Source organism: Pelobates fuscus, chromosome 9, assembly GCF_036172605.1.
Source record: "Pelobates fuscus isolate aPelFus1 chromosome 9, aPelFus1.pri, whole genome shotgun sequence".
Classification (NCBI taxonomy): Eukaryota; Metazoa; Chordata; class Amphibia; order Anura; family Pelobatidae; genus Pelobates; species Pelobates fuscus.
This window is the reverse complement of record NC_086325.1, coordinates 148,516,034-148,660,212: the sequence shown is the minus strand read 5'-3', so window position 1 is coordinate 148,660,212 and position 144,179 is coordinate 148,516,034. Positions and strand designations below refer to the sequence as shown.

Here is a 144,179-nt window from a genome sequence, read left to right as displayed (position 1 = left end):
AAAGTTTACTCAAAGATGACGAATGGGGGCGTATCGAACTGCGCATGTGTTCGCCCGCCGTGGCGAACCCGAACACGCTATGTTCGCCAGGAACCATTCGCCAGCGAACAGTTCGGTACATCACTATTTACCACATTTCATATGCCATGTACTCATGTTTCTCCCCTACCATGGAAGAGTCATAAGCAGGGCTTGATTAACAGTCCATTAGACTGTCATACTGTCATTAGACAGTCATACTTCCCAATTGTCTTGTATCTGAAAAAGGGTGTAAAGAGATCTATTGAGAAAGATACTCTGCTGCTGCACAGTAGGGAGAACACCTTGACATGAAGCATCCAGTCATTTGAGTCTCTCCAATCTCAGGGGAACCAATCTGCTGTACCTGCTGATAGATATTTCACCTGGAGAGAGATATTGTTGGATAGACAAAAATTGTATATTTCCCTGGCAGCACTATGGACACCTATTGCGGCCATGTGACTGTTCTTTCCGAGCGATCACATGGCCCCTGGGGGTCCTCGGAGGGGGAATGTCTGGGCTGTCAGACAGTCCCCCCATAGAAGAAGAACACCGATCGCTGGCGGGGGAACGCCGTCAATCAGGTAAGTACATATGGAGGGAGAGGGAGGGAAAGGGTTAATTTTAAAAAAAAATTTTTTTATTTATTTTACATTTATTTTATTTTCACTGTGTGCTTTGACCCATCGAGGCAATCAGCACAGGCACAGGCAAAGCGTCGGAAGCCTGCCTGATGGCTTCCAATGCTCTACCTCACTGCCGGGCGCCACGTATGGCAACCCAGAAGTGATTGCTCCAGGGGAGCAATCACCCGGCGGCCCAGCAGTGAGGTGGGGTATTGCAGGATGCCTCAACATCGAGGCATCGCTGCAATACCATCAGAGCGGCTGAAAACAATCATGATCGTTTCCTGCGCTCTAATTCACCGCAAACGGATCAGGTACGTCTGCGGTCCTTAAGGACCGGTTTTTGTCAGACGTACCTGATACGTCCAAGGGGTTAATCTGATGTGCCTTGGAACTGGTTCTCTCTGTAATGGCACAAGTGAGCAAAAACATTTTGAGACCTGAGCAGGGATTTACCGAACGCCAAGCTATTGAGTTTTTCTAAGCGGTTGCCCGTTCAGAGTTCTCGCATTCTCTGTTGTTGCTCTATAATGTTTCCAGTACATATATTTTCTCCTAAGATCCTTTGAAGTTTAGCAGAGAGAAGAAGGGAGATTTGCTGAGCCCCATGCTATGAAGGGGATCATTTCATTTATTGTTGTAAAAGAAAAAATATACATCCCGTATAAACAATTCTTATTGCATAACTGTAAAGATATACAGTGTAGAAGCAACTAAATAGTCCAACACGCAGGAAACTATTTTAATTAAAAGCAGTGATCAGGAACAGAAGAGCGAAAGTGCAGCTGCACTAAAAGGGTTAAATTGAACAAACAGTGCAAGAGAGAAGTCATATCAAGGTTACCATGGCAACATGACCATCTCAAACATGGGAGGTTATCCCTATGGAAATGGCCCAGTCTAATCACACTGTGGAGTAAAATGACAGAAGGCTTGGCAAGGAGCTTGAAAAGTTCTTGGGATCAGGAGAATGCGTGGAGCATCCTCTGTTATATCCCCCATACCCTGTCCCTGGTCCCTCAAAAAAAATCACAAAACAATATGAAGAATAAAGTTCTTATTTGCCATTAAATGTTTTCTTTAGTACAGTGGTGTCATTATTACGATGACTCCAGGCCTCCCAATCATCCTGAATTTGGCAGGACAGTCCCAATATTCAGGTCCTGTCCCAATGTCCATACTCTGTGTCCTGGTGTCCCACTTTTCGGGGATACCACGGAATTTTCTCCAACATGCATAGCACATGTGCATCATTAGATGCATTCGCACAATGCTCAGGGAATTAGGACCCTGCGGAGAGCAGTGAAACAGTGCTCCCTGCATGGTTTGCTCTTCATGGGCCGGCCTACTTGATTGGCAGGCAATCTGTCGTGAATTTACGCCAGGCTGACCTGTCATTCCTACAGTCGGACCCGCAACCTTTCCAGACGGCAAGAGGGTAGCCTATTTTGGTATGACAAATGCAATTTTGTTTTTATATATATATATACAGTGGTGTATCCTGGTTTTGTGCTGCCCTACACACTCACTAACAGACATACACACACTCACTAACAGACATACACAAACTAACAGAAACACTCACACTCACTGACATACACACACTCACACACTAACAGACACACTCACTAACAGACATACACACACACACTAACAGACTGACACACACACTCACACTAACAGACACACTCACTAACAGACAGACATACACATACTCACACACTAACAGACACACTCACACTCACTAACAGACATACACAGGGCCGGCCTTAGGGGTGTGCGAGCTGTGCGGCCGCACAGGGCGCCATGGTGCAGGGGGCGCCCTGCGGCCGCATAGCTCACACGGCATGTCTGTTAGCCGCAATGCTAACAAGACATTTGCCTTGGGCGGCATTTTCCAGGGGGCGGCAAAAAAAGCCGCCCCCAAATGCCCAAGGCAAATGTCTTGTTAGCCTTGCGGCTAACAGACATGCCTGGCTGCTGGGCGGTCGGGCGGCGCTGGCGGGCGGCTGGCGAGGGAGCACTTCCTCTGAGCTGTAGGCTCAGCTCCCTCGCGCGCCGCAGAGTGAGGCTGGGAGCCGGAATATGACGTCATATTCCGGCTCCCAGCCTCACTCTGCAGCGCGCGAGGGAGCTGAGCATACAGCTCAGAGGAAGTGCTCCCTCGCCAGCGCCGCCCGCCCAGCCCAGCAGCCACTGGACCACCAGGGAGGAAGAGACCCCCCCCCAGCATTCCCAAAGGTAAGGAGGCTGGGGGGGTCTAAATAAATGTTAAAAAATGTGTTAATGTGGGTGTGTGTGTGTGTGTATGTTAGTGTGTGTGTATGTTAGTGTGTCTGTAAGTGTGTTAGTGTGTGTGTGTGTATGTTAGTGTGTGTGTATGTTAGTGTGTGTGTATGTTAGTGTGTGTCTGTGTCTGTTAGTGTGTATGTTAGTGTGTCTGTGTCTGTTAGTGTGTGTCTGTTAGTGTGTGTATGCTAGTGTGTGTATGTTAGTGTGTGTATGTTAGTGTGTGTCTGTGTCTGTTAGTGTGTGTCTGTGTGTGTTAGTGTGTGTCTGTGTATGTTAGTGTGTGTCTGTGTATGTTAGTGTGTCTGTGTCTGTTAGTGTGTGTCTGTGTCTGTGAGTGTGTGTCTGTGTGTGTGTTTGTCTGTTAGTGAGTGTGTGTGTCTGACTGTGTGTGTGTGTGGCTGTCTGCCTGTGTGTGTGTGTGTGTGTGTGTGTGACAGGGTGTGTGGGAAGGGGTAAGGAGTGGGGGAGGGGGGACGGGAAGGGGGGGCGCTGTGAAGATTTTTTGCACAGGGCGCCCAAATGCCTAAGGCCGGCCCTGGACATACACACACTAACAAACACACTCACACACTAACAGACTGACACACACTAACAGACACCCTCACACTCACTAACAGACAGACATATACACACTCACTCACCAACAGACACACACACTCACACACTAACAGACACACTCACTAACAGACACACTCACACTCACTAACAGACAGACATATACACACACACACTAACAGACTGACACACACACACACACTCACTCACTTTAACACATTTTTATTTTATTTTTAATTTACCCCCACCCCCCCCCAGCCTCCTTATCTTTGGGAATGCTGGGGGGGGGTTCTCTTTCTCCCTGGGGTCTAGTGGGGCTGCTGGGCGGGCGGCGCTGGTGGGCAGGTGGCTGGCAAGAGAGAGCTTCCTCTGAGCTGTCTGCTCAGCTCCCTCGCGCGCCGCAGAGTGAGGCTGGGAGCCGGAATATGACATCATATTCGGGCTCCCAGCCTCACTCTGAGGCACGCGAGGGAGCTGAGCAGACAGCTCAGGGGTAAAGATGTCCCGAACAGTTCGCCGGGTTGTTCGCGGTCGCCGCGGTGGGCGAACATATGCGATGTTCGGTCCGCCCCCTATTCGTCATGGAGGTGGGAGGGCCTGGGAGGGAGGGTCTGCTGCTGATAGGCTGGAATGTATCTGCTGACTGTGAGGTACAGGGTCAAAGTTTACTCAATGATGACGAATAGGGGGCGGACTGAACATGGCATATGTTCGTCCGCCGCGGCGACCGCGAACAAGCTATGTTCGCCGGCGAACAGTTCCCGGCGAACTGTTCGGGACATCTCTACTCAGGGGAAGTGCTCCCTCGCCAGCCGCCCACCCGACCGGCATGTCAGTTAGCCGTGAGGCTAACAAGGCATTTGCCCTGGGCATTTGGGGGCGGCTTTTTTTGCCACCCCCTGGAAAATGCCGCCCAAGGCAAATGCCTTGTTTGCCTCGCGGCTAATACGTCCCTGTATATATATATATATATATCTTTAATATGGATGCATATTCTTTACCCAGAACAAATAGTGAGATGGGTACAAAAAAAGGAGCTTGCACAGTCTCTACTGGGTGGAACGTTTGGGAACATTTGGCAAGCCTTGGTGGTTTCTGTTTCACAGATGGTGCACTGATGTTAGCCTGGGGGCTATGTGGATGTCACATCAGAGGGTCTGCATGACCACTGTTGTATTGCGTTGCTCTTATTTATTTCTAATAAAATTATATTTACATATTGATAAAAAATAGACATATAACATGCATGAAATCCCAAACAAAAATACATGCATTCACAGACAAATCATTAAATTGTTATACATACACCGAGAATATACACAAACATTTGCACAAAATGAAATGCACATCCATTTCTGTTCGTACAGAAACAATATACAGTACAATATATATACAAAAATATATGTATATAAACTACACATGAAAACCAGGAACACACATGCATGCATGCATTAAGAAATAAATTTACACAAGAATATACAATGAATTAGAAATACATCATAAAATAAAAATGCTTCCACAAGGAATTATATACATGCATTCACAAACACATCGCACATACATTTGCATTCACACACTACACATAAAATACACCCACGCATTCACACCATAATACGGAGATACATGTGGGCATGCACATGTTCATGCACACACTGTTGTATTATTTATTTTTTTCATTGGAAGAATATTTGACTTTTTGCGTTTTGTGGCGTTTAAGCCACTCAACAAACAGAGCTCAAGTTAAACAATACAAAATTAGAGAAGGATAAAAAAAAAAAAATCAACCCCCTTTTCTTGTGATCACATCTCTATAACTCTCCTGACTGTAAAATATATTGCAGACACGATATTATTAAAGGATCATTGCAGCAGGCATTAATTATAGGTAGAGTTTAAGTACACTAGCTTACTCTGCTTTAATTTGTTGCATGACTGAATTGCATCTGGAGAACCTCAAAACGACATGATGTATTTAAGAAACATATCTGCGGTATAAAGATAGCCTCTAATTCCTATATATGACCATGGTATTTATTATTGATGGAGATGGGAGAAGTGATAGGATGCAGGGGACATTCTCGAGAACTAGAAGGCTTTGTTTAATCTATAATTTCACTCTTTAAGGGTTGTTTGCTTAAGTAGGAATTGCACAGAATTCAAAGTGATTTTCATATTTAAGGCCATAGCTATAGCCCAAACTGAAACCAAAATTGACTTGCGGGGTTTTTTTTTTTTCTTATTTGTCTATTTTGGCTAACATTTTTAAATTCATTTAGAATTCTCAGCAATTCTGACTTTAATGAATACCTCTGTTTAAGTGAAAGAAAAATGAGCCACAAGGTACATCTAGGAAAATAACTGTCAAAATGCGCCCCATTGATGTTTATAGACTACACCCTGTTCCAAATTATTATGGAAATTATATTTTTCTCATTTACCTAAATAATTGATGGAAATAACAGTCAGCATAATTCTCATATTATCAACTATTAAGAGTACAATTAAAAAATTGTGTATTCTTTATTTTTTATATGCAGGTAGGTACAATAGTGCCTGTATTGCCACATCACACGGCATCAGCAGGCTCGATTTGCATGGTCATAACAAAACAGCATTGTGACATGTTGGGTTTGCATATATTTTTTAAATTAAAAAAAAAGGTAACGATGCAAGAAATAAGCGTTTGAGTATTAGTTATCATGCTTAGTTAGTACATTGCTAAACAAGGCTTAACTGTTGAACTTGGAATACGCTGGAACATTAGGTGTCCCTGCATGTTAGGCAGCTGTCAGGAACAGTGACAACAGGAACGATGGGGTAGCAGATCAGAGGTAATTTCTATCAACCGTGGCTTGCTCTTCATCTGATACCAGAGATTTCCCTATGTATGTGATGAGTCCCGCAGCCTCTAAGTGGTATTAACTCATGCTGGCAACAGTGGCGGATCCAGAACCAAATCTCAGGAGGGGCACTGGTGGTGGGCTAGAGCGGGGTAAAAAGGGCTGCAGCGGAGGAATAGGGGACTCTTGTTTAGGGGATAGGAGGCTGTACACATATGCGGCCACACACAGTGATATGAAAACACAATAACACACTGGCACATACACACAGAGAAAAACATATACCTTCACACACATACACTGGCACACCCACAGATACAAACCTATACCTACACATTCACACACAGATACCTACATATACAGATACACATACCTACACATATACACACACTGGCAAACAAATACACACACACATACTTGCATATACATACACTGGCACATAGATACACACATACCTACACATGCACACACACACATCCCTAAATATACACAAAATGACACACATACCTTCACATACACACACACAGATACAAGGCAATAGAATATTGTCAGGGTACCTGAAGTCTCTACCTCGGAGGAGGTTAGACTTCCCGACGTCCGTTCTCTCAGCGGGGCTGATTCTTCCGATCCTCACAGCTCTCATAGTCATTCCCACGCCGGCCGCGAGAACCCCACTTCCTTTTATGACACGACGCTCAGGAGCCGACGTCATGACGGCAATCACATCCCGACCTGTCAATCTGGTTCGGAACAACGAATCAGGGCTCGGCAAGGGCAGAGTCATGATTTAGAGAACCAGGGTATAAAAGAGGGAAGTGTGTAATGGCTCATTGCCCTGTCGTGGTTCTAGCTTGTCTGGTTCCTCAGTGCTCTTATGTTTATCGTCCTATTTGGTTTTGACTCGGCTTGTACTATCGTTCCTGTTTACCTCTCGTATCCTTTGACCTCGGCTTGTCTCTCGCTTACCTGTCCTCTCGTTCCCTCGACCCGGCTTGTCTCTGACTATTCTCTGCTTTCTCCGTACGTTAGTCCGGCCATTCTAAGGTCCGGTATACGTACATCTCTCCTGTTCGTACTCTGCGTGTTGGATCCCTGTCCCGATCCTGACATTACGACAGGGCCATGGATCCTGCAGGTACAAACGCTCAGCTTGGTTCACCTGACTCAAGGTTTCAAGCCATGGACCATAGAATGGACCAAATGGCTCTAGCGCTGCAAGCATTACTATCCCATCCGAGTAATCAAGCAGAGGAGATGCGTACTCCATCTATCTCTCTTGCTAACACAGGTCTAGAGGTAGCCACAGGGGGAATTTCTTCCCGTGTTACTTCCCCTTTACGGTATGGTGGTGCTCCAGATACTTGTCGTGGTTTCCTAAACCAGATAGGAATTCATTTTGAATTACAACCCCGCGCCTATCCTACAGACAGGGCGAAGGTTGGATTCATAATATCGCTACTCATTGACAAAGCTCTTAAATGGGCTAACCCTCTGTGGGAAAATGATAATCCAGTAGTCTATAACTATAATGCGTTCATTACTACGTTTAGGAGGACTTTTGATCCTCCAGGGAGAAAGGCCAGTGCTGCTAGATTACTATTACGTCTTAGACAGCATAGTCTAACCTTTGTGGATTATGCGCTAGAGTTCAGATCCTTGGCGGCAGAGGTCAAGTGGAATGAACAAGCCTATATGGACGTATTTCTGAACGGATCGTCAGATGCGATCCTAGACGAGGTTGCCACAAGGGATCTTCCTGAAAATTTAGAAGAATTAATTTCATTTATTTCTCGTATAGATGAACGCATGAGACAGAGGCAGAACACTCGTGATTATGGCTATAGATCTTCCTTAAGACTAACTCCCGCATTTCAGAATTCTGAATCTACTATTCTAGCTCTCCCAGAACCTTTGCAGATTGGTAACACTCACCTTTCAGAGAATGAAAGACAAAATAGGAAAAGGGAGGGTCGGTGTATGTATTGTGGAGTAGGAGGTCCCGTACGCCTTAATTGCCCTAACCGTCCGGGAAACGCTCGCACCTAAGTTTCTCCAGAGGACAGGCCTTGGGTGTTTCTATTTTGTCCTCTACATATGATTACAGGGATCATAGGCTACTAGTACAGGTTTCTTTAACTTGGGAAAAGGGAGTACTTAAAGCTATGGCATTAATAGATTCCGGAGCAGCTGAAAGTTTTATTGATCAAACTTTTGTCAAGAAACATGTTATCCCATCTCAGTTAAAGGAGACTCCCCTGGCCGTTGAGGCCATAGATGGTAGACCGTTATTAGATCCAGTTATTTCTCGTGAAACTTTACCAGTTAAACTAACCATTGGTATTTTACACGAGGAGGAGATTTCTTTCATGCTTATCTCATCCCCTTCAGTTCCTATAGTTTTGGGGTATCCCTGGCTTAAAAAGCATAACCCTACTATTGATTGGGAACAAGGTGAAATAGTCTCTTGGGGTCAGGGTTGTCAGAAAGGTTGTGTACAGAAAGTCTCACCGTTGTGCCTAGTGGACACACCTAGCAACTCTAACAAGCCCACAGATCTACAAATACCTTCCCAGTATCAGGATTTAAAGGCAGTCTTTGATAAGAGGAAGGCTGATACTTTACCTCCACACAGGTCCTTTGATTGTAAGATTAATGTCCTACCTGGTACTATGCCCCCGAGGGGTAATGTATATCCTCTATCCGCTAAGGAGAATTTAGTCTTAGAGGAGTACATTCAGGAGAATCTAGACAAAGGCTTTATTAGGAGGTCCTCTTCTCCAGCCGGAGCCGGTTTCTTTTTCGTAGATAAAAAAGACGGCACACTACGGCCTTGCATTGATTATCGGGGCTTGAACAAGATAACAATCAGAAATGCTTATCCTATTCCCCTGATTACTGAGCTATTTGATCGCCTGAAAGGTTCTAAGATTTTTACCAAGTTAGACCTGAGGGGAGCTTATAACTTGGTGAGAATTCAGCAGGGTGATGAATGGAAAACGGCTTTCAATACCCGGTATGGCCACTATGAGTACACGGTAATGCCCTTCGGGCTTTGCAATGCTCCTGCTGTATTCCAGGACTTGATTAATGAGGTTCTTAGGGAATTTCAACAGGAATGTGTTATAGTTTATTTGAATGATATACTAATACATTCTAAAGAGCCTGAAATTCATCACAAACAAGTCAGAAGGGTATTGCATAAACTTCTACAGCATGGGTTGTACTGCAAATTGGAGAAGTGTAGCTTTGACCAATCTCAGGTAAATTTTCTTGGTTACGTTATTTCTGGAGAGGGGTTTAAGATGGACCCTATTAAGCTCCAATCTATCTTGCATTGGCCATTGCCCAAGGGACTCAAGGCCATTCAGAGATTCATCGGTTTCTCGAATTACTATAGGCGCTTCATTAAGGGATACTCGTCGATTATCTCCCCTATTACTAACATGACTAAACAGGGTGCTGATACTAAGACTTGGTCTCCAGAAGCGCTTGTTGCTTTCAGTACTCTCAAGGAACAGTTTGCCTCAGCACCGATATTAGTCCATCCAGACACATCTTTGCCTTTCTTACTCGAGGTAGACGCCTCAGAGACAGGTGTAGGCGCTATTCTGTCCCAAAGGTTAAGTTTGAATAAACCACTGCATCCATGTGTTTTTTTTTCTAGGAAATTGTCTGGGCCTGAGAGCAGGTATGATATTGGTGACAGGGAACTGTTAGCGGTAATCTTGGCTTTAAAGGAGTGGAGACACTTGTTGGAAGGGACTTTACACCCGTTTACTATTTTGACGGATCACAAGAATTTGTCATATATAGGGGAAGCCAAGCGATTATCTGCCAGGCAGGCTCGTTGGTCTTTGTTCCTTACTCATTTCAACTATGTTCTCACTTATAGACCTGGTTCTAAGAATTCTAAGGCCGATGCATTGTCCCGCCAACATGAACCTTCTACTATGCCTGAGATGTTTTTTTCTTCTATAGTTCCCAAGCGTAATATTATTGCCAGCACTAGCATTAAGATTCACTCTCCGTTGCTGGATGAGATCAAGAAGTTACAACATCTGGCACCCGGACCTATTCCGGGGGACCGTTACTTCGTTCCTCCTAAACTCCAACTGGAACTTATGCAGTGTTTTCATAACAGTAAATTTGCCGGACATCCTGGCATACGCAAGTCATGTTCTCTGATTTCTAAAGATTTCTGGTGGCCTTCATTACGTAAGGATCTTAAGGAATTCGTCGGGGCTTGTGAGGTCTGTATGAGGACTAAACAACCTCATACACTTCCATGTGGGCTTTTGCAACCCCTAGAAATTCCTGTGAAACCATGGTCCTGTCTGGCTATGGACTTCATCGTTGATTTACCGGTTTCTAAAAGACATACGGTTATACTCACTGTAATTGACAGGTTTACCAAAATGGCTCATTTTGTACCTCTGCTCAAATTGCCCTCTTCTCCCGAATTGGCTGAAATTTTCGCGAGGGAGATTTTTCGTTTACATGGGATTCCTTCTGAAATCGTTTCTGATAGAGGTTCTCAATTTGTTTCCCGGTTTTGGAGATCCTTCTGTTCCCAGCTTGGTATCAAATTAAATTTTTCCTCTGCCTATCATCCCCAGTCCAATGGGGCTGCCGAGCGCACCAACCAAAAGGTTGAACAGTTCTTGCGTTGTTTTGTTTCTGAACACCAGGACGATTGGGTCGGTCTGATTCCTTGGGCGGAGTTTGCGCACAACAACAGTGTTTGCGATTCTACTCGTTCTAGCCCCTTTTTCATGAATTATGGCTTCCATCCCTCCGTTCTTCCGTCGGTCTCCCCCTCCCAGGGGATACCGTCGGTTGATATTCATGTTGCCAATCTGAGAAAGTTGTGGGATCAGACTCGACAAATCCTTGTTCATAATTCCATGTTGTCCAAACGACACGCTGACAAACGCAGAAGGGTGGCTCCTGTATTCTCTCCGGGCGATAGGGTATGGTTGAGTACCAGAAACATCCGCTTGAAAGTTCCTTCCATGAAATTTGCTCCTCGTTTCATAGGCCCTTACAGGGTTCTGTCTCGGATAAATCCTGTTGCATATCGTCTGGCTCTTCCGCCTGCTTTACGCATCCCGAACTCCTTTCATGTTTCTTTATTGAAGCCTTTGGTATGTAACAGATTTTCCTCCAATGTGCCGTCCCCTCGTCCTGTCCAGGTTGAGGGTCAGGAGGAGTATGAGATCAATTCCATTCTCAATTCTCGGATTTCTCGGGGGAAGGTGCAATATCTTGTGGACTGGAAAGGATATGGTCCTGAAGAGAGGTCTTGGGTGGTCCAGGAGGATGTGCATGCTCCTCGCCTTCTCAGGTCTTTTCATGCTCGCTTTCCGTCTCGCCCCGGTTCCTTCCGCCCGGTGGGGGCGTTTCTGAAGGGGGGGGGGGTACTGTCAGGGTACCTGAAGTCTCTACCTCGGAGGAGGTTAGACTTCCCGACGTCCGTTCTCTCAGCGGGGCTGATTCTTCCGATCCTCACAGCTCTCATAGTCATTCCCACGCCGGCCGCGAGAATCCCACTTCCTTTTATGACACGACGCTCAGGAGCCGACGTCATGACGGCAATCACATCCCGACCTGTCAATCTGGTTCGGAACAACGAATCAGGGCTCGGCAAGGGCGGAGTCATGATTTAGAGAACCAGGGTATAAAAGAGGGAAGTGTGTAATGGCTCATTGCCCTGTCATGGTTCTAGCTTGTCTGGTTCCTCAGTGCTCTTATGTTTATCGTCCTATTTGGTTTTGACTCGGCTTGTACTATCGTTCCTGTTTACCTCTCGTTTACCTTTCGTATACCTCTCGTATCCTTTGACCTCGGCTTGTCTCTCGCTTACCTGTCCTCTCGTTCCCTCGACCCGGCTTGTCTCTGACTATTCTCTGCTTTCTCCGTACGTTAGTCCGGCCATTCTAAGGTCCGGTATACGTACATCTCTCCTGTTCGTACTCTGCGTGTTGGATCCCTGTCCCGATCCTGACAAATATACAGACAAAACTCCAGGTACTGAAGATTGGAGTATAGAACACCTTAAAAGTGCAAACGTGCAACGTTTCAGCCCTAGAGGGCCTTAATCGTGTTTAACCCCTTAAGGACACATGACATGTGTGACATGTCATGATTCAATTTTATTCCAGAAGTTTGGTCCTTAAGGGGTTAAGTCCGTCCGTCTAGGGCTAAAAAGTTGCACTTTAATGTGGTGTTCTAGCCTTCAATAAATACACCTTCAGTACCCGGAGTGTTGCCTGTATATTCTATTACCTTGTATTATTAGACGGATTAGCAGTGTCTTTCTAATGCAGAACACCTCTGAGGCTGTGGGCCAGAGTGAAAAGCGGAACCTGAGTGCACTGGTACACACAGATACACACTAACACACAAACATACTCACAGATACACACTGACACTCACAGATACGCACCGACACTCACAGATGCACACCGACACTCACAGATACACACTGACACTCACATATACAGATACACACTGACACACTGACACTCACAGATACAGATACACACTGACACTCACAGATACACACTGACACTCACAGATACACACACATACACACTGACACTCACACATACACACTGACACTCACAGATACAGATACACACTGACAGTCACAGATACACACTGACACACTGACACTCACACATACACACTGATACTCACAGATACAGATACAGATGCACACTGACACTCACACAAACACACTGACACTCACAGATACACACTGACACACTGACACTCACACATACACACTGACACTCACAGATACACACTGACACACTGACACTCACACATACACACTGACACTCACAGATACAGATACACACTGACACTCACACATACACACTGACAATCACAGATACGGATACACACTGACACACTGACACTCACACATACACACTGACACTCACAGATACAGATACAGATACACACTGACACTCACACATACACACTGACACTCACAGATACAGATACACACTGACACACTGACACTCACACATACACACTGACACTCACAGATACAGATACACACTGAGACACTGACACTCACACATACACACTGACACTCACATATTCAGATACACACTGACACTCACAGATACACACACATACACACTGACACTCACAGATACAGATACACACTGACACTCACAGATACACACATACACACTGACACTCACAGATACAAATACACACTGACACTCACAGATACACACACACATACACACTGACACTCACAGATACAGATACACACTGACACTCACAGATACACACACATACACACTGACACTCACAGATACAGATTCACACTGACACTCACAGATACACACACATACACACTGACACTCACAGATACAGATTCACACTGACAATCACAGATACAGATACACAGACACTCACAGATACACACACATACACACTGACACTCACAGATACACACACATACACACTGACACTCACAGGTACAGATACACACAGACACTCACAGATACACACAGACACTCACAGATACAGATACACACAGACACTCACAGATACACACAGATGTACACATACCTAAACATACACACTAGCACACACACAATTTGCAGCTTCCATAATGTTAACCACCCAACCCTGCTTCCATACTTTTTGGTTGCAGGGAGGTGACTTTCTTGGGCTGGCTTACCTGATGGGAGTCTGAAGCTTCAGAGCTCTCTCTCATCTGCCTCCTCCTTCTCTCCCAGCTGCCTGCAGCCTGTGTCTTCTCAGCCCGAGCGGTCTGTAAGCTGGGAGGAAGTAACAGTCACTTCCTCCCAGCACTCCCTGCAACTTTAAAGGGGCCCGGTCTGCCAAAGGGCTGCAGCACACGACCGAGCCCCTAAAGAGGTAGGTCCACAGATGGCAGCTGCACTATTTTCTCGGGGGAGGGGCAATTGCCCCGTTGCCCCCCCCCCTGGACGCACCACTGGCTGGTAATTGAGGTGTGTATCCTGGTGGAGGGTGCAACTCGGAGGCACGCTAGGAGTGTCTATTAGGCAAGACCTTAAATGACAGTGCATTGGCAAATTTAACTGTGCTCGGCTGTCTAGCCGTGAGAAGGCCCCCAAAAATGTAAAACTTTAAAAGGAGGCAGACAGCTTTGTTTTCCCTTACAAATGCGTTGGCCCAAGGGTGGGGTGGATGGCCAATACTGTCTTTGGATACTCCACTGACCTGCAAACCGGTGGGACAACGCAGGTACCCGTGCCTCGGGGTGAGTCGGAGGACCCATTTGTGCTTGTGTGTTCCAGGCTTGCGTGGGGTGGTAAGTGTACCTCTTAGTGATAGTCGCTTTAACTTGCAGGTGCGCTGTTTTTCCCTCTGGGTGCGTGATGGCTGCGTGGTAAAGCCCTTAATCGCGGGTAGGTAGGTCGGCTCTTTAGTGGCTTTCAGGGTCCCGGTCTGTGGCTCAGGCTGCGGTTGTGGCTTTGTGCGGATTCTTCTGAGTAGCATCCGTGGTGTCACTTTTCGTTTAAGTAAGGAGCGCTGCTTTATCCGCCGCCATGTTGGGCCTTTCCGCGGCAAGCGGTAGTTGCTCGTTAATGGTCCAGTCCTGTCTCCAATCTGTTACTGCATTTATTCACTAACACATCTGGGACTTGTGGATAAGGGGCTTACCTGGAGTTCTGCACCATGGCCATCATATTGGCATTTTAGGGATCTGATGAGGAACATGAGTCTGCTATTTTTCCTATTTTAGTGGCAGTAGATTTGTGAAGCTCACGTTTGCTCAACTTCTCCATTATCTTTTGGTCTGATAACCAGTCTGTGGTTCCTTCAATCAATCATCTTCTCACCTTGTAGTTAAGATCCTACAGCTGCTAGTTCTCTACTGCCTGCAGCATAATGTTCAATTTACAGCTCATCATGTCCCTGATGTTAATAACTTGATGGTGGAAGCGTTGTTGTGGTTTCAATGGACCTTTTCATGTTTCTTGCCCTATTTGCATTACATCAATGCCTCTTGGTTAGCACCTCAAACTTGGAAATTGTATGTTGGCTACTGGAGTGAATGGTTCAGTTTCTCCCAGGGCATTGGGACCTATGAAGGGTCTATAATAGGGAGCTTGCGGCTCTGTCCTTTTTTACGAGGTTTGCATTTAAGCCTGATCCTTTTCAAATGTATATAGGCAGGTTCTGAAGAGTTGGAGCAGGTCTGAGTCACACCTGCTGATTCTCGAGAACCCATTGTGGTGGACCGCCTGGTACCCCCTCTGGGTACCTCCGCCAAACGCACTTCCTAGTTATCACCGAGACACCATAAGCACTTCTCCGGGACACCATAAGCACTTCCAGTCCCTAGCCGCCGCAGTTTGGCTGGGGTCTCACCTCCTCTTCCCACCCTGGACCAGGGTCCTTGATCCAGCTCCCAGTTGTTAGAGCTCTCCTAGCAGAGAGTATAGCAGGTATAGCAAGAAATAGAGCAGTACATCATTCCCCCCCCCACACATGAGCCGAGGCTTATTAATGCAGGGAAGTCATCCACTGGTGCGTACCACTCTAGTGCCCGGTAAGCCTTGTCCAGCCAAAGCTCCTTCCAGACCAGGTCCTCAAGCTCCATCACCGACTCCTCTAGAGGCTGTTCTCCCAGAAGAGGCATCCGCAGAGCTGCTTGTCCCTGCACCCGCTGCTCCTAGCTTGGGAGGTTGAACCTGAACATCCTCCAGGGCAGTGGCGTACACACAACCCATGGGGCCCCGGTGCGAAAACTGATCCGTGGGCCCCCCCCCCGCGCGCGCTTACTCTGCGCGGGCTGGGGCCGCAACACATGGCGGCGGGCACCTGGTCGCAGGGCTGCGACCCCTGCGACCACGTTATGTACGCCAGTGCATGCATAAACACATACACTTAAAGGACCACTACAGACACCCAGATCACATCAGCTCAATGAAGTGGTCTGGGTTCCAGGTCTCTCTAGTTTTAACCCTGCAGCTGAAAACATAGCAGTTTCAGAGAAACTGCTATGTTTCACTGAGGGTTAATCCAGCCTCTAGAGGCTGTCTCATTGACAGCCGCTAGAGGATTTTCTGCGTTTCTCACTGTGAAAATCACAGTGAGAAGACGCTGAACGTCCATAGGAAAGCATTGAGTAATGCTGTCCTATGGGCGGTTTGAATGCGCGCGTGGCTCTTGCCACGCATGCGCATTCGGAGCTGAGAGGCGGATCGGGGCGGACAGATCCCCAGCGCCAAGGGAGTCCGGCGCTGGAGAAAGGTAAGTGCTTAAGACACACACGCACACATTAACTGACAGACACACACTCAGTGACAAACATACATACACACTCACTAACAGACACACACTCTAACACTAACACGCACACTCCAACACACACTCTAATACTAACACACACACACACTCTAACACTAAGACAAACACTCTAACACTTACACACACACACTCTAACACACTCACACACACTCACTAACATACACTCACACACTAACACACACTCACTAACATACACTCACACACTAACACACTCTCACACACACACACTAACATACACTCACACACTAACTAACATACACTAACACACTCACACACACACTCACACTAACATACACTCACACTAACACACACACACACTAACGAACATACACTAACACACTCACACACTCACTAACACACACTCACTAACACACACTCACTAACACACACTCACTAAAATACACTCACTAACATACACTCACACACACACTAACATACACTAACATACACTCACACTAACATACACTCACACTAACATACACTCACACTAACACACACTCACACTAACACACACTCACACTAACACACACTCTCACACACACACGTTTTTTTTTTGTTTTTTTTTCTATTTAATCCCCCCAGCCTCCTTACCTGTGGGAGAGCTGAGGGGATTCCCTGGGGTCCAGTGGTGTCACCCGGCGGGCAGTCAGGCTGGCGGGCGCGCGAGGGAGCACTCTCCCCTGAGTGCTTCCTCTTCAGCTCCCTCGCGCGCCCCGTACTGATACCGGAGCCGGAAGATGACGTCATCTTCCGGCTCCGGTTTCAGTGCGGCGCGCGAGGGAGCTGAAGAGGAAGCACTCAGGGGAGAGTGCTCCCTCGCGCGCCCGCCAGCCTGACTGCCCGCCGGGTGTAAGCAGGGCCAGCCTCGGGGGGCCCGGAGGTGGCCGGCTCCTGGGCCCCCCAGGAGAAGAGGCTGGCCCAGTGAGTACATACCTGGGTCGCAGGGCGGCCGGGCCCCCTGGTGGGCCGGGCCCGGTCGCAGCCGCGACCCCTGCGACCCCGGTATGTACACCACTGCTCCAGGGCCTCGTACCAGAGCTCCTTCTGAGTGGCATCCCTCCAGTCCAGTATGACATCTTCTGGGACAGGACCATCCTCTCGGGCCAAGTTACTCTGTAGTCTCCAGAGGAACTCCTCCTCGTGTGGGGACGCTGCCTGTGGGCTAACTCACTCCATCCTCCTGAGTGTCTCTGCAAACAGAGACGCTGCACGAATGCTAGCGCTTCCCATCTTGTCAGTAATCCATACGGTATTCCGGTATCCCTGGGATGCTTCTCCATTCACTAGGATGCCATCCCACCTCTGCCACCAAGTGTGGAGGGCCGCCGGGTACCCTGCCTGGATAACTCCGCCAAATGCACTTCCTAGTTATCACTGAGCTACCATACTTTGCCGGGACACCATAAGCACACAGGCGATTATGGAAGTTCAGCGGTGTTCGCAAATTGCAGTGTCCGACTTGAGTTCCATGAACTATATGACCAAACACTGCTGCCTGCCTTTGTGTGAACAAGATAGCTGCCACCACGTGTTCGTGCATGCGAACGGCGGCCACCCAGACGAACACTTAGAAAACTGAGGTGTGAATCGTTATTAAGGTGTCAGTGTGGTTAACAAGCATGCGGGTGGTCCGCAGTTCGTGGGTTTATTTGGTTCCTGAACCATACAGGGAAATCGCACGAACAAGGTCTTTTAACTTGTCTTTTACATAGCCCATAGTCCTTGGGCAGGAGGCTAGCCAGCAGGCTCCTCCAGGAGCTCGTGGCAGAGGTATCTTTGCTACACCCATCACCTCCTCCCACTTACTCTCCCTGTTACTGCAATTTCCTTCAGTTTGTTCCTCTACCTTTCAATTTTCCCTTTTCATTGCAGCTTTTGCCCTGGATTTTCACTGTGCACTTTGGGTTGGAGAGCCTGTGGCTTCATCCTCTATTTCTGTTGGTCATGGTATTCAGACGTCACATTTTCCATGTCCCCTCAAGCAGTGTTGCTGTTCATCCAAGGTGCCAAGACTGATTAGTAGACATGTGCAATTCGTTTCGTACCGAATGTCAATTCAGACGAATTTTGGGCAATTCAGACATTCTGATACATCTGAATGTCCGAATAGCTGAATTGCTGAATTGCCGAAGTCCTGAAGTTCCAAAATTGCTGAATTTCCAAAGTGTCGAAGTGCCGAAGTTCCGAAGCACAGTATTGCCCAAGTACTAATATACCTACCCAGTGGAAGAATGAAGAATGTTACACTGTATACAAGTTTAAATAAAAAGTATACAAACATAGCCAGGATTCAGCTGTAAGCATTTGCAACAATCAAGTAACACACATTCATATAAAATGCAAGTTACTTAGCCAGTCAATGGAATGACAGGAATGAATAAGTAGATAACTCCCTAATTCCCACTGTATTAGAGAGCTATCTACTAAAAGGCTGAAAGACCGAAATTGGTCTTTCAGCCAAATTTACTAATAATAAGTAAAAATTACTTAGTATTAGTAAATTATGCCCCTACTCGCTATAACAAGCCTGTTGCTGCTCACTGTAAAAAAATTAATAAAATAAATAAACCCCCCGGCACCCACCCCTGAACAGCAGGTGGGGGTCCTAAAGTAAAATAAGGGGGGACCTATTGTCCTCCCTCCCGGTCCCCACCCCTGAGCGGCGGGTGGGGGCCCTAAAGAAGAATAAGGGGGGACCTATTGTCCTCCCCCCTGGCCCCCACCCCTGAGCGGCGGGTGGGGCCCCTAAATTAGAATAAGGGGGAGAACTATTGTCCTCCCCCTGGGCCCCACCCCTGAGCAGTGGGGGGGGGCCTAAATACCAATAAGGGAGGGGACCGATTGTCCTCCCCCCGGCCCCCACCCCTGAGGAGTGGGTAGGGGCCCTAAATTAGAATAAGGGGGGGAACCTATTGTCCTCCCCCCGGCCCCCACCCCTGAGGAGTGGGTAGGGGCCCTAAATTAGAATAAGGGGGGGAACCTATTGTCCTCCCCCCGGCCCCCATCCCTGAGCGGTGGGTGGGGGCCCTAAATAAAATTTGAATTCCCCCCAACTGACAAGGGGTCCCCAAACCCCTAGTCACCCCCCTCCCCAAAAAAATCCTACCTACCCCCCTCACTCTAAAAATAATGAGGGGGACCATTAACTAGATACCTGTAAAAAAAAAAAAAAAAAAATTACCATTTGATGTCTTCTTTCTTCTAAAATCTTCTTTTTTCAGCCCCCAAAAAGGCCAAATAAAAATCCATAATTACCAACGCACTTTGAAAAAACAAAAAACAAACCCAAGCGCCAAAAAAAATAATCTATCTTCACCCATGGAGGGCTCCGCGCAGACTGAGCTCTGCAGGGCAGGGGAAGGGTTATAAAGCCTTGCATCGCCCTGCAATTATGCTCAGAGCACTCTGGTTGGTTGGTTTAAGCCATTCAATCAGAGTGCTCTGACAGGTAAATGAAGAGACTGACAAGTAAGTCTCTACATTTACCTGTCACAGCACTCTGATTGGTTAGCTTGAAATCCAGCCAATCAGAGGGCTCTGTGTCATTTTACACAACGTGGGAAAGTTCTTTGGAATTTCCCCACGCTGTGTAATTTGACTCATAACTCTCTGATTGGTTACTTTCAATCCACCAATCAGAGTGTTGTTATGAGTCAAATTACACAGCGTGGGAAAATTCCAAAGAACTTTCACACGCTGTGTAAAATGACACAGAGCACTCTGATTGGCTGGATTTCAAGCTAACCAATCAGAGTGCTGTGACAGGTAAATGTAGAGACTTACCTGTCAGTCTCTTCATTTACCTATGTTCGCCTCCTCTCTTCTGTGCCAGATGCCATTGGCGTGGCCTCTTAGGGCGTGTGCTGCTTGCGCTTGTTTTTAACTTACTGGTTTTTTTTAGGTTTAGCTTTTCACAACACTCGAGTATGGCGGGTGGGTCACTTATTCATCCACCAGGTTTTTCTTGCACTGGCTTCCCCACTGGGAATGAATTTGTGTTTTGATGCTTCTCGAGTATCTATCAGTCATTTGGGAGTCGTGGTCTATGCTGTCCTGAGCTTCTGGCCTTGTTGCAGGATGCACAGGTGAGATGGGGTGCTCCCCATGTCACTGTATACACCTGGGTGGCAATGATCTGGGTGCAATGCTGGGACTGGATTTGGAAAGGGTCAACTCCTTTGATATTCAGTAGTTGTCTTCCTGGTTGCAGATTGGATGGTCCAACATTTTACCTCATCCCCTCTGGCACCATTTCTCTGCCCTGGGTGCTACTTATAGGGTTTATAAGAAAGTAAACAGACTGGTGGTTCAGGCAGTGGCCAAGTTGTGTGGGTTTCATGTGACAGCATCTTGCCATTTACGGTCATTTTTAGGCCTGATAGCGTCCACCTCTGCAATTCTGATATGGACCTGTATTTGTCAGGTTTGCAGACAGCTCTTTTGGTCCAGGTTTAAACGGACTGCTTATCCTATTGGGTGGTGGCAAGAGGGCAGCTCTCTTGTGGTGGGAGGGTTAGTCTTTGCACATGGTAGTAGACAGGGGCGTGAGCGGTAAGGTGGCTGACCTTTACCCTCTATAGGGTAGTGGCCTGATTGGAGCACCAGCCTGCAACTCTTCAGTGGAGCTGAATTGGCCAAAATCTCCCTTCCTGTTCTTCATGCCTGTGCTTGGGTGGATGCAATTGGTTCTGTGTTGCAGGATTCCAGTTCAGCCCCATCCTCTTGGGGGCTAAGGAGTTAAGTTAGCCCCTCAGTGCCGCCACCCTTGTTTATTTAATTATGAATGTTTTGTTCGTATAATTTTTGCTGGGCGTCATGTTAACTGCAAACAAACATAATCGCTTCTTTCCCTCCAGCCTGTTGTCACGTGTGGTTTTATTTAGGAGGGAAATTAGTTGGGTGGGGGTGCCAGTTCAGGAATGTTAGACGAGTTGTTCTTTAAGGGGGAGTGTATGAAACCCAGGGAAGAAGGAGATAAACTTTATATATTCTTTCCAACCCCCAAAAATTCATGACGAAAAGCAAATAACTCATCCCGTACACAGGCTATGTGCCTCAGGGGAACATTTTGTTTGACTGACCTTTTACCAACCACCAAGATATGCCTCCTGCATATGTGTATGATCAGCTGAAAATGTTTGTATACAGGAACACAAAAGTCTATTTATACCACACAATCACATCACAATCACATAATAGATCAGTTTAAATGTTGTGCGACAATCAATATTGTGCATGCTTGTAATTTATTATTTTATTAATTTTTCATGCATAGACTATCATGTCTGCTTGCTGCCTCTTCCTTCTGATATCTATCTGTAATGAGTATAGAATAGTAATTTGTTGACAAACCACCAAACCACTAAAGTAAAATGCAGTGGAAACATGGGTCAGGTATGTGTTCTAAATACAGTCATTTTGGCCTAAAAATGTCATTTCCAAAATCATATTTTAGTGAATAAACCCAATAGTGTTTAATTTGATGTGGAAATTCCCCAATTTACTAATTACACCAGGCATTTAGAACCTCTGGCAATTGGCCAGTCTGTTTGCAGAAGGTTGAATTTCTCTACTTAGAGGAGAGTAAATCACCCTATGGCTATTTCAACTTTAAGATGTAGCCTGTATTAATACGTTTTGCAAAATATATATATATTTTTAGAATAGTTCCCCAGCAAACAGAAAATAGTGATATAAGACTAAATGATGTAGCTATCCCAAAACCTCCTTAAGGCACCTGTATTCATGTAGAAATATAAGCCATGTCATGCAGGAAAACACCAACTGAGAAAGTTGAATACAAATGAATTAATGTAAAATCTGACCAGTGGTGGTTTGTCCATAGGGGCCCTTGAGATAATATATATACAGTAGTTTAGAAACACTACGTTTCTTTTTATGGGGGGGGGGGGAAGGAATGGAAGTTTAAAATAAATGGGAAAATATAAATCAATATTATTCAGCCATTGCCTATATGTGTGTTAAAATAAAAACAAATCGGTGTCTCTTTTATTCTGTACTAGGTTTCAGATCAGCAGGGTCTCTCTCATTGGTGGCTGTCTGGAGAAGCTTTCTTGAGAGATTTGAATTCTGTCCTGTTTCAGCAAGTTTTACACATACATAGTTTCCTTTAACCCCTTAAGGACACATGACGGAAATATTCTGTCATGATTCATTTTATTTCAGAAGTTGTGTCCTTAAGGGGTTAAGAAGAAATTGCAGGGGCTTCCCATTGTCCTGGTCTTTTGGCAGCAGCCCAAAAGTGGAGGCATCCTCTTGGACCCACTATTCAGATGCCATCAATGGCAAGGGTTAAAATAATCAATTTACTTACCCTATATCTTGCATCATGCAGGTCTCACCATGGCCGTCCTGTCTTCTTTGCCAGAATCATCAGTCCACCTAAACTCTATTAATGATCATGCAAGGAGGAAGGACCAAGTGTGCCCCAGCCCCCACCAACTATCAGTGGGTGGGTTATCTAATTAAATATACAAGGGCTGGTGGACATACGATTGTCCAACTCCCAAAAGGTTCAGCATTTCATACTAAAATGGTGAAAATACACGGTGTTTAGATTAACCTTTTTACAATATATTCACCTTCTTCTGGGTGCTCAGGTCTTGATCATGGTCTCCACACAGTCTTCTGTCCAACCTTAATTCATCCTGTTTCTTATGTTTAGCATGCTCCTTTGTTAGCTGTGTATTTAATGAGCTTATTAATAACTGCACTGTCACTTATACAATAAGATGCCCTTTTGTAAAATATAGAAAATGTAACATAAACAGTTCAGTATAAATTATATATAAATATATCTTTGTATGGAGAAGGTTCTATGAGGGATGAAAGGAAGCCAGCAAAGTCTGGAAAATGTAACAGACACTGATATGTTTAACATTAAGCATTCCACAGCAGACAGACTTGGTCACATACCTGCTATAATCATAACTTGCTAATGCACTAAGACTTTAGTTTATCCTGTTATGACAACACCAGGCAAAGAACACAGATAGCAGAACTTGTGACTTCTTTCAACTTCATGCAAAATATTCACGTAGAGAACATACACTCATAGCACTAATTATAATACAATGGAGGGAGGGCCAACTTCATGTGGTGGGTTTTTATAAAGTTTGGAAGTCTATATTCAACGTGAAAGAGTTGCAAGGACACTTTGAAGCAAACCCAGGTTTATGTAGGTAGAACTGAGGGCAATTCAAGTGCATTCAAGATGTTCTCCTAGGGGTCAAGAAGGTAATTTCTACCTGGCCCCTCACATCCAGCAGCTTTAAACTTTGAACTTTCAGCTTGAGACTAACTATATTAACGGGGATCTTTCGCTTCTCTGGGAATTCCACTATTGAATAAAAAGATAAAACAATCACCTTTCTCATGCTCCATTTTACCTTTAATTGATTTTAAAGATTTAGCAAACAGCACCATAGTCCAGTTCAGTCAAGGCACAGCCAGGGCACACAATGCAAATAAAGAGGAGAAACAGAAACATTGTTTCATTCACCTCTCCTGTGTAAGCTTTCTCTATACTGACTGCCAAGTGCCAAGGACCACCTTGAACGTTTCCTAAGGGATTAGCTGTTTAATTCATTTCCTTAAATAAGTTGGTAAGTGTTTTAGAGTGCTCAACCTAACACACATATTGTAATATGAATAAAACTATATTTTTGAAAAAAAAAATCCAATCCCAAACATAATCACACGCTGAGACCTAGGGAAGAAACATGTTTTCACCCACAATAAACAGAGCAAATGCAGTACACTGTGAGTTCACTTGGCATGTGCATTTGGTTTTGGAATATACACAAAATATTCTAGTCCAGATTTTATTGCTGACAAAAATAATTGCTTTTCAAATAGTGGGAGCTACATGATGAAGCTCTGTTCTTCTTATACTTAATTTCAGTATTTTATTTGCTCACTTCATGTGGGTGTTAATTTGTAGCCCTGTTAGTCATAGCTCCCACTATTTATTGTAGGTGTTTCTGTTATCAAAAACATTTCAGGAACGGAACACGTGTGACCTTGTGAATTCTTACTGCCATCTAATAGAGAATTTGCGGGAGATACCAGATCTCTTGTGTGGTCTTGCTCTGGAGACATGCAATATAAAAAAAAGGCTTACGAACAATTACAGGTACAAAATGAAAAGTGTCATTTGAAGCACTGAGACGTCTGACGAGCTTGCTTTGTTGTGTTTCGCATGCAAGGAAAGCATCGGGTCAGATAATAGACAATCCGACCAAAGCTGTATAATGATGACTGGTCAGAAAGGGGGACTAAGAAAGTTAGACAAATATTCATAAAAAAAAAAATATATATATATATATATATATATATATATATGAATGATTAAAAAAAAAAGAACAAAAATAGCATGAAACTCTTAAAATGAAATATTTAAACAAAAATACTTTCAGGTTCCTTTGAATTATATCATGTGCCAAAGGATACTGATTCATAGGCCAATACTCTATCCTAATTCTCCTTGATCTTTCTGCTGCCTTTGATACTGTTGATCATCAACAGCTTCTTCACATTCTCGGTAATTTTGGTCTACGGGATACTGCTCTCTCCTAGTGCTCCTCCTACTTCTCCCAGCGCTCTTCCAGTGTTTCTTTCTCTGGCTCTGCCTCTTCTCCCCAACCCCTCTCTGTTGGCGTCCCCCAAGGTTCTGTCCTTGGTCCCCTACTGTTCTTTATCTACACTGCCTCCCTTGGTAAACTCATCAGCTCCTTTGGCTTCTGTTATAATTTCTATGTGGATGACATGCAAATCTACCTGTCCTCTCCTGATCTCTCTCCGCCCATCTTGACACGTGTCTCTGACTGCCTCTCTTCGATTTCCAAATGGATGGCTGCTCACTTCCTTAAACTCAACCTGTCCAAAACAGAACTGTTCTAGGGTCTTTCCTCCCTCAAGTGTTACTACTCCCGTGTCTGTCTCCCTCCAAGTCAACGGCGCTACCATCACCTCTACCTCACAGGTTCGCTGCCTGGGTGTTCTTTTTGACTTTTTGACTCCAACCTCTCCTTCACCCCTCACATCCAATCAATCGCAAGATCATGTCGCTTCCATCTAAAAACACAGCGCGTATCCGCCCCTATCTAACCCCGGATGCGGCTAAGGTGCTGGTCCATGCTCTTGTTCTCTCTCGCCTGGACTACTGCAATACTCTTCTCAGTGGTCTTACGTGTTCCCAGATTGCACTGTTGGAACCTATAATGAATGCAGCGGCAAGGCTCATTTTCCTGTCCACTCGCACCTCCCACGTCTCCCCGCTCTGTCAGTCCCTGCATTGGCTCCCAGCTAGATATAGGGCTCAATTTAAAATTATTGTGCTTGCCTACAAGTCCCTACATAAAGCTGCTCCAACCTACCTATCCTCCCTAATACACAAGTATGTCCCGTCAAGGCCCCTAAGCTCTGCCAAAGACCTACGTATATCCTCTGTCCGTACTTCCACCTCTAACGCTCGCCTCCAAGACTTTTCCAGGGCGGCACCTCTTCTGTGGAACTCCCTTCCCTCCTCCATAAGAATTTCACCCATTCTCCACTCATTCAAAATATCATTGAAAACTCACTTCTTCAAGAAAGCATATACAATTAAACTGTTAGCAGGTCTTTATCCTCCACCCTCCATGACTCCTCTCCTGCAACTGTCATATTACCTACTCAGCCCATAGCTTATATTTTTGTAACAACTTACTTCATACCCCTACTTTTACCCTTTGTGTCACTATACCCCACTCCCTCTAGAATGTAAGCTTATTGAGCAGGGCCCTCCACCTCTCTGTTCCTGTACGTTGAGTTGTCTGGTTACAATTAAATGTCTGTTAGTCCACCCTTTGTACAGCGCTACGGAATCTGATGGCGCTATATTAATAATAAAATAATAATAATAATAATAAGCAGACATTAGAAGACTATCCCGTTTACTCCAGTTGCTGTAGACTGTAACTATAAGGATCTAGGGTTAAAGCACTGAGTACACTCTTGGCTGTCCACCGTATGCCTTCATAAATAGAGCTATAATGACACCTCATCCAAGAAGCATCGCTCGAATGGTGTTTCACAAGGTCCTCAGCCATTCAAACGCTCTGTTTTGAAAGGGAATTACTGTGTGCTGAGTATTTGTATTTGGCCTTTTTGTTAAAAACAAACTAATTTTTCTCCCTAAATGTACTGGATCTGCTGTACCCAAACCGTGCAGTGTGAGTGTTTTATTACGAATGCCAATTATTACGAATTACCCATGCAGGAGCCCTTCCACAAACTTGCTTAAATTACTTTTAGTTGTTGTTAATGTCTTCATGTATTATTTTATAAAAACAACTAATTTTTATTTTGGCAAAATATTCAAGGATAGAAACTTAATTTACTATCCTCAAAAATGCTGAAAGACACTCCTAACTTGGTTCAAATGAGCAATCCCCTGTGTGGTCATGATCAACATGCAAACATGCAGTCTCTTTCATAAATGTCTTCCAGAATTACCATATTGAACGGGTCATTTCAGGTGACACCATAAAAAATCAAAAATATCAGCAGACGACTAACTGGTCAGCACTGGTATTTTTTAATGTAAGACAAACAAATCACAAGAATACACTCTTCCAGAAGTTAATCCATAGTCCTTAAACACCAACAAGTATTGTTTGTTTTTATTTTTAAATGACACCAGAAGCCTAAGCACACTTTGAACACTGGCAAACCGTCACTGAGGAGAAGGGACACTTCACGAGTGGCTGTGGCTGAACATTTATAGGAATGTATCAATGGAAGGATAACGTATCAGAATGTTCTTCTGACATTTCCAGTGCAGGGTGGAGCTCCCAGGCTTCCAGAATCACGATATTGGTTAACTGAACTGTAACATCATAAAGAGAGGGTATAATGACAGCAGGAATCATAGGGTTTGTGATTTGGCACAATAAGCCGTAGTTTCACACTGAAATAAGGAAGGTTTCCACTAGACGGTCACCATCTATACATCCAAACTGAAATTTTACTCTGCTCGACTCCCCAGACTCCCAAATTACAGACTTTTGAATGCTAATTAATCAGGTTTATTCCATGTGTGCTGATTTCATCCTGCAAATTCTTTGCTTTTACTTGACCTGAATATTTAAAACTTTAAGCCTATTCTGAGCCCTGTCGGCCTCCAGGTATAATTTCCTCACGTTGACATGATGGTCATATTCTTATATGTGACATAAAGTATTCATTCAAGTGTAGCTGGTTAATTGTTACAGCAGTTGTATTTTAGCAAAGAAAATGGATATTAACTCAGATCAGAAGAGATAGGAGATATAGATTGGTTGTTTAGCAATTTCCTCTCCAATAATAAGTACTACTACCCATCAAAAAAACAAAACAAACGGATAGTACAGGAGAGTTGAGTAACCATATTTCCACATTGTGTATGAGTATCGGAAATTCTATTGCCTCAAATAAAGCACTGTGTGCTAGTTTGGGATATTAAGGAAGGGTCTCATTAAAGAATATTACGAACATTAATTTCTGAAGATAGTTGTTAGCTTTGAGGGTTGAAAAAAAATTGTTAATGTTTTTTGGCTGTTCTCTTCCACAGAGGGTAGACAGAGGTGGATGGTCCATACAGTAATTTCCAGGTGGTGCCAGTGTACTTGCTATGAGGTAGTGTATCAGCCTCTGTTTCCTGGTTCCATGTTTGATATGATTTTTATTTTGCCCAAAACTCTCCACAGTGGAGGATTAGCAATCGGAAAAAAGTCAACAAGCAAATCTCATATACCTCCTTCTCTAGTTCATCCTTTGAACAGGGAAACAATAGGGATCAACAATGCAGATGCTTCATTCTGCACCCCATCTATATAACTTCTCGAAGGCTAGGGCCAGCTGGAGGGACTGGGAGTTGAGGGTGGCCGTGGTGGGCTAAGGAAAGGACAGCCATTGGCCGCTCAAGGCATCATGCAGACAGGTGTCACCACAAGCTCATGCAAGGGTGTATTGCCTGACATGGAGATCCCAGGAATGGGGAACTCCAGACGTCAAGTCTTCCATTTCCAACTGCAAAACAGCAAAAGAGGAGAAATAATCATCAATGATACAACTTAACATTTCGTTTCACCAAACCATCAAAAAGGGCTGACTGGGCAATACAACCAGCACAGCCCACTGTGGTGCTCATGGTTCCTAGAGTTACCTAACGCCATCACATCGATAATAGTCAAAACATTTTTTACAAATGATTTGGCATTTATATTGGTCGCCCAGGTGTCCATGGTCTGGCCCTCTTTACAGATTTCATGAAAGCAGAAGCAATATTTTCTTTTTAGCAGAAACTATTATGCCCAACTTTGGACCTAATTTATTGGATGACATTTAGATGAAACTCTCACCGAATAAGTTCTGTCCAAAGACAGATGAAAATGGTATTGCTAATACAGAAAGCGAATGTCTGCTTTAGCAATACCTGTGAAGATCTGTGAACCCGAGGAAAACAGAAAAATGTGAGACCATTTGAAAATAGTTTGACTCCTAACGGTGGGACAGCCATAGAAGACTCCCGACCAGGTTAAACATGTATACAGTTTGAAAATGGACCAAAGTTCTCCCCGCATAACTATCATGTAAGTACAACATAAACCAGTGTGCTAGCCAATCTGATACCAGATTTATAGATAAAATGTCAATTTGAAATGAGAATTTTAACTGGAGGGAAAGCATCAGTTCATCAACTCCCACAATGCCAAAATGGGAGAGCAGGTTGTGCACAAAGCCCACAGTGAAAATCAATAAGCAAAATAAATTAATCTGAATTATGTAACTAAATTATAATTACATTACAGTTTAATATTTAGCTGAAGGGTGCATGTTAACATCCCTTCAGAATTAAGCAAAGCTATAGGGACACTAAAACAATGGCAGGTTTAGAGACCATCCTACAGGGGTCCTGGTGAGTCCACTGGACCTAAGCAGCATTAGGAGAGAGCTGCATTGTGATGCCCTCTCTGGGGTGTAATCTCCGTCCAGTGTTGCCTTCCCAACATAAACAGTGGACTTTCTGCTATGCGGCTCTTCACTTTAACCCCTTAAGGACCAAACTTCTGGAATAAAAGGGAATCATGACATGTCACACACGTCATGTGTCCTTAAGGGGTTAAAGCCCCCTCTTGCTTCTGTAACACAGACTAAGTTCTGAAATTTACTGATGGGAGAGAATGAGATTATGCTGTCAGAACGTCGATCCCTTCACTCACACTAGGATTCAAGGAGCAGAGGGCTAGTGTAAAGGGCATTGTGTGTATTACTGTGTATATTTGTGAATGTGTGTCACTGTGTATCCTTGTGTGAGTTGGTATGTAGCAGTGTGTGGTTGTGTTTTAAAAATCTGGATGTAATTTGTGGCTCTATGTCATTTGCACAAAAGTGCTGTGTAAATGAGTGGGGAGATATGCTGAAAGACATTGGGAATATGTACAAGGGGACATAGGGAAAGGCATGGGGTCTGGTGTGATGCACTGGGTGTGTGGGTGGTAGGAAAGATATGTACTGGGTTTTTGGAGACACATATTGGAAATGTCACTGGGGTAGATGGACTGAGCGCTTTTGTGGAGTTATACTTGAGAGGAATGTTGCAGGTGGACATGTACAGGGCAGATATGTGGCTGGTAAAGATTTGCTGAAGAGGGATGTGAGTTAGATGGGTGTGACTTCAGGTGGTGGTGCTTGGCAGCACTGTGTCCTTGGACCCCGGCAGCACAATGTCGTGGACTGGCCCTGGGCATGGGATTCAGTTTGTCTTTTTTTTTGCTTAAAGCCCTATATTTTGAATTCCCTAGATTTCAAACGTTAGTAAATAACTCTGCCCATGTTGCTAACAGAGAAATGGTTTCATGTGCTACAAATAGAGTGATCCTCATGGAAACAAACACAGTGTTCATACTGATTCTGATTGCGTCTGGGCTGACTAATGTCAATCCTGTACATACTCCTATACACAGAATTACATTCATTGGCTGAGGACAGTGTTTGGCAGAATCAACTTCCAGTTCCTACCAGGAAACGAGGCCAGGGTTCTCCTATCATTAGCAGGCTGTAGTGTTTATGATGCTTTTGATTAACCCATTAAGACCACATGTTTTGTTGCTAAGATGTTCTGGAACACTAGAATGACCTGTTCTTAATCAATAGACATCAGACACTGTGTTCATATACACAATGTCCAAGGCAAAGTGATTGTGAATAAACATTTTGTCAGACATTCCTAATCAAACCATGTGATTGTGATTTATTATGATCTTTGACCATTGTTTGTAATGGAGATGGCACAAAATGTCTCTCACCTTCCATCACCACTTATCTTTCTCTTCTGGTGCGGCCTCTCCAGGGTTTTCCTCGGGTTCCACCTCAGCACTTTGTCCCATTTTAGTTATGTGACGCAGAAAAGATGTAGCGTTGAAAGCCCTCTAGACAAAGACAGAATCCAGATGCTTATAAATGACGGCTTTACATTTACCAAAATTGGAAAAGCACCCTATTAAATTGACATACTAATCCCACACTTAAGAACCAATATTTGGTGCATACAAGTCAGCTTGAGATCTTGTAAATAAACCTTTTGTTATTGTGTCATTTCATTTAATCATTCATTATTAAATATGCATATAATATTATAAGCATTTTTGGCACATATACCCATCAGTCATTTGACCACTTCTCTTAAGTCCTGCACAGTTCAGAACAAAAAAATATGTACAAAGGATCAGCGCTAATATACTAGACCTTACAGAGATAAATATAAGGCAGCACACCTGAAAAATAGGACTTCCTCACAGGCCCTATAGAGTACACAAAGCGAAAAAAGGTGGAGGAGGAGGCGGCACCACAGGTGAAAAAAAACTAATTATAAACTATACAAGCACATATACAAGACACTACATAAGAGAATATACATACAAGATAAAAAAACTAAAAAGAGCTTGAAATATAGATAATGAATAATAATCATATTAAACATCAATGTTTGATGTTTAAATAATGAAGAAATAGTTTAAGAGAATATCAGGCCCCTTCCAAATAACAAATAAATCATATATGTATCTAAAATAGGTCACTAGGTTTGCTTTCCAAGGGTGGCCACTCCAAATAGCCTTTGACTCCCAGCCCTCCAAAAAAACAAAATTGCATAGCTGGGGGCAAAGCTAGTTCCCATAGCTGTACCTTGTCTTTGTATATAAAAAGAGTCTAAAAACCGAAAATAGTTGTTGGTTAAAATGATGTTAATACCTTCTATGATAAAATTGATTTGTTTCTCTGGGATATTATTATCTGCTGCTAGTCGATTAAAAACTGCTTCACACCCTTTATCATGGGGAATAATCGTGTACAGAGACTGTACATCACAAGTAACTAAAATAAAATCTGGATACCATATAACATTTTATCAAAAGTGAAGTAGAAAATGTGAGTAGGACCATATAGACCTCTTACAAAATAGTACTTAGTACCTGTTGTGATATACTGCACCATTATTTGCTGTCTTTTTATTTTTTCATATGGATCTCACAAATTTTCCATTCCCATACCTTACTGAGGGATACTTCCCCTGACAAGATTGTGATTGACTTCTTATACAAGGTTTTCTTTGGACTTTTTGCTGTATGTATCAGGCATAGGCTCTTTTGTACTTACTTTTTGGACTCCTAAATATTATTATTCATTATGTATATTTCGAAACTCTTTTTGTTTTTTTAATCTTGTATGTATTTTCTCTTATGTAGTGTCTTGTATGTGTGCTTGTATATTTTATAATCAGGTTTTTTTTCACCTGTGGCGTCGCCTCCCCCTCCACCTTGTTTTACAGTTCAGAACATGTCTGCATACCATCAACCACTTATATGGCTTATGGTTCTACTGTTCTACAGAAGCACACTCCATCATGTAACACTACATAGCTCTGTGCCTGAACTAATTAGTTGTGTAAGAGCATTGGGCAAAATCTGACACAAAATCAGATGAGCCAGTATGTCACCTCACGCTCACATGAGGCCATTTTCCGACAATTTGCCTTATACAGACAGATTTCTCAAAACAAATATTGTAGTTTGAAGACACATTACTGGGAGTATTATTGCTGTGGAGCTCTGTTATACACTCAGACACACCAACAATATGAAGGTCCAAGAAAAGAAGGACATTAGGATAGGAAAGAGTGACAGAGGGATTTGAGCCCAAAATAGGGACTGTCCCTTCTAAATAGGGAAACTTGGGAGGTATGTTATACTGAAAAGGAGACTGTCAATTCTCTAGAAAATATAACATTGAATAAATCAATGAGAATCAACTATAGATTATGTTAGACATTTTTCATGTGACAATCAGTTTTAGTCTAAACGTATATTTAAAGATTTGTGAATTGACATCATAATCCAGTACAGGCTTGGCACAGCTAAGGCACGCATTGAATGGAGGTGAAAATAGACATATTATGTTTCCATCTCACAATGCCTCAATACACACTTCCTGAAAAAGAGCAAATTTTTGTAGCTTTCCTTATTACACATTTAGTTTAGAATGTCTTATCTCCTGCTCTCTCAAATGCTTGATAGGGTGTGCAACAGCCTCTCATATGTGATTAAAGTTAAATTAACAGAGATGGAGCTAAGAGCTTCTAAAGTAAACACACTGTGCTGTAAGATTTGATCGGAAATGGAACCATTTTTATCATGGATGCTGTGTAATTCATAGCTTGGAAAGGTGCCTAGGGCTGAATAAGCAAAGTGATTTAACTAAATGGCAGAGAATCAAGCCGTAACACTGCAGGGGCAAAATCTATACACTAAAACCACTTCATTAAGCAAAAATTGTTTCAGTGCTTAGAGTGTCGCTTCAATGTTTAATTACTTGTAAATAAATTATGGGTAAGATGATTATAGCATTTCTTCAGTGCAGTGTATGGGAAAATGTATATACACACACTAGTAGAGGTGACATTCATGGGGCTCCTGCATTGATCTGACACATTTACAAGACTTTAGAACTTTGCTGTCCTTTGATCACTTGATCTTATCGATCCCTTTCCGTGTATATTCCTCTGCTCCAGCTCACCTTCCACTGACTCCGAGCAAAATTTTTCTGAATCTGTTCACTGACTGATCCATGAATGTCTCTTTCCAGTGCCGTGTCTCCAGAAATCCTGCAGCAAATGAAAAGGTCCACATTTTTAACCAAAATGTTATAGATTATCATTTTCTGATACTTCTCGTACCCACAAATCTCCAAAGTAAAAGTTTCCAAGCCAGCATCTCTGACCTATCTACAATACCTTATATATAAATATTTATATATAAATATATATGAAAGAGAGAGCGATCATATGACTGATCATATGGTTATTCACTGATTTACAATTTTTTTGTGAATTAAGTCCAAATTATAAAATTGAAGCTAAAATAGCCCAGCTGTTAATAGAGCTGAGTTGGAGAATTTTTTCTATTAACCTATTTTAGCCCCGATTTTACATTACATGTAACTGACTGGAACTGACTCTCCATTCATTGTTAAACCATTTTCAAGCAGTTTAAAACTGAATAAGGTTCCATGGCTTACAGTAGCCCCACATCCAATGCGGGTGTGGGTAAGGCAGATATTACACACTTTGTTGTAGCCATAACAATTTACATCTGCAATCAGGGCCATCACTACTGCCAGGCAAAGTAGGCAACCGCCTAGGTTGCATTGGACAGGCGGGTGCAGTATCCTGGTGACCAGCAGGAGAGGAGCCCACTGCACAGTGCTCCCTTCCTGCCAGTACCTCCATGTAGTGTGCCTGAGGGTCTTCTGTATCCTCTAACCAGTCTAACTGGATGCTGCTCTCCCGGCCATGCTACATGAAGGTAAACATGTGGGGGGAAGAGAGAACAAAGAGACAGGGGGATGGACAGACAAAGAGACACAGAGAAGGGCAGGGTGGGGACAAAGAGTCAAATAGAGAGGATGGGGAGATGAAGTGTCACACAGAGGGGGTGAGGGAGGGAAAAAAGAGACACACAAAAGGTTTGGAGTAGCAAGAGACACGCAAATGAGCTGGAAGCAGAACGATACACACAAAGTTGGCCATTTCTGTTTTGGGGGGGGGGAGTTCAAGTAGCTGGTCTTTCCTAGGGCGCAATAAAGCCTAGCACCGGTGCTGCCTGCAATTGCACTGTGATAGGCTGAATGCAGTCAGCAGATACTCTCAGCCAATTACAGCTGCCCTTGCTGTTTATTAGCCCAAGTGGCACAGAGGGGAAGAAGTGCTAGGGACTCTTGATAGCACTAAAACATTAAAAATAGTAGCATGGCACCAGAGGACTCCAGACATTGCAAGACTAAGAATGAAAGTCGATAATAGTTTCTGATTTCATCGTTAGTGGTAGGAAAAGAGTTTGTGAATGATGATCTATGGCCACTTTCGTAAATGAGAAAACATAATTGCATAGTTATATAGGATGAAAAAGTTTCTACCAGGTTTAATCCGTCACACGTCTCTGTTTTTGCCGATGATTCAAAACTCAAACCAATAGGACTACCGGATGCAATTGTATTGTCATATATATCGCAATAGCTAGCGATCAACTGGGTGGAGCTAAACTTCACCACGCAAACCTATTGTTTTAAAACACAGCACTGGTTGTCCTACCAAAAAGTCGTCATGGACATAGATTCCCATGGTCGTGGAGAAAGATTTGAAAATATGTATCACTGAATGAAATTTGGTGGAAACACTAAACTACGAGTTGAGAGAAACATATTGCTTGTAATTTTGTTATTGGTAGTAAGTCGTTAAAGACTTTTTATACAATTAAGAGGAAGACTCGGACAACGTGCTGTCAATATGTTTCTATTTTATGAATTAGAAAGAAATTGGCATAAAATTATCATTTTGTTCATCAGTTTACTCGTGTAAAATTGGTATCCTTATGTGGGATTTGCATGTTTAAAAAGTATCACTACCAAATTAGGGAGCTGTTGTGTTTAGTCGATAGCTCCCTAATAGGTATTCTTAATTCCCACATAACGGTACCAGATTGGTGAACAATCCACTAAACAGCTCAACACCTTATGCGATATCTTTAGGTGGGATTGCCACATTTAAAGGGACACTGTAGGCACCCAGACCACTTCAGCCCATTGAAGTGGTTGGGTGCAAACCCCCATCACCCTTAACCCTAGAGTGGTAATTATTGCAGTTTTTATAAACTGCAATATTACCTGCTAGGGTTAATTCCACCTCTAGGGGCAGTCTACAAGACAGCCACTAAAGGATCTTCCGGCTTGAAGGCTACTTTAGTTCGCCTAGACAACACTGGACATCCTCACCCTATGCATTAAGACTTCCAGCGTCACCGGAATCCAATAGGAAAGTATTGAAGCATTGATTCAAAGCTTTCCTATGGGGATGTCTAATGTGGCAGCATTTGCAGAGCATGTGCATTACACCCCACTCGTTGAGGGACGGAGGAGGGGGCAGAGCTTCGGCCCAGTGCCGAGGGACATCGGCGCTGGGATAAGGTAAGTAAATAAAGGGTTTTTAAGCCTTTTTTTTACCGGGGTGGGGGGACGTGAGGGAGAGGGGGAAGCAGAGGGATCGCTAGTGCTAGGAATGCAGCTTTGTATTCCTGGCACTACAGTATCCCTTTAACCCCTTAAGGACCAAACTTCTGGAATAAAAGGGAATCATGACATGTCACACATGTCATGTGTCCTTAAGGGGTTAAAAGGACACTTTGGTCACCAAAACAACTCTAGCTTAATTAAGCAGGTTTGGTGTATAGATCATGCCCCTGACGTTTCATTGCTCAATTCTCTGCCATTTAGGAGTTAAAGCACTTTTACATGCAGCCCTATCCACAGCTCCCCTGCCTATGACTTACACATACTGCATGGAAACACAAAGTTGGTTTCACTAGAAAGAAATCAAAAATTAAACAGAATTTACCATAAAGGAAGTATAAACATTAGATGACTCTTTACAGGAAGTGTTTAGAAAGACTGTGTAAGTCAAATGCAGGGAGGTGTGACTAGGACTTCATATACAAAATGATTTAACTCTAAATAGCAGAGAATTGAGCAGTGAGACTGCACAGGCATGATCTATACATCAAAATTGCTTAATTAAGCTAAAGTTGTTTTGGTGACTATAGTGTCCCTTTAATTTATCTCATGACTCGCTATGTGTAACTTACCTGCTGGTTGATTTGAGCTATAAACAGAAAAGAGAACTAAGTAACATTCTACCGGGAATTGAAAGATGTGGTCAGGAATTGAAACCCATTATTGTTAACATGTCCTTACACAGCATGTACACTAAAAAGGGAATTTGGGGGCGGGGGGGGGGGGGGGAAGAAAGAAAATTACAAGCACAGAAGCTTTGCTCTAATTTATTTGGGTTTGAGCAGAAAGGCTTCGAATCAAGGCTAAATTTGGAACTTTCCTACAGTTTTTGCCTGTTCCGGTCATTCTGTAGTCCTGTGGTTTGTGTCTTCACTTCGCAAGTAAAGTAACAGATGCAATCTCTGCATGTTCCGCTTACCATGGATGCTGGAGGGCCTGTTCACATGTCAGTCTTTTATCTGGCTCTCTCTCCAACAAGTGTCGGATAAAGTCTTTGGCTGAGAAAACAAAGGTAAAAAAAAAAAAAAAATTACAGTAGCGCTAAGTAGCTTGCCGTAGAATCAAATTACCCGAGCACAGAACTGTAGCATTTTAAAGTAGTAACGGCTGAAAACAGTTACAAATCAGTCTGTTAGTTAAAGTAGTTCCTATTTTGAGGAACGCAGTTAGTTATGTAGTTTTCAGCACTGGTAAAATTACTTATTGTAGACACCTAGTGGCTTTATATTTTTAAAAGGGAATGATGGGCAATTTCCTTTTCATATAATTGTTCATATTATTTAAAGGGCCACTCTAGGCACTATAACAACTTCATTTTGAATGGTTTAACACTGAATGAGGGCCCTACAATCTGACCCTCACTGGAGAGATGACTTAGGTGGAGATTACACTGCATCGTATGGTTGCATAGGTTGATAGGCACATTTTGATGGTTGGCATCTGTATCTAGGTATAAAATGACTGAGGATCTCCTATAACCTATGCAATAAACTGATGGTGTTTAGAGTCTTCCTTTAAGACTTGATATGGCTAGTATACTGGAAATTATACAGTGAGGTAAAAAACTATTTGATCCCCGGCTGATTTTGAACGTTTGCCCACTGACATAGAAATGATTGGTCTATAATTTTAATGGTAGGTGTATTTTAACAGTGAGAGACTGAAAATGAAACAAAATCCAGAAAAACAAATGTCAAAAAAGTTGTAAATTGATTTGAATGTCAATGAGTGATATAAGTATCTGACAGCTTCGACTTTGTACTTGGTGGCAAAACCCTTGTTGGCAATCACAGAGGTCAGACGCTTGTCCGGCATAAAATGCTCATTTCGCTGTCTGAGGGGTATCATTGTGCTCCTCTTAGTGTTTCCCATCTATTGTTGGCTCAGTCAGCCCGGTTAGTCTCCGCTTGTGTAGGGAAAAGTGGCTTTATGTGCGGATTCTTGCAGGACCTCTTTCAGTTGTTGACCGCTCGGCTCTGCAGTCAGGCCCTGCCCCCAGATGGCCCACTTTTATACACAGACCCTTAGCATGGGGTCTCCAGCAAAAGTATAGGAAAACACGCCCAGGCATCTCTGTGTCTAGGAGATAATTTAGTGTATTTTACTTAAACTAATTATCTCTGAGGCACTAGATGTACAGAAAATAAAACATAAAATACCCCTAAACATACATAACATTAATAGGGACCCCCACAAGTATTATATGCCCAGATAGCTTGGTCTGAGCACCCAAAGTGTCCAAATAGTGCTCAGATCCCACGAATACAGCCGAATTGCCACCGGGTTAATGTTTTAACCGACTGCATACATGGTGTCTGCCCAAAATAGTTTCAGAAGAAAAGTGGGTCACTTTCGGGAGTCCCAAAATGAATAAAATAATGAACCGTTTCACTGGCTCATTGGTAGAAATTGTTCATCTAGTTTGAGCGTACCTTTTCACTGAATAGCGCTCTACTGGCTTGTTGGGAATAGAAGCAGGCAGGGGTACAAAGTTACCAGTGTTCATGAGTTAGAGTGTCCGGCTTGGAGTTCCAGACACTCGACGACCAAGTACCGCTGCCTGAGTTCGGCAGACAAGATGGCCCACATTTTCCAGCGCACGTGTTGTTCGGTTATACGAACGGTGGCTGCCCTGAGAGAGACCTTAACTTTGTGGTTGCTTTAAAGGTAATGAGCCAAGGGGTGGTGTGCATTCGGTAGATCCAACCACCGAATAAATATGAAATAACAGGGAAGAGGGAAATCACGCGTTTTCTAGGGTAGTTTGTCACACCCATGTACTAATCTTCTGACCCAATGAGAATGCCATCTCGTGTTTAACATCTTTATGTTATAGATATACCAATTTGGAAACAACAACCAATTTAAAGGGGCTTGACTCTACATTCTGATATTGTTATCCAATGAGAGCCCGAGAACACAGCACAACATGTCAAAGTGTCTTTTAGGACATCTCTGATGGCCCAATGCAAAATCAACTGGTTATGTCACAAATCGTGTTAGAGTAGAATTGAAGGGACCATACCCAAACAATTGGGTGTTTTTGCCTAAAATCCTGACATGAGTAGTTGCTAAGCCTCATAGCCACATTTGAAACCATCAGTAAGTGGAATGGCTACTGCAGAACTAACCAGGACAGACACATACACAAATATCATTGATCCTTACTACTCCAATAGCTTTGATTTTTTTCATAGCTACAAAAAGTGCCCGTATGGACCAGTCTACACTGTTCCTGTCCTACTAACAGTTGGATTCATGATTGGTTCCCATCAAGAAAACTTTAGTTCTTAGAAACTAGGATCTGGATTATATAAAAATTTCCCTCACTTGGATGACTCAGAGGTTTTAATCCATGTGAACATATAGGCATAGATGTCCTTTTAAAGCCTTGGAGGACATCCAAGTGGAATGCAATTGTCCCGCTTTCTACATATATAATTATATAGGCTTATATCTGCATACCAATGTCCTAAATTAAAACAGAGTGAAGTCACGGAGCATAAAACTCATCGTCAACTAACTGCTTGCAGGTCTCGGAATCTCGGAGCAGTCTAGGACATTCTTTCCCTGTCCGCTGTATGTACACCTAATATCAAACTCTGCACGGTTTAAAATCACAACTACAAGACTTTAAAAGATTTCTATCTCATAAAACACCGTCAATACAGACTTTAGGATCACACAGAAACCATATGATTTTTAACTGAGCAAACCCCACAGTGTGTGCTCCAGGAGCCATTGCAGTCTGTGCTACTGTCTCGACTAGCAGAATTTCTATAAGCAAATACTATAAAGTGGGCATCTGTGTTCCCCAGGGATCTCATTATTTCATAGATACTTCTTTATATTTTTTCGGAAGATCTTTTTTTTTTCTCTATCTCTCTCTCTCTCGTTCAAACTTCTTCCTTCATTAGATGAGATTTTCTTGGCAGTGACTTCCAATGGAAAGGTTATCCCCTAACAAACGCATAACGGTTCTAAAATCACTTGGCTCAAGAAAAACTGCCTTGAGAGAAAAGATTGCTATGACATCAGATAAAAGAAATACCCATTCTTTAGTTACAGGCTGCACGGATAATAGGGAGCAATCTTTTCATTTAGATCTTCTACAGACTGCGAGGGCAAAACGGCTTGGCAACAAACGTTGTTAGGGGAAAAGCTTATAGGCTTTGGGTTTTATAGTCTTATTTATATATATATAATATATACCTGATTCAGAAATGTCATCCCAGTATGGAGTGTCAAATTCGTATTCTGCTTTCAGGATCTGGTTAAAAAGCTCGGAATCATTCTCATCGTAGAATGGAGGGTAGCCACAGAGCCTACGTAGCATCACAGACAAATAGAAAGAACATTGCTATGTATCATTATTGCATAAATAGACTGTAATATCACAAATTAATCATTACTCAGTCTAAGGGAAAATTTTAAATATGTATGCGTTCTTAACTTGGCATGTCAATTCTTCTGAGTGATTCCCTAAAATTAATTAAATATTTTCAAGTAGTAAGGGACTTGCGATCAGAGTTCTCAAAAGCCAAAATGGAAAAGCTATGTGTGAAAAACGGATAAAACCAATAGCTTGTAAAACCACTTTTATCAGCAACAACGTGACGCAATTGTTTTATGTATGACTTTATCAATCATCATTTAAGAACTGGCTGGAAGTATAGAACACGTTTTAAGCCCTGATAAAGGCAAAACGTGTTTTGAGTTTGTTAAAGTAGAATGATCGATTGGGATTTGCAATAGTGAAGCCTAGTAGAGATGAGACAGTGGACAAGATGATTTGCAGAAAGCAAAGAGATGAATGGATGGATTTTTGGATATTAAATTGGAAAAAAAAATCAGATCAGAGTAGCAGATAGGAATGAAATGGATAGAGTACCGTATATACTCGAGTATAAGCCGAGTTTTTCAGCACATTTTTTGCTGCTTATACTCGAGTCATAGTCTGTATTATGCCAATTTACATTGCCATAATACAGACTGGGGGGAGAGGGGTGCTGGCAGAGCTGTACTTACCTTTCCTGCAGCTCCTGTCAGCTCTCTCCTCCTCCGCGCCGTCCGTTCAGCACCTCGGTCAGCTCCCAGTGTAAGTCTCGCGAGAGCCGCGGCTCTCGCGAGACTTACACTGGGAGCTGACAGAGGGAGCTGCACAGACCGCGCGGAGGAGGAGAGAGCTGACAGGAGCTGCAGGAAAGGTAAGTAACAGCTCTGCCAGCCCCCCTCTCCCCCCCACTGAACTGCCAATGACACTGGACCACCAGGGAAGGAGCCCCCCTCCCTGCTATGTATCAAGCAGGGAGGGGGGACGAAAAAAATATATAATAATAAAAAAAAAAATAATAATTAAATAATAATACAAAGAAAAAAATAATATAAAAAAAATAATAATTAATAATATATTAAAAGCCCACCACCACCAACACATACACAAACACACACTGCATCACACACACTCACACTTCATTTATATACACACACTGCACTCACACACACTGCACTCATACACCCACACTGCACTCATACACACACACTGCACTCATACACACACACTGCACTCATACACACTGCATTCATGCACACACTGCACTCCCACACACTGCATTCATACACACACTGCACTCACACACACTGCACTCACACACACTGCACTCATACACGCTGCACTCATACACACACTGCACTCATACACACACTGCACTCATACACACACTGCACTCATACACACACTGCACTCATACACACACTGCACTCATACACACTGCACTCATACACACTGCACTCATTATATACACACACTGGAAATAAATATTCAATTAATATATATGCACACACACTGCACTCATACACACACACTGCACTCGCACTGCACTCATACACGCACTGCACTCATACACGCACTGCACTCATACACACACTGCACTCATACGCACACACTGCATTCATTATATACACACACTGTAAATAAATATTCAATTAATATAATTTTTTTTAGGATCTAATTTTATTTAGAAATTTACCAGTAGCTGCTGCATTTCCCACCCTAGTCTTATACTCGAGTCAATACGTTTTCCCAGTTTTTTGGGGTAAAATTAGGGGCCTCGGCTTATATTCGGGTCGGCTTATACTCGAGTATATACGGTAAATGAATTGTCAAAATAAATTGTCAAAATGCAGTATAATATTATACAAGGTAAATTGATATCATCAAGCGGGGGGGGGGTCATTCTATCTGAATAGTACTCTTCATAATATCCCAGGTTGCATACTATCTTAGATCCAAAGCACAGAATCAGCTCAGTGCTTGAGTAATAAGAAAAAAGCTGATTGTGTGTAGCATGAAAAATATATTGTTGCATATTGTTAGAAATGTACATAATATATTACGCTATCTTTAAGAAATGAAGGAAAATGAGTTGTACGTGATCAGCTAGTCATTACAAACTCTAGTAAGAAAAACAAATGAAGGCTCTGGTTCTTTAGCAACAACCCCGCCAGATTGTACTTCGTATTTTGTACATTTATAGCGCTACAAAATATAGCTATTCCCACTGCACCTCCCTCATTCTTGGAATTAAAGTATTTCCCCATGTTATGTTTGGCTTAGAAATATAGAATGTTTGGGCAAGTTCCAAAACGGAGCTTCTATGGGTAGAGTAAGCTCCGAACAGCTGGGACCTCAAAAACTACTGTATGACACTGTAGCTACATAATATGTCATATTTAATGTAATGTAATAGTTCAGTGTTTGTCTACAGTGCAATACAACTTGTTAACATTGAAATAAATATATATTTTTATAATGCTGATCCCTTAAAATCCTCATCATATTCTGCTGCTGGTACTGCTTTTGTACAGGTCTCTAGACACGAACATTGAAAATGTGTGATACTTATTGTAAACACAATTAATTGCATCTTAAAGCCATTCATGTTTGTTTTGACCAATTAGACTTGCAAGTCTTGATGTAAGTTTTAATTCATGTCTGGTGGCTATCATTTTGAATGAATGAAGTAGGAGGTAATACTTACAAGATATAGGAGATAACGCCAATAGCCCAGACATCCACAGCTTTACCATATGGCTTTTGCTCCAGAAGTTCGGGGGCTACCAGAAACGAGAGAACGTTTGAAGTTCATTTTTGTGAAATCCCAATACTAAGCCAAAATTGCTGTTACGGTACTTTGTAAATCACACACCGGTTTGAATATACACATGGACTTTTAAAGAAATAGGTTCTCTCTAATTTGTATGTCCTTCAATGGGCCTGTCGTGGGCTTCTCAATGAGCCTTTTGTCCCATGCTACGTACTGGACCTACATTATTTAACATGTAATCTTTATTGAAATATTTTTCTCAAGATACAAAAAAAATTAAATAAACAAACATAACAATACAAACACATCATAGTTTACATAATTGGATTACAGTTCAAGTTGCGAAATTCAACGTTTTGTTCATAAAAAGAAAGAAATATTGGACCTACATTTATGCTTTTGCAGGTGGAGGTTATGAATGACTCTAAGTGATGTCTGCTATATAACTTTATTTTTATCTACCCAATATATCTCATGGAGTAAAAAATATTGAAAGGAATTATCAGCAATAAAGATGGACAATCTGAGTACAGTTTGCTATTTATACAACTAGATCTTCAGATCTGAACACGCCTTCCTACAGTCCCGATTTCGAGATCCTGTCCCGCCATCCCGATTTAGTTCCCTGGTGTCCCCAGGCAGCACAGTGCGAGCACATCATTAGACATGCACGCTCTGTAAACAGGCACTAGGACCACAAAGACAGCACTTCATCAGCACTCTCTGCAATGTCCTGTAGGCACCTATCAGAACCTCATACCACCCAATGTTGGGAGATATGTTCTGAGGGAGACTTGGCCTATGCCTGGCTGTATAATTCAGTGGTTTTCAAGTCTAAAACTCATGTAAAATTTCCAAAATTCTTACCCACATATCCTGGGGTTCCACATGCAGTGGCCATCATTCCTCCATCTTCAATTTTCGACAGGCCAAAGTCGCTGATCATAATTTTGGAATCTTCAAAAGGTGTAGCATAGAGTAGATTCTCTGGCTACCAGTAAGAAGGGAAAGGGTATATTGAGGAAAAATAAGGAGGAAATCAAATTAGTTGATCAAGTAGTTCTAAATTAAATGTTATCATGTGCGCGTAATACGATGTGTACACCCTTGCCTTCTTTTGGATCAACAGCAAAAAATAGACGTGAGAAAGGCTGAACTTGATGGACACATGTCTCTTTTCATCCTATGTAACTATGTAACTATAGAACACCTTACTGAGGGCAAAGAAGGAGATTTCAGGTGAGCACCATGGGGTTATGCAAGTTGGCTTAGTGAGTGAAAACGTAGTGGGACCAGAAGCATATATAAAATTGTAAATGGTACTGGTCCTGGGGTCAAACGCAATTATAGGGGGACTTAGGAATCCTAAGAGAGCCTGAGGTCGGCAAGTTCACAAGTGACAGGGACACTTTAAAACAAAACAAAAAACATTTTGAAAATGAATAATAATCATTTTAAAAATAACATTGTAATGACTCTCCAGTGTCCTCGGTTGGTGAAACTGACAAAAGCATTGATATGCAATATGCAAATGAGGAAATTGCAAACAAGTAGCCAGTTATATCTGTATATCTCTGTTTTTCCATAGGTTAGAAAGTTATGACTGTATCATATATTTGATGTTTTCACTATAATTGCTTGTTCTCCAATGATTCTGTAGATTTGTATTTTAAATGGTTTCACATGTCTCAGGGCAAGTCACCAAAGGCTAGTCCTTGTTCAAATTAAAGTAGTGTGTGCCAGTTCCATTGGGAACTGTGTGTCCTGTCTGTTTTTTTTCAGGTATTCCAGTAGCAGAGCTTTTGGACCTGTTTGCTGGCCACACTGGTCCCTAGTTCTGGGGGCGTGTTAACAAAGAGCTAAGCCTGTGAGCAAGTGCCTTTGTAAAGGCAGTATTTGGAGGCGGTGCAGGCAGAGGGTTCCATACCTGCCTGGGAGACGAAGGCATGGTCCGATGGGTCTATACCTGACTGAGAGACGAAGGCATGGTCAGATGGGTCTATACCTGACTGAGAGACAGAGGCATGAACAGAAGGATCAATACCTGCCTTGGAAGAATTGGTGGATCCACATACTTGGTGGCATTTTATCATAAATATGTACTTGGATTTTTATTAAAAAAAACTTTATTTGGTATAAAGCCTTATTTAAAGTACCATAAGCACTACAGCACTATAGTGGTCATGATTCTATGAACCTGTGGGTTCCATCTCTCAGTTTTCTGTCCACCAAAGCTGCAAATGCCTGGTTTCTGTCAAAGCTGTTAAAGCAAGTTGAAGTATGTGAGTGGTTTAAAGTGTTCTTTTAGTGGAATTTGAGATATTATCTATAAATATTTTTCAACAGTAAACCTTGCGATACCTTCAGGTCACGGTGAACAATGCCCATGTTATGTAGATACTGGACCGCATCCAAAACCTGGCGTATGAGTTGGCTGGCATCCTTCTCTGTGTAATATCCACGCTCGATGATGCGATCAAACAACTCTCCACCCGTAACCCTGTAAAATATAGAGACTTGCGTGTCAGGCAATAGTAAGTTTTAATAGTTGTACAGGCCCAGCCCATTTGCCATCTATGCCATCTATGTCATAATGCCATTTCATTTAAATGCATTGCAAAATTTCAACAACAAAAAAAGTGACTTGGCATGGAGAGTTTTCAAAGTTGGCTGTAAATTGAAATTTGCTTTGACTTCCTAGTAATTTAGATGTTAGTGAATAAGCCTGAGAGTGTATAGTAGTGGGTTATATTCTTGCTGCCTTGGAACACACACATATATATATATATATATATATAGGAATTGTATATATATATATAGAGGGACACATATATATATATATATATATATATATATATATATGTCATTAATCTCCTGTTATGTGACAATCTCAATTACTTACAGTTCCATTGCTAGGTACAGGTGTGTAGGACTCTCGTGGATGTCTTGCAGAGCAACTATATTTTTGTGATTGATTCTAGAAAACAGAAGAAAAGTATTTTTTTTAACAAACCATATATACATAAACACAAACACAAACACACACACACACCTATGTATATTTTTTTAATCTCTTTATAATTAAAGATCATAATTTTTTTTCATACAATTTTCTGTATATGTGGTATTCAATTATTATTATTTTTTAATGGGCATATTTCGTTGCCTATCTGTGAAAGCGAAACGCGTAATTATACAGCTGACAGTTTTTTAAAAAAAGATGGACGTTGCACTAAAGAATTTCTGCTTCCTTGGGAGATCAGGAGACGAAGAGTTGCTAGGAGTTCTGAAGTTGCCATAGAAACGACAGAAGTTCTGCTTTTGGGCATAAGTATAAAAAAATCTACAGAAGTGCCAAAAAGATTCATTTTTTCATCTGATAAGCTCTTGCAATTGTACATATCACAGTGGAAACATTTTATTTTTATTTTATTTTTACATTTTATCCACAGAGTTTTCTGTAGACATTGTCTCTACACGGATTTCCCGTTTAGTAACACGAGCCACAGTAATGGCTAATTTTAGACTACAGATATCTGTACACTACATTTCCCATGATGCTTAGCCAGCCATGAGTCAACTTATTTTTATTGAATAAAATCTCGAATACTGCTCTTAAATTTCTTATCTCTTCAATCTTCTTTTATTGAGTTCTTGTCATCATTTCACATTTCTCAATGGCTATTATAATATCCATCTCCCTTGTCTCTACCAAGTTATACATATTAAGGGACTTTCTTAAATGACTCATAATTCAGCCCTAGCCACAGGACAGTTCAGCTCATTGCTTGATATCTCAGCCCAGCAAATTAATATTACAGAGAAATAAATGTCTCATATGAGATGAAATTCAACCGGATAAAACTGAGGCCAGTAAATGGTGAGGTCTTCATATTTCCCTATTGTGCAAGATGAAAATCACATGAAGAATTTGATACATCAATCTATTAAATATGTATTCTCCTCTTGCCCAACTCATAAGATTGATGTTACATATAGATGTAATCTTTTATGTATCTTATATAGATATATGGAATCTTAACAATTTGTGGGCAGGGCCGGATTAACATGGGGACTGATGGAGCTGCAGCTCCAGGCCCATGCCCATGAAAAAGGCCCATTGAAAAAAAAATCTATTTTTGTAATTTTTTTTATTTACACACTACTCTTAGGGTTTCCATCTGGCTGATATTGTACTGGCACAGCCAGTATTTGAGGCTGCCTGACTAGTGCCGATATTGCAGTCATACTGGCAATACAAATACAGTATAAACAGAGATTACGATGCAATATTAGCACTGGCCAGTAGGGGTCACTGTGTGTGTGGAGAGAGGGAGAGAGGCAGGGATAGGAAGTTCCAGCATATCCTTCCCTGCCTATCTCTACTCACTGATCCGCAGGGGAGCAGTTACAGAGAGCCCAGACAGCAACTCAGGGAAGTGAGGGATGGGGGAAAGGCTGCAAGGAGACATGGAGGCACTGGGAGATATGGGGACACTGAGACATTATGACACAGAGACTTGGGGACACTGGGAGACATGTGGACACTGAGACAATAGGGACACAGTATCCCCATGTCTCTCAGTGTCCCCATGTCTCCCAGTGTCCCCATGTCTCTCAGCCAGTGTCTCAGTGTCCCTGGTGTCTCAGTGTCCCCATGTCCTCAAGTGTCCCCATGTCTCCCAATGTCCCAGGTGTCTCAGTGTCCTCATGTCTCCCAGTATCCCCAAGTACCTCAGTGTCCTCAGTGTCCCTAGTGTCTGTGACCCCATGTCTCCCAGTGTCCCCATGCATCCCAGTGCCCTAAGTGTCTCGATGTCCCCATGTCTCCCAGCCAGTGTCCCTAGTGTCTGGGTCCCTGGTGTCTCAGTGCTCTCATGTTTTCAAGTGTCCCCTATTTTCCCAGTGTCCCCTAGTCTCCCAGTGTCCCCATGGGTCCCAGCCAGTATCTCTAGTATTCCAGTGTCCCTTAGTGTCTCAGTGTCCCCATATCTCCCAGTGTCCCCAATTGTCTCAGTCTCCCCATGTCTTCCCAGTGCCCCAAGTTTCTCAATGTCCCCATTTCTCTCAGTGTCCCCGTCTCCCAATGTCCACTGTCTCAGTGTCCCCATGCCTCACAGTGTCCCCATGTCTCTCAGTGTTCCTAGTGTCCTAGTGACACGGGGACCCTGGGAGACATGGGGACACATACACTAGGGAACACTGGAAGATATGTGGACATAGACACTAGGGGACACTTGGAGACATAGGAATACTGGGGGACACAGGGAGACATGGAGATACAAGAGGACACTGGGAGATATGGGGCTTTGAGACACTGTGCTACATAGGGTCACTGGGAGACCTGGGGACACAACACTAGGGGACACTAGGACATGGGTACACTGGGAGACTACGGGATACTGGGAGACATGGGGCCACTGTGAAACCTGGGGTAATCGACAAATGGCGTCATTGAGTCATGAGGGCACTGGGAGGCTAGGGGACATTGAGCGACATGGGGACACTGGGAGGCATGGGGACACTGATACATAGGGACACTGAGACAGTGGGAGACTTAAGACACTGAGGGACAGGGAGACACTGGGAGCAATCGATCTATACAGCAAAATTAAACTGTAAGTAGTTTTTTTTTGTGCTTTTACAGCATTTTCTCTTATGTCAGTCCTTGTGATTTACATCATGTGACTTCACCCATACATATGCAAATTAATAAGGCCGGTATGTTTTTCCAAGAAAAGTGGCAACTCTAACTACTTTACACATACTCCTGCTTAAATATGGAAACTTAAGAGGGATGTATGAGAACAAAACTTGTGTGGACTGGCTGAAATGAAATTAGTTAAGGTAATGCTGACTTTGGTCTCTCTAACACTGTGGCATGTTCCCTTTCTTCTACACTCACTACATACAACTTTTCTCTGTCCCAGACTATATACCAGGAGCTTCTGCCTGCTAGTAAGAAGATAAGGAGACAAGTGGACCAGCGAGTGCTAGGGGACCGTCCTTAGAAAGCGTTGAGCGAGCGCATCATTGGACGCATTTATGCCAAGCTCAGGGTGCTGTCTGCATAGTATGCCCTTAGTTGGCCAGCTTGCATGATTGGCAGGCAGCCTGGTCTTGCATTCACGCCTGGCTGGCCTTTTAAATTCTTTGGGCGGACATGCCCCCTTTTTGGGCATGTTCACCCCGTTTGGCAGGTCTGGTCACGTGATTTGCGTCAGTGGCACACCCTTTTACCATGCCCATTGACTTCCTGCTTCACTGGACACTGCTGTTAGTGGTTATGGATTTACTTGGCAGATGAAAACATAAATTAGAGGGAGATTAGCATAGGGTGTGTGTTTTCTTATGGCTGCCATTTTCTTTCCCTCCAGTACCATCTCCATCAGATACATGACATCTGGGAGTGTTTTAGTGTTTTTGGTCAATAAGATTCTGTAATTAGGCCCATCATAATTGTCAGCACCAGGCCCACTGGGCTCTTAATCTGGCCCTGCTTGTGGGTGACCTAATGGGTGACGATACAGACCAAAGACCCCTCTCAATTTACTCTCTCAAAGTAAAGAATGAAGACATTAGATATGCACACCTCCAAACATTTTAACCCCTTAACGCCGTTACGGCGTGCTATGCCGTCACGGGTTAAGTGGGCTTTAAAGCCGTTATGACGGCATAGCACGCTGTAACGGCTTGCAGCCCCAGGAGGTAAGATGTACTTACCTCCGCCGCGATCCGCTTCGGGAGGACTGCCTCACAGCCCAGGCAGCCCTCCCACGGCAAATCAGGCCCCCGGGGGCCATGTGATCGCTCTCAAAGAGCGATCACATGGCCCCCTATAGCTGGCTGTGGATCTGCCAGCAGGGGGACTGTTTGAAATATCAGACAGTCCCCCTGTTGGTGGGAAGTATAAAAAATAAATAAAATACAAGTGTAAAAATAAATTAAATATATTTTTACATATATATAATATGTATATATATTATATATATAATATATATACATATTATATATATATGTAACGTCATACAAAGTGTATTTTAATATTAATATAAGTATATATATTAATATTAAAATACACTTAGAATGACGTTACATATATATATATATTATATATATAATAGATGTACATATATATATTATATATAAATACGTATAATTAAAATAATAAATAAATAAAATAATAAAATAAATAAATAAAATATTGAAACAAAATTTAATATAAATTATATATGCATATGTAATTTCATTCTAACTGTATTTTGTTATTAATATATATATATCGGTAACAAAATACACTTAGAATGACATTCTATATATATCTATATATATATAAAATACAAATAACCGCAAATATATATATATAGATAAATACATATAATTACATAAAAGATTACATTAGTATACACGTAGAATTTAAATACCTATAAATGCATATATATTAAAATTCTACATGTATATTTAAATAATCTTTTAACGTAATTATGTGATTTGATTAATTAAAATTTGATTGACATGCCTGGCAACACAGGGAGAAAGTGCAGCAAATTTAATTCGCAAGCACTATATTTGACCCTGTAACTCTCCAAGACACCATAAAACCTGTACATAGGGGGTACTGTTTTACTCGGGAGACTTCACTGAACTCAAATATTCGTGTTTCAAACTGGTAAATTGTATGACAACGATGATATTTTAAGTAAAAGTGACGTTTTTTGCATTTTTTACAAGCGAACGGCACTTTTATGGTCTATATTATTGTTGTAATATGTTTTACTGTTTTAAAACACTAATATTTGTGTTTAGTGAAGTCTCCAGAGAATAACAGTACCCCCCATGTACAGGTTTTATGGTGTTTTGGAAAGTTAGAGAGTCACATATAAGGCTTGCATTTCATTTTTTTCACATTGAAATTTGCCAGATTGGTTATGTTGCCTTTGAGAGCGTATGGTAGCCCAGGAATGAGAATTACCCCCATGATGGCATACCATTTGCAAAAGTAGACAACCCGAGGTATTGCAAGTGGGGTATGTCCAGTCTTTCTTAGTAGCCACTTAGTCACAAACACTGGCCAAATATTCGTTTTTTGCTTTTTTCACACAAAAACAAATATGAACGCTAACTTTGGCCAGTGTTTGTGACTAAGTGGCTACTAAAAAAGACTAAACATACCCCACTTTCAATACCTTGGCTTGTCTACTTTTTCAAATGGTATGCCATTATGGGGGTAATTCTCATTCCTGGGCTACCACACCGTCTCAAAGGTAACATTACCAATCTGGCAAATTTCAATTTGAAAATGGAACGTTCTATATTTGACCCTGTAACTTTCCAAAACAACATAAAACCTGTTAATGGGGGGTACTGTTGTACTCGTGAGACATCGCTGATTACAAATATGTGCATTTTTTTTGCAGTATTATGACATTCACAGTTAAAATGTCAGACGGAAATGCAAATTTAAAAAAAAATCTTATTTTCTCACATTTTTTTTACTTTTATTCATAATAAATGATGTTCCATATATGAATAGTTAATGATAAATTAAAGCCCTGTTTCTCCTGAACAATATGATATATAATAAGTGTGGGTGCACTTAATGTGACAGCGTTGAATTACGGTTGAACAGACATATAGCGCAAATTCCAGTTTTTGTTTACGTTTTGTTTTGATCAGAACGTGCACTATTGACTCCTTCCTGAAGGGGTTAAACGGACAAAAAGGAACACCTTAATTTTAGATGTATGAGTTGGGGTGTGGACAGGGGCAGCTGTTCTGAGACATTTTAGATAACTTACTAATAACAATTTATGCAACTAACATGTAATTTGGAACAAGTACAATGAGAGCATGTGGACAGCGCGTTATTGCGCACCTCCATAATCCTCCTCCTGCTGCCCCCTACGTCACTGAATGGGCTCCCTGCCTCCTTCTCTGCCCGGCATCGCGGGCGGCAACCGGGCCACATGTTGGAACCCATGGTCTAGATGGTCCTTACTAAGATAAGATCTTCCTTCACTTCCCACACCACTAGGTAGAAAAACTGGGGGCTAATCGAATAAAGTCATTCTGGCTGATGATGTCATTTGCTTTTGTTTGTTTTATTGTTTTGTCAAAAGGCAACCATTGTATGTCTCCCATGGTCATTAGTGACAGAACACAGACAGTGTTCAAAAAATATCTTCTCCACTGTTGGTCGGTGCTCTAAAATAATACACAGAAAAATACATATTTTGGGCAGATTTAGCAAGGCAAAAACAAATGTTATTTTGGGTCAAAGAGCTAAATAAAGGGGAGTCACCATGGTAACCAACAGAATGTCTCTCAACATTTAGCACTTTGCACCCAAAATAGCACACGCTTTGCTGTGATAAATTCACCTATTATTTTTTTTTAGCAATTTTTATATATGTTTTAGTGGATCAACCAACTGTGAGGAAGGCTGCACATGTATATAAGGCAGTTTAGAACAGGTTTGTCTTAAAGGAACACCTTAACATTTTAAAAACACAGTCTAGCCCCCATGTCCTTCTTAATATAGTAACAATCTTACATTTTGCAGTCTGCAGCTGCCCCTTATCTGCCTGCTTGGCTGACATCATCAGAAGTCTTGATCTGAGCTAATTACAATGCTCTCCCATAGGATTGGCTAAGATTGTCATGGATACAGATCAAGGTCAGAGCCAACACAAGTCAAACACAGCCTTGGTCAATCAGCATATTTGTATGTGGAACGTTCAGTGAATGGCAGTCACACTGTGCAGCACTGCCCCAGTAAGCACCTCTAGCAGCCATCTGAGGAGTGGCTAGTGGAGGTATCCCTAGGCTGTAATGTAAACACTTTCTTTTCTCTAAAAATTACAGTGTTTACTGCAAAAAGCCTGCAGGGACTGAATCTACTCACCAGAGCAAATACAATCAGCTGTAATTGTTCTGGTGACTATAGTGTCCCTGTGGGTAAAGATTGAAGCTTTTCTTAATTGCTAGGACCAGCTGCATCCATAGAAAAAAAAAACTGCCATTTTAATGCATATTAGTGTATTTTATCTGGTCTGAAAGAGTTTATCATGCTTTTTTCAGTTAGATCCCCCGACTGGTCAGTCCAGGACACAAAAAACAGACAACATCTTATAAAAAAAAGGGGCACAGTAACACAGCCAACTATACATACATACAAGAGTACATACAAATGAAAGATATATAATGGTGGAAAAGCCCAGCAGATTTTAAGAATCGTCTGCTCCCAACATACATAGAGAAACATAAAGTTATACATTGTTTAATAAATGCAACATATAAAAAAAAGTTAAACACATACATTTAATTATTAACTTATTAACACTATTTAATACATACACTTTGATTTTACATAATTAGGAGACTGACTGCGCGTTACAGGACACTTGGCAGGAGGTGTTTAGGGGCGACGGTATCAATTGGTTTCTAATTTTTACAATATCATTTCAAATGTATCAAGTGTTTTCGTGTCTCGCTTAAAAAGTATGCAATTGTTGGTCTAGCGAAAGGAGACTTTCTTGCACACAGAGAATTTTGCCGATCAAAACCTCCAGATGGCTTTTGACACCTGCGCCTGTCCTCTGACGGACATGCTGTTTGTAAATAGGTTACCCACAGGAAGAGAGATCATGAACACAACTGTTATTTTGTAATCCCACAAATCTGTCTGAGCTGGCTTTATGAAGAAAACAACCTTCTAATAAACTCTAGGCATTATATCCGTGAGGAATATAAATTATATATGTTTAACTCAGCCAGTTTCCCCTGTGATCTCATAGTTGTGGAAGAGAAATAAATTCCCCGCTGTGTATTATTGCTTGGCTATATTATTAATCTGTCACAGAGGCCAACAGAATAGAAAATCATAATTTTATTCCCAGTATGTAATATTAGCGATTCACTTAAATCCTTGTGGTACTACAGTTCTCTGCTACACGTTTCAAATTAGTATAAAGCTCTACTTTACTAAACACACACAAAGAAAGGGAAAATTTCAACATAATGAGATTGGATGTTTGCAGGAAATTCATGATAGTCCCTAAAAATTGGTAAATTGATTGCTAAATTATTCTTTTAGTTACAACAATAAAAATAAGGGGTATTTTATATAAAACTGGATAAAAAAAAAGATACATTGACATTAAATTAAGTGAATTAAAAAATGAAAAAACTAAAAAGCAAACGGACATTGGTTTTAGAAGCTAACAGACAAGCGGCACTTGTTGCCTGGAGATGGTGCAATAAAAAGGATGTAATGGAGTTATAGACACAGGAAGCATACCTCCCAACATTTCAAATTAAATAGAAGGAACATTTAATTTTAGAGGTGTGTGAGTGGGGCTGTGGCCAGGGACGAGGCTGTTCTGCGAAATTTGAGGGGACTTATTAATAACAATTTATGGAATGAACCACTTAAGGACAGAGGCAATTCTGACCAAAATCAAATCAAAACAAAACCTAGAATTTTGTTTGCAGCCAATCTTGCAATCCCCTCGATCGGATCTGGCAAGGTAAGTATAATTCGGAGAAGGGCCGCCTTCACTGGCCATCGAAAACATGACATGTCATTATGCCTCAATTATGGTTAAAGCACATTCCGTTCAGGAAATAGTGACACATTCTAACCGTACGAATGGATTAGGGACCAAGCTTTATTTGCCAGTTCTTCACTTATAGGGAATTCGAGTGCCAGGAAAACAAAGTTGTTTTCCTAGCACTATAGCTCTCTATAGTGCCCCGTTACCTAGTGACCCCACCCGTGGTGCAGAATGGGTTAAAAACGACTAACCTGCAACATTTGGAACAAATTTGAGTTTTAACCCCTTAATGACACAACTTCTGGAATAAAAGGGAATCATGACGGAATATATCCGTTGTCTGTCCTTAAGGGGTTAAAAAAATTCCATACCAGTATTATTTTTGTTTGTTTGTTTGTTTGTTTTTTTTAGTAGAATGGCAGATTTTTTTTTACATTTCATTCTTTTATAAAGTCTCACCCTCCTTGACATTGCTCAGTGACTGGCCTCTTTCCTTCTCTTAACGCGTAATTTATATTTTCTTGCGTCTGACTTCTTTCTTTAAATTACATGACCTTGTTTACTTTCATATCTGAGATTCGGAAAACTTCTGTACTGGAATTGCATTGTGCACCACACTGACTCGACCCGCAATGTGAATTGCATGAAATGTTGACCCATGCCTGCTTGTGGTCATTAAAACCTCAGGGCTCAACCTTGGAGGAGAGATTGATTACTCACAGCAATTCACTTTTCTATCGATCAAATTCACCTACAGGGTTTTTCATCAGAGATTCAGACATACCTCATGTTGCTTGAGAAAGGACTTGGAGACAGTAAATTGTGTTTTGTGGTGTAATAAATTATACCAGATCTGCAGTCTGTAGAAGTCAGGTTTTAAAATTTATACTTAAAGCGGCACTGTCACTTCCCCCTGTACCCGCAACGAAAAAATGAGTATTTCAGACCTTAGTGTGTTGACTCCTAGTGTTGGCGTTGGCTCCTGGCATTGAAGCACCAGGAGCTGAACAGGAGCAGATCGAGGAAGATGGCGGCGCCCGCAAGGGACAAGTTCAGGTAAGTAAATCTCACCTTTACCTGCCCCCCCAGTGACAATGCCACTTTAAAAGCCACCCATTCATCTTCGAAAAGAAGTCAACTTTTAAACCACTGGAGGCGCTTCCTGACCGGTATCTGACGCTGGACGTCCTCACGCTCTGCATGAGGACATCCAGCATCAGATTTTTCCCCATAGGAAAGCACTGATTCAGTGTTTTCCTATTGGGAGGTCTAATACGTGCTAAGCGTTTGCTGTGCATGCGCATTAGCACCCGCTCATCATGGGACATCAGAGGTGGCAGAACTGCGACCCAGCGCCAAGGGACATCGGCGCTGGGATAAGGTAAGTAAATAAAGGGTTTTTAACATTTTATTTACCGCGGTGGGGAGGGGCGGTGAGGGAGGGGGCAGGCAGTGGAAGTATAATGCCAGGAATACAGCTTTGTATTCCTGGCCCTTATAGTATCCCTTTAAATGTGAAATTCACTTGGAGTTGTCACTTTAGTGAATGACCCTATAAGTTTGTACATTTTTATAAATTTGTAAATGTTAAAGAAAAAAGAAAGTGAAGTTCTTTGCAGCAAATATTTAAGCACTTTTTCTGTAAGGTATGTTCGTGTGTCCAGATCTGCGATTTTAATCTTCAACAACCCACACCTGTGGAACATCCACTGATTTGTTTGCCGAGGGTTTACATGCTGGTGGAACTCTGAAGTTACCATGGTGACTGATGCATCTTGAGCCAGCTAAGCTAGATTTGATTATGTTGTGTGATTTTTATCCGATGATAATATGTGTCAGATAATTGAAGCCAGCTGCTTTACTTGGTAAAATTGAAGCATCTATTGTGCAAAGGTCAATCTACTTCACATGCAATTCAGTTACCACAGTAGGGGGCATGTAGAAAACTTTAGCTGTGCTATCTTAGCACAATTGTGCCCATACATATGTTTAATGTGATTATCAGAGGGGAAAAATCAACAAAATTAAAAAGTTAATTCTCTCAACATTTGAGCTTAACCACACAAGCAATTATTTTTCCCTTAAAGGGACACTATAATCACCCGAACCAATACAGCTTTATGTAGTTGTTCTGGTGTCAATAGCCTGTCCCTGCAGGCTTTTCTATGTAAATGTTGCCCTTTCAGAGAAAAGGCAGTGTTTACATTGCTTCCTAGTAACACCTCTAGTGACAGTTACTCAGACGACCACTAGAGGTGCTTCCTGTCTCAGTGGTGCACAGTGTGCAGCACTGGCATTCAGTGTCTCCACTCTGAATGGAGACACTGAATGTTGCCCATAGGGTTGCATTGAGTCAATGCATCTCTATGAGGAGATGCTGATTGGCGCAGTACATAATTTTACCGTCCATGCGCTACAGCCTCCCAATGCTTCCCTATAGGGAAGCCTTGGATTGGCTGAGACTATCAAGCGTGATGATCTCAGCCATGGGGGTGGGGCCAGCCGTGTCGAGTCTGGAACGGCACTGGAGAAATGGTGAGTAAAATAACCTTTTCATTCCACAGTGAAGGTGGTCGACAATCAAAATAGCCACTCCAACACTATAGTGTCAGGGATACAGGTTTGCATATGGGAGTTAGCGATAAACAAAGATATTCTCCCAATATTAAAAAATAACAATCTATTCTTTCAAATACATGGTGTGTTCACTGAATATTAACATATGAGAATATGAATCTTGTATGTGTTATAGCACTTCCATTACTATTTAAGAGCACCAGGACTTTGAGACTCATTTTGTCACCAAGCAACGGTGGTCACAGGACCACATATAAACAACCCATCTACAATAAAAGATCTGAAACAAAAATAACATTATCAAGCCAAACCTCAGATTTGTTATTCACACAACTCCCTCCATTTATTCCAACTAAAAGTCAAACCTCTTTCCCCCGGCCCTTATTTGACTTGCAGATTGCATGCACTTTGTTGTGCTTTAAACCATAGCTCGTTCACATGCGCAAAAGGGTGTTTCTGAAATCCACCATTTATAGTCTGGCAGGTTTTTTTTTTACTAAAAGGGGAACATTTAAAGGGAATTCAACGCGAATTTCAAAATGAAGGTCAAAATAGCCGATATGGAAAAATTCTCCAAGTCAGCTACGCTTCCAGTTCGTCTACTTTTGACTTATATACACTGTGAATTCTCAATAACCCTGTGCGAGTCAGAGCCCAACAGCAATTCAAGTGAGAGCGTTTCCTACCCCGATTCTTTGCCTTCTATCATATACCGTAATTACCACAAATAAAAGCACATTTATCTCAGTAGTAGCAAAGTTAATCCATGTGTGCTGTAAAATATTAAGATGAATACGTAACTTGTTTTTTATATTTCTGCATGAGAATGGCCTGATCAATATTTCAGTATGGGGAAAATCTGTAAACGTATGTTACGGCCAGAGGTCTTTAATATAGGTTGAGAAGATTCTATATTTTATTTCGGTACTTCCTGTGAAAGGAAAGCTAAAATGGAAAAATTAAATGGCGCTGTGTGCAATTTAATATTTACTCGCTGCCAGTTTATGTAAACACTGAGATTTAGCTAGGGAATTCGATAATCCTGGAGCCTGGGTCTCTAGAATACTCCTTGACATTTTAAAATCTATTCCTATAATAACCTAATTAAAAACAAGACATCAATATGGTATTTGCACAAAGTAGTGTACATACATTACCGCAATTCAGACAAACATTAAGGTGGAGCTCTGTGATATTACTGGCACTTTTATTGCGGCGGAGCTCTGTGAACCACTCGTATATGCAGTATATTTCTGCGAATTTTATTGCTTTGGAGCTCTGTGGTGTACTCATAGACACAGTATATTTTTACGAGTTTTAGTGCGGTGGAGCTCTGTGACACACTCATATATTCAGCACATTACTGACCGTTTGAATGCTGTGGAGCTCTGTGATGCACTCATAGACTGTATATTTATGTGAGTTTTATTGCTTTGGAGCTCTGTGACACAGTTCTAGATACAGCACATTCCTGACAGTTGTATTGCTGTGGAGCTCTGTAAGGCACTGATGGATACAGTACATCACCATTGTTATGGAGCTCTGTAAAGCACTCGCAGATACAGTACATTGCTGTGAGTTTTATTGCTGTGGAGCTCTGTAATAGTATATATTGTATGACTCACATTTTCCACAGCACTTAACCAAATATTCAAAACAGCAACAAAATGACAAACAAAGGTCCGGATAAAATCCGATTTTAATCTACAAATGCACTGATCCTAGAAAACAAATAACCTCCCCAGCTGGAAATAGGGACAGAGCAATACGTGTCCCAAAGACATCCACTAGCAATTGTCCTGAATCCATTCAGATATATACGCAGGGTTATTAACTGAAGTGAGAATTCAAAGTGAATTTCAAGCTTAAAGGGACACGCTAGGTACCAAAACAACTTCATCTAGATTAAGTTGTTATGGTGCCCGAAGTCCCCTGGAGACACTCTTACCTCAAGGGGTTAAATCGTCCTTGAACAGTTTCACCCCAAAGTTGCGTCTAGTGGAGATGTCCACTCCACCCCTCAGGCGGTATCCAGCTTTCTGAGGTTTCAGATTCAGAAGGGCAGAGTGCCATCATACAGGGGTGCCGCTAGATGGCTGAGAGAACTAGCTTGGAAAGAAACTTTCCTTTTCCAAGCCAGTTTATTGAGGCTGGAGGCAACGTTAGGGTTAAACAGCTCGAGAACGGTTTTACCCCTTGAGGTAAGAGTGTCACCAGGAGACTTATGGTACCATAACAACTTACTTTAGATGAGGTTGTTTTTGTGCCTGAGTGTTCCTTTAAGGTCAAAATTACTAAATGTGAAACAATCTCCAAGCCAGCTATGCTTTTAGTTGGCTATTGTAATATCCCTAATATTGAAATTCGCTGTGAAGTCACTTTAAATTCTCGCTTTATTGAAGAACCCTGATGATGTGTTATAATGTGCCCCTGACTGTATTCTCCCTTGTCAGCACTAAAATCAGGGAAAGGATGGAGTCAGGTTATCCAGACAAATGGATCAGATATGTGTATAATGAGATCAGAGCTGTCCTCTGCCCATTGAGCTTTATAATGAGATCAGATCTGTCCTCTCTGCCCATTGAGCTTAACGATGTAATTAGTACAGCCCTCTCTTCGTTCAGCTTCACAATGCAATGAGAAATATCCTCTGCCCATTCAGCCTTATAGAGTAACCAGATCTCTCCTCTGTCCATTCAAAATGATCATGTTATCGGACCTGTCATATCTCCATTCGGAGCAGTGGTAGTTCATACACAGGGGTACTCAGGGCAATATTCCTTGAAAAAAATATATTTTTTCTAATAGAATGTTAAAGGAACACTCCACGCCCCTAAAGCTCTTCAGCTTGCTGTGGTGCCTACGGAGTTAACAGAGTGTCAATGTCAATTGCTAATGGTTTGACAACTTACGTGGGGTCTATTGGTGTCAGCTGCCGTGAGAGCCGTAAACTCTCTTCACTGAGCTGGCGCATCATATGCGCTCTCTACCAATGCACAGCAGCAAGGTTTAGCGCCGGGGCTAAAATGGAAACTCATTGCTTCAGACTCTACTAAAGGCTGTTACTGGTGCCTGCCCAGTGAGCCTCAGGTAAGTCGGGAACTCCTGACACCACTGCACTGCTCTGTAGTGGTTATGGTGCTTGAAGTGTGTGGGTTAGAGGTTTCATTGCTGACACTGCTGTCAAATATCATAAAACACATACAGTAATGTTTTAGAGGCAAAGGCAGTTAGCTTAATGTAAAGCTTGTCAGCTTAACATAAAATAAAAATGTATATATATTTTCTTTTTGGGTGAGAACAGGCTCTGAGAGAAGTGGACTGACAAAGCTGCAGTTTAGCGCAGCAATGACACGCATTACGCCAATACGCCTCGATTTCCGGAGAAGGATCCAATGCCGCATACCCCAGCTCAGCAGACAATTACACATACATAAAAACGTGAGGAGATTTATAATCATTGTCTCTGTGGCATAGTACTAGACCAAGGGGGGGGTGGGGGGAGGAATACATCAGAGTTCCCTGCTACAGGTAACAGCCGTGAGCAGGAAAATAACAGCATTCACTGTGGGTGCAGGAGAAACAAAGCACAAATGATGTATAAATGTTCCATTGACAGTCGATGCAGACTGAGTAGCTAGCAGTCGGTGATATACTACCTGCTGTTAGCTGCTACGGTACTAATGCTGTTCTGGAATTAAAGCATTCATGTCACGTTTCAGTATATGATCTAATACAGCAAAATATAGTGCCTATATTGTTTTTTACAGATTTTTTTTTATTTTTTTTGTACAGTTGTTTTTTTCACTATATATTTAGATTGATGTAATTTCACTTTGAGTAAAACATTTTTACAAATCAACTTTATACGTAAAATTTCTGATGAATTCATCTCAAAACAGACTTTGTATAGGAATTCCTATTGGAATCAATGTGTAGTAATCTGACTTTGTTGACATGACAATCAGGAACAAAGAGAATGTTGGGAAGTTGAGGTACATTTGCATATTGTATTTCTAGGCAATTCTGATGGTCTCATTTTAACTCAAATGTGCCCCATTGTTTTGAATAATTAACGTTTAAACATATTACATGATTTTCCTGTATTTCACTGGCAAATCCAATTTTGAAACCTTCTACTGCATACCTGCCAAGTGTCCCTATTTACCAGGGACAGTCCCTATTTTGGGCTCAAGTTCCTCTGTTTTTCTTTTCCATCCTAATAGTTCTTGTCCTAAATGACACTTTAGTTAAATTGTTATTAGTAAGTCACCTAAAATATATCAGAACCGACCCCGCCCCTGGCCACACCCCTGATCATACCCCCTAAAATTAAAGTGGCCCTATTTGTCTATTTGAAATGTTGGTTGGTATGCTAAACTAATCATTCAAAGTAATTACCAAATTTAAGACCAATGTAGCCAAACTAAAAGCAGAACTGATTTGGAAAATGTCTCTAATTTCGCCGTTTTGACAAAAATGTTGAAATTCACTTTGAATTTCTCAATGTAGTAAAAAAGCCTGTTAATAAAACACTAATCCTCTAACTGAGCTTTTCAAAACTCTGCTATTTCTTTTAGATAGTCTCTGATTGGCGCAATGCGGCTTTTGCTGCAGGCGCAATGCGCTTTTGCTGCACGCGCACTAGCCTTCCAATTCTTTTCTTTGGTAAGGCATTGGATTGGCTCAGATGATCGACCTCGAGTAAGAGATGTGAAGGTGCAGTCTGGAGAGTCACCAAGGACTGTTGAAAGAGTTTAAAGGATTACTTCAACCACCATTATCACTTGTGCTTTTAGATGTATCATGGTGGTAGAAGTCTGTACAGCATTTCTACTTGAAATACCGCACATACAGAGGAATCTGCACTTTTATGCCAGGGGCTAGTTGCACTCACAGTTCCCTTTCTCCCCTCCCGTAGGTGCTCTGAACCTATAAAAAGGTCCAATCAAATGCTTCTCTATGGGAAACATTTGATTGGACCACAGATGACGACAGATGGGGCATGAATAAAAAGTGAGGGAGATCTGCCCAGGACTGGAGTCAAAGTAAGGTTTAATTTATTTAAATAAATACGAGTGGTGGGCATGCTCAATAGTGCCCAACAGGGCATAATAAAGCTAAAAAAGAGAGTCAAGAAAAGGGTCAAAGTAACCCTTAAACAATAGCACTCCATCAGCTGACACTCGAGTACCCGGTATCTGTTCAAAGCAATAATTCCCATTAATAACTAGTCTAGTGACCTTCTAACCCAACACCCATACGACAGCTGAACTGTAATCTTAATGGCACTAACTCCAGATACTGCAACATGTTTTCTTACTTTTTTAGAACTGCGATTTCATTCTCCACCACAGCCTCTTTGCCTCGAAGAGCCTTCTTGGGGATACATTTCAGGGCCACTAAACGCTCCGAATCCTTCTCCTGGGCCAAAACAACCTCAGAGAAAGCTCCCCTAAAGGAAAGAGAGAAAAATTAGCATTCCATCTCGACTTTTAAATTATATAATACCCCTTACATTCTCAAGTGTCTATAATTCATAGCAACTCATATTGTCCCAATTCCATCTAGAGGTTGGGAGCTGTGTCTTATTTGCAACTGCAATTTTTTTTATACATTTACCTCTCATATGCATTATTCACTTACAGGGAAATGGAGGTTGCCATTTTCTATAGAATTGCTTAAAAAAATAATTCCAAACACCTATAGCTTGCTGAAGTGCTTTATGTATGAAGTGTGTCTTCTTTTTTATTTTTTATTTTATTTTATAATTTCAATTGGAATTGGCACTTTTATAAGTTAACTAGCGATCAATCAGATAACCAGTCTTGTTACTTCCTGGTATGTTTAGCTCAGTGAAGCTAAACTCAGGAGGCAGAACCTTCCTTGCAAAAGACTTTGGGAAGTCTGTAATTGGGCAGCCATGGGAAGTCTGGGCGGGGTTAGAAGTGGAGGGCTTGCAAAGACTGCAGAAAAGAGATCTGCAGCTTTTGTAAGTTTTTTTTGTTTTTTTAAGACACACCCAAAACAACAAAATACATAATTAAATGCATGCATGTGTTCATTTTGGGCATATCTATTGAATATGGATTTATTTATTTATTTTATTTGGGCAGCAGCGTCTCTCAATAGCAGGCAAAGTGATGCCCTTAACTCTTGCTAGTGACCGCATCGGGTACTATAAATGTGAGCATTTACAGTATATTCCTGCATGATCTTGCCTGGTATAAGCGCACGATTTACATGCGTACTGCCAGAGACATAAGTCGGACTCTTTGAGAATTTGAGAAAGGAGAAAATGTGACATCGCCATAGAAACCTAAAGCAGAAACTATATAAAATGTAAACCTCTGTGATAATTCATTTTGGGACATTTCCACTGCCCCGCATTAAATTAATATTAGTATCAGGGTACCGATTTTCTTTACTTCCCATCAAGATACGCAAACTGTGACAACCACAGGTCTAGATAACGAACCTCAGATCATATTTATAAATATTAAAACACAGGACACTATTGGACATAATTACAAAAAAAATAGAATTTTAGTAAATTGCTTAAAGTAAAAAAAAAATGGAGACTTTTTTTTATTATTTGTTAATGTTGTTAAGAACAGGACTCCTACAAACTACTAGACGGTAAGTTAATTGGAGCAGTGCATTTGTACCTCTTATTTCTGTCAATATTCAATATTACTTAATATGTCAACTATCCCCATTGCAAAGCGCTGCAGAAAATGTTACCACTATCTAAATTCAAATAATAACAGCATTGGCAGATTTTAAGATTCTTATAGGTTTATCGTTGATTTGAAGTGGTTATGGTGCATGTAGTCCATACGTGCTGCGTTTCGCTTTGAGACATTAACCCTTTTGCTGGCAGACGTGGAACAAAGTTCCGGGGTGGCTAATGTAAATTCTGTGCCACATTGGCATCTGCTTTAATCCTTGTTATATTATTATATCCAATCTCAGCTCTGGAACATTGTAGCTATGTAATGATGCGTAAATAATGATTCATATATAAACATAAAAACAATGGAAAAAAAACTAGTAGGCCTATTTTGTTCTCCATATTCCTGGAATTTCACTGGAAGAATGTTTGTATCGATTCCTTTGCTTTTTGTGGGTACTACGAGTGTTAGACTTTTTGACGGGACAACCGCCTACTCATTGTGTGTGCCCCTCAACCCACGCACACAGCATCAAGACCTCACTAACTAGCAGTACTCCTCGTTAGCCGGAGTAGGCTGGAACCAACTCCCACGGACTCTGCCACTGCGTAGGAGGAAAAGGGCAGCCATAACGGCAACCAGCCAGGCTGACATGATTGAAAAGAAACGAGGTGGAGGTGGAGAGAGATTGGACTAATCAGCTGGCTTTTTGGAGGTGGAAATGAGCGATTCACGGGGTTCATACACAGATCCTCGCTTATTCCCGAGCACACAGAGACCGCACGAAGCACAATGCCTCGGAATTGCTGTTTCTTACAGTAACTGACTGCTACAACACCTAAGCACGGATGACTGCTCTCCCCTCCCTTCCCCTGACACAACATGTGCCAGAGAAGATAATTAGGACAATGAGAGCAGGAGGAAAAAAAAAAATAAAAATCATCAACAACAACATATTAATATAAAGCAAGTTCAGTTTGTGACTTGCTAGGGATATAAAACCATAAATCATTCAGCCTCTGCAGTAGTTATCACCTTGGACCAATCTATGATCTTGAAAATGATGAAGAAAAGTGTAAAATAAAAGCTTTTATGACGCCGAAAACATTACTATTAAAAAAATGGAAGAAATGCTGGTCATTCTGTAAATCCGATACATTTCCACAATTAATATTCTATTCCACGATCTGCTATGTCTGCTATAGTCCTCTCGCGTGAATCAGACTATGTTGAAAGAGAAGGTCACTTTGTTTCATAATCCCTTTTTGTTTTTTAGATTATTTATGTTTGTATGCTTTATGCCTCAGGACTGCCATGTTTTTGCACGCCTCTGGTACGCTTTTTTTTTTTTAGCCAAATTACAAATGATATAAAATAAGGAAAAAAATTTGTTTTGTAACTAGGAACAGGTTACTCGCTACCAATGGTTTTCATCTGCTGGCCTTTCAAAGAAGCTACGAATGAATCCGAATTTCTAAAGGGATACTGCATGATCTGTTATATGCACGAACGCTAGGTCTTGGGCCTAGTGGTCAAGTGCGAAGCCTTAAAACTGTTTTGCTGACTATACTCACTCCGTGACACAACGAGAATTGTAGATTTTAAGTACAATATCAGGGTGACTTATATAAACACTGCACAGACTTTAGAGGGAATTGGAATTGGAAGGAAGACAATTGAGATAAAGTATAAGAGGATTGGGGATAACAATTATATGGCTTACTATGAGTCATATCAAGTCTGCATTACATAGAATCACTCACATTCTGACTGATGGGCAATAAGGTGAAAACACTGCCTTAAAATCAGGGATGCTTATAAAAAGAAATGCACCCTTTAGATCGGGGTAGACAACCTTCATCACTCCAGGTGTTGTGGACTACATCTTCCATAATGCTCCTATAGCCAGACTTCCACAATATATGGAATGCTGAAGGCTGCCTAACCCTGCTTTAGATCTTTTACAAATAATATCTATATAATACACTTTACTTTCTTCCAGCTCCCAGAGAGCAGGGGAGCAAGAGAAGAGGCTCAACGGAGCACCAACTGCTAGCTTCAGCCACCCGCTGATAGGAGGGAGGGGTGGTTGGCTGCTGTGTCTGAGGAATGGGTAGAGGGACTGGAGCGGGACTCAGAGATAGTGAGGGAGCAGAGACTGACATCTGCTTCCTCACAATTCCCAGCATGCTGCACTAGGAAAGGCTGCCAGTAACAGCTAGTAACATTAATTGTGAGTGTGCAATAGTTTGTGTGTATATATGTGTGTGTATATATATATGTGTGTGTGTGTGTATGTATATATGTGTAACAGTATGTGTGTGCGTATATGTATAACTGTGTGTGTGTGTGTATACTGTATATATTTGTCATAGTGTGTGTGTAACTGATTGTGTGTATGTGTGTAACTAAATGTGTGCATCTGTGTAGTATTGTGTGTGTATATGTGTAACAGTGTGTGTATATATGTGTAAGTTGGGAATAGCAGAGGCCCTTTAGGTAATTGTGGGACTTAGAGGGCTCTTAGATCAGGGTCCCTCTCGCCCTTTTATAGCCCCCCTCCCCCTGCAGCCAGCTGGTGGCAAGTGAGTTGTGGTCAGTTCCTCCCACCTTGTTGAGAGCCGTGTGGGGACGTAGCTGCAGGCACACAAACAGGAGGGGGGAGGGAAGCCAAAAACTATGCCTGTACATCTATACGTGTCAGTGTGTGTCAGTTTCTGTATGTGTGTTAGTGTTTCATACACATAGTGACACACATACAGTTGTACATACACACTGATACACATGCAGATACACTGACACATACAGATGTACAGAAACACAGATACAAACATTGCCACACATGCAGATACACAGACACACATTGACACACATGCAGAGTCTTAGACACACAGACTTACTGACACATATACAGATATAGGCACACAGATACAAATACTGACACACACGCAGATACACAGCTACAGTGTGTCTTTGTATTTGCATGTGTGTATCTACGTGTGTTTGTATCTCTGTTTCTGTATCTGTGTCAGTGATTGTATTTGTGATCAAAATGATTCCTGATTCGTGTTTAATGTGATGTAATGTGGCATGATCAGATACTTATATAATCTAATGAGTTATACCAATAAACTCAGAATTGATCTGGACCTCACAGTGGTGTTGAGTTTCAGTCAATTCTCCAGGCCCTAACACACACAACTGCATTCAAAAGCCGACACTACACAGAAATAAACCTTTTTTATTGTTGTAATAAATTATATTTCTGACATTATGAGAAGTTGTTCTTTGTGCCCGCTCTTTTTCTTGTTTGAGCACGTGCATGTATGTATCACTTTTATGCATTCGATCTTTCATACCTATTTCAGTGGCCAAATTGGCCCTTCAGAACAATTTGTCATCCTTGATATATATGGTAGTGAGCACTTTTTATTTTACTTAATTCAGTCTCCACTCATTCCAAAAATTATTGAAAACTCACTTCTTCAAGAAAGCATATCAGTTAAACTGTTAGCAGGTTTTTATCCCCCACCCCCATGATTCCTCTCCTGCAACTGTCAAAAATGACCTACTAAGTAGTGATGTCCCGAACGGTTCGCTGGCGAACATAGCTTGTTCGCGTTCGCCATGGATGGCGAACATATGCGATGTTCGGTCCGCCCCCTATTCGTCATCATTGAGTAAACTTTGACCCTGTACCTCACAGTCAGCAGACACATTCCAGCCAATCAGCAGAAGACCCTCCCACCTCCTAGACAGCATACAATTTAGATTAATTCTGAAGCTGCATTCTTTTTTTTTATTATTATTATTATTATTTTTTTGTAGACAGAAGTGTGTTATATTTGAGCATGCTAGGCTGAACGTACGTATATCATGGCTACCCCACCACCCCACCATCCTCAGCACCCCACCACCCTCAGCCTCAGCACCCCCCACCACCCTCAGCCTCAGCCCACCACCCTCAGCCTCCCCACCCTCCCCAATACCCTCAGCCTTTCCACCCTCCCCACCACCCTCAGCCTCCCCACCACCCTCATCCTCACCCCCCCACCACACTCAGGCTCAGCACCCTCAGCCTCACCACCACCCTCAGCCTCACCACCACCCCCCACCACCCTCAGCCTCACCACCCCCCACCACCCTCAGCCTCACCCTCCCTCACCACCCTCAGCATCACCCTCATCATCACCCTCCCTCACCACCCTCAGCATCACCACCCTCAGCATCACCACCCTCAGCATCACCACCCTCAGCATAACCCCCCTCACCATCCTCACCACCCTCAGCATCACCGTCCCTCACCACCTTCAGCATCAACCTCAGCATCACCCTGCCTAGCCACCCTCAGCATCACCCTCAGCATCACCACCCTCAGCATCACCACCCTCAGCATAACCCCCCTCACCAACCTCACCACCCTCAGCATCACCCCCCCCCCCACCCCCAGCATCACCCCCTCACCATCCTCAGCATCACCCCCTCACCATCCTCAGCATCACCCCCCTCAGCCTCACGCCTCACCACCCTCAGCCTCACCCCCACCCCCACCCCCTCAGCCTCACCCCCACCCCCTCAGCCTCACCCCCTCACCACCCTCACCATCAAACCCCCTCCTTCTCACATCACCCCCCTCCTTCTCACATCACATCACCCCCCTCCTTCTCACATCACATCACCCCCCCTCACTCTCACATCACCCCCCCTCACTCTCACATCAACCCCCCCTCACTCTCACATCAACCCCCCTCTTTCTCACATCACCCCCTCCTTCTCACATCACCCCCGCTCACTCTCACCATCACCCCCCTTTCCCTCTCACCATCACCCCCCTCACACCATCACCCGCCATACACACAACACACTTCAGTCTCAGACAAAAACGCAAACATGCTCACCGGAGACATACATTCTCACACACAAGGATACTCTCTACCAGACACACTCTCAGGCACATACACAGGTAAACTGTGCATCAATGTGTATATGTGACACTTTTTTGTTAGTGGGGCCTCATGTTTGAGTTTCGCCTAAGGCCTCATAAAGTCTAGAGCCGCCTCTGTTCCACGTTATCAACTGTGTATTTATATCAGCAGCTCCACCACTAGTTATAAATCAAGTGTGAGTCGCCCCATGAGATGAGACTAGTGAATAACATAATACATGAACGGTTAAGGTAAAGGCATGTAAGGAACTACGACAATAAACTCTTTAGGAGGTGAAATAATGACATGTTTAAACGCTTGCTACTTTACGATTAGTTAATGTGCAGAGAGCAGTTCATGTGATCAAAGGCATGGTCTGGAGGATCGGCTATAGTGGGACATGCTTGGCAGGCTGCTGTTTACTGCTTTTGATCATCCGATCCCTTCTGGGCAACAGGTGCAGACCCTGGGAGTCCCTGATACCTGGAACAACAAAGGCAAGTCTCTGGCTGAGTGCCGGGTTCGCGGCTTGATGTGGTGGAAGCTTGTTTTGTCGGGTGGTCAGATCTGTCCCGGTGGTGCTTTACGTCCGGTGTGGGATTGTGGTGGCTTAAGGTGGAGGCAAGTGCTTGACGTGGGGCAGGCTCTGCATTTCTGTTTGTGCCTCCGGTCCCGTCTTCGACGCCTTTTGCGTTGGTGGATTTTAATGGGGACTGCTTCGCTTAGTTGTGGTGGAGCTTGTTGGGGCTGTGGTGGAGCTTGTTGGGGCTTCCTGCTTGTTATTTGCTTCCAAAATTGATTAAAGTCTGTCCAGCTTAGACTCAATATCCTGCCATGCTTTGCTGGTACCAGGAGGACACGCGGCTGCCGCAATATTGGGAGAGTCGCAGATGAGTATGTCAGCCTGGGCGGCTGTGCTCTGTGCGTCCATTAGCTCCAGACAGCCTTGGACGCGGGGGGGACCGGGATAACCCCCACCGGTCCGAGGGGGGGTAACGGAGCTCCTGTTAGGAAGTAGCTGCTCCTGGGCATCCCAGGATCGGGAGATCGTCCGCCTCTCCCGCCCGGTGACCACCAGGCCACACTTGCCACGCGGTGGTAAGTAAGACTCTGTCGAGTTGCTGACCGCTATTAAGCATGTCGGGTCGGTCAGGTAGGAGCAACATTGCTGGGTCATCCCCTTCTGGGGTGAAATTCGCTTGTTGATAGCTGCTTAAAGTGAGATATTGAGGGAGCTCACACGAAGTGCGTCTTTCCTCCATGACAGCTAGGCCCCGCCCCCCGGAAGCTGCATTCTTAGCGAGAGGAGGGACAGTGTAGCTGCTGCTGATTTAATAGGGAAATCGATAGCTAGGCTACTGTATTCAGTGTCCACTACAGTCCTGAAGGACTCATCTGATCTCTGCTGTAAGGACAGCACCCCAAAAAGCCCTTTTTAGGGCTAGAACATCAGTCTCCTTTTTTTTTCCTGTGTAATCTAATTGCAGTTGCCTGCCTGCCAGCGTGTGTGTCAGGCTCACAGCGTATACTGTGCCCGCTTGCCCAGTGCCACCACTCATATCTGGTGTCACAATAGCTTGCATTTAAAAAAACTAAACTTTTTTGACTATAATATAATAGCAGTCAGTTTCCTTCACACGTGTGCGTTTCAGGGCCTGCCAGGGCACAGTGTCACACCAGTGCAACTCATATCTGGTGTAACAGTAGTGTACATTTAAAAAAAAAAATACAGGGGGCTTGTTGTCACCTTTCGGGGACCCTTGGTGTTGTACATGGCTGGGTGGAGGAAGAGACCTTCAATGACATCAGTGAGGACAAGGAACGGGACATGGCTAGCTTGGTATCCAACCTTGTGCAAATGGGGAGTTTGCGGTTGTGCAAATGGACTGTTTGCGGTTGTTTGCCGTGCGTTAAATGGGGAGTTTGGTCTGTCACTGTGAAACGGGCGTAACCCTTACACTACCTGATAGATACAACATCATACCTGATGTTTTAAAGCACGTTATTCCAAACAATTTAGGAATGTTAGGTTATTTATGCCTTTTATGGATTAAAACCAGACTCTGCATCAACTATGTAATTTTCCATGAGAGTTTTGCCATGGATCCCCCTCCGGCATGCCACAGTCCAGGTGTAAGTCCCCATGAAACAACTTTTCGATCACTATTGTGGCCAGAAAGAGTCCCTGTGGGTTTTAAAATTCGCCTGCCTATTGAAGTCTATGGCGGTTCACCCGGTTCGGGCGTTCGCTAACATTTGCGGAAGTTCGCGTTCGCCGTTCGCGAACGGAAAATTTTATGTTCGCGACATCACTACTACTAAGCCCTCAATGAATACTTTTCTAACAACCTACTTCATACCCCTACTTTTACCCTTTGTGTCACTATACCCCACTCCATCTAGAATGTAAGCTCATCCACCTCTCTGTTCCTGTACGTCCAATCGTCTGGTTAAAATTACATGTCCACCCAATGTACAGCGCTACGGAATGTGATGGCGCTATATAAATAATAAAATAATAATAATCGTTGAAGTATGCTTTTTTTTTTTTTTTAATGGATCCCGGATTAAGAAGTCATGTGGTCACCTTAATAACTCCCTAGTAGAACATCAAAGCAAAGTTGTCTACTCTTGCCCCAAAGTTGTTCCCTGTCCAATCTGATCCTAACGTTCAGGAGATGTATTTGGTGAGACACATATATGAAAAAGACAAATATAAAGTCAGATAATGCAGCCACCGTACCGATATAAAGTGACAGACAATGTAAGCGTGAGCATGACAGCTCTGTGTGAACTGCTAGACAGAAACAAACAATTTATATTGCTGTCTCTGTCCTTCGTAGCTATTTCCAGCCACTTCTTTGGAATGTTCAAGCAGCTTTTCTGCCTCATTTCTTCTTCTTCCACCTCGGGTACCCGATAGGGGTAGCAAGAAATATAACTAGATGTCCAGATATAACTGTCACTCACAAAAAGGCTGGCAGTTTTTAAGAAATTTCTATTCAATGATCGATCGTGAGAGCAGAGACGTTTCTCTTTCGATCTGCTCCTTCGTGATGGTAATAAATATTATTACTAAAAGAACTATGTATGTCGTAATAACGACTGCATTTACTACAATACAGTACAAATGGAATGGTAAGCTAAATGAAATAGCCCTCAACAGGCAGTAGAAGATCGGACAATGTTGGCGCAGTTTCACGATGCAGGATTTTATAAGTTATATTGCATTTTATTGCAAGGATAGTTTATAGAAGAGACTTCTATAAACACAAATATTCAGTCCTATTAAAAAAAAAAAAAGTTGCTTCTGAAATCTATTAAAAGGACCCTTTAGTCACCAGAACAGGTACAGCTTAATGTAGTGGTTCTGGTGTCTATAGCCTATTCCTGCAGGTTGAGCACGGTAAACACTGTTTTTTCAGAGAAAATGCAGTGTTTACATTGCTGCCAAGGAACACCTCTAGCAGCAGTCACTCAGACGACCACTAGAGGTGCTTCCTGGGTCAGTGCTGCACAGTGTTCAACTTCTTCACGCTCTGCATGGAGGCGCTCAGCAGTCCCCATAGAGATGCATTGATTCAGTGCAGCTCTATGAGGATGTGCTGATTGGCACAGTGCAGCGTTTTGCCGAGCATGCGCAGTAGCCTCCCAATGCTTTGCAAGGGGCGGGACTTTTTATGACTAATTAAAGACATTTCAATACCCTTGTACAATTTGGATGATGGTAACTATAATAAATACCTTGGTCTTTTTCTCCTGAAGTTCAAAGTTAGAGTTCAAAGTTAGTAGATAATTAGGGCAGTGAAGAACTAGTTCAGCGGACATGGTGCGGTGATACAGAACTGGAGAATTGAAAAATGCTTGGGAAATGCCTTAGGCTTTCATGAAATATAAATAAGCACGAGGCTTGTAGATGCAAAAAAGTCTGGATATATGGGACAATGTACAACCATATTTCATGTTTCAGTGATAGTTAAAATTCTAAAAAACAGCATTGAGTGTTTTTGCTTAGTTTTTTCTATTTTTTTTTTTATTTTTTTATTTTTTTCAGCAACACCTGCTAGACTCAAAGATTTTACTCTTACGGTGACGCAGATGTCATAACACCTGACTTATTAATAGGACACATCGTTGGGGCCTAGACCGCCGCTAACGAGTTCAGCCAAGAAAGGAGGAAATCGATATACTGTGCTGGACAATCCTTAAATGGGAAATATGTATCGTTATAGTGATAAGTGCTGTGATATAAATACAATAAGCTGAACCAATTTGCTACGGAAATCGTGTATTTAAATTAGATTTAGTTTGTTTAGTACATAGAAATACTTGGTCTGATCTGGTTAGAACACAGTAATTATTGTTACCATGACAAAGCTAAAAAAACACGGCTATAATTAATTGCCTTGGTATGAACGAGCAATTGTGTAGCTTCCATTACGATATTGTGTCTGTTACATAAAATATTCTCCTTTTTAAGGATGACACCTTCCTAGATAGCTATCATGTCATGTAATATTACAAGTTGCCCTGTGTTACATCGTAACGGAGTGACGTCATAACCACCCAAGCAGCCAGCCCAGAAACCTGGAATATGAGCATTAAAATAAACACTGGGTTATTCACTACAGTGAAGATTGTTTGGAATTCAGAGTGAATTTCAAATTTCAATTAAAAAATAACCCAATTGGGAAAAAAAACTCCCCAAGCCAGCTATGCTTCCAGTTTTGTCTAGTTTGGATTAAAATGTGAAATCCACTTTGAATTCCCAACAGTTCTCACATTAGTGTATAAATCTGGACTTTCCTGTAATTGTATTGATTCCAATAAATATTATTCTACTCGATTAAACTCCTTGGTATGTTATTGTCCTCTCTGGCCTCAATGACCAAAAGTTATCACCAAAAAAACTCCATTATATTACAATCTTTAAATTCAACAGTGATTCTATGAATTTTTTTTAAAAAATCATACCAATTAGGGATCTAGCAATCAGAACAATTAAAACAAGTGTTGCCATCATTATAACATATCAATGATGTAATCAAAGATGGTTTTGCCAGGATTTGTCTCGCCGTCATGCATGAACTCTGTCATTTATACCCCGTAATTTACTGGATAGTCTCTAGTATGTTTCACAATTAAAATTCTCCAAAGGACCTAATGAAACCAAAAACACTTAAAGGCATAAGGTATAACACATCAGGTCACTGCATATCTTTAAGAAGGTCATAACCTTTCCTCCATTGATTTAAATCCCCCCTTCTTTGTCAGATACTCACGCTCCCAACTTCTCCTTGATGTCATAAACCATACTGATGTCCTCCACTTTCTTCTTTCCGTTCTTCCCAAGAGGCATGGTCGTAATTCAGTCTAACTGGTGTTCTGTAGAAGGAACATGAAGAGAGATATATATATATATATAGAAGCTGAATTAAAAAAGACCCTGCTTTATTTTAAAACCTTGTGTTGCCAATTAGAGTGCAATTCATGGTCGAATGTCTACTTGCCGACTGATGTTATCATAGAACACAGGTAGCCACCCAATAGCTCTCCAACAAAGTACCTTACAATTTATAGTTCAACAAAAAATGGAGAGTTAAAAAGCTGTCTTAGATACAACATCATACTTTACTAGAAATATACATAGGATTATATTTCATTAGTCCCTTTATGCAAATAGAATAAATAATACATTATTTGGACAGAGCATATTATTATTATGGTCATTAATATAGCGTCAACATATTATGCAGCATTTTTTATAACATTGGGATATTTGATATAAGTAATATGCATATGGAATATAACAGCAACACAAGGAGAAGGACCTGCTCAAATTAAGTTAAAGTCTATGGATATGGGGCAAAGGCACATATGAAATATAAAAGCAGAGAGGTGGAGGGATTGATGGATAAGATGTCGAAATAAACTGGTAAAAGTAATGTGTGGAAGAACCGAACAGTGGTAGGAGAGAGCATGAGCTGAGTTATTAAGGGCAAAGGATGTGATGAGGGCAGTGAAATGAGAGGAACATCACCCATGAAGATGGTAGGCTTTTCTAAAAAAAAGGTGCATTTTCAGTGACTTCTTAAAGGACTGGAGGCTACGGGAGAGTCTGATGAGATGGGGTAGCAAATTCCACAGAAACCGAGAAGCCCTTAAAATCATGCAGATGAGCATTGGCCATTCAGGAACGAGTAGATGTTAGGAAAAGGTCATTGACAGAGTGGAACATAAAGAGGTGTGTTTATTGAGTAAAGAGGAAATGTAACAAGGAGTGGAGTTAGTTGCGGCTTTGTAGGTTAGTGTTAGCAGTTCGGATTGGATCCTGAAGAGTACAGGAAGACAATGTAATGATTGGCAAAGGGCTCATGGGTGGGAGTAGCGTTCAGTCATGAAAGTGAGACTGGTGGCAGCAGGGACAATGAAGGATAAGGAGGGGCAATGGGGGTATTTGGAATGCCAATGAGTAGTGAGATGGATCTCTGTGATGAACCAAAACATATGAAATAGACTAAAAATGACTAGATTAAATAACAGAACAATTGTTCAGGCTTTCAGATACATCTACAAAAGAAGTAGGACCATTCTGAGAATCGGAGACTTTATGTGAAACTGTTACCAAAGATGATAAAATTCCTTTTGTGTTTTTTGGACAGGAAATACATCCTTCAAAATATCTCTTTCATCTCCCATGGGAAAATTTCCTAAACTAAATTCTAAAAGGGCAAAATATCATGAAACGGGATATCTCCAAATTGAAAACACATGCATACACATACGATAGTGACATATTTCTTTGATTTTAGAGCCTTTATCCAGAATTTTCAAAATATGACCCTCAGCCTGCATTTAAAAAAAAAATTGGATCAATTGTACCAAATCTTGTTGCTAAGAAACCTGTGGAGTAAAACTACATTTCTAAGTCTGGTAGACTGAAAGAAATAAAATGAAAATAAAAGTCAGAAGGGGGTACTTGAAATATAGCAGAAACTGGAAGGATTGACACATTCTTTCTAACTAGTATTAGCCATTGACTACTTGCATTCCATGACATAAATTGACCAGTAGAGAAATCTTTGCTCCGTTCCATCCAAACATATCCTTTGCCTGACTCGCACTAGACTTCAAGTGGCTAAAGATGTCTGATTCATATAAAAACCTATTGGTTTGAGACATGAAGCAAATTGCTTAATCAATTTAGAAGACTTCAGGGATATTAGTCATTTTACAAATATTTGCTGAATTTTGACATGGCCTGATTACTCAAATAAATGTTTTTTGTAAATCTGTTGTTAGGTCACGGACGATATGACATTAACAGACTATGAAGGATTTCCTCAGCAATTGAAAAAAAAAAAATCTCTGATTGGGTGAAATAAGGAGTCAAAGTTGATATGTTATCTTGATTGCTATATTTATCGTTTTTAACTTTAAAAATACAGACTAAAATAGCTGTGCAATAAATCTTCTGATCACTAGAACAGCTAGGAAATGTACCGACTCCAATATTCTGGCACACGTTTTGCAAATCACTTCTTATCTCTAATTCTTAGTTTAATAAATGTACCTAAAAGTGGTAATAGTTGTATTGAAAATTACACAATTATACTTTTATCCCCCCACTTTCCATCCTTGTTTATAAAGAAGATGCTGCTTAGAGTCTGAGCAATTGAAGATTCTATAAAACAAATGCCTATTTATTAGATATAGGCACCTCAACAGGCTTTAGCTATGGTCGTAATCCTTTACGAGATGCACTTACGGACCAATGACCATATGACATTTCGATGTTCTCTGACTGTGTGTATTGTGGTACAGGGATCTCTTTCCTTTTTATTTAAATAAAAACCAGAGACGGGATATACGAATCCATACTCTACTTCACGATACAAAGTTGCTGAAGCTTTTAAAGATATCTATGTCACTGGCTGTAATTTTGCTGGCAATATGTAAATGAACATGGAAATCATGATTGTACAAAGTTTTGATTGTACGCAATGTTATCTTGTTTTGTACGCATTATTTTTGTTACCCTGTATTGGAATAAATAAAGAATTTAAAATAAATAAATCAACTTGACAACAAACTAATGCAGAAACCTCTTAATGAACCGCATGCCAAAAAAATTAACATAGGATTTGGAATAAAATAATTAACTATTTAATTATTTGAGAAGGTGACAGGAAGATGAGCCTCGCTGCTGCATTCATTATAGACTGTAATGGGGCAGGTTGGGATCACATAAAGACCACTGAGCAGCGAATTACAGTAGTCAAGACGAGAGAGGACAGGAGCATGGACAAGCACCTTTGCTGTATCAGGCATTAAATAGGGTCGGATGCGCACAATATTTTTGAGATGAAAGCGGCAGGATTTGGCGATTTGATTAGACATGAGGGGAGAAGGAGAGCTCGGAGTCAAAGAGAACACCTAGGCAGCGAGCCTTAGAGGTAGAGTGGATGGTAGCGCCATTGACTTGGAGGGACACAGACAAGGGAGTAGCAACATTTGAGGGAGGGAAGACCAGAAGTTCTCTTTTGGACAGGTTCAGTTTAAGGAAATGAGCAGCCATCCAGTTGGAAATAGCAGAGTGACAGTCAGAGACACCAGTCAAGAGGGGTGGTGAGAAATCAGGGGAGGACAGGTAAATTTGCATCATCTGCATAGAAATTCTATTGGAAGTCGAATGAGCTGATGAGTTTACCAAGAGGGGCAGTATAGATTGAAAATAATGGGGGACCAAGGACAGACCCTTAAGGAACACCAACAGAGTGTGATTGGGGAGAAGAGGCAGAGCTAGAGAAACAAACACTGAATGAGCGCTGGCAGGGGTAGGAGGAGCACCAGGAGAGAGCGGTATCTCGAAGATAAGAAGAAGCTGTTGATGATCAACAGTGTCAAAAGCAGCAGAAAGGTCAAGGAGAATTAGGATAGAGTAGTGGCCATGGGATTTTGCAGTGATAAGATCATTGAATACTTTGGTCAAAGCTGTTTCACCAGAGTGACGAGTGCGGAATCCAGATTGAAGCTGGTCAAGCATAGAGCTGGATTCTAGGAAGTCTGTCAATCTCGCATACACAACTCTCTCAAGGATGTCCCATGATTCCCTGCATTTGCTCAAGTGGAAACATGGGAAATTATTCTCACACTCAAAGCATCTAGGGGACATAAGGATGCAAATCAACCAGAAGTCCAGCAGGGGTCTGCATTTGCCAAAGGGTACACCACTGGACATGTTCGTAGGAGTAATTCACATAAAAGGTTTCCAGCCAGAAAACAAGGTATGGTGCAAGTATGTGCAAGGCCAGTGCAAGACTATTTTGCACCCTAGGCAAGACCATCTACCTGCTCCCCCCAAACAAAAACAAATATTGTCAACTTTGTGTGTCTTTCTTTTCTCAGTCCCTTTGTGTCTGTCTCTCTTTCTCTCCAACTCCTTTGTGTATCTCTATCCTCTTCCCCAGCTCCTCTGTGTCTTTCTTCCCTCCCCAGATTCTTTAGGGGTTTCCCCCTCCACCCCAGCTGTATGTCTTTTCCCCCAGCCCATTTGTGTGTCTCTCTCTTTTCCCCCAGCCCCTCTGTGTGTCTCTTTGTTACTCCAAGCCCTCTGTGTGTCTCTTTTGACCCCACCCACCGTATGTGTCTCTTTGTCCCCCTCTCTGTGTGCCTCTCCCCCCCAGTCCTCTGTATGCCTCTCCTCCCCCCTCAGCCCTCTATGCGTCTTTCATTACCATCTTTCAGCCTTCTGTTTGCCTTTCCTCACCTCCCAGTTCTTTGTGTGCCTCTCCTCACCCCCCAGTCCACTGTGTGCCTCTCCCCTCAGTCCTCTGTGTGTCTCTTCCCCTGACACTGTTTGTCTCTTTCTCCCCAAACCCCTCTGTGTATCTCTTTGTCATTCCCAGCCATACCCCTAACATTGCCATGCCACAAAGTGGGATGCTGGCAAGTGAGGTAAAATGGGGAAGACCAGTTAAGAAGTGCTGTCCAAAGGAGTAGACTAACCCAGAAAGAGGCAGGTCTGCCCAAAGAATGACAAAGACCAGCCACGTAAGGCGGACTATGCAATGAGCTCTTATAGCACTCTAGTGCCCTTAAGAAATTGTAATTGTGTCTAATGATGCACTCTCATTATGCTTCTGGGAACACCAAGGAACAAAGCCGGGAGATGGGACAGGACTTTGAAATAAGAACCAACTTCCTGAAATTAGCATAGTTGAGAAGCCTGGTTTTCTCACATTGCCATGAGCACAGAGGCGGCTCTCTAATTAGGCGGTTTAAGGCCTCGCGCTAAAAGGGGCCTCGCGGCCGCCTAAACCGTGTAATTAGAGAGCCGCTGCAGGGCTTTCTTTCCCAGTAAAAAAATAAATATTATTAAATACTTTAATGCCGGCCGGCGGCCGCATCAAGATTGCCGCGGCGCCGGCGCTATTACAAGATGAAACCCTCTCACATGGGTTTCCCCGTGCAGGAGTGAGTCCCCTCCCATCCTCCTGCACACTTCCTGGTAACCGGGCAATCTGCGATGCCGATGACATCACGATGCGACGACGTCACAACGTAACCCCTCCCTGCATTCCCCCGCCAGCGGTACCAAGAAGAAGAGAGAAGAGTAGCTGCTGCTGAAGAAAAGAGAGCAGAGGAGAAGAGAGAAAACGGAAGGACTCAGGAGAGCAGAGGAGAAGAGAGAAAAAGGTAAGGAGAGCAAAGGAAAATAAATTAAAGGGGAAGGGAAGGAGAGCAAAAGAAAATAAATTAAAGGGGAAGGAAAGGAGAGCAAATTAAAATAAATTAAAGGGGAAGGGAAGGAGAGCAAATTAAAATATATTAAAGGGGAAGGGAATGAGAGCAAAAGAAAATAAATTAAAGGGGAAGGCAAGGAGAGCAAATTAAAATAAATTAAAGGGGAAGGGAAGGAGAGCAAAAGAAAATAAATTAAAGGGGAAGGGAAGGAGAGCAAATTAAAATACATTAAAGGGGAAGGGAAGGAGAGCAAAGGAAAATAAATTAAAGGGGAAGGGAAGGAGAGCAAATTAAAATAAATTAAAGGGGAAGGGAAGGAGAGCAAAAGAAAATAAATTAAAGGGGAAGGGAAGGAGAGCAAATTATAATAAATTAAAGGGGAAGGGAAGGAGAGCAAAATAAATTAAAGGGGAAGGGAAGGAGAGCAAAGGAAAATAAATTAAAGGGGAAGGGAAAGAGCACATGGAAAATAAATTAAAGGGGAAGGGAAGGAGAGCACATGGAAAATAAATTAAAGGGGAATGGAAGGAGAGCAAAAGAAAATAAATTAAAGGGGAAGGGAAAGAGCACATGGAAAATAAATTAAAGGGGAAGGGAAGGAGAGCACATGGAAAATAAATTAAAGGGGAAGGGAAAGAGCACATGGAAAATAAATTAAAGGGGAAGGGAAGGAGAGCACATGGAAAATAAATTGAAGGGAAAGAGAGCAAAGGAAAATAAAGAAAAGGGAAGGAGAGCAGAGCAGAAGAGAGAAAAAAAAGCAGGAGAGCTGTACCCCCCCATCTTTCCACAGAATAATGGTGGTATATCATGACAATATTACTTAAAAATATAAAATATTATTAATAATATAATAATTATATTATTTGCTATAATTATAATATATTATCATAATTATTATATTAATTATTATCATTAAAGGAAAACTCCAGTGCCAGGAAAATCAGTTTTCCTGGCACTAGAGGTACCCTGTCCCTCCCACCCCCCAATACCCGGTTACTGAAGGGGTGAAAACCCCTTCATTCACTTACCTGAGGCAGTGACGATGTCCCTCGTCGCTGTCTCCTCCTCTGCGCCGCTACTCCTACTGTCTCCGTCGGCCGGTGGGCGAGACTGATCCCTCCCACCGGCCGAGGAGACCTAATGCGCATTAGCGCTCCCCATAGCAAAGCATTGAAAAAGATTTTCAATGCTTTCCTATGAGGAAATGAGCGACGCTGGAGACGCTGGAGATAATCTGTGCTATGAAGGAGGAAGTGACCTCTAGTGGCTGTCTAGTAGACAGCCACTAGAGGTGGAGTTAACCCTGCAAGGTAATTATTGCAGTTTATAAAAAAACTGCAATAATTACACTTGCAGGGTTAAGAGTAGTGGGAGTTGGCACCCAGGCCACTCCAATGAGCAGAAGTGGTCTGGGTGCCTGGAGTGTCCCTTTAATAATATATTAATTGTTAATATGTTAATATTAACAATAATATTATGATAATATGTAATATGTTATAATTACAGTATAGTATTATAGTATAGTATTGACTCCTTGGCTGACATCAAAATTGAAGATCTCAGCCAATCCGATGCTTTCCTATGGGAAAGCATTGTGATTGACTGAGATCATCAGTTTAGATTATGTTAGCCAATTGGGCGGATCCGGTGCTGGCTGACTTGTGCAGCTCTAGAAATTACTACATTGGGGGGGGTGGGGGCTAAATAGTTAAACACGATAGGGTCAGGAATACACATTTGTGCTCCTGATACTGTAGTGTTCTTTTAATACACTGTTGACAACTTTATTTCAGTTTTAGGAGACATCAACAAGAATAACTAAGTAGTCAGTCACAAACCTTTTAGCTATACCAAATGTTTATGTATAGGTATTGTGTAGAATAATTTAATAACAAAAATAAGTTTGTGAACAGTGAGATTATGAGGTTTATTAATGTTTGCCTTAAAATATGAAATTTATACAGTTAATTTTAATATCGGCTGCTTATTTTTTATTTTTAGCGCGTGTGGCGGGGGGGGGGGGGGGTGAGGGGGTCCTCATATTTGATTTTCGCCTAAGGCCTCAAAAAGTCTAGAGCCGCCTCTGCATGAGCAATATCAGTGCCGAGCTTGCACAACAATTTTTGGGCATTTTCTCTGGTGTTGCCCCAGCCCAGAATGATAACCTAGAATGAACGCCGACCCACTTGATACAGAAAACTTAAAGGGTCAGTCTAAACACCATATAAACTGCATTGCTGCCTAAAAGTGCATGTTGTTAGAGCAGCCTGAGCCCAATTTGTAAAAATTGCTGCTATAACAGTGCCCACCTATACATGTTGAGGAATTATTTACTAAAGGGAGTATTGTTGAAAATTTCAAGTTTGTTCAAAGTAAATGTCAAATTTAAAGGGACACCATATACTCACCAGAACAACTACGGCTTATTGTATTTGTTCTGGTAAGTAGAATCATTCCCTTCAGGCTTTTTGCAGTAATTGCAGTGTTTACATTATAGACTAGTGATAACTCTACAGGCCACTCCTCAGATGGCTGCTAGAGGTGCTTCCTGTGGCAGTGCTGCACAGTGTGACTGATGTTTAGTGTCTCCACCCTACAGACACCGATCTTTCCTCATAGAGATGCATTGATTCAATTAATCTATTTGAGGAGATGCTGATTTGCCCATGATCTGCATTCTTGACAGTCTCAGCCAATCCTATGGGAAAGTATTCTGATTGGCTCAGAGAATCACTTCTGATGATGTCAGACAAGCAGGCAGATCAGAGGCAGAGCCAACAGCTGCAGATTTGAATAAAAGTAAGATTTAACTATATTTGTTACTTTTTTTTAGGAGGGCAGGGGGGCTAGATGGTCTGTCTCCTTGACAGTCTCAGCCAATCCTGTGGGGAAACATTGTGATTGGCTAAGGCCTCCACTTCTAAAAATGTCAGCAGACACAGGCAATTTAGGGGCAGATGCAGCAGCTCCAGACTGGAATGCAAGTAAGATTTTTCTATATTTAGGGAGGCAAGGGGGGGGGGGTAGGGGGCTAGATGGTGGTTTTAACACTATAGGGTCAGGAATACTTTTGGAAACAGGAATGTTTGTGATCCTGACCCTATAGTTTTTTTTTTAAGGCTAGAGCAGTTGAATTAAAGTATAGCTGACATGGAGAATTTTTCCAGTTCGAGTTATTGTGGCCTTAGATTTAATCCCACTTTAGATTCTCAACAATTCTCAGTTGAGTAAATACCCCTGTTATTTGCAGATTGCCTTATGTCAATATTGTCCATACAGAGTGTGCAGAGTGTACACTACACCCATAATAGGCAAGGCTCTCCCTTCTTCCTGGACATAACATAGACATTAACAGTGCATTCGTGGGCCGCCACTCTGCTGGCAAGCAAAACAAGGCTGTTAAGTACTGGGCTGCATACGGCTCCTACCATTTTATAATGCAGTACTGATTGGGGATCAGCTGCGTATCCCATAATCCTCTGCTGGACAAAGTTTTATGAGATAAGCCCCCATAGGCTAGAATGTGAAGCTACTGATTGGAGAGTCTCATTCTGGTATTGTAGGGGTCTGCCTTTGACTGCAGACAGACCCAATAAACAAAGGATTTATTTTATTTTATTGATTTATTTATTTTTGCAATATTTTTACTGCATGCTCTAAATAATGTAGGGAAGGGGCAAAGTTTGTCCTCTGCTGACATCCAGCAAATCCACTGACGGGGATTGTACCGCCTGAGCGCATATTTTTGAAACAAAATATCTGCTCCAGGATATTGTAAGTGCATTTCCTTTATTTATTCCACCAATTATATTAAAATAATACACCATATTTAGCCCTTTGCCCTCTTGTTTTAACGTATTGACTTTTCTTTTCATTATTCCATTCTAACTCTACCATTCTATATACGTAAGACCAATTCGCAAAAAAGTGGATATAAAAATAACTCCGGTTAAATGTAAGGCCTCAATACTTCCTAGAAAACTGTAAAATTCTTGGATTTAAGTGACCGGAAAATTGTCCCGTCTGATTGAGTAAAAATCCAGAGTTTCTGCTCATCCGGTCGGAATTGATTTTTTTCCTCTCACCACGTTAGAGTAATATTGTTGCCATTATCTTCCTTTGAGCAGATCCCATGGCACTCACAGGGTTAAAAATTGCCCTGCATGTAGAGAAGAGCCTTTCCTAAATCGCAAGGTCACCCCCCACCCACCCCACCCCAGATCCACAATTGCCTCTATTGGCTGCTGAATGATCTTCTGAATGATCTTTCAATTGCAAAGAAATATTAGCGCAAGCTTGTTAGTTAAACCTAGGTTTAGGGATTAGCGACTATTATTGTCAGGATTAGGTCACCATAGGGTTTAGGGGTAGCTAGTCATAAGGGCAGTGCCAAACATCTATCCCCATTTTGTAAAAGACAGTTATGGCAACCCTATTAAATGGCACTTCTTTCCCATATAGACATTTAATTAACGTTTGCATCATAAAAAAGATGCAATCTTGCTTTCTAATTACGAATGCGTCGTTTTTGCATAAAATTCAGAACCCCGTGATCACTGATTTATAAAGGCATTTCATTCCTTGTAAGATTGGTTGTTCATTAACTTGCAGGAATGGTTTTCATTTAATTCAATTTTAAATTTGATATAAAAAAAAAAAAGAAATGTACTGTATTTTATCCCAAAAGAACCAAAGAGCAATGCTAAACACCCAAAAGTGTACCTCACATACACCAAATATATAGTAACAAAGGGGAAAATCTGTACTGCACCAACAAGTGACCGTACAGATTAAAGGGGTAGCAGAGCAAATATCATAAAGATACGACCTGTGTATAGAATGACACAACAATTTCCAGGATATCTAGAATGTATAAAAAAATCACACAATGGTGAAGTATGTACAATAGTGAGTGGTTCAGACCCGGAGGTAGAGAACTTACAAGATTATACTGGAGATCAGCGCCTGTCTCCCTTCCAAAGGGTATATATACAAAACGGCGTTTCCTTCAGGATGGGTATGCGATGTGGTATAGCAGCATATGCAGAGACCTCCAATCCTCAAAGGCAAAAAGATATATAGAGCAGTATTGTAGTAAAAAAGAGAATTTATTAGTACAAAATGCACTTACATCAATAAAAGATAAAAGCAGCTTGTCTCCACTAAACAAGTGGTACCCAGGAGAAACGAAATCCCTCTGTGGTAAAATGAACAATAAAAAGAAAAGCCAAAAACATTGAAAGTCTCTAGCTGGTATCCAACGCGTTTCGTCTTCTAGACTTCTTCAGGGAAATTCAGAACCCCGTGATCACTGATTTATAAAGGAATTTCATTCCTTGTAAGATTGGTTGTTCATTAACTTGCAGGAATGGTTTTCATTTAATTCAATTTTAAATTTGCATTGCCTTGTATGAGAAATGAGGGAACATTGGGAAATGTCAGATACGTGCACATGCTCACTAATTCTCCCACTGAGATCAATAGGAGACCATGGATTGTCGTTCCAATCTCACACAGTTCCTGGTTTCAATGGTTAACAATGAAGGAGTGCAAAATACCTTAGAAAGACTGGAAAAGAAGAGCGTTAAGAAGACACTATAGTCACCAATACAGCTTTAGCTTAATGAATCAGTTTTAGTGTATAGATCATGTCCCTGCAGTCTTACTGCTCAATTATCTGCCATTTAAGAGTTAAATTACTTTGTTTATACAGCCCTAGTCACACCTCCCTGCATGTGACTTTCACAGCCATCCTAAACACTTCCTGTAAAGAAAGATCTAATGTTTAAGCTTCTTTTATGGCATATTCTGATTAATTTAGAATGTCTTATCTCTTGATCTGTTAATAGCCTCTTGTGTGCGAATAAAGTTCAATTTACAGAGACGGAGATAAAAACGTATAAAGCAAGTTAACATCTGATTGAAAACTAAACAATTTTTTTTATGCAGGCTGTGTCAGTCACAGCCAGGGGAGGTGTGGCTAGGGCTGCCTAAGCAGAAACAAAAGTAATTAATCTCCTAAATGGCAGAGAATTAGGGAGTGAGACTGCGGGAGCATGATCTATACACCCAAACTGCTTCATTAAGCTAAAGTTGTTTTGATGCCTATAGTGTACCTTAAAGGGACTCTCCAGCGCCAAGAAAACAAACTAATTTTCCTGGCACTAGAGAATCCTGGAGTGCCCCCCTTCCTCCCGTCCCCCATCCCATGTTGCTAAAGGGTTTTAAACCCTTTCAGCTACTTACCTGAATCCAGCGTCGATGTCCCTCTGCACTGGATCAGGCTTCGCCCACGCTCTGCTAGCGGGAGAGACCTAATGCACATGCGCGGCAATTGCCGCACGCGCGCATTAGACCTCCCCATAGGAAAGCATTATTCAATGCTTTCCTATGGGGAAAATCTGACACTGGAGGTACGTGAGGACGTCCAGCGTCAGATAACTGACCAAAGGTCGCAGAAGCCCTCTAGTGGCTTTCTGTTAGACAGCCACAGAAGGCAGACTTAGAGCTACAATGTAAACATTCCTGTTCTCTGGAACTGCAATGTTTTACATTGCAGCACTAAGTGCAAAAGGGTCACAGCACCCAGACCACTTCAATTAGCTGAAGTGGTCTGGGTGCCTGGAGTGTACCTTTAATTTTAATGAATGATACATTGAAAATTAATGGTCAATCCAGACGGGGGTGTCCCTTTACAGGGTTACATCAAGCACCTTGTCCACTTGATTTGAAGTGGTCATGGTGCCTAGTATGTGCAGTGTTTCTGTATGTCACATACACATACAGAGATATTATATTATATTGTTGCCAGTGGTGTAACTAAACCCTCATTATTAGCCAGTCCAAAACAAGAGTCCTGTGCTGGCTAATGTCAATTCTATGCCAATTTAAAGGACAGAGGATCATTCATTGGCTGAGAGCAATCAGCTGAAGCTTTCAGCCAATGAAATGCAGAAACCAGATGCATGTCACTCAACAGCAGAGGAGGCTCGGCGCCCGGCGAGCAGGGCCGGATTAAGAGCACACTGGGCCTGGTGCTGACAATTATGATAGGCCTAATTACGGAATCTTATTGACCAAAAACACTAAAACAGTCATACCTCCCAAGCGTCATGTATCTGATGGAGATGGTGCTGAAGGGAAACTCATAGGATGCGGCTATAAGAAAACACATACTCTATTCTAATCTCTCTCTAATTTATGCTTTCATCTTTCAAGTAAATCCATAACCCCTAACAGCAGTGTCCAGTGAAGCAGGAAGTCAATGGGCGGGGTAAAAGGGTGGGCCATTGGTGCAAATCACGTGACCAGACCTGCTAAAAGGGGAGAACATGCCCAAAAAGGGGGCATGTCTGTCCAAAGAATTTGAAGGACAGCCTGGCATGAATGCATGTCAGGCTGCCCGCCAATCCTGCAGGCTGTCCAACTAAGGGCATACTATGCAGGCAGCACCCTGAGCTTGACATAAATGTGTCTAATGATGCGTTCACTCCATGCTTTCTAAGGACTGTCCCCTAGCACTCACATGTCCACTTGTCTCCTTACCTTCTTACTAGCAGGCAGAAGTTCCTGGTATATAGTCTGGGACAGAGAAAAGGTGTATGTAGTGAGTGTAGAAGAAAGGGGACATGCCACAGTGTTAAAAGAGACAAGCGTCTGCATTACCTAAACTAATTTTATTGTCAGCCAGTCCACACAAGTTTTGTTCCCATACATCCCTCTTAAGCTTCCAAACTTAAAGGGACACTATAGTCACCATAATAACTACAGCTTATTGTATTTGTTCTGGTAAGTAGAATCATTCTATTCAGGCCTTTTGCAGTAAACACTGTCTTTTCAGAGAAAATAACTCCACTGGCCACTCCTTAGATGGCTGCTAGAGGTGCTTCCTGGGACAGTACTGCCTAGTGTGCAGCACTGTCATTCAGTGTCTCCACCCTCTGCATGCAGACACTGAACTTTCCTCATACAGATGCATTGATTCAATTTATCTTTATGAGGAGATGCTGATTGGCCAGGGCTTGTGCTGGCTCTGCCCCTGATCTGCCTGGTTGACAGTCTCAGCCAATCCCATGGGGAAGTATTGTAATTTGCTCAGACCACCACTTCTGATGATGTCAGCAGACAGTCAGTTCAGCGGCAGAGCCAGCAGCTGCAGACTTGAATACAAGTTATATTTTACTATACTTAGGGAGGCAAGAAGGGGCCAGGGTGGTGGTTTTAACATAATAGGGTCAGAAATACATGATTGTGTTCCTGACCCTATAGTGCTCCTTTAAGCAAGAGTATGTGAAGAGTAGTTAGGGTTGCCACCTTTCTTGGAAAAAAAAATACTAGCCTTAATCATTTGTATAATCACAAGGAGTGACATCAGAGAAAATTCTGTAAAATCACCAACAAACTACTCACAGTTTGATTCTGCTGTATAGATGGATTGCTCCCAGTGTCTCAGTCTCTCAAGTCACCCAGTGTCTCAGTGTCCCTATGTATCACAGTGTCAGTGTCCCCATGTCGCCCAGTCCCCTAGTCTCCCAGTGTCTCAGTGTCCCCATTTCTCCCAGTGTCCCAATGTCTCAGTGTGTCCCCATGTCACTAGGATACTGGGGACACAGTGAGACATGGGGACACTGAGAGACATGGGGACACTGAGAGACCCAGGGACACTGAGAAACCGGGAGACACAGAGACATGGGGACACTGGGAGACATGGTGACACTGAAATATTTGGGGAAACTTGGAGAAATGGGGACACTGAGACACTAGGGACACAGACACTGGGAGATATGGGGACACTGAAACATTTGGGGACACTAAGACACTAGGGACACAGAGACATGGGAACACAGACAACACTGGTAGACTAGGGGACACTGGGAGACTAGGGGACACTGGGGGCACTGGCTGGGAGACAGACACTTGGGGACACTGGGAGACATGGGGACAGTTGTGGACATAGACATGGGGACACTGGGACATATAGGGACACTGGGAGACATGGGGACACTAGGCACACTGAGACACTAGGAACACAGACACTGGGAGACATGGGGACACTGAACCATTTGGGGACACTAAGACACTAGGGGCACAGAGACATGGGGACACTGGGAGACTAGGGGACACTGGGTAGGGGACACTGGCTGGGAGACAGACACTTGGGGACACTGGGAGACATGGGGACAGTTGTGGACATAGACATGGGGACACTGGGACATATAAGGACACTGGGACACATGGGGACACTAGGCACACTGAGAGACATGGGACACAGACACTGGGAGACTTGGGGACACTGAGACACTAGCAACACTGGATGGTGGACATGGGGACACTGGGAGAAATGGGGACATAGTGTCTCTGTGTCCCAATGTCTCATTGTCTCCCAATGTCCCTATGTCTCACAGCATCCCCATGTGTCTCAGCATCCCCATGTGTCTCAGCATCCCCATGTGTCCCAGTGTCCCCTAGTGTCTCAGTGTCCCCATGTTTTCCAGTGTCCCCAAGTGTCTCGGTGTTTCTAGGTCTCCCAGTGTCTGTGTCCCCATGTGTCCTAGTGTCTCAGTGTCCCCTAGTGTCTGTGTCCCCATTTGTCCCCTAGTGTCTGTGTCCCCTAGTGTCTCAGTGTCCCCATATGTCACCTAGTGTCTCAGTGTCCCCTAGTGTCTCAGTGTCTACATGTGTCCCCTAGTGTCTCAGTGTCCCCATGTGTCCCTGCTGCCTTTCCCCCCATCCCTCTCTTACCTGAGCTGTAGAGCTGCTGTCTGGACTCTGTGCTGTGTTGCTGCTCCCCCACGGATCAGTAAGTAGTAGAGAGAGGCAGGGATATGCTGTAACTTCCTATCCCTGCCTCTCTCCACACACAGTGACCCCTACTGGCCGGTGCTGGTATTGCAGAGTAATCTCCATTTATTCTGAGAAAAATACCTGCACGGCCAGGCAGCCTCAAATACCAGTCAGGTGGAAAACCAGTAAAATACCAGTCAGGTGGCAAACCTAAGAGTAGTGTGTAAAAAAAAAAAAAAATTTTTTTTTTTTTTTTTAAATGGGCCTATTCCATGGGCCTGGGCCTGGAGCTGCAGCTCCATCAGCCCCTATGTTAATCCGGCCCTGCCGGCGAGACCCAAGTAAGAATGCAAACCATTGCAAAACAGTTTGCCCCATTACCAGGGAGCGACACCAGGGTACTCCAAGCATCATAACAGCATGATGTAGGGGTTATGGTGCTTGGAGTAACCCTATAAGGCCATCAATTTAAGACTGATTTTTATTTATTTATTTTTTATTATTATTATTGCAAGCATTCGTATGGCGCCAACATTTTCTGCAGCACGTTTCTGTGAACCAAGTGGTTAAAATAAAATTGTCGCAATATTGTGATTCACAATGGAGTCAAAACTATCTATCAATTAAGTTGAGAGAGAGCGCAACAGAATGAATTATGCGAAATGATTACAGCGTTCCACAATTTAATTACTTGGAGTCTGATTACTTTGGAGGAGAAATAAAATCTTCACGCTGACAACTTGTTGTTTAAAAGTGCAACTGACGTACAGAGAAAATCCCTTCTTGATTGAACGCTTTGATATATAATTTAGCTAGATCTCACACGTTTTTTTTTGTTTTTTTATCAAGAACTGAAACTCGGGAACGCTTTGTTACAACATTAATGTTTATTAATATATAAATCCAACACATATTGCAGTGGTAATGAACATCTTGCTATCAACTTCTTTCAACCCATTAACCTCTACATTACCTGACGAGCCTGTAATGCCATTATATAATTAGTCTTGTCTGGCCCTTTGTCATAAAGGGGTTAAGTCTATATTTTCTAGAGGACCACGTGATGAAAGTGTACAAAAGGCCAGTGCCAAATTTAGCAATTCGCATCAGAGGAGTACGCAATATGTATCGCAAAACCTGTCAATGAACTTAAGTGTGAAATGTACGTATGTAATGTTGAAAGTGTCATTAAATAACGACGTCCAAAAATACAAAGACAAAAAAAAAACAACAAACATAATTTGCAATAAAAGCCAACTGATACATTATTCTGCAGAGCACGTAACAATTCCAAAAATATCATAAATGTATGCATGCCCATAAAAAACATTTAACATGTAACATATAATAGACAAACATTCAGAATAAAAATGAAGCACTAGTTTATTAATTAAACAGTAAATTGTTTATTAAAAGGTGAATTACTAAATTACTGCATTACTTAATTAAGGCTAATGTTTAGTTGGACTAAATATCATAAATTCGCTTTGCATTTCACTGCAGTTTTGCCTATTGAATAACCTAATTTCTAAATTTCCGACTTTAAATTGTACCCAGAGGGGTACATGCATTAAACACCACGTTGTAACGAATGAAAAACCAAGTTAAGTTCCCACATTAAGAATAGTAAGCCAGCATTCTATTCATCTTAAGAAAGCTACCAAATGGGGCTTATACACTAAATAGTGTGAATACAATTATATATGTTACATTTAAAAAAAAAAAAAAGTAAAAATAAAATATTTTGACAACATCTCATAATTTATTGCTAATTTATTAAATACAAAGACACCATCCACTTATATCTGTAATTTAAGGGGGGGAGTTGGGCTATTTTGAAAAATGGCTTAAAAAAATTAACAGTACTAAAATATCTTTAAATTAACCCATAAAAAATAAAATGCATAGAATTAAGAAAAAAAAACCAGTGTGGATTAAGTCACCTCTAAGTAGTTATTAAATAAAATTGGACGCAGTTGATTGATTTTTTCTTTGTGGGAAAAAAAAGTTTCATTCAGAAGAAGGGTGCGGAACCCTATCAGTGGATCCGATGTGTAATACAGAGGGCTCTTTAGTTTGCCAGACAATTAACATGTAACATTTACTGAATCTAGCTTCTGTGAAGTTTCACCCCAATATAACATTTAACCTCAATTTCCAATGGACACAGGCTGAACAACGCAATGTTAAAATAAGTCATAAACCATTCTTTTTTGCAAAAATAATAATAAAAGAATAAAAAAAATAAAGAATTAAAACTGCTCTGTTTGAGATAGGGCAGTAAAGGTATGGTAGAGGACAACTGTAAGAGGCAGCGGTGGAGGGGGATGGAGGGGTCATGGGTGTAATACAATATAGGGAGTTAAAAAATAAGATTGTTGAAATAAAGAGAGAAAAAAAGGACAAAAAACTGGGAGCCTGACTTTGCATAGAAGACAGGCTAAATTAGTCAACAGAACTGACTGGTTGTTAAAATTTAAAATCTCTATATATAATCTATCTATCTATCTATCATAGTTTTACATTCCGCATGGATCAACTTTATTGGCCATGTGTGATCACTGAGTACACTGTTTGGCATTAGAAAGCACTAGGCAGCCAGCTTGGATAAGTATGGAAGCAATTTAACATCTTGCAGTGTGCACACTGGCACAACCAAACACAAACACTGACACACTGAGCGAACAGCAAGAGAGCACAGCAGCTACCCAAACAAACAAACAAACAAACACACACACACACAATGCTGACTAGTGCGATGCAATATTTACAGTAATAAGATAAACAGATAAAGAATACTGTTCTAAAATTAGCATACACATTCCAAACCACTCTAACATACGATACCAGATTATTATTATTATAATTTATTTTTTTTAAGGCACAAATAATTTTTTTATTGGAAAAAAAAAAAAGATTTGCCCAGAAATCCCCCATGCGGGGAACCCTGCCGTTAAGACCTGCGAATAAAACAATACTGTTTTTTTTATATTTTTTATTTAAATCTGCAGCCTGTGTCATTCTTGTAAGGAGGAAAATAACTTACCTGCTTATAATCAATAGTGCATTAACCTTCGATGCCTGCAGGAATGCTGTCCTTCTCTAGTGATGCAGTGCTGTGTGACTGTGTGAAGATATTCCATGCTATTTAAAACATTCTCTTCTCCTACAGTCCAGAGCAGCAAACTGTAGCTCTCTCTTTTTTTCCTCTCTCTCTCTCTCTCTCTCTCTCCCTTCCTATCATCCGTTCTTCCCACCCCTTCATCATCCATCTCCCTTAAAGGGGGCTATCCTTATAAGGACATTGCTGAAAAATGTCTCTCCAGCTCAGTGGCTATAGAGAATATCATTTGGATTGATCGTTTGCTAACGGAAAAATTCCATTGTATACTTCTAGTGCCTGAATGCTTATAAAGCAGACCCGAGATTCCAAAAAACCTGGGCTCATAAATTAATTCAAGCGAGCATGCTTCCAGATTTGCACTGAAACTATATAAAAAAAAAAAAAGATGATTTCAATTTTTTTTTTTTTTTTAAATCATTCAGGATTCCCGAAACAACAAATGGTTCGAGTTAGTTTTTTCAGCCGGTAAAATTGAAGGCAGGTGGTAAAAGCGGTTTTATTCAACAGGTGTGGTGCGGACAGGTTGGAGAGGTCACATTCCAAAACCTGCTGTCTGATACCATGTAAACGGGGCAGCTTCCAAAAATCGGTGAGGTTTTTTTTTTTAATTCACATGATAGAACGCGTCTATCTAGCACGGTATCGTAGGCTGGAATTGCAAGTTGCTGTCCACGTCACAGGACTTATCTGGGTGGCTTTATCTAGAGCTGAAAGCAAACGTCTGTAAACGGAGAGAAGGAGGTCTGTTACATAGGACCGTCAGGGTTTTAAAAACTATAGTCTAAAATAGCCACACTGTGACTATAGCCGAATTGGGGGATTTATTCCAGACAAGATATTCTTGCCTTAATTTTGAAATTCACTTTGATTATAATTTCCTACAATTCAGAGGTCTGTAAATAACCCTGAAGCTATGCAATTTTACATTTGAAATCAACAAAAACATCACTGAGACTATTAATTCTCCCATGGGGATAGCAGGCTACTTATTTCAGTCAAGCCCGAAATACCACTTGGCACTGCTTCGAAAAGGCAGGACTGTAGGTTTTAGTTCTGTGGATTTGTATAACTTTCCTATGATTTGGATGAAATTCTAATATTTGTGTTGTCAGCCAGTGCTGACCCTCTAATAGGTCAGTACACTCACATTTTTTCAGTATTTCTGCTCTACCTGACCATTAACTGACTTATTTTACTCTTCATAACTTTTGTCTCTCTAACTTTGTCCTGTCTTGTTGTCTTCTCTTCATCATTTCAGTTTCTTCTTTCCTGACACTTCTTTCAACTTGCTATGTGTTTAAGCTGGAGTACCCCAAGGTTTTGTTTTTAATCCATTAACTTATATTATGGTGGTCTTAGCGTTACCTATATGCTGACATCCTGATAAATTTAAATGGAAACTATAGTGCCAGGAAAACAAACTTGTTTTCCTGGCACTATAGCTTCCCCCTCCGTCAAGGAAGAAGTAACCCTTTCTGTCACTTACCCGGGTCCAGCGCCGATGTCCTACGATGTCTCCACCTTCACTCCTCCCCTGCTGATGTTAGCTGGCAGGGGAGACCTAATGAGCATGTGCGGCAACGAGTATTTGCATCTTCTGATGCTGATGCGATCAGCCCTTCTAAAGGCCAACATTTTTGACAAAAAAAACACTCTTTTTGTTTGCTATTAGCAAACTCATTTAGGAAGCTTGACAGAGATATATTTTTTTTATTGGTATATAATTGTGATTAAGTTGCATGTCCATCCATGGCATAAGGTCACCTGCAGATCCATGCTGGGCATTACATGCAGTATAGATTGTGTGTTTCAGTCACCAGTCTTCCCTATATAAAAACGGGCAGTGGAGTGGATGGGGTTAAGGCTCAACCATCAATTATGTTTGCCGTTGGGCAGGACTTTTCTAGAGAGATTCAGACTTTACGCTACTGTGTCTCTGACTCAATCACACATTGGACGTGAGGCATTGTAGAACGATGTCACGGTCACTTCTAGATTTTAATAATTCAAATTCTACCTAATGCGACTGACACAATATATATATATATATATATATAAATATACATATAAGCTAATTTTATGGCAGTGATGTGTCTGAGAGATATTATGTGGGGGAGCTATTACTGTAGCCTACTAGCGAAAGGAAGATAGTTGCAGGTGAACAGTTGTGACAAACGCATCAATCAAAGTCCCACTGGGTCTTTTTTTTATTAAACAGTGAGCTGATTACTTACTTGTAAAATTTAGGCCAAAATACTAAATCTGTCCTTTCGCATTTAAGTCTTATGAGAATAAAATACTGTTTAGGATCACCTTTGCCACCTACAGAGCTCTGGTAGAGAAGTGGTTGCATGTATCCCCAACATCCCTCAAAATAGTCATCTTAAAACCTAAAGATCACATGCAAATAGGCAAACCTATTGCTTCTCTATATCACACTTCTGCATCTTTCTATAAGGTATGAAACCCACAAATGAAGTACAACTGCTGAAGCTTGGAGCACAACTACTTGTGGCAGCTTGTTGGAAATTGGCTTTGCCTGCTCCATCCTCCTCTGTCACTCCCCCTCACCCCCTTTTTTTTTCGTTCCAACTCCCCCACCTCTTTCTTCTCTCTTATTTCATGCACTTCTGGTATTCCCTGTAATTCAATTCTCATGTCTTTCATATTCTGTGAGGTCTGACTCTAATAGCTCAATTGGTCTTTGGAATTGGAGTTTGAACCGCCAACATTTTGCCTTTTGTCATACTTACTAGATGGACATAGTGAACAAGAGGACATAGTCTTAAATTAGAGGGTCAAAGATTGAAAAATAATTTCAGGAAGTATTACTTTACTGAGAGGCTAGTGGATGCATGGAATAGCCTTCCAGCTGAAGTGGTAGAGGTTAACACAGTAAAGGAGTTTAATCATGCGTGGGATAGGCATAAGGCTATCCTAACTATAAGATAAGGCCAGGGACTAATGAAAGTATTTAGAAAATTAGGCAGACTAGATGGGCCGAATGGTTCTTATCTGCTGTCACATTCTATGTTTCTATGTATAATGTGCTGTATAAAATTTTCTTTCTTTGGTCTATATATACCGTGGTATCAGATAAATCACATACTGGTGTTATCATTTACACAACTGTCATTTTGGCTGTTTTAATGTATGTCATTTATATCTATATAAGATCACATTGATGTTTGCACCTTTTATTGTTATATTGTTATTCCATTTTTATTTAAATAAAGAATAATATATATATATATATATATATATATATACTAAATCTAAGTCTTAATTGAAGATGATATATGGCTAGGGAACAGCCACAATATGCTGATTCTATTCACAGATCAAGTGAGAAGTAAAGGAAAGGAGGGGCAGTTAGAAAAAAACTATATTTTTACATTATATACCCAATAAATATACATAATTTATAAATATAGATTTGTTTATTGCTTTTTTTTTTCCTTCTATTGGTTACTTTTTCTCACAAGATCTGTGAACTGAATGACGGGAAAATACACACATTCGTGTACATATTATATACATATTATTTTGCTCTTTCTTCGTTCGTGCTAATCGTTTCCCTTTTTCACGGACGATATTCGGACGAGCCAAACCGTCAATTGAATGTCGAAGGTCCTAAACTAAATTTCATTTTCTGAAAAAAATGGTTCAGCCGAACCAATTGTTTTTCTACTGGTTACAGGTCTAGCAGAAACCAATTTAAAGCTAAAATACTGCGAACAGAGCTGGTAGCTATGGTACAAGGCCAGAGTGTTGCTTGTAACCAGCTTGTTTTTAGTGATTCGCGGCTGTACAGCATGAAAGACTTGCATGCCAGTTTGTTTTAGACTAGCTCGTCTGATCGCTACAGTCTGCAGAGGGATCTGTCTGCTGCCCAAAACAAGAGTACGGCATGTGTCACTAATACTTTAATGGGAAAAAACATGTAAAAGCCGAACATATCCTCAGGGAAACCAATAGAAAATCCCTACTGATTATACTGGTTATTTATCCAATTTTATAGTTTTGCCCCATATTTTTTTGTTGTCGTTTTTTTTTTCTTCCTAGGGTAGCGAGCCATCTCATGCCATCTTTTTTCATATTCATTCATTCACTTCCCACTAAACACTTACATGTTTAAAGCACCACTGTCACTTGGGGGGTGTTTGCATTTTTTAACGTCATCTTTCGGCCTCCATGTTTCTTCGGCTTTTGGCAGCTTCACTTGTCAGACATTGTTGTCATTGTAAAATAAAGATCCTGAGGGATAGCCACTACTTACATAAGACAAGAAAGTAGCTGGAAATCACAAGAGATCCAAAAAGGACGATATCACGGCAGATCTACTAAGTGTTGCTAAAAAAAAACATACTCTAAAAGGTTATCATCCAAAAACGCTTGAGAAAAAAACGAATTACAAAACCAGAGGAGAGCTGGATGTAAGACGAGGCGCTTATATAAAACAATCTGAAAGATATGCAAGATATATATTTTATGACAATAAAATGCAAAAAATATTTTATGACAATAAAATGCAAAAAAAACATAAAGCCCACAATAAAATGTACTGACTGTCTCGCTAAGCATCAAATGTATAAATCACTGAAAGGAAACAGTTAATACAGATAGTAGAATCTAGCGGACGTGTTTAACTTTCCTACGGTATTTTTTTACTTTATAGCACAGGGGTACTCGAGATGCTCTGAGAGCATTATAGGAGATGTAGTACATAACATCTGGAGGGCCGAAGGTTGTCTACCCCGTTATAATACAAGACACAGACTTCAACAATGTTTCCTTACAGTGATTTCTATATTTGATGCTTACAGAACTTTTGATCTATTGGAACATTAATATATATTATTGTGGTTTTCTATGCTGCTCTCGCTGACGAGGGAGAGTAGGAAACGCAGTCTATGCAAGAACCTGCAGGACAATTTTAGATTTCATAAACAATATTGTGCAGGTTCAGTAAGGTTCAGGTAAGTTGATGTCTGTTCACATTGGCCATCGCAACGGAAACCTGATGAGGAATGCTAGGATGTAGCAGAGTGAATATCATCGTCCATTGCAAGACATTGGCACTTCCATTAGACAAAGTAAAGTGTCTCATGTATATGTTTTGAATGATTATAATTTCAACGAAATTCCAACACAATCAGCTAGTGCTTTTAAAATTAATCCATTTATGAAAAACTCAAGTGACAGCATTGCCTTATATATATTGTTTATATCTAACACTTGCATGTGTGGTTTGCAGGGGAGGTGCGGCCGTGAGTAAGCAGGGGAGAGCAGCGGTGCAGCTGTGAGTAAGCAGGGGAGTGCAGAGGTGCGGCCGTCAATAAGCAGGGGAGTGCAGAGGTGCGGCCGTCAATAAGCAGGGGAGTGCAGAGGTGCGGCCGTGAGTAAGCAGCGGAGAGCAGTGGTGCGGCCGTGAGTAAGCAGGGGAGTGCAGAGGTGCGGCCGTGAGTAAGCAGGGGAGAGCAGCGGTGCGGCCGTGAGTAGGCAGAGGAGTGCAAAGGTGTGGCCGTGAGTAGGCAGGAAAGTGCACAGGTGCGGCCGTGAGTGAGCAGAGAGACTGTTTCCGAGCACGGAATATTGTACTAATGGTGCAGCAATTTGGCCATTTTACATAGACATCAAAGAGGTCCAGATGGGCTTTTGCCACCCTGCCCCCCTCAGCCCATCACACCCCTGATAAAACTATCACTGTATCACAATTTTCAAAACAAGTTATTAATGTAATTAAAACAGAATTGAGCTATTCTTTGTGTAGCGGTTACAATACAGTTCTACCTAACACCCCCAAGTTTGGTTGTTTCTGACATAAAATACATTGTGATGATCTTGTTTAGGTTGCTGTCCTTGGATAATGCTTTTATACTCATTAAACAAACAAAAAAGAACTTTATTTAGCAGCTCCATCACAAAGCTCTGCACTCTATTAGCTAGCCCCCAATTTCACACATCAGTATTGAGACCTCATCATCAAATCTCAGAGTCGTGGCCCATCTTTCCAAAGTAGGCCACTGTCTCCCGTCCCCAAAGGGATTTCTTTCAACTGAGGAAAAAAACAAAAACTCATGCCTCTCACTGATGTGTTTAAATGTCCATTTCATTTATTTATAAAGCATTTCCAGGAAGGCTACAATAATTGTGCGTATGTGAACGATACAGAGTGCAGAGCTGCTAAACTTCGGCGCTTGGGCACATCAATGTCTAGTTTGGCTCCTGTTGATTTTCTAACAACTGCAAGCAAATCCCACCTAGAATCGCTAAGACACTTATTCAGTGGTCTGCCTATTTTTTTTTTTTCTTTACAGTAGCATCTCCATTCTAAAAAGGGCATTACACATGAATCTCTGCCTTGAAAGATGAATGAGGCTGGCAGATTCCAGAGAGAGGCTGGTGCAGTTAAACAGGTCAGGAGCAGGCTGACGTCAGCCCTGGGTTTTGGAAGCAGAAAGCAGGCAGAGCGAAATCGCTGTAAACTGACAGCAACACTGTGTAGATGCCAGTAAACTATGAATACATAAATAAAACAGCATGAGACGGGAGAGTGCCTCTTAATCCATTTTATCTATTAAAAGAAAGGAAAAGTGATTTATCTAGAATATCCAGAATAGCAGTATAGCTCTATCTTTAACTCTTTGAGTACCAGAAGGGTCTGCATTGCCGTAATTGGCTGGCTTGCTTTTTGGCTAATGAGCCAATAGCAGAAACTGTTCAACATTTCAGAGCAGCAGTTTATGTTCCTAGCAGGATTTACATAGCATTTCCACATTCCTAGCTTGATACAAAGAGTATCATTAAGTTGGGAAAAAAAATACCCCAGGGTATATTTAAAAACAAGAGAATAGACTCTGTATTCTTATCAAAGCACATTTATTCCTATTATTTTTTTCTGATCCTCTGTTATATGAAGAGTTAATAAAACACAAGAGAAATATGGCAGGATGCGTAATGCTCAGTATAAAAACATGCAATATTTGTTTACATTAGTATATAGCAACACAGTCAACAGATGTGCACATTACGAAGTGATATTTTGGGTTATGGTTGCATTGACTACAGGCTAAACTGACTAGCTACGTGCGCGACGGTTGTTGGAAAATTGGAAAATATAACACACTATATACAAAGAAAGTACAATTGCACAGTGCAGTAATACCTTGTCTGCCAGACGTATGAGGGTTACGTAAATTATGTAACATATGTTCAATTTCACTGAGAATAAATATGTATTAATTATGTGTTTAAAAACCTTATTTTGTATAATGCTTTGATTGTTTAATAAACTGATCTGTTCCTGTTACTAGTGTAGAGGCGATTATTCTTAGAAGGACTTTCTACCAGATATTACAAAAGATATAATGGAGTCGTCATAAAAAAGACAAACATTTGTATAAATGGAAGGGGAAAATCAGTTCCAAAATTAATCAAAATCAGGGCTTTTTTGTTACAGATAACACCTAGACATGCTTTTGATTGATGGGAAGAAATACATGTTGGCTGCGATGTTGGATGTCAAACAATAAGGATGGAATAAGTGCATAAGGTCTCCATATAATTGAAAAAGTCTCTAAGTTTTAAAATAGTCAAAGCCAAACAGGAGATAATCAAAGATTACACCTCCTGCTGATGGCATAAAAACAATGAATGTACACTGAGCAGCCACATGTCAGGTGGCTGCCCAGTCGTACTAGGTACTAGGTACGTCCGACAAAAAATGGTCCTTAAGGACGTCCGCGGGAAATATGAGCGCTGGAATCTATCGTGATCGCTTCCAGTCGCTCTAAAGGTACTGCAGCGATGCCTTGATGTCGAGGCATCCTGCAATGCCTCTCCTGACTGCCCGGTCGCCGAGTGATCACTCCCAAGGAGCGATCACTTCCGGGCTTCCCCATGTAGCGCCCGGCAGTGTAGAAGAGCATCGGAAGCCTGTCTCTGTGCTGAGAGCCTCGATGAGTCGAGGCACTCAGTGAAGACTTAAGACTGTACTAGCAACTATTAACTCAACAGTTCTGTTACTATTTTTTTAATATTTAATAGGTATTTATCTAACCAATTATTTACTATGTATCAAACACATACACCACAAATATTTAACTTCTAATATTCTCAATTGTGATACTATTTCTTAAATAAAATCAATAAAATCAATTTTAAAAAAAACAAATAAAATAAATTTTGACTCTGCCAGGTGCTCAGATACATCACTAGATACAGTGCTAGTGATGTATCTAGTTATGATGTATCTGTGCCTGCTAGGCCCCCTGCCAGAAGGAGACGTGCTGCTCCAGCTAGCAGTGCCGCTGAGGAGTGGGTAGCGCCTCAGCGCCAGAGGCAAAATATCCCACCCTTTACAGCAAATCCTGGCATTAATGTGGATGTCGCAGGATTTAGCACCCAACTATTTATGGAGGTTTTTCTGGTCGATGATGTATTGGGGAACATTGTCGTCCAAACTAATTTATATGCCCATCAGTTCCGTGCTTCAAAGCCTGATTCTTTTTTGGCAAAGCAGCAATGGGCCCCCATCGATGTGCCAGAATTAAAAAAATTCTGAGCATTGACTTTATGTTGATGGGCATCATAAAGAAGCCCTCTATCCGCTCAAACTGGAGCAGTAGCCCCATCTTCTCTACCCCCATTTACTCCCAGTGTATGTCGAGGAAGAGGTATGAAATGATTCTACATTTCATACCTCTTCCTCGACAACAGCCTGTGCCCCCCTATGGAGCATCCCCAGTTTGACAGCCTATATAAAATCACAGTGGTACCACGGTACTCAGGAGATGTTGTTGAACACATATTGGGGTGTTCTTTGTCAGTAACACATAACAGGAACTGAGAATCTATGCCTAAAGTACAATGTGTATGAAAAATAACACAACAAAATTACATTGTCCAGCTTCAAAAATTTCCCAAATAGTACATGGGTGCATGATGGCCAGCTGTGAAAATTCCAAGTTGGAAAACTGGAATGCGCACCCTCAAAACAAGGTCTTTTAGCCTCCAGGGAACCCGACACACCTGTACATGGGTGGTATCACTGTACTCAGGAGATGTTGCTGATCACATAATGGGGTGTTTTTTGGCAGTAACCCTTAAGGTTCTCAGTACATGTATTCTTAAATTGCTATGTGTGTCAAAACAAATCACCAATTATTATTATTTATTTAATTTGGCATAGATTGGTGGTAAAATGGTTGCATGAAAAGAGTAAAAATATCCCAAGTTTAATACCTTAGGTTGTCTTCTTTTAAAAAAATATATACATGTGAAGGGTTACTCAGGGATTCCTGACAGATATCAGTGTTACAATGTAACTTGCGTTAATTTTGTTAATTTTGAAACCAAATAGTTTGGAAATAGCAAAGTGCCACTTGTACTTATTGCCCTATAACTTGCAAAAAAAAAAGATAAGAACATGTTAGCATTGGGTATTTCTAAACTCAGGACGAAATTTAGAAACTTTCAGTTTTGTTTTTTTAGGGGTTGTAGATGTGTAACAGATTTTGGGGGTCAAAGTTAGAAAAAGTTTTTTTTTATTTTTTCATCATATTTGATAATTGTTTTTATAGTAAATTATATGATATGATGAAAATAATGATGTCTTTAGAAAGACAAATTGATGGCGAGAAAAACTGTATTTAATAAGTGTGGGTACAGTAAATGAGTAAGAGGAAAATTACATCTAAACACAAACACCGCAGAAATGTAAAAATAACCCGGGTCCTGAACGGTAAGAAAATTTAAAAACGGTCTGGTCACTAAGGAGTTAAATTAATAAATTTGGTAGCATAATGAAGTTCTGAAACACTGAAGGCTCAGTACGTTTTTTGTTTTTTAAAATTCATTCTAGTTTTATTTAGTTTTTTAGATTTTAGTTCTCACTAAATGAGTCCCCCACACCCCCTTGGCACTAGTTTACAGAATCAGTGTATCAGTGAAAATGGCTAGCCTGGCTATGAGTTTTTTCTTCCTTTTTCCCAAATTCCTTATCCAGTAAAAGTCAAGAAAACTGAAATATAGAGAACACATTCTAAGCAAAACTTAGATCAACAAAGAAATAAAGAACAATGGTCAAATTATCTTCCACTTAGGAGACAAATTCTCTAAGCTTATTGTGGGCCATATCTAATTAACTTAAAGTATAACGGAAAAGTAGGCCATGTTAAGGGACCATAAGACTAAGCCAAGATAGTTAGAGTCAAGGAACCACTGGATCACGGTGGTATATCTTTAAAAAAAATAAATAATAATAAAAAAAAAAAGTAACTTTGATTTTCTAACAATTGCAAAGAATCACTGTCTATTCTTGCATGATGTTTGAACCCTTGCCATGTTGCACAGCCAAAAGGTTGCACAGACAATGCAAGAACGCAAATTGTCTGAGTAAGTCAGACAAAGCAAGACAATAGAATTTTACGACTATTCTGCTGAGATTTAATGGCCCTTAATTAATGTCTTTATTTATTGCCAGAGATTTACAAGTAGTAATCCTATTGGCAGAGAGCTATTTTACATCCATAAAAGTCAAAATAAAAATATGGTTGGTTACAGCGCCCCCTGTTGACACAGTGATTACAATTTTGTTACACATATATACTAAAACCTGTTCAAAGTCAGGTTTGTTTGTCTGTATAAATATTTACTTAATTTTTAAGCCGCATCTTGGCTTTCACTGGTTAATAAATCTTCTACTGTCCCTCACGTGAAACTCTTCAGATATTATTTCTGTCTAAGGTTATTATCTGCAGCCTATAAAGGGGATTGTGTTTAATATAGTGATGTTGATACAGAAGTGTTAACACAATTGTTGATAGTTAGGAAAGGGTGCAGTGAGACAGGGACTCAGCAGAGGGCAGTGTTCCCCCACTATAACTTGTCTAATAACTACCGGCAGCCCTGCTTCAAAACTATATTAATTCTTCTCACGTCTGAAAAACTATTGAAAAGCGCAGTGTTTTTCTGCAGAGAGAAAAAAAAAATCGTAAGGTTTGTAGAGACTGGGAGAACATCGGACGGTTTTGTGACGTTCAAACGCCGTTGGCTTGTGCTGTTTTGCTGCATATAGAATGTTTTTTTCATGTAAATTGATACATAAATCTCGGAAGATAGATTTTAAAAGATACTCATTCGCTAATGCAGATTATGATGCAGGCAGTTTCACCAAATGACCTTCATTACCTCACTGAGGATTTGCCTATTTAAAAAAAAAAATAATAATTAAAAAATAAATAAAAAGTGAGATTTTTCAATTTGGCCGAGATGACATCAAATAGTCTTACATCTTTACCTTGATGCTCCCAGTGTTATTATAGGTATTTCTGGATCTGTTAAAACCCAAAAGGTTTCATTCTGCTGAATGTAAGGACGAGTTATACTGTAACTGGAGAAATGAGCAGATACAGGAGAGACACATTACCGGACCTTAAAGCGTCTCTGTCACGGCCTTTTTCCCTTTTATTTTTTAAGTCCGACAAACAATTGTCCCTTTAATTAACCTTTTTGCTTGGCAATCTTCACGGCGCTGAATCCTTTTTTTATGGTGTCGCCATCTTCTACTTACTGGCATTGATGCAGTGCCATTTCCTCTGTCCGAGTACACAGCGGGATACAGTTCTTGTGCACGTTCAATGGAGATCAGTTGATGCAGATCGATAATCTCCCAAGACTAATTTCGTAAGCATATCTTATCTACTGCTCTGTTAATCGCCTACTAGAGCTTGCAATAGCCTCATGGACGCGAATAAAGTTTCTCGACTAGCAGGAGATAAGAACCTTTATACTAAACACACTGTGCTGTAAGACCTGGATGAAATATATATAGCCACAGTAGTAGAAACATACTATCTCAGAACAAAATACAGTGGGACCTCGGTTTACGAATTTAATGCGTTCTCCGGGACGTTTCGTATTGCGAAAAATTCGTAAAACTGAAACACAGTTTCCCATAGTAATGCATTAAAAACCAATTAATGCGTTCCGGAGGTGAGAAAAAAGTAAAAAAAAAAAGTGTTTTATCTGTTCAAAACTCTTTATAAAGTGCACTTTAAAAGCATAAATACTGTACAGGGACATGATTAGTCAAGCAATAACATTTCAAACATCCAACTTTATGTTTTAAAACATCACACTTCAACTTTTAAAACATGGCAGACTGTTGGTAACATGGTACAGTACACTTCAACTGTACATAAATCACACGTCAACAGGGAAAACGTGGAAAATTTCAAAACAATATCAACACTTTTTGGAAGATGAGGAGGACGAGGGCAATTGGGCAGCACTAACACAAGCAGGTTCTTCTTCATGTCTAGGCTGTTTTTGCAATGGAACCTTTCCATTGCCTGCTGCCTCTGGCGACTTTTAAGCATCCCTCGGAAAGGGGACATGATGTCTGTGTCAAAACTGCTCACAAGTCTCTGGGCTAGGGCCTTATCTGGGTGGTGCTGCTGCACAAAAGTCTTTAGGTTTACCTACGTTTGGCATGCCTCCTTGAGTTCCGTGGAAGAGAGCTGTTCCTCACTCATTTCCTCCTCCTCCTCAAATGCGGTATGCTCCTCCATTGCCTCCTTCTGCAATTCTCCCTTGTGTAGAGTTTTTTAAAATTGGAGATGACCTGCTGGTCCATTGGCTGGAGTAGTGGGGTGGTGTTAGGCGGAAGGAACATGACCTTGATGAAATTAAAGTCCTCCAGCAAGTCTTCTTTGAGGCCTGGACAGCAGCATTGTCCATGAGCAGCATAGCCTTGAGTGGCAGGTTATTGTCCACAAGGTACTTCTTCACAGCAGGACCAAAAACCACATTGACCCACTTCACAAACAAGAGGCGTGTGACCCAAGCCTTTGGGTTAGACTGCCACAAAACGCTCAACTGCTCCTTGTTCACCTTGTGTTTCTTGAAGGCCCGTGGGTTCTCTGAATGGTAGACAAGCAGGGGCTTGATCTTAAGGTCCCCACTGGCATTAGCGCAGAACAGGAGGGTGAGACGGTCCTTCATCGGCTTGTGGCCAGGCAATGTGGTCTCCTCTTCTGTGATGAAGGTATGCTTTGGCATCCTCTACCAGAAGAGTCCAGTCTCGTCGCAGTTGAAGACCTGCTGAGGAAGGTGGCCCTCTGAAACCATGACCTCCAGGAACTCAGTAGCAAATTCCTCAGCTGCAGCAACATCGGAACTTGCAGCCTCTCCATGCCTGACCACACTGTGGATGCCAGATCTGGTCTTGAACCTTTCGAACCACCCCCTGCTGGCCTTGAAGCCTTCTACATCTGCTGACGTTCCCGGCTGTTGTTTGAGGAGGTCAGAGTGCAAGGCTTTGGCTTTTTCATAGATGATTGCCTTGGTCACTGAGTCCCCTGCACGCTGCTTCTGTTCAATCTAGAGCAGGAGCAACTTCTCAACCTCCTCCAGAACAGGTGGCCGTTGCTTGGAGACCCTGGTGACTCCCTTGGCTGCATCTCTCCCAGTTATCTTTTCTTTCATCTTTAGGATTGTACCGATTGTGCATGCACTCCTTCCATACTCTTTGGCGAGGTCAGTTAATCACATTCCTCCTTCATGCTTCCTGATGATTTATTTCTTGTCCTCAAGCAGAATCATCTCCTTCTTCCTCTTCCCAGCTTCTGCTGCTTTCTTGGGTGCCATGACACCACCGTCACTAAGTATGCAAAAAAAAAAACTGCTTTACACCCACATGAACTGTCATGGAAAACATCCCCACAATGCAAAACACACAGTAAAAGGCATGCACAGCAGATGAGCTGTAACAGGCATGCACAGCACATGAGCTGGCATGGAAACCACAGTAAAAGCCATGCACAGCACATAAACTGGCATGGAAAATAACCCCACAATGCAAAACACACAGTAACAGGCAAGCAAACAACTAAGCTCAGCTCCCTACCTTTCCACCTCTTGAGATGCACCAAAAAGGCTCCAAAACTTGCTGCAAATGGCTCCAAAACCTCTCCAACACCTCCACACTCCACACTCACGTGCTACCCAGACTCCAGTATGCAGGGGGCGGAGCTATAAACCAGGACACTTGTTTTGTATTGCGAAAAAAAATTCGTAAACCGAGGCATTTTTTGTTACGGATTCTCATTTGTAAACCGAATTTTTCGTTTACCGAGGCGTTCGTTAACAGAGGTTCCACTGTAATCAGATCTTTGAACTAGGTGTGTCTCAGGGAGTGCTTCATTATACCAAGCTGCATTCCTAGCTGCGGGGGGGGGGGGGGGGGGGGAGGGTTCCACGTGAAGGTTTATTGAGGTAGCATTGCATATAGGAACAATTCTATGTAAAATAGTATTGGTTCTATATAACAGTACAGCCAGTGATGTATTTTGGATTTGTGCTGCCCTAGGCAGGACGGTGCTCGGGCACCCCCCCCCTAAATTAAATTTTTCCCACCCTTTCCTGTCAAGGCCGCACTTTGACTGACAGATGCTCACTCACTGACAGATGCACGCTCACTGATAGATGCGTACACTCATTGACAGACACACACTCCCACATACACTGACAAACAATGACATACACACACAATCACTGATTTGACACACTGATAGACAGACCCACACTATTACTTGGGGACACACTGACAGACTCACACTCACTGACAGACGCACGCACTGACAGACCGACACATACACACTCACTGACGGACACACATACATTCACTCACAGACACACACACATTCACTCACAGACGCACACACTTAGACACACACACATTCATTCACTCACACACACACATTTCCACCAACACTCATAAATTGTAATTTTTTATTTAATTTTAATTTAAATCCACCCAGCCTCCCTGGGAGAGCTGGAGTGGATTACTTACCTGCGGTCCAGTGGGGCTGGCTGTTGGGCGGGCTAGGCAGGGGGCGGACAGACTGAGTAGGTGGCGAAGGAGCTCTGATTTTCCTGCTCAGCTACCCTGCACGCCGCTTAGTGATGCCGGGAGCCGGCGTGACATCATATTCCGGCTCCCGGCTTCATTAAGCAGCGTGCGGGGTAGCTGAGCAGGAAAATAAAGAGATAATTAAAATAAAATAAAAGGTATATGGCAAATATATGGTTAAAAAAGCCAATATTCCTTTATTAATAGTTGTAAAATAAAAGTATAATATACCTTTTATTTTATTTTAATTATTTCTTTATTTATACCTGGTCATTCATCATCTTGGAGTGTACACCTGACCAAGAATCCTAGGTGGGGATAGTACAACCCACGTGATTATATTGAGCAGTACATCCTGCTCATACAAATGTGAGTATTTTCATTTCTTCACTTTTTGATTTATTTTAACATATATACAATGAGCACTATATTTGGCTCTTATTTTTCCACATACCGAGGAGCTCCTCAAACTACCAACACCAACATCCTACCAGTGGGGGATAGACGCCACTGAATGCCAGCTATACTTGAGCTAGTTTATGCTCTTAAATAGGTGAGTGAATTACCTCCCTGTTAAAATATTTAATTCCTATCTGTCAGCATACAGTCTGCACTATTGGAGTATCTTTGTTTTCTTATCTATATATCTACAACCGAGTCAAGACTTCCCCAACACTAGATGATCAAGTTTCCTATTGGACATACTGCATACTAAAGTCTCTACAAGCCTATTGGAATCCAAAAGAAGTCTATTAAATACTAGGACTTTTATTTGTATATTCTTTTATTCTCTCAGTGTATGTGAGTATAATACTTTTTATTCATTATTTCCCTTGTAGCGCAATCTATTCCCTTCTGTTTTGTTTAGCCATTTCTTTTGAGGACATTAGAGGGAGCCTCATACTTAAAGGTTGCAGCTTTCCACTTGTTTTAAGCTTCTATTAGATCATATAGCGCTGATCCGATATCTATTTGTTCCTCTCCGTGGTGCTCTGGAGGGAGGCCGTGAGCGTTTCAAAGTTCTCCAACCATTGCTGGATCATGGGTGGGTCTACAAAGCGGATGAGGGACCTGGTTGGGTTTAGGAGATGTCTAGTCAAAGACCTCTTGTATGCGGATAGTGGTTATGTTGAATGATGGAGGAGAATGGGGAGAGATAAGAACAGGAGGCAGGTATCCACGATTTCCTTAATTAATTTATGGATCTGCTTCCAGTACGGTGTGATTTGGGGGCAGGTCGACCAGATGTGCAAGTCCGTTCCCATCTCCGTCACCAAGATCTGGATGAAAATGTAACTTTTTTTTTCGTGAGTCACAGCCATAGGAGATGTAACTAAGGCAGGATAAAGAAAAACAAGCATGGTTTAGCTCCTAAATGGTGGAAAATTGTGCAGTAAGACTGCAGGGACACAATAACTGATTCATTAAGTTAAAGTTTTTTGTTTGTTTTTTGGTACTTCAAGTATACCTTTTAAGTTAGCCAAGCTTAACAGAAGTAATAGATTGCTCTAAAACAGTGGTCACTAAATGCATAAACCAGCACATAACAAAGTCAGAACAACACACAAGTTTATATAGGCCTTATCCAGGGTGAGGGCAATCTACATTTAACATAAGTATGGGTCCTTCTGTGCATTTTTCCCTTAGGACACAATATCATGTTCGGTCACCAGAGGGCGCACAGCCACATCATTAGTTTTGGCAGACCAGAGTCTAAAGCAGGCAGACAACATTTAACACCATGACAATATTCAAAGAGAATGCCTTTGGCCAGACTAAAGGTAAATTCCTGACACCGAATTCCAGATAATATACTTATGAGGTTGATGTAAGAAGGAAGAGTAGAAAAGCTATCAAGATATGGGCAAACCACATAGGTGTTATTCTGTCCAGAAGCTTAGGGCAGGAAGCTCAGTTCAGTTGCCAAGGTCACGGTAACCAGCAGAAGTTCCATTGTCAAGGTCAGGGCAGGCAGTACAGTTCCTTTGTCAAGGTGAGAGAGGCAGTACAGCTCCATTGTCAAGGTCAGGGCAGGCAGTACAGTTCCTTTAAAGAGATGAGAGAGGCAGTACAGTTCCGTTGTCAAGGTCAGGGCAGGCAGTACAAGTTCAGCTGGTAAGGTCAGAGTAGACAGTAAGTTCCGCTATTAAATGTAATCCTGGACTATGATATAGGAAATTCAACCACACATACAACGTAACACAAAGCAGACATGATGATAATATGTAAAATGTAAAAGTATACTGAACCCTCAGTATTTTGAATAATTTAACAGTCAGTTGTTCTTGTTATCATTTACTTGATAGATTAATTAAAAAGATGCACAATTGGGGGCGGGGCTGGACCGCCGAGCTGGACGGTCGCAGGCAAGCAGAGCTCCTGCAACTTCACACCCAAAACGACCAAAAAACTAAGTATTTAAGAAGACAAACAGACCGACAGTATTGGTACCTACAACAGGGGGATGGCTGGATCCAGGGAGAGGCTGGCTCACGAGCTGCAGTCCCCTGGAGGAGAGATCCTCGCACGGCGATCTAAGGCCTTCCCCGGCGGTGAGTGGGGCAGACGGCCGCTGCCCCACTATCCTGCTACACAGCGCCCAACCTGAGATGGGAATCTGGACGGACTCGGCCCCGTTCCCCCCCCTATGGACCGGGGGGGTGATCCCGGTCCTCACCCTGGAGCCTAGACCGGGAAACCGCAGCTGAAGCTGGGGGTCACCCCGCCAGACCCAAGATGGCGGACGCCATGTGCGTAAGAGACCAAGAGAGGACCAGCACCCAACAATGGATCCCACGACTAACAACGCGGCTCCTGCCTCCAGAGTAGGCTAAGCCGTAAAGCGGGATTTTAGTCACTCACCCTCGCAGCCGACTGAGTCAGCAACTACAACGGCGGCACAGGGGGGATAGAGGGTCTGATGGCGCACAGGGGCACCAAGGCAACGCCGCACAGACAAGATGGCCGCCCAGCACAGGCCTCAAACATGGCACTCAGACGCCCAGCCACCCACACACCCTCTGGGATATTTTGACAGGCTCTTTTTGACAGGCTGGTGCACGTTTCCACTCACAGCGACACAGGTGCTGGACTGCCAACCAAACGCTGCATGTAGTCACCATACTCGATCAGGAAACCAGCAGGCAGCGCAGCATGACCCTACCATCTACAGCCAAAACTGCAAACCTAGTGGATATACGGCTGGAGACTTCCCTGCCATGGGCGTCGACTGGAACACTCACCACCATACCTTTCAGCGGACGTACCACCTCTGTGAGCTGGAGATCCGCTCTTAGCAGTTACTGACTGGACTATATTCACCACGTAAATATATAATGCCCAGTTGGACTGGTTGTCACACCTCACTAGCTCATAAACCCCTTGCAAACCTATAACCAGCATTAAGCGTGATAATAGCTCCCTTGTTTATGGAACCACGGTCTTCCCTCATGACTAAGATAGCTAACATTATAAGCACTGTTTGTACCCAGGGACTCCCCATGTTGTCAGCGAATGCCATTGTACAATCGCATATAAGCTTGAACACCAGGTTATTAGCCTAAATCACACGCTCTTAGTTAACGCTTAAACGTGAATCGCCTATTAACTGAAATCGAAACAGAATATGCAAACTAATTTGTACTTAATCGCAATATATTTAAGAATGTGCTATATAATCAAAGGCTTCTAAATGTTACGCTATTTTTATTTTATTGTTATTGTTCATGCGTAATATAGGCATGCATTTCAACAACTAGTCTGCCTCACATAACATACTGTTACCTCTGCTAGCTTCACAGTTAATTAATTGACTCACTGTGCTCTTAATGCCTATATTTCACATTACATTTAAGCTACACATTTATCACCTTAAGCACAACTAGTTATGTTCAAAGCATGTTATACCATAAAAGCGATGTCTAATAGTCTGATATCTTCATGTAATATAAAAATGTGCCGTATAAACTGTCACACCTTGATATGTCATGGAAATGCTTGTAGATGCTGTTGTGGCTCTGCACGCTTGATGTCAAACTATGCACAAGAAAAATAAAGAATTTAAAAAAAAAAAAAAGATGCACAATTTGCATTAATGCTTCTAGCAGTGAGACCTACAAGGTATAAAACTCACTTCAGAAGATACCAGTACCAACGGTAAGGGATTTTATAAGAGATGACCCTCCATCTAACACCTTGATGAGCTCTATAATATGATTAGGTCCTGATCTTCTATTTCACCTTGCCAGACTGATGAGTATCTCTTACCCTTGAGTAGAGTGGCACCTATCAGTGTACAGAATCTCAATCAGGCGAATGACTTTTTGATCTCAGGCCAACCCAGATGCAGCAGATCACCCACTCCATGTATTGAAAAGGACAATGTGATTCTACATCCGATCAGAACCTGTATAAACAACTAACTGACTGAGGCCTGTGGTTGCTAAAAGAGCTTCAAACCGCATAATATATAATAGACATTCACTATGTATCACGTGTATGTGGATTAAAAATATGTCTTAATGCCATCAATATATTACAGTACAAACACTTGTATAATGCCCTCTGGCCTTGGACTCCCTGTCATATGCAGAGTCCACCTGAGCATACACTATCCCCGGTGAGGATAATTCCGTCATCTATCACTGGTGCTGTAGAGACTGGAGGCACATTTTATCACTCATTTTACCGATTAATATCTTGCAAATGTGCAATATCTATGATGCATCTATGCACATAAAAATAGTAATTTTTTAAAATGTATTTATATAATATCAAGAGTTTTGTCCATGAGCTATTGTATCATCTTCAATTAATAGTAAGTATATCCTTCACTGAAGCACAATTCTAGTATTTCCACACTTTTGGGGTACCTGTATGGTTTTAGACTCTCAGATAAAAATCCTCATCAGACCTGATTTCGTACCAATGTCCTCCGGTTCATACTACAAGTGAGGTTGTTTAAGTTTGTCATATGATTTCCAAGTTTTGCAACGTGACACTAGGCATGAAGATGGTAAGGTTGTAGGTAAAGCACATACAGAGAATGGGGTATTTATATCCACCTCTTGTTTCTTCACACAATGACTTTAATGGGTAATCATAATGAGTCATCCCGACTGAATTGCTTGGAATGATGAGGTCACAGTTTGGGCAGTTTTATTGTTCCTGAACTCTTCCACTTGGTATTACAATGTCAAAAATTAAGAAATTCGTCAATGCTTGCAATAATTACCAGGGGTATGTAGAGGTAGAATTTGGGGTAGTAATCTCCAATGCCAGCTCCCTAACTTTGGAACCCTGAGGTCGGTTAGATTGAAAGTGACACAATAATTTCTTGTTCCTTACCTTTACGTTAGACAGGAATACAGAGGGGCAGTTATCTCCAGTTACCCCACCATCACTGTAGACCAGTGGTTACCAAACCAGTCTTAACGGACCACCAACATTCCAGGATTTATGTATTTTCCTGTTTTATTCCAATGGTGATACTGACAAAATCTGGAATGTTGGTGGGTCTTCAGGACTGGTTTGGGAAACATTGCTCTCGACAATGGGTCACCTAAATGCCTATATTAAAAAAAAAAAAAAATTTTTACAAAGGGCAAGTGGGAATATTATATTAAAAATATATTTCAAAATAGTAAACCAATGTAAAAGATGTTTACAAGTCACACAAACCATTTTTTCACAGTCTGTTAATTGATGTGAGATTTATCTTTTTCACTGACAGGTGCCCTTGAGCAACAACACATTAGGACACTGACAATATTCATTATCTTTTCATCAAAACGAATTGCATTTAATGAACTTACATTTTCAATCTTTATCACACATCTTTTCATACATGTTTTTGGTGTACATGATCTTATTACTATATTGATAAAGGCAGCCCCAAGTTAACCTCTGTCTTTCTCCTTAATCCCAAATACGTCTCCTCTTTTTTTACACTTTCCGTCACAGTTTTCTGAAAGCAATCAAATGCTCCACCTAGCTCTTTAAACATGGGGCTTCAGATCAATGACTAGGTCACATATACATTGTAAAGGTAGGGGTTGCACCATAAATACAGTCAGGGCCGGACTGGGAATGAAAAGCAGACCTGGAAAAAAATTCTATACCAGCCCCATAATACATCACGCCAGCATAGTGTGCAGATATGGAAGCGGAAAAAAACCCCTGAAAACTATCACTCAAACATGAAAGAAAGCACTCATAGGGCTTCAAAATAAACAAAAGAGAGGATTTGTTGTAGGCAGACGTGCATTTGCATATAATCAATGTTTCAGTCCAACTACCTTGACATATTAAGGAAAGTTTCGTAATTGGACTGAAATTGTCAATGTATGCTATTGCACAGCAGTAAGAAAATGACGTTTTCTTGCTCATTTTGACGTAACAAGAGTGTGCTCTTCACTTTGACTGACAACTGGATGATCTCAGTCTACGCCAATTGAATTCCCATAGGAGAGCATTGGGAGGCAAAACACAGTGCTTCACCGCACCAATCAGCATCACCTCATAGAGATACATTGCATCATTGCATCTCTACGGGAAGCGTTTAGGGTCTCCATGCAGAGAGTGGAGATGCTCAACATAGATGCTGCACACCGTGCAGCACTGGACTAGAAAGCATCTCTAGTGGCAGTCTGAGTGACTGTCACTAGAGATGTTCCTAGGCAGCAATGTAAACACTGCCTTTTCTATGAAAAGGTAGCATTTACAGTGCTCAGCCTACAGGGACAAGCTATAGACACCAGAACCCCTACAATAAACAGTAGTAGTTCTGGTGACTATAGTATCCCTTAAATATCACGTCTTTCTCTCACCAGCCGACTTTGAGTTACAAGGAGAGCAGGAGACACAAGTGAAGTTTGTTTGTCTTTCTCCCCCAATCCTCTTTCACGTGTCTCTCAGCCCCAGCCCCTTTGTTTCTTTCCCAGGCCCCAGCACCTCTATGTGTATATTTCCCCACAGCTCCTCTTTGTGTCTCATTCTCTCCTTCCCCACTCCCTCTGTGTGTCTCTTGTTCGTCTTCCTCAGCTCCTCTGTGTGCGTCTCCTGTTCCCCTTTCCCAATCCGTCTGTCTCTTTCCCACAAACCTCCGTGTGTCTTTTTTACTCCCCAGCCCCTCCATGTGTCTCATTACCTCACAGCCCTTCATGTGTCCTATTAGCCCTCTCTCCCAGTCCTCCATGTGTCCCTATAGCTCTGCCAGCCCTCCATGTGTCCCTATGCCCCCTCCCAACCTTCCATGTGTCTAGAGTGACCAGATTTTGAAAATATAAAAATGGGACACCCATTAGCGATACAAAAATCGCTTTAAAAAAACCAAAAACACAGAGAAATACATACACACTAGAAGTCTTTAACCTCTTCTTGGCCAGAAGTGGCTGTTACAGCTCATCCCCTTCCTGGTACTCAAATGAGTGTCTTTTCATTTACATTTTGTAGGAGCATGATCATCAGAGCACACACATACCCTAAACCAGGGCCATCGTAACAGCATAATAGCCCACTGGGCAAACCAATGCACTGGGGCCCTGACTACGCAACCACTCAAAGGAATAAAAATATAAATTATCAATGAATTGAGGCTTATATTTATTGGTACCTCCAACAAATACAATACTTACACACACAGACAGACTGCTGAATACACACACACTGCTGAATACACACAAACCACAAAAAACACACACTGCTGAATACACACCTATAGAGACTGCTGAATATATACACAGGCTGCTGATACACACACATACAGACTGCTGAATACACACATATAGAGACTGCTGAATACACACACATACAGACTGCTGAATACACACACATACAGACTGCTGAATACACATATAGAGACTGCGGAATATACACACAGACTGGTGATTACCTACACACAGACTGATGAATACAAGCACACAGACTGGTGAACGCGCACAGACTGGTGAACGCGCACAGACTGCTGAAAACAAGCACACACACAGACTGCAGTGAGGGGTGCAGTGTGTGTAGGGGTTCAGTGTGTGGGGAGTGCAGTGTGTGCAGGGGTTCTGTGTGTGGGGGGTGTGGTGTATATTTGGAGGGGGTGCAGTGTGTGTAGCGGTTTAGTGTGTGTGGGGGGATATAGTGTGTGTGTGCTGTGTGTGGAGGGGGTGCTGTGTGTGTGTGGAGAGAGTGCCGTTTGTGTGTGAAGGGCTTCTGTGTGTTTGAAGGGGTGCTGTGTGTGTGGAGGGGTGCTGTGTGCATGGAGGGGTGCTGTGTGCATGAAGGGGTGTGGTGTGCGTGAAGGGGTTCTGTGTGCATGGAAGGGTGCTGTGTGTGTGAAGGGGTGCTGAGTGTGGGGGGGTTCTGTGTGTGTGGGGGGGTTCTGTGTGTGTGAAGGGGTTCTGTATGTGTGAAGGGGTTCTGTGTGCGTGGAGGGGTGCTGTGTGTGTGTAAGTGAGCTGTGTGTGCGTGGAAGTATGCTGTGTGTGTGAAGGAGTGCTGAGTGTGGAGGGGTTCTGTGTGTGTGGGGGGTTCTGTTTATTATGTGTGGAGGGGTGCTGTGGGTGGGGGGTGTAGTGTGTTTATGGGTGGGGTTATAGCATTGATATATCTTTAAAATAAAAAAAAGCTTTATATTACCTTTGGCCAGGGGAGAGGGGGAACGACTATTCTTTAATGTTCAATCCCGGGTGGTCCAGTGGTGGCGCGTGCTGTTCAGCCTGCAGCTCCTCTGGCTGCATGCTGACTTCGCTCTCCTCCCGCGAGAACAGCAGGCAGGTCGGAGCGTTGCCATGGTAACGCACGGCAATGCTCCAACCTGCCTGCTTGCGGGAGGAGCGTTCTCGCTTCCTGCTTCCTGTCAGACCGGGTAGGGGAACAGAAGCTCCCCTACCCGGTCTGCCTGCTCGGCCACGCTACACTCTGTGACCGGCAGGAGGGGAGCGGATCCCCTCCTGCCGGTCACCCTGTAATTGCGGCCGCACACCGACCCCATAGTGTGCCGGCCCACCTGGAAATTTCCCGGTATTCCAGTGGGCCAGTCCGGCCCTGAATACAGTCAATATACAGAGAAAATGTACTAAATTAAAAAAAATGGGCAAAAAATGATACAAAAACTTATCATGATACAAAAGGTTTTATCTCCACTTGAAAAAGCCCCAAAGCCAAAACCATTGTGGTTATTTTTATGTTGCTTTAAATTGTTTTATTTTATGTAAGAATAAAGGTATTTTGGCTTATTTTACACTTTTACAGAGTGTGCCATCGTACTCTTTTTTTCTAAATTTTATTGTCGCTGCTATTTTATTGTTTTTACGTCATACTGCCTGGCACCTTATTTTTATCTTCAGTGAGTACTACTCTCAAGACATCCCTGGTGGGGATTATTCCACCCATGCCCTATCCACAGAGCAGTTTGTGAGTACATTCTTCATTTATTACAACTCCAGGCAGTGGCGTACATACCGGGGTCGCAGGGGTCGCGGCTGCGACCGGGCCCGGCCCACCAGGGGGCCCGGCCGCCCCTGCAACCCGGTATGTACGCTCTGGGCCAGCCTCTTCTCCTGGGGGGGCCAGGAGCCGGCCACCTCCGGGCCCCCCGAGGCTGGCCCTGTGTCATGGAGTAACACTTCGGGGTTAAGTTCTAAGAAGTAAGGAGCCTGACTCCACCCCCCTCTGACACAGCTCTGACAGTATTTAGGGAGACTGGGCCAGAGGGAGGGTGCTTGGTGATTGATTGGTTGAGCTAACGTGTGAGCTCCCTCCTGGAAGCTCTATAGGCTCAGCTACTGGGAAACTTGCACCAGACAAACCCTTCCAGCCTTTGAGCAAATGCAAGGATTGCTGCAAGCCATAAAGGATTACTGGAGAAAGGAAACTTTGCTACTTTACAAGTGGGCAATATGTCTGGACTATTGGAGGACTACCCATATAAACCTTAAGTATATCTTTCAGCTAATTGATTACAAAATCATTTATTCTATGAACTGTTTCTTGCATTGCAAATACTTCCATTGCTACAAGTTACTAATCTCATGAAGGACAACTCCCATCATGCTTATTCACTATGAACTGTTTCTTGCATTGCAAATACTCCCATTGCTACAAGTTACTAATCTCATGAAGGACAACTCCCATCATGCTTATTCACTATGAACTGTTCTTGCTTTGCAACTATTCTCGGCTAATTGATTATTGTTCCTATTGAAGATTATTCTCATGAACTAATGTTACTTAATGCATCACTATGAACTAAAGTTATTTAATGCATCTCTGAAGAAATACTGAATACTGAACTTTGTGTTGTTGAATTACCGTATATACTCGAGTATAAGACGAGTTTTTCAGCACATTTTTTGTGCTGAAAAACACTCACTCGTCTTATACTCGAGTCAGTTGTCTGTATTATGGCAATTTACATTGCCATAATACAGACAAGGACCGGGGGCTGTCAGGAAGCTGTAACTTACCTTCACCGCAGCTCCTGTCAGCTCCCTTCTCTCTCCTCCGTCCGTGCAGCTCCCAGGTCAGCTCCCTCTGCAACTCTCGCGAGAGCCGCGGGGTCAGAGCGTTGCCACGGGTTACCGTGGCAATGCTCCGCGCGGCCGCGAGACTTGCAGAGGGAGCTGACCTGGGAGCTGCACGGACGGAGGAGAGAGAAGGGAGCTGACAGGAGCTGCGGTAAAGGTAAGTTACAGCTTCCTGACAGCCCCCCTCCTACAGCCCATCCACTGGACCACCAGGGAGTGAGAGCCCCCTCCCTGGCCAGCTAACAAGCAGGGAGAGGGGACGAAAAAATAAATAAAAAAAATAATAATAAAATAAAAATTATATAAATCATTATATAGACACTGCATTCATACATACACACTGCACTCATACATACACACTGCATTCACACTGCACTGCATTCATTATATACACACTGCACTCACACACTGCATTCATTATATACACACTGCATACACACTGCACTCATACACACACTGTACTGCATGCATTCATAAACACACTGCACTCATATACACACACTGCACTCATATACACACACTGCACTCCATTCATTATATACACACTGCATTCATACACACACTTCATATACACACTGCATTCATACACACTGCATTCATATACACACTGCATTCATACACACACACACACTGCATTCATTATATACACACACTGTAAATAAATATTCAGTTAATATAACTTTTTTTAGGATCTAATTTTATTTAGAAATTTACCAGTAGCTGCTGCATTTTCCACCCTAGTCTTATACTCGAGTCAATAAGTTTTCCCAGTTTTTTGGGGTAAAATTAGGGGCCTCGGCTTATATTCGGGTCGGCTTATACTCGAGTATATACGGTACTTGCAATTCTTATTATTGGATTATTGCCTAAATGCAATTCATTTAAGTTTAACTCTTATTAAAACTTCGGTTGAATCAAGTTACCAGTGAATCTCTCTTTTCTTAAAGCTACTTAAGGATTCTCCATTTCTTTACTATTGTAATTAGGGAGTTTACAAGCTGCAGTTGAGTTCCAACCCAAATCACCCCAAGTAGCCATAACAGAATCACCAAGCCCCTAACACCCTGCTTACACCCGGCGGGCAGGCTGGCCGGTGCGCGAGGGAGCACTCTCCCCTGAGTGCTTCCTCTTCAGCTCCCTCGCGCACCGCAATGATACAGGAGCCGGAAGATGACGTCATTTTCCGGCGCCGGTATCAGTATGCGGCGCGCGAGGGAGCTGAAAAGGAAGCACTCAGGGGAGAGTGCTCCCTTGCGCACCGGCCAGCCTGCCCGCCGGGTGACCGGCCCCCCAGGAGCCCAGCAGCACCACTGGACCCCAGGGAATCCACTCAGCACTCCAAAAGGTAAGGAGGCTGGGGGGATTAAATAAAAAAAATTGCGTTAGTGTGTGTGTGTGTGTGTGTTTGTGTGTGTGTTACTGTGAGTGTTATTGTGTGTGTTACTGTGAGTGTTATTGTGTGTGTTAGTGTTACTGTGTGTGTTAGTGTTACTGTGTGTGTTAGTGTTACTGTGTGTGTTACTTTTACTGTGAGTGTTAGTGTGTGTGTTAGTGTTACTGTGAGTGTTACTGTGAGTGTTACTGTGAGTGTTACTGTGAGTGTTAGTGTTACTGTGTGTGTTAGTGTTACTGTGTGTGTTAGTGTTACTGTGTGTGTTAGTGTTACTGTGTGTGTTACTTTTACTGTGAGTGTTAGTGTGTGTGTTAGTGTGTGTGTTACTGTGAGTGTTAGTGTGTGTGTTAGTGTGTGTTACTGTGAGTGTTACTGTGAGTGTTATTGTGTGTGTTACTGTGAGTGTTACTGTGAGTGTTAGTGTTACTGTGAGTGTTAGTGTTACTGTGTGTGTTAGTGTTACTGTGTGTGTTAGTGTTACTGTGTGTGTTAGTGTTACTGTGTGTGTTACTTTTACTGTGAGTGTTAGTGTGTGTGTTAGTGTGTGTGTTAGTGTGTGTGTTAGTGTTACTGTGAGTGTTACTGTGAGTGTTACTGTGAGTGTTACTGTGAGTGTTAGTGTGTGTGTTACTGTGTGTGTTACTGTGTGTGTTACTGTGAGTGTTAGTGTGTGTGTTAGTGTGTGTTACTGTGAGTGTTACTGTGAGTGTTACTGTGAGTGTTATTGTGTGTGTTACTGTGAGTGTTACTGTGAGTGTTAGTGTTACTGTGAGTGTTAGTGTTACTGTGTGTGTTAGTGTTACTGTGTGTGTTAGTGTTACTGTGTGTGTTAGTGTTACTGTGTGTGTTAGTGTTACTGTGTGTGTTACTTTTACTGTGAGTGTTAGTGTGTGTGTTAGTGTGTGTGTTAGTGTGTGTGTTAGTGTTACTGTGAGTGTTACTGTGAGTGTTACTGTGAGTGTTACTGTGAGTGTTATTGTGTGTGTTACTGTGAGTGTTACTGTGTGTGTTAGTGTTACTGTGAGTGTTACTGTGAGTGTTACTGTGAGTGTTACTGTGAGTGTTAGTGTGTGTGTTACTGTGTGTGTTACTGTGTGTGTTACTGTGTGTGTTACTGTGTGTGTTACTGTGAGTGTTACTGTGAGTGTTACTGTGAGTGTTACTGTGAGTGTTAGTGTGTGTGTTAGTGTGTGTGTTAGTGTGTGTGTTAGTGTGTGTGTTAGTGTGTGTGTTATTGTGTGTGTTACTGTGAGTGTTACTGTGTGTGTTAGTGTTACTGTGAGTGTTACTGTGAGTGTTACTGTGAGTGTTACTGTGAGTGTTACTGTGTGTGTTACTGTGTGTGTTACTGTGTGTGTTACTGTGTGTGTTACTGTGTGTGTTACTGTGAGTGTTACTGTGAGTGTTACTGTGAGTGTTAGTGTGTGTGTTAGTGTGTGTGTTAGTGTGTGTGTTAGTGTGTGTGTTAGTGTGTGTGTTAGTGTGTGTGTTACTGTGAGTGTTATTGTGTGTGTTACTGTGAGTGTTACTGTGTGTGTTAGTGTTACTGTGAGTGTTACTGTGTGTGCTACTGTTACTGTGAGTGTTAGTGTGTGTGTCAGTGAGTGTGTCTGTTGAGTGTGTGTCTGCTAGTGAGTGTCAGTGAGTGTGTTACTGTGTGTGTTCTTGTGTTAGTGAGTCTGTTTGATGTCTGTTAGTGAGTGTGTGTTTGTCAGTGAGTGTATGTTTTGTAAGTGAGTGTGTATGTATGTCTGTCGCTGAGTGTGTCTCTGTCAGTAAATGTGTGTGTCTGTTAGCTAGTGTGTATGCATCTGTTCGTGAGAGTGTGTGTGTGTCTTCAGCACTTACCTTTCTCCAGCGCCGGACTCCCTTGGCGCCTGGGATCCCTCCGCCGCTCAGCTCCGAATGCGCATGCACGGCAAGAGCCATGCGCGCATTCAAACCGCCCATAGGAAAGCATTACTCAATGCTTTCCTATGGACGTTCAGTGTCTTAGAATCGCGGAAGCTCTTCTAGCGGCTGTCAGTGAGACAGCCACTAGAGGCTGGATTAACCCTCAGTGAAACATAGCAGTTTCTCTGAAACTGCTATGCTTTCAGCTGCAGGGTTAAAACTAGAGGGACCTGACACCCAGACCACTTCATTGAGCTGATGTGTAGTGGTCCATTAAGTGTGTGTGCATCTGCATGCACTGGTGTACATACCGCGGTCGCAGCCCTGCAACCCCTGCGACCAGGTGCCCGCCACAATGTGTTGCAGCCCCGGCCTGCACAGAGTAAGCGTGCGGGGGGGGGGGGGGGGGCACGGATAAATTTTCGCACCGGGGCCCCATAGGTCATGTGTACGCCACTGACTCCAGGTATTTTATTCAGAGAACAGTATCGTTGTTTCTTTTTCTATTTTATGGTCTACATACTTCAAAGACACCCATCTCACGTATCCTTTCAAGTGGGGATTGTACCACTGTATGTCATTCACACTGGAGCTAGTTACAGCTCCATAAAACGTGAGTAGGACCATATCTTATTCCTTTTAGTTATCCCATGTATGTACATACTACTCCATAATTTCCTTTTCTGTTGTTTCATAAGGAGCCCACTGCTGAACGTATCCCGATACTTACTTTGAGGAATTCTGTAGACATTGCAGTGGAAAAGTACTCCCTCAGAGTGTATTTTGACACTACAATTTGGACTTTTTATTATTGGACTTACTCACTTCTATTGGGACTTTTATTAGACATATTTGTTTGCGAATACATACGTTTTTGTATCATTTTTTGCCCATTTTTATTAATATTGTAAATTTTCTCTGTATATTGACTGTATTTGTGGCGCTACCCCTAGCTTTTACCTTTTCTGTTTATTTCCATTAGTAGGATAAGAGGGATCCCTACTTTGGGGGTTAGCTGCCGCCCCCATATATACCACTCTCCCTAGTTCGATATCATAGCGCTGACCCTTCCCTTCCATTCACATATACATACATTTAGTCTTGTGTATACATGCCACTGTTAGTGAGGGGGCTGTAATTTAATTGAAATAGGAGGATAGTCAATTTTTACCATGAGTGGTGACTCAGTAGTTTGTTGCCCTGTTGGGGTGCTTTATAACCAAGGCTTGCATCCAGCGGTGTTTAGAGATATGGACAGGGGCTGGTACATGTAATTTAATCATCTACAAAGAAAAACATATTTGTTGGACAAAGGGTTTATGGGAAACCTTTGTCCATTGTGATAAGTATTAACCATTATTTGAAGCAAACCTATATGGGTCGAGCCACACTTGTTTGTTTTAACTATCGTTTTAATTATCACCTGCTGCGTAAGGGATGTTGTGTAAAAGGAAACTGTGGGACCAGGAGCAGCAAGGCTTGTTTTACATAAATAGACAAACATAAGTCCTGTGCTCAGGCTCCCACTACTTCTGGGCGACATCAATGACCATAGTACACATCAGCCCCAATACATACAATAAAAACCAAAGAAGACTTACCTGCACACAAGCCTAAATCCCTATGCATATTTTAATACATTGAGGTTTTTAGTCACTCCATTGGCCATTAGTTGGAAGCCCACCTGCCACGTCAAGGCAAACCTCTCAGGTGGGTCCTTCACTAACATTTCACCTTGTTTCCTTCAGATCCATACAAAGAAATCTCAATGAGACAGAGGGGTATTTTTCTAAACCCCTACATACTTATTAACCCTTACATATTCATCCCTGGGAAGTTTTTTATGGGATTAAATATCCTGCAAATACAAATAACTTTAACCATTGTCATAATATACAGTTATTGGGCGCTGCTGGCAATTTGAGGATTAGGTTATCTTATCTCTGTATTTTAAGATATCCTGTTTCTGCAAGTCAGCAAGTGGGGCATTGTAAAATGAATTCCTTTTTTCTTGCGTTATCAAAATGATGTTGTTTGTCGATTGACATCTAACATATGACGATGATTAGTAAATTCGACTTTCCGCTATCAATGTGGCTTTTATTTACTTCTTATTTGAGTTTCCACATGTGAAATTTCCTGTTTTGTGTCTTTGTGATACGAAAGGGTCAGTTTACGCACCATTAAAGGATCTGCCTGACTGCAAAGTTTATGGTGCGTAGAGTACCCAGCACCAAATCTAATTTCTGACCGTGGCTGCTAACAGCAGCAATTTGTGAAACTCAAGGCAACTGTAAGCCGCTGTGCAAATCGCTGCAGCTTTGTCGGTGGCTTCCTGAAGTTCATGAGAGGGCTGGCAAGGAGAACAGGGGGGCAAGTGCCCACAAAGACCATTAATGTGAGGCTGCTGACAAGGGTGTTATGGGCTGCAGTGTGAAACCATTTGTCTGCTTTTCTCCCCAGATATTGCTGAACCACAGCTGAGCGAGCATGGTAGCCATCTTTGCCAATTGTACACAGCCCGGTTCCCAATACATTTTATTCAGCATTTCTGCTCATCCCATGTGACGAGTTAATCTGAGGTATTGGGCTAAATTACTTATTCCATAAAAGCCTGCTGGAAGTGTATGGGATACAACCAAAATAAGAAGCTCCCAACTGGTGGAGCATATTCGAGATGAGGAAATAGTCTGTCTATAGCAGGGTGCGAAAAAGGTAGATCCCCAGATACTGTAGAACTACATCTCCCATGATGCTTTGCATGCCTTCAGAATGCCTTTAAAATGACAAAACATCATGGCAGCTGTAGTTTTAAAACATCTGAAACATAGAAACATAGAATGTGACGGCAGATAAGAACCATTCGGCCCATCTAGTCTGCCCAATTTTCTAAACATTTTCATTAGTCCCTGGCCTTATCTTATAGCTTATGCCTATCCCACGCATGCTTAAACTCATTCACTGTGTTAACCTCTACCACTTCAGCTGGAAGGCTATTCCATGCATCCACTACCCTCTCAGTAAAGTAATACTTCCTGATATTATTTTTAAACCTTTGTCCCTCTAATTTAAGAATATGTTCTCTTGTTGCTGTAGTTTTTAAAAAAAGAAAATGTATTTAAATGTTTTTATCATATCCCCCCTGTCTCGTCTTTCCTCCAAGCTATACATGTTAAGATCCTTTAACCTTTCCTGGTAAGTTTTATCCTGCAATCCATGAACCAGTTTATTAGCCCTTCTCTGAACTCTCTCTAAAGTATTAATATCCTTCTGGAGATACGGTCTCCAGTACTGCATAGAATACTCCAACTGAGGTCTCACCAGTGTTCTGTACAATGGCATGGGCATTTCCCTCTTTCCACTGCTAATACCTCTCCCTATACAACCAAGCATTCTAATAGCATTTCCTGCTGCTCTATTACATTGTCTGCCTACTTTTAAGTCATCTGAAATAATTACTCCTAAATCCCTTTCCTCAGATGTTGAGGTTAGGACTCTATCAAATATTCTATACTCTGCCCTTGGGTTTTTACGTCCAAGATGCATTATCTTGCACTTATCCACATTAAATGTCAGTTGCCACAACTCTGACTATTTAACACAGTAAAGGAGTTTAAGCATGCGTGGGATAGGCATAAGGGTATCCTAACTATAAGATAAGGCCAGAGACTAATGAAAGTATTTAGAAAATTGGACAGACTAGATGGGCCGAATGGTTCTTATCTGCCGTCACATTCTATGTTTCTATGTCATTTTTCTAGTTTATCTAAATCATTTGTTATTTGGCTTACCCATTCAACAATATTGGAATCCAAACTTAAAGATTTTATTGATAAGCATTCTATGTGCAACAGTGTCAAAAGCCTTACTGAAATCTAGGTAAGCAATGTCTACTGCACCACCCTGATCTATTATTTTAGTTACCCAATCAAAAAATTCAATAAGATAAGATCTCCTTGAAGTAAACCCATGTTGTCTCTGATCTTGAAATCCATGTGATTTTAGATGTTCAACAATCCTATACTTTAACATGGTTTCCATTACTTTCTCCACTACTGAAGTAAGGCTTACGGGCCTGGGGATCTACCTTTTGGGGGCCCCCAATCTATAGCTTTTACCCAACCTCTCTAAATGACACACTTAGCAGCCTACATTTCTGTGTTATCTACACTTCTGTGTCACTTAGGAGTTGGACGACTGCAATGGCAGGTATATGCCATAGATATATCATAAGTTTATGCCCATAGCCTAGTAATAAATAAATACATTGATTGTCAAAATTGCTACTAAAATGTTCAATTAAGGTATGTGCTAAATCAGTGGTTTCCCAAACTAGTTCTCATCGCCCACCAACAGTCCAAGAGTTATGTATTTCCCTGTTTTATGCCAATGGAGATACTGACAAAAACCTGGACTGCTGTCGAGCCATGAGGACTGGTTTGGGAACCATTGTGCTAGAAGATTGTCTAGAAATGCTGTTTGCTATTAAGTGATGCTAAATTCTGTTTGGATTACGAGGTGAATTTTCAAAATAGCAACCTGACTCGCAGAAAAATTACAATCTTAGTACCACTATACAGGGCCAGCAGTTTTTTTTTTTTTAAATGTCTCCATGTTTGAACGATTAATAAAAATGAAATCAGCTTTGTTTTTGGGGAGTTGCATTGATCATTCAGGTTACAAGTTCAAAGATTGACATTTGGCACCTGGAGACAGCAGGTATTCGAAGTGGGGAATGTTCTGCCTCTCTGGATCTTTTGGGATTTGGCGTCGTTCTGTCTCGATGCCCACTGCTTGCGCAACCTCAGGTTTCGGGATATTCCCCTTTTCTTGCAGTAACTTATTTCTTCCATATTTTCCATATTGTTTGCGTTGCAGTATGCACAAATCAATAACGCATGACTGCATGTAGAAATTAGCTGCGTGGGTTGCCAGAAAGAAACCTTTACTCACCAATGCCACAATAAAGCTTGGTTACGATATGCCCAGCAGCACGTTGAAAGGCCTCACAGCTTCTGGCACACTGTAATTTGGAATGAAGAGACCAAAAGAGTTTTATGGTCAAAACCATAAGCGCTATGTTTGGAGAGGGGTCAAAAAGGCCTATAGTAAAAAGAATACCATCCGCACTGTTAAGCTAGATGGTGGCTCACTGATGTTTTGAGGGTGTGGAGGGCGGGGAGGGAGAGCTCTAAAGGCACAGGGAATCTTGTGAAAATTGATGGCAAGATGTATGCAGCATGTTATCAGAAAATACTGGCAGGCAATTTGCATTCTTCTGCATGAAGGCTGCGCATGGGACGCTCTTGTACTTGCAGCATGACAATGACCCTAAGCACAAGGCCCAGTTGACCCTCCAGTGGTTATAGCAGAAAAAGGTGAAGGTTCTGGAGTGGCCGTCACAGTCTCCTGACAATATCATCGAGCCACTCTGGGAGATCTCAAATGTGAGGTTCCTGCAAGACTTTGCATGACCTGTAGGCATTTTGCCAAGACGAATGGACAGCTATACCACCTGCAAGAATTAGGGACCTTATAGACAACTATTACAAAAGTATATTTTTATGTGTAACAGTATGTGTTTTGCCAAGAAGGGTTGCTGTAGCCATATGTCCAGACCAAAGGATTGCTATTTTTTAAGTTTTCTTCTGCTTTTAATCTTTTCTGGTTATGAACAGATATTATTAAATAGAATCTTCCAATTCTTAACCGTATAAGTAGATTTGATGTGGAGAAGATCCACATCCATTGTATAATGCCATGCTATAAATTATTTGTACCAGTAGAGTTCCTTTCTAACTCTCTGCAGAGGCGACTCTCTAATTAGGCGGTTTAGGTGGCCGCCTAAGGCCTCGCGCTGGCTGGGGCCTCGCAGCCGCCTAAACTGCCTGTGGGCAGACTGTGTCGGGTATTCGGTCACTGACCCGACACCAGGAGGGGGCCCGGCGGCTTGCCCGGTATGCCGCTGGGTGCGAGGCCCCTCCCGGCGAGCCACCGCAGACCATGTGTCTCGCGAGAACTGGCCAATCAGAGCGTTGCCGCAGGTTACTACGGCAATGCACTGATGGTCTTGCGAGATTAGACCGGAGCTACAGACCGGAAACGATGGCCATCAGACCACCAGGGAGCAAACTGGACCACCAGGCAGCCCACACTGGACCACCAGGGAGCCCACTGAACCACCAGGAAAGAAAAGGTATGTTGTCTTCCCTCTCTCCCCATCAGACCCCCCTCTTTCAGCATCACCCCCTCACTGTCACCCCCCCCACTATCACTCTCCCTCACCACCCTCAGCATCACTACCCCTCACCATCAACCCCTCTCACCACCCTCAGCATTACCCCCCTCACCACCCTCAGCATTACCCCCCTCACCATCACCCCCTTCCTCAGCATTACCCCCTTACCATCACCCCCTCCCTCAGCATTACCCCCATCACCATCACCCCCTTCCTCAGCATCACCCTCCCTCAGCACCCCCTTCACCATAACCACCCCCTCACCATAACCTCCCCTCGTTATCACCCCCTCACCACCCTGAACATCACCCCTCACCATCACCCTCCTCCCTCAGCATCACCCACCTCACCATCAGCCCCCCTCCCTCACCATCAACCCCCCACCTCACCATCAACCCCCCTCCCTCACCATCACCCCCTCTCACCATCACCCCCTCCCTCTCACCATCACCCCCCCTCAACATCCGCCTCCTCACCCTCAACCCCCCTCCCTCAACATCAACTCCCTCTCATCACCCGCCTCTCCCTCTCATCACCCGCCTCTCCCTCTCACCATTAACCCCTCTCCCTCTCACCATCACCCCCTCCATCTCCCATCACCCTCTCCCTCTCACCATCACCCCCTCCCTCTCCCATCACCCTCCTCCCTCTCCCATCACCCTCCTCCCTCTCCCATCACCCTCCTCCCTCTCCATCACCCTCCTCCCTCTCACCATCACCCCCCTCCCTCTAATCATCACCCCCCCCTCTAATCATCACCTCCCCATACACACAACACACTTCAAGCAATACCCCATACACATACGGTCCCAGACAAAAACGCAAATATGCTCACAGAGACATACATTCACTCACACACACACACAAGGATACTCTCTGTCAGACACACTCTCAGGCACTTACACAGGTAAACTGTGCATCAATGTGTATATGTGACAGTGCACATGTATTGCAACTCTATTTTTTCACTTTTTTTTTTTAGTTAGTTAGGGCCTCATGTTTGAGTTTCGCCTAAGGCCTCATAAAGTCTAGAGCCGCCTCTGACTCTCTGATATTGTCAACATTGCTGTTAGTTCAGAAAATATACCTATTCATAAAAAGAACTCAGCCATGTCCAGGCTCGACTGCGACAATAACATTCAGATTATTTGTTGTTATTGGGTGCTACATAACAAACCTGAAGAATGATGAAAAAATTATTTCATATTTAAAGTTGGTGCCAAACTTGTAAATATTGTCATAAAGTTTATATATATATATATATATATATATATATATATATATATATATATATATATATATATATATATATATATTTATTTATTTATTTATTTATAGGATATCATTTTCCCTTCAGGATGGACTCACAGCATTAAACGACTGATGCCCCAAATAATAATTGGCTTAAAAGAAGCCCTTGTTCACAAAAGAAAAATGCTTTGGCTTGCTATCCGAATAAATTAATACTACAAACTCCTCAACTACTATAGTCTGCTATAGTGGTTATGGTACCAGGAGTGTTCTGGAACCATAGCAGCTGACAATCTCAGCCAATGAACCTACTTTGCAAGGACTTTTAGGACACCAGGTAGACCTCAGGTAAGTTGTACAGTGGGTTGTAGTTTTTAATGGAGCTTGGAGTGTATCTAAGAAATGGATTCTATTGTAGAATGCATGTATAAATGATTGGATAAATATATATATATATATATATATATATATATATATATATATATATATATATATTATATTATATTATATTATAGAATACAACCAGAAATGATTGGGTCTAAGAAATGTAATTTTTGTTATAGAGTGCAACTGTAAATGATTGGAATTGGTTGGAGCCAATGAACTGTGTGCACAAGATATTCTGTTAAAGAGCATCTAACTGTATCAATGATCAGTCTGCAGACACTGTGATTCAAAGGAACTGTGCATACAGTATTCAGTGCGAAGATTAAACTATTTGTATTGAAGGATAAGTTGAGGTAAATAAATATCCCTTTAATTGATTTTCCAACAATAGTATGTTTGAAGTACTATTTACCCTAATTTATCTACTCGGGATAGATTTCTGACTGGTTTGATAGCAGCCGAATCCTCTTTTATTTTCATATCTCTTTGTGGACTGTATGATGCTTGTTAATGTTTATATGAGACATCGGTAATTATTACAAATCAAGGGATTAAATATGGTTATTTAGCTAGCAATTATACTATGGGATATTTCCTTGTTTCCTGCTTACAAATTTTTGTGTTTTTTATATTTTGTTGGGATTGCTAGTTATAGACTGCTTTATCTACTAAAAACAGCAATAATATCATTTTCTTTCCAAAATAAACTATTGCCAAATTTAAATTTCATATCAAACTCCTTTTGAAGCAGACTACGTTGTGATCTAAGATTTTATTAAAACTGTTGATTCTCTATTGGGGTGACTTCAGGACCCCCAAGTACAGTGTCAGGAACTGTGTGAAAAAGATGGGGCATTGCAATGCTTTGTGCTTCACAGAAGCCCAACTGGCATTTTACCACTTGGCAGTGTGAATTTCCTCTGCCACTTCCCAATTCCTTGCCATTTTCTTGAGATACTGTATCCTTAGGAAGATCCGAGACTCTAAAAAGGTCAAGGTTTGTAAGTGTGAATGAAATAAGCTCCACCGTGTAGATGGTTAGATTGTGATTTCTTCAAACTTTTCAAACTTTTTGTGCCAATTACTGATTTAATAAATAAATAAAACAATAAATAAATTAAAACTAGGAAAGCCTTTAACCTATTAAAATATACGTCTTTCAGAGCTCTGCTGGTAAGGTGCACTAATACTTCTGCGGGAACTCTTGTAAGACCGCGAACCCACTTTGATTGAGCGCTTCCGTTACCACCAACTGACCCACTTTCACGAGTCTGTGGTCCATCAACTACAACTTATGAGACCATTGCTCCCATTCGAGGACATATGCTCGAAAGGTGAGGGCATCCACTGGAGTATCAGTTCTCTACACACTCCGCAACTAGCAGAACCCCCCCCCCCCCCTGCCCCCCTGCCCCCCCCCCCCCTCCCCCAATGAAGTTCCAAGCACTGTGGGAAGAGGGTCAAAATATATATAACAAAATAGAGAAATATTACTCACAAGCCCAGAGCCAAATTAGCATATGGCTCTCATGGGAAGCGTAGTGGGACGCTTAATAGGATGTCCCCATCCTTCTTCTTGTTGCTCCTTATTGATCCTTAAATGATGGCTTGTAAAGGATGAGATATTCAAGTATCTTTCAATATAAAAATTTCCTTTATTGGTGGAATAAATACAAAATGCAAAATAGCAAGGAATGGAAATTCCAATGAAAACACAAAAATAAAAGTCCTGTGTATACAGTCTGAGCCAAATTAGATCAACTAAAAATCTAAATTATACAACTATATTAGTCAATAAAGAGATAAAATATAGATGTTCAGGCGGAGGGAGGGCATGTTTACACAGCTCGTAAGGATGGACTCACGTTCCTGAGCTCCTCATACTAGCAAGTGCAATCAATTAGCATCCGAGTAATTTTTCAGCCATGGGCACCAAGAGGCGGAGACATGAGAGGTACTCCGAAGCCACCTGCGACACAAAAATCATCGACATTGGTGAAGTTTATCTGCGATAATACAATGGACGAACAAGAAGGCAGAGAATCCAATATGGCTCCTGAGCAATAAAAAAATTAGGCACTTCGCCAATTCGGTTCAGTTCGGCACTTCCGAAATTCGGAAATTCTGAACTTCGTCATTTCGGGACTTTGGCAATTCAAAACTTCGGCAATTCGGGACATCTGCAATTTGGAACATCTGTAGGGCTCCCCTACCTTTTTTTGCAGTTTGTCTGTCTTTTCTCGTTCATTTTAATATATATATATATTTTTTAAATAAAACAACATATATCTTTGGAAGTACACGTGATATTGGAAGGTATTTTGAGTGTGAAACATCCTCTTATTTAAAACAAGGTTTTTGTTTGTGGATACTTCATAATGTGACCTTGGCATAATATTGACATTAGTTGTGAGCATTATACTAATAAAAGAAAGACATTATTGACGTTATTGCTGTGCTCCACAACCTGATGTTAATATTTTATTGATGTTAACTCTGTTCACCCATATAATTTCCCACACAGATTCTGAAAAAGTCTTTAATTTGTTTCACATTCCTACCCAGTATTGCCCGTCATAGTTTGGCAGTCTCTTTTTATCCCCTGCACTGTCTGTCTCTATCATTCCATATCAGTGGATTAAGACATATTAATAGATGTATGACATGTGCAAATATTCTAAATAAACACGTATGAAACTAATACATTTTTGTCAAACACCCAGGCATATGAGAGTAGATGTATCACTATGGCAGTGTCGGTTTCATAAACCTCTGGCATTCTTAGGTTCATTTTTCAGTTATTGGATTCTTCTAAGCACCAACTCCTTGTTCCGGTGTTCCTGGTTTATAATCCCGTGACTCAATTTCCAGTATTCGGCAATTCGGAACTTCAGCAATTTGGGACTTCGGCAATTCAGAACATCTGTAGGGCTCCCTAACCCTACGCCTAACCCTAACCACCACAACCACTTATATATCTATAGGGCTCCCAGGGCCTGGACTGCCACCACGACCACTTACACATCTGTAGCGCTCCCAGTGTCAGGATTGCCACCACAATCACTTACACATCTATAGGGTTCCCAGTGCCAGGAATTGGCTCTTTGGTCAAGATTCTTGTCATCATTCACATAATTTTCCCTCCCTCTCTTGTTTTTCCACTTTTCAGAAATCCGAAGCACTTCGGCACTTCCGAAATTTGGCAATTCGGCACTTCGGACATTCGGAAGCATCCGAATTTCTGAATTGCCCGAAATTCGTCAAAATTTACATTCGGAACAAAACGAATTGCACGTCTACTCTGCACATGAATCTAAAACCCCCTCCATTATCCTTATAATTGACTCAGAAAAGGTATTTGATAGGGTAGATTGGTCCTTCTTATTTCACACTCTGGAAAGTTTGGGGTTTGGATCCAAATGGATGAATTGGATTCACTCCCTCTACTAGAGGGCTACTAATTAATGGTTAATATTAGGACCCTATACCTAAAGTTTCTGTGACCACTTGAAAAATAATACTGATTGCCTTTTTGTAACTGCGAGATGCCATGTTTATTGTCATACTGCCCTTCTAATGCACAACAAAAATAAAGAATAAAAAAATTATTATGGCTCTTTTTCAATTACCAATGGTACCCATCAGGGATTCACCCTGTTTCCCCTACTTTTCACCTCCAGTATGCAACCTCTCCTGCAGGCATTCCACAATTCCCCTTACTCATTTCCCATTAGGGAACTCAGAATGCAAAGCATCAGCAATTGCAGACGACTTTTTGTTCACACTAACTTCCCCTCTCACGTCCCTCTGGGCTCTTCTGGAGGAGCTTGAAGTGCATGGTAACCTTTCATGATTTAAGGTTAATTGCAAGAAAAGCAACATCTTGCATCTTACCATGCTAAAGAAAGAGGTGACCACATTGAAAGCACAGCTTCCCTTCAATGGGAAGAAAGGTCAGCGAAATATCTGGGAATTAGATTACCCTTCACATTATCACAATTACATGAATTGAATTTTCCTCCTCTCCTCAGCTCTATTTTAGAGGACCTTCGGAAATAGAATCTCCCTCGCCATAACTTAATAGCACAGATACACATTTTTAAAATGAATGTATTGCAATGACTGCTATACCTTATACAAGCTCTACCAATTTATGTCCCTGGGGCTTTCTTTACACGGTGCGTGCCATTTATATGGGCAGATAAACAGCCTACTTACACTATTTTATCACGCCCTATCAAAGGAGGCAGCCTTAATTTACCCAATGTTTACATTATTATGTAGCCAGTATGTTAACTAGAGTATACTTGTGGGGTAGTTTGAAGAATCCAAAATAGTGGGTGAATCTAGAGAGCTACTGTACATATATATACACGCTCCCTTGGCAAACGGCACCAATTAATGCAGTATGTAAACCTCTACATCTTACTATCACTTCTACTATTCATACTTGAAGGAAACATAAATTGTAATTTCAGTTTTCAGACATTTCCACACCTCTATAACCGGTGTCTCACAATCTGTTGTTTCCCCTTGGGGTGGCTGGTATCTCCTATGATATGTCTGGAGCAGGCCATGTTCTACTATTAGGAAAGGAAGCTAGTGGTTCTACTCCCTCTTAGATCTGTCCCTTTCCTCTGATTCCTTAGAGGAACGAGTCCTGTACTCCCAAATGTGCCACTTTTTAAAATCTTCCTTCCAGGACTCAAAGCAAATATGAAACAATATGCATGAACTCCAAGCCAAGTAAACAATGTCTCTCACTATGCTATATGCATCTACAAGAAGTGGCTGCTCAGAAACCACCGTTCTATAATAAAGCATGGTCAAAAGAACTAGAACTTCCCAATTCCGATACGGAATGGAAGCACATGGTTTCACTCATGTAGGCTTCCTCTGTTGATTCTTATATGCGACTGGCTACATATAAACTAGTTAGCTGTTGGCATCTCACACCTTTGACCATACATAACATTTACCCCGGCAATTCACTGTTATCTGGAGCTGGAGATGTGGTTCTCTCTTGGGTATATCAGCTCACAAGTCAAGAGTAAGATTTACATCAGATTCCCAGGCACCCACATGTACACAAACATTTAACTTGCATGCCTACTGGTGTAATCCATGGGTAGACATGGAAAAACAAAAGGACATGGAATTTCCCTACCTTGTTGATACTGTGTGGCACCCAAGTCCTTGAAAAATAAAATCTACCTGTGACTTAGCTAACACTAAATCAACTTTTATGTTCCAAATTGGGAGACACTAACAAGTTTTTGCCACCACCCCCTCCTATGTCTGCACTTACTGCCATAGTTCTATGATGTTGGAAAGCCCCAACTACACCCGAATATCTGCCCCTTTGCTATGCATAATAGCTCCAAGGTACCTTCTCCACCAAGAATCCTAATTATATGGAGAAATGGTCAAATTGACTGCTCTTTGAATCTCTCATTTTAAGGAAAAGTAAATTTATTAAATTGCCTGAATGGCAATACATGCCAATCAATGCATGATTTTATATACTGGTTGAAGCATAAACCTAAAAAATGTGATGCAACGGCTTTGGTTATACCTATACTAACAGCTGCCCAAAGACTGAATAACCCTCGAGGGAAATCCCCAAACAGCCTAAAGTCGGAGGAATTAAAAAAGACGTTATGTTTTAATTAAATATGAAAAGTTGCCAACGCATACCAAAAACCACAAAAATACATCACTAAAATGATTTCATCTAGGAGAACTTGCTGATCCGGGTTTGTAAGTTTGCATGGTGCTTTGGCATGCTTTACATGTTTTCTTTTCCTTCTTAAGTTTTCGGTGGTGCCACTTTGGATAGACAAACCGCTGCCAATGTTATTGTATTATTTCTATTACAGTTGTTGAACTACTGTGAATTTATTCTATGCCCTTCTATGGCTGAAGAAGAGAAAGAATGCATATACTTTTTGCTTTGTTTATTATTTCCTTAACAACTCTCCGTTTTTATGTTCTATACACTCTCCTTTCATTTTTCCATTTTTAAAAAATTTGAAAACAAATTAAATTTAAAAAAATTATTTTGGGAACATCAGTGCCACTTTTTGCTCTTCTTTTAATATCGTGAGTTCCTTGTCACCAAAGGGAACAAATTTAAATATCAGCTCAGCTGACAATTATACGAATTCAGACTCGTTGGTAACAAATAACAGAATGTCAAGGAGACATATGTTTATCAGAGGCAGGGCCGCCATCAGGGGGTGACAACCATAACGGCGCTGTGGCCGTGGTATAGCGCGACCGGGCCCCTTTAAAAAAAAAAAAGCAGCCGCAAGTGCTGCTGGGAGGAAGTGCTGGCTCAAGAGGGAGCCGCGCTGACTCCCATCATCCCCAGCCACCCTCCTGCAAAGAAAAGGTAAGAGACAGGAGGGTGGCTGGAAAATGAGCTGTCTGTGTGTGTCTGTATGCATGTATGTCTGTCTGTGTATGTATGTCATATGTATGTATGTCTGTCTGTGTATGTCTAATGTATGTATGTGTCTGTATGTCTGTCGGTGTATGTATGTCTAATGTATGTCTGTTTGTCTGTGTATGTCTAATGTATGTATGTCTGTCGGTGTATGTATGTCTAATGTATGTATGTCTGTCTGTGTATGTCTGTCTGTATGTCTGTCTGTGTATGTCTAATGTATGTATGTGTCTGTATGTCTGTCTGTGTATGTATGTCTAATGTATGTCTGTCTGTGTATGTCTATCTGTATGTCTGTCTGTCTATGTATGTATGTCTGTCTGTCTGTCTGTCTGTATGTATGCATGCATGCATGCATGCATGTCTGTCTGTATACCTGTCTGTCTGTATGTATGTATGTATGTCTATGTATGTCTGTCTGGATGCATGTATGTCTATGGATGTATATATTTATGTCTGTATGTCATTATATATGTATGTCTGTATGTCAGTATGAATATATGTCTGCATATCATTATGAACGTATGTCTGTGTGTATGTGTGTATGGATGTCTGTATGCCTGTATGTCTGTCAGTAGGTCTGTATATATGCATGTATGTCAGTCTGTATGTATGAATGTATGTCTGTATGCCATTATGAGTGTATGTGTGTATGGATGACAGTGTCTGTATGTCTGTATCTATGTATGTCGGTGTCTGTATGTATGTATGTGTCTTTATGTCCTCATGCATGTGTGTCTGTATATATGTTAGTATGTGTCTTTTAGTATGTGTCTTTTACTATGTATGCCTGTGTGTGTGTCAGTATGTATGCCTGTATGCCTGTATGTGTGTATGTCTGTTTCAGTATGTGTGTCTGTTAGTACGTATCTGTGTCCTTTTGTATCAGTGTGTGTGTTTGTGTCTGTGTGTGTATTCCTGTGGGCGGTATTTGGAGGCGGACCCAGTGGGCGGTATTTGGAGGCGGGCCCCTGGGGGCCCAGACCCTGAGCTGAGTTAGGGGCCCCAAAATTTCTGGTGGCGGCCCTGATAAGAGGATACAGAAAATTAGATTAAGTAATAGTATTCGTCCAGTAGAAATGCCAGAAACGTACAAATAGATCGATTCAACTAAGTGACTAATACTCAACTAAACGAATATACTCACTTGCATAGCTGCCAACACACTCACATTTACTCCTAAACACAGATACCATTCTCACTGTCACACCAATGATAAACAAAGCAGCACAAGAAACACTCAAGGTGTTAAAACCGAAGGCAGTTTTAATAGAACAAAAGCAACGTTTCGACCTGCTAAAAGGTCTTTGCCAAGACACACACACACACATATAAAGACACTGCCAGTCAGAAACATAAATATAATGACTGCCAGACATACAGTTTCAGATACACATACACAAGAGGATACACATTGTTACACCACGCACATTCTCATACTGTCACAAGACACTACCCCAACTTACAGGAATGGTGAATACCACAAACAAAGGTAATAGATAGAGTCAGTAATAGCAACGCTCAGAGATATATAAATACGGATAATTTGCGGTTCTTCGTTGAAAACCCTGAGTTGAAGCTATTAAATATTCTGCAGGTATTTGAGGAGTATGGTTCACTTTCAAACTTCAAATCAACTACTCTAAATCACATATTCTCAATGTAAATGTGCTGGAGGGTTATGCCCTTCTTCTCCACCAGAGCTTTGCCTTACAGTGGACGAAAAAATAAATGGCGATAGTTAGGGATATGGTTGACAGGTAAAATGACAGACCTATTTCATAAAAACTTTACTCCAGTGCTGACTATGTTTCAGACGGAGATGAAGACATGGTCCTTCCCATATCTAACTTGTTTATGAAGGATCCATGTTTTAAAAATTAACCTTCTCACCATGACTTTTATACCTTTCCCAGACAATCCTGATCACAATCCCACAGACTTTCTTTAACTCCCTGCGGGGAGATAATTGTGGAGGGAGGTTAGACCTTGCCTGAAATTTAACCAATTGACTCAGCTTAAGTCAAAGTGGGTATGGCTTTGACAAACTTCCACCTATACTATACAGCATGCCACCTACTAAGAGTGGTGGAGTGGACAAAACTAGACGTTTTCAAGCTGTGGAAAGTGGAGAAGGTGAAGGAGGAAGAGCTGTGAGGCTGTTGGTGGTCATCCCTTGGCTGCCAAGGACACAAATTTCAGGTTTCAAAGTTCAATCCCATATACGCAGGCCACTATGAGAATATGGCTCTTGACTAGATGAGAATATGGCAAGATATCAGATCTTGTAGTTTCCTTCCCCACTACTCCCCCCCTGACTTACAATGAGGACTTCCCTCCAGGGCTTGAACCCCAGAGCACTACATACCTTGGGCTCCGATCCAATTCTAAGATTCTACCACACACACACTACTTCCAGCCTTCATACACTAACAGACCTACTAGGAGGGGAGAGCCCATCCTTTATCTTTAGGTACCGATAAATCCAAGATTGCATTCAAAAGCTACCTTTGACGCAGCCACTCTTACGATACTTTACTTCGTATAAATTGACATGCTTGGAGCCTGGTCCCCTGGCACATCGGTTTGCTTTGTTGTACTCTGTATTTCAAATGCAAACCACTGCGGCAAGACCATCCTGAGATTTGGAAAAAATCTGTTATTTGACACATCACTGTTCTGTATCAAGTAAGGCCCACGAGACAGCTTACAAATTGTTGACGTGCTGGTACCTCACATCCAGTTACATGCAGCTTAAAGATTCTACCCACACTGGTCTCTATTGGAGATGTGAAAGAGTGAAAGGGATGTTGTTCCACCTATGGTGGGAATGACGGATGATATAAACATTCTGGAAGAAGATTAATTACTTGCTATGGACATTCTTGGACTTGCCATCTGCTTTTGACCTGGCCCCTATGCTTCTACACCACACAGCCACCCCAAGGATAAATTATAAGAAAGCTCATGATTCGTACTCTAAAAGAAGTAATTACATCAAATAACGTCAAAGGAATAATTCCCCAGTTCTGGAGCTTCCAGGCCTGGCTGAGAGCAGGCAAATGAAACTGAGAGGACCATAGTCATACCAGGGAGAGACCAGATGGCCACATTCCCACCTTCCTATTCATACCTCTTACTCTACCCCATCTCATACCCCTATCCAGGATTTACCCGCCCTGTACTTATTGTATGGCTGTGGAAGAAAAATCCAAGCATTACTGACGCTCCATACGAGACACATAAAGATGGACATGCAAGATCCTGCAGACAGACTCATGCAGGTTGTAGAGGTACACTTTTGAGCCACAGGCATGTGGAGATTGAGGTGACCGGTGGGCATAACCTCATGTTACCTAATAAAAAAAGTGAAAAAAGGAAGGAAGGAAGGAAGGAGGGAGGGAGGAAAACACCAGAAATACTCAAGGTCAGAAACAAGCCGAATCAAGATATCCGAAATACACAAAGTCAAATACAAGCCATGGTCAATATCAAAATATCAAGAAACTTGCTATAAGCACCAATGTGTTTCAAGGCAGAAAACACAATAGGGCAACATATACGTCAATATACTTTCTGATTGGTCCACGTTATTTATGCGACTCCAAATTATTTAATATTAGGTCGCCTAGATCAGTGTTCTTCAACCCAGTCCTCCAGGATAAATCCAGGACTGTTGGTGGTCCATGAGGACTGGTTTGGGGACCACTGGCTTAGATTACATAGTCACTTTAAGGGCAGCGTGACGTCCCATAAAATACATACAATAAATACATTAAAAGACGCGCCATTCATGCGTATAAGAGTCTATAGGGAGAAAAATGACTGAGAGCATTTCGGCTCTTGCGAACCACTTGAGCGAACTGTTCAGCGGGCCGAATGATAAATATACAGTATTCCCCACGTGGAGCGTTTGGGCCGTGCGATATGGCTGCATCTAATTAGAGTGGCCATGCTCACTTGTAGAAAGTCAATGTAGAAGATCACCTTGCATAGACCTGTTATACAGCAGGACCTTCGAACAGTACCAGAGCACACAGTACCATTGTGTACCATCTATGCCAAAAGACCTGCACTTTGCATTTCCTTACTCCATTAAAATCTAAATATAATCTTCCGATTCGAACATGCCGGCTTTCTTGTTTGTTCGTTTCTTTTTCCCACAAATGTATTTGTTTCTTTTTCCCACAACAAGATTTTTTTGTTTTACATTATAATGTTTTTTCCGCTTCAGTATTGGCTGGGAATCACAGACACAATAAGTTGGAGAGAAAAGCAAGTTTATTTTCTGCTATACATGACGGACGGATGGATAGCAGGGTGAAACACAAGGATACACCTGCCTGATTCATTTCGCTCTGTGCTTGCTGAGTCATAGGGTTTTCTGCGTTCCGCCAGAATCCCACCTGTTTCTGACTGTAATCACTGCGAGGAAACCACTGTTAATGTTTTTGAACAAGGAATGTGCATGAAAGCTTAACATTAAAGTAAGCCTGTCATTAAAGATTCCATTAAAGGGGAACTGTTACAACTGTAATTAATAAAAAAAAAAAAGTAGTTAATTAAAACATTGGAAAGCACTTAAAACTTGTGTTTAAAATGTTTTTGATGATCTGTTTTCTTTAAATTTACATTACTTATTTAGCAAATTATTTATAATCCAGTTCAGACAAGGCAAAGCCAGGGCATATATTGCAGATGAAGAGAAGAAATAAGACTGCTTTTTTCTACTCTTTATTTATTTTTACTCTACTCTAGGAATAAACACTATATTTAAAATCTTGAGAATAACAGTTCCCCTTTAATATGCTAGTATTTCCATATACAATGAATGTTTTGGGTTTTTTTTCTACCTAAGAAACATAGAATATGGCGGCAGATAAGAACCATTCGGCCAATTTTCTAAATACTTTTAATTAGTCCCTGGTGTCAGGTCCCCTCTTCCCCACCTGTTGGCGAGCTGCGTCCTCCCTGCTTGACGCGCCGCTCGCGTCCTCCTCCTCTCCTCCCAGCGGCAGCATGTATAACGCTGCACGCTGGGAGCCGGCACATTTATCTAAACGCCGGGGTCACTCACGTGACCCGGCGTTAAAGCAACAGCACAACAATCACAGTGGGAGGTATAGATATCCCCCACGTGTGATTGTTAATTCTGATTGGAAGTTATCCAATCAGAATTAAGCACAGGATTTAAATACTTACCTTTCCTGTCTCTCAGTGCCCTGTTGTGGTCTTATGATACCTGTATTGCAATTTGCTCGTGTTTCTCTCTGGTTACCGAATATTTGGCTTGTTATTCCGATTCTCCTGCTTTCTCCATTCCTTTGACCTCGGCTTGTTTCTCGTTCTCCTGTTTTCTGGCTCCCTTTACTTGGCTTGTCTCCTGACTATTCTTAGTGTGCTTAACCCGGCCATTCTAAGGACCGGTATTGCACCCTTTACTATCTGTGATCTGTTAGCGTGTTAGGTTCCCGAATCGTAACATTACAGCAGGGCCATAATGGAACCTGCCGACATTTCACAGCTATTAGTTAATCAGGAGGCTAGAATGGATGGTTTAGACCACCGTATGGATCAGTTTGCTCAAGCTTTACAAACCATACTGGCTCGTACTGCACACTTGCAGCCTGCCATTCAGGAGGCTGCTGCTGCTGTGCCCGAACCCATTCCCACTCCAGTACCCGTTCCTGCTCACGTTGTTCATATGACGCCGCCACAGCGCTATAGTGGTGACCCAGCATTGTGTCGTGGTTTCCTCAACCAAATTGATATCCATTTGGTGATGAATCCACGTTCATATCCCACTGACAGAACCAAAATTGCTTTTTTAATAAACCACTTGTCCGAGAAAGCTTTAGCATAGGCCAACCCCATGTGGGAGAATACGTCTCCTATGTCCTTTGCAGATTTTTTGACAGCTTTCAAACGTACGTTTGATCAACCCGGTAGGGTTGCCTCTGCTGGCAAAGCTCTGCTTAGGGTCCGACAGGGTAAAAGATCTGTAGCGGATTACACTATCGAATTCCGCACTCTAGCAGCTGAAGTGGTTTGGAATAACGACGCCCTCGTAACAGCCTTTCAGGAGGGTTTGGCCGCTTACATATTGGATAGACTATATAATTCTTATTGACAACCGTATTAGAGAGAGGCGTAGGCAAAGACGGATGAATACACAGGTGTTACCTGCTCTACCAAGTACTGCATTACTTGCATTACCTGCTCCTAGTCAACCATCCCCCGAACCCATGCAATTGGGTGCTACGGGGTTAACTGAGGCTGAAAGAGCGTACCGTAGAAGGGAAGGGTTATGCCTTTATTGTGGAAAGAGGGGGCACCTCTGTAGTACCTGCCCTAAATTGCAGGGAAACTTCAGCACCTAAGGCCTAGAGAGGGGTCTTATGACTTTGTCCCCTCATGTGTCCATCTCTAGACCGTTTATTACGGTTTCTCTTTTGGTCAATAAAACCACTATAACAACCAAAGCCTTGATCGATTCAGGTGCGGCAGACAACCTTATAACCTTAGAACTTTGCTAAAACCGCAGCCTTGACTTTGATCCAAAAGGCCATTGAGGCCATAGATGGTAGACCACTTGAGAAACCTCGGGTGACCCATGAAACCCAAGAAATAGTTATGTCTGTGGGTGCTTTGCACAAGGAAAGGTTAACCTTCCAAATAATTGACTCCCCTACTGCTTCCATTGTTCTGGGTTTTCCCTGGTTAGTTAAACACAACCTAGTATTTGATTGGGGTTGTTTAGATATACTTGTCAACGAGACTGTATGGCCCATGGACGTCCTGTTTGTTTACTCAACGTGCCCACGGCTAAACCACTTTCTGTTTCTGTCCCTTCTGTGTATGCATTGGTTTTTGAAAAAAGGGAGGCAGATAAGCTACCTCCACACCGTGACTATGACTGTGCCATAAACCTGTTACCGGGTACTATGCCTCCTAGGGGTAAAGTCTACCCTCTTTCTGAGAAAGAAAACCAGGTCATGGAGGAGTACCTACGGGAATCCTTAAGTAAAGGTTTTATCAGAAGGTCCTCTTCTCCTGCTGGTGCTGGTTTCTTTTTTGTGGCTAAGAAGGAGGGCGATTTGAGGCCATGTATAGACTACAGGGCTCTAAACAATATAACAATTAAAAATGCCTATCCGATCCCTCTAATCACTGAGTTGTTTGGTATTGTTAAAGGTTCTAGATATTTTACTAAACTAGACCTCAGGGGGGCTTATAACCTTGTTCGTATAAAGGAGAATGATGAATGGAAAACAGCGTTCAATACACGTAGTGGGCATTACGAGTATCTAGTCATGCCTTTTGGATTGTGTAATGCTCCTGCCGTATTTCAGGATCTCATAAACGATGTCCTTAGAGATCTACTGCATGTCTGTGCCGTAGTCTACCTTGATGACATACTTGTATATTCTCCGGATTTAAAGTCACACCATACTCATGTAAGGATGGTGCTTAAGAGGTTGTTGCAGAACGGTCTTTATTGTAAGTTAGAGAAATGCTTATTCGACCAAACTTCTGTACAATTCCTAGGGTATGTCATTTCTGAACAGGGATTCAGCATGGATCCTTCAAAATTGGAAGCCATACTGTCTTGGCCCCTTCCCCAAGGACTTAAGGCAATACAGCGGTTTATACGGTTTGCCAATTATTATAGGAAGTTTGTTAAAAACTTTTCATCCATTATTTCCCCTATCACTAAACTGACTAAAAAAGGTTTACACCCCAGAGTTTGGACTCCTAAAGCTATTGAGGCCTTTGAGACTCTAAAAAAGGCATTTGCCACTGCCCCTGTGTTACACCATCCTAATCCTTCCCTTCCCTTTGTAATGGAAGTAGACGCTTCTGAATCAGGTGTAGGTGCAGTGTTGTCACAAAGACAATCGTATACCGAACCCCTCCTTCCCTGTTGTTTCTTTTCTAAACGGTTGTCTGAGTCTGAAAAGAACTACGATGTCGGGAACAGGGAGTTATTGGCTATAGTGATGGCTTTTAAAGAATGGATGTACTTATTAGAAGGAGCTAGACACAAAATCCTGGTTATAACTGATCATAAGAATCTATCCTATATCGCAGATGCTAAAAGGTTGTCCTCTCGCCAGGCTAGATGGTCTTTATTTCTCTCACGCTTTCAGTACATCATCACTTATAGGCCTGGATATCGCAATGTCAAGGCTGATGCTATCTCCCGCCAGTACGAACCTGTAGATACTATTACCTCCACTCCTGAGCCCATTGTACCCACAACTAATATAATAGCTGCTACCCGTTATTTTGTCTCTTTTCCTTAATGGTATCAAGACATACC

General features: G+C 41.9%; 1 protein-coding gene across 1 annotated transcript; it reads right to left on the bottom strand.

Annotated features, from left to right (window-relative positions):
• Window positions 1-27,239: 27,239 nt before the first annotated feature.
• PNCK (pregnancy up-regulated nonubiquitous CaM kinase) lies at window positions 27,240-92,918 on the bottom strand. The gene is made up of 12 exons (XM_063432729.1): window positions 92,738-92,918; window positions 74,442-74,544; window positions 62,884-63,015; window positions 46,331-46,405; window positions 45,790-45,928; window positions 44,296-44,419; window positions 43,363-43,438; window positions 40,535-40,647; window positions 37,242-37,320; window positions 33,776-33,863; window positions 31,012-31,134; window positions 27,240-28,732 (listed from the first exon to the last, which is right to left on the bottom strand). Exons 2-11 carry the CDS (start codon window positions 74,516-74,518, stop codon window positions 31,018-31,020), a joined length of 1,020 nt encoding a protein of 339 aa, XP_063288799.1. The 5' UTR covers window positions 74,519-74,544; window positions 92,738-92,918; the 3' UTR covers window positions 27,240-28,732; window positions 31,012-31,017.
• Window positions 92,919-144,179: the final 51,261 nt, after the last annotated feature.

Excerpts from the sequence above, each read along its gene's own strand:
- PNCK (XM_063432729.1), bottom strand. The coding sequence starts at position 74,518 with ATGCCTCTTGGGAAGAACGGAAAGAAGAAAGTGGAGGACATCAGTATG. Across the intron at positions 44,420-45,789 it reads TTGTTCACCGTGACCTGAAG|CCAGAGAATCTACTCTATGC; the intron begins GTATCGCAAGGT and ends TCTTACTGGTAG. Across the intron at positions 37,321-40,534 it reads GGATGACATTTCTGAATCAG|CCAAAGACTTTATCCGACAC; the intron begins GTATATATTATA and ends TTGTTTTCTCAG.